This window comes from Phascolarctos cinereus, unplaced genomic scaffold (genome assembly GCF_003287225.1).
Source record: "Phascolarctos cinereus isolate Bilbo 61053 unplaced genomic scaffold, phaCin_HiC Scaffold_726;HRSCAF=1367, whole genome shotgun sequence".
NCBI lineage: Eukaryota > Metazoa > Chordata > Mammalia > Diprotodontia > Phascolarctidae > Phascolarctos > Phascolarctos cinereus.
This window is the reverse complement of record NW_027556098.1, coordinates 5,298,973-5,443,151: the sequence shown is the minus strand read 5'-3', so window position 1 is coordinate 5,443,151 and position 144,179 is coordinate 5,298,973. Positions and strand designations below refer to the sequence as shown.

Genomic DNA, 144,179 nt, shown 5'->3' with positions numbered 1-144,179 from the left:
CTTGGGTAAAATAATCAACTGTAACAAGTAAAAATGGGAGAGGCACACCTAGACAAACAAAATCTGGGAATTTGACTAGTCTAGGTGGTAAAATGGCCATGAATGTCAGAATCCCCTAAGGACAAGGTAACAACTTGCCAGTTAAATCAACTAGCCCTTAAAAAGGGATGGAACTAGAGTATCAGATCCATTGCCAGAGTGAACAATGTGATATAGTAACAAAAGAAATTAATGCTATTGTATGATATGTTTTAAAAAATGTCCAGAACAAGGGAAAGTGATAGTTTCATTGTATTCTGTCCTGGGTAGACCACATCTGTATAGTGTTTTGCTCACTACATTTTAAGAAAGACATAGACAAGCTGGAATATGTCCAGGAAAGGGCAACCAGGATATTGAGGGAACTGGATGTCATACCATATGAGGATCACTTGAAGGAGTTGGGGTTGTTTATCCTTGAGAAGAGAAGATTTAGGAGGATTCACGATTGTAGTCTTCAAATATTTGAAGGGATTTCATGTGGAAGAGGCAGTGGTTTGCTGGAGCCAGCTCAGACCAGCTCCAGAAAGCCAATTGTTAAAATTTCAATGTAAGCATTTACACCTCTGAAATTAGCAAAGTTAAAATCAGGACCCAATTGACTGTTTTGTTGATTGTCCAAACATAAGAAAATAATGGAGAAAAAAATGTTAAGAATGCAAATTAAACTTGAAGTATGTCAAGTGTACACCCCCCCTCCCCTGCCCCAGAATGCTGATTGTTAAATATTTACCTGCTTGATCCCAGAAGACAGAAGAGGAGCCATGGATGTAAGTTGCAGAGAGGAAGACTTAGGTTTGATGAAAGAAGAATTTTTCTAAAGCCTCACAAAGGCTCGCTTAGGAGGGTAATGGTACTTCACTGAGAGGTGCCATTGACTTCACGGAGGTCTTCCTGGAGAGGTCTTTAAGCAGAAGCTGAATTGACCACTTGTGGGTGTTTTCATGGAAGTGATTCTTTGTCATACATGAGTTCAATTTGATGCCCCTCTGAAGATCTTTAAAACTCTTAAATGCTTTGAGATTTAAGTTTCTAAGACATAAATTTAAAATATAATAACCTACTCTATGTAATTTGATTTATTTTGCAGCCATCTTTTCAAGATGCCCCGCTAATTCATTATACTTGCTAATGGTAGTACTGAATAGAAACAATGATTGTCTTTTTATCTTAGGGTATATTATTATGGAACCAAAGCATCATAGATTTGGAAATGGAAGGGATGTTACAAATCGTCTGGTCCAACTCCTCCCAGAGCGCTGAGACCCAGAGAGATCCAAAGTCTTGATTGGCCCGAGATCATATGACTAACTTGCAATATGACCAGGCCATCTGACCATAAATCGAGCACTATTGCTACTGCATCATACTACTTAATATGTCTTGATTTTTCCCAATTTCGAATATCATATTCTGTTACCACTCTAAGTTATTAAAAACATTCAAGAAAGCCCAATGTTTCTGGGGGGAAAAGTGAATGAATGAATGAAAGGATGGATGAATGAATGAAAAAAGCATTTCTAAGTGCCCACTGAGAGAAAAATACTGTGCAAAGTGCTGGGAATACAAATAGAAAAGTAAGATGGTCTTTATTCTTAAGGCACTCATATTCTAATGTGAGTTAATAAAATAAGAGGATTCAGCTACAAGTCAGATGGGTAAACCCTATGGTCCTTAGGTTGCTGTAGCAGAACAGATGGTAATACATCTTTTCAATGTCATTTCTGCCAATAAAATCCTGTTTCGAATTGGACCATTCAATGGTTCTAAGGATTCTGATAGCAAGAACTTTTCTTTCTAGGTCCTTTCTAAGTAGGTAGGGGCTGCAAAAGGAGTTCCCAGATCACATTTCTATAGGGGCTGAGCTCCCAGATGATGGCTCTATGGGCTGCCTATAAGCAGGTATGTTGGCGTGAGGATCAATGCCTTCCTGGGGTACTTGGACTTTCCTTACCTTCAGAGGCTGTTAGTGGTGGGTGTTGGCAACAGTAAGGAAGATGGGCCCCTTATCCACAGGAATTGATACCCTGTGATGGCTGTGGGAGCCAGGCTAGAATTATTAGGCCTGATGGTCTGGAGGGCAATGATGTCCCCAACGCTCTCGAGTTTAGCACTCACACTTATCTCCATTGAGGTCTGAGGGTAAATAATATCGTTTATCAAACTCATATCATCTCCTGTCTTTCCCTCAGTTCCCTCAGGGTGCCTTAATGCTAAAAAAAGTACATCGATATTATGGTAAAATACACACACACACACACACACACATATATATATATATATATGTGTGTGTGTGTGTGTGTGTGTATATATGTATATATGTGTATATATATGTATATATATATGTGTATATATATACATATATATATACATGACAAAAGATTTAGTGACACAAGATGGAGATTCACAAAGCAGAGAAACATCAGGATTATTCATGAAAAGGTACATACATTATCCCCATGTTAGGTGATTTTATAGCTATATACTGCATATGGCCAATGCAGGATATTCTAAAGACTTTAACATTGGTCTGCTTGCCCTAATATAAAAGTTTGGAGAATTTTTGCTCCAATGTAAAAGTCTGCAGACGTGTAGCAGCAAAGCAAAATTAATAACGTAAAATGAGACTGTAATGACAGGTACAATTTCTTGGAGGCATAGTAGTTGCTTTATTGGTCATTTTGAAATTGTTTGAAATACATTTGAAAATGTTCAATTTTGATTTTTCAGTTTCGTGTCAGAATGAGTACAAAATGTACTTGCCAGATGAATGGAACAAGGAGAAAGTATCTTTGGAACAGAGATGCTTGGCTACACGGGATGTCCCAAAAGTCTTAGTGCAGTTTTAAGCTTAGTTTTAAATTGCACTAAAACTTTTGGGACACATTGTGTTTACTTTAGAGGATGTGTGATTTCCTTAATGTGAATATCTCCTTCCCTGCCTTCTCCCTCCACCCCCAACAGTACCCGTCATAACACATGCAGGCCTTGATATCCCATACAATTCTTATTCCTATTTACTCATAAATCCTTCAGAGAGGACCTATCCTTCAGGGTAGAAGCCTTTCTCTAGACTTTTTTTTTTAATAGTAAAGTATAATTTAATAAGACCATAAAAGAATATCTTCTCCCCGCCCCCCCAATAAATGTGGCAACCCACCCACAAAATTTTGTAATCAGAGGAATTGATAGTGAGGTAAACATTATTCACAGATGAAATCTGATTTCACATCTTCTATTTAAAAAAATCAGATAACTATCAGCTCTTAGCTTCTGGGAAGACTTTTTTTTTTTTGTGCAAGATGTTTCTGTTGAAATGGAGCTTATGACAAAGGAAGTGGGAGTTGTTTATCACCCTGAAAAGAGTTGTCTCAATTTTGGACCTTGACATCGCAGCTATAAGCTGATTTCTATATTAATACAGAAATGTAGAATAGATGAATCAAAATTCCCATTAATAAGAAGAAAGAGAAAAGCAATAGTGAAAACATTCTTGCTCCAGAGTCCCAAAAAACTGTGCAACAGGAATTGAGTAAGACTTCATCTCAGTATTATGATAGACTCATCTAACCTCAGAACCTCTTCTTATCTTAGTAAGATATTTTCACATACATTTTCTAGACAGATTGTAACATGAGACAAATGCTCCAAAATGATTTTTTTTCTATGTTCTGAGCCAATAACTCATAGTATTATTAGCTGATAATGCCAATTCTAGCGTTGGAGGTCCAAAAGATGAAGAGGGTAAGACTCTTACAGGAAATGTCATAACTGAAACAGAATGCAGAGGAAAGAATACAGTACGCAATATGCATCTCCAATATTGTATGAATAATGCATTGATGTTTTCATAGTAGATATGAAAATTATTAAAGAAGAAATATTTTTCCATATTCTTATATTATGAGTAGAAACAATGAAATCATTTTGTGCTTTTATTCAAGTGAAATAAAACAAATCTTGTTATATTTGCATATAAGATTTTTGAGATTGATGCCTATTATCAAAAGAATACTAATAATATTTCAGCATGGTTTAACACTTCAATTGAAAATGCTTATGATATCATTTTTTATTGATGCTATTTATTTTCACATCATATTCATTTCCAGAAAAGTACCTTCCTCACATTCCCCTGCCCAGGGAACCTTCCCTTATAACAAATACTAAAAGTGGGGAAAAAAGAAAATAATTTGGCAAAATCAGCCAACTCACCAGTATCTTATGTATATGCAATAAACCCAGGATTCTCACCTCTTTAATGATATTGTCTATCCCTTGTTTGCTTAAGAATTCTCTAAGCAGCTAAGAATTTATCACCAAACAAGAGATAGAGAACATTACAGAAGGTAAAATGGATAATTATAATTTGTTGTTGTTCAGTCATTTCAGTTGTTTGAGTCTTCGTGACCCTTTTTGGGGTTTTCTTGGCAAAGATACTGGAGTGGTTTGCTATGTCTTTCTTCAGCTTATTTTACAAATTAGAAACTAAGGCAAGCAGGATTAAATGACTTGCCAAGGGTCACACAGGTAGTAACTGTCTGAGTCTGGATTTGAACTCAGGAAGATGATTCTTCCTGTCTTCAGGCTCAGCACTCTATCCACTCACTGTGTCATCTAGCTTCCCCTAATTTTCATTACATCAAATTAAAAAGATTTTGCACAAACAAAATCAAGCAGCCAAAATTAGAAGGAAAACAAGAAACTGAGAGAAAATTTTTGTAGCAAATTTCTTGACAATAGCCTCATCTCTCAAATATATAGAGAACCGAGTCAGATTTATAAGAATATTATTTCCCTATTGACAAATGGTCAAAGGATATGAATAGGCAGTTTTCAGAAGAAGAAACCAGAGCTGACTAAAGTCATATGAAAAAAATGCTCTAAACCACATCAAGTGGCTAATATAATAGAAAAGGAAAATGACAAATGTTGGAGGGGATATGAGAAAATAGCGACACTAATGAACTGTTGGTAGAGTTGTGAATTGATCCAACCATTCTGGAGAGCAGTCTGGAATTATGTCCAAAAGGCTATAAAATTGTGCTTATCAGCTGCCCACCACTAGATCTAATACCCTAAGGAGATAAAAGAAAAGGACCTATATGTACAAAAAATATTTATGCCAGCTCTTTTTGTGGTGGCAAAGAACCAGAATCCCATCAATTATGTAATGACTGAACAAGTTGTGGAATATGATTGTTATGGAATACTACTATGCTATAAGAAATGATGAGCAGGATGGTTTCAGAAAAGCCTGAGAATATTTATATGAACTGATACAAAGTAAAGTGAGCAGGACCAGGAGAAAATTATACACAGTAACAGCAATATGTATACTGATCCACTGTGAATGACTTAGCTATTCTCAGCAACACAATGATCCAAGAAAATTTTGAATTACTTATGATAAAAAAAAACCCTATCCACCTCCAGAGAAAGATCTGATGGAATCTGAATGCAAATTGAAGTGTACTTTTTAAACTTTATTATTCTTGGGGGGTTTTTTGTGGGAAGGTTGGTCTGCATTTTCTTTTGCTACATGGCTAATATGGAAATGTCTTTTTATGACTTCGCGTGTGTAATTTATATAAAATTGCTTGCCTTCTCAAAGGAGGATTTGGGGTGAGAGGGAGGAACAGAACATGGAACTCAAAATTAAAAAAAAGAATGTTAAAAATTTTTGTTTACATGTAATTGAGAAAAAATAAAAATTAAATAAAAAAAGAATTATCCCAGTAGCAACAGTGGTAAAAGGTACCTCTATTTCCCTCCACTTAAAAAAATTGATGTGACCTTTTAAAATTTAAGTTGAATGTTCTTTTGGAACTTATTTTGGTATATGGTAAAAGATAACGATTTAACACACACACACACACACACACACACACACCCTTTCCAAATTCCCTTCTAGTTTTTCTAGTAGACTGGCTCCCTCCAACTCGCCCAAGCTGGAAGTATAGGCAATACTGATGGCCTCAATTCCACTGTATCCTACACAGTAGCTTTGACCTGCCCTGTTTTTGACCTGGGGCAGTGCTCTGCTCCTCAGGTTACTTTGTGGGCTCCTTCTGCGGTGTGTTCCCTATATTACTGCAAAACAATGTGGACATCTGATCAAAGTAACGCACTGCTGCTCAGACTTCCAGAACTCAAGAGATATATTGACTTTAGCCTCCTTAGTACCTGCGATTACAGGTGTGTGCAACCATACTTGGACCCACGTTATTCTTAAGAGAGTCTTAGAGATACAGATTTATTGTTAGAAGGCACCTTTGTTTAGGCCAGTGATGTCAAACTCAAATAGAAACGGGGGCCATTAATCCATATATAAACATCCCTGCCAGGGCATAGTGCCTTAGTGTTACAATGTAATGTTATCTATACTTTACTGTATTTTTACTTATTGTTAAATATTTTCCCATTACATTTAAATCTGGGTTAGGGCGTATTGATGCGCTGCAGGAGGTCATATGTTTGACACCTCTGAGCTAGTGTAGCCCTCTCATTTTATGAGGTCCAAAGAGTCTATGATCACATGGGTAGTAAGTAGCCGAGATATATAAAACCCTAGTTGCCTGATTCCAAATCTAGTACTCTTTCCAAAGCACTACATTGTATCTCTTATAGTTCCAAAGAGATATCTTGTGTGCACAAGAGACCAGGAAAACTAGATCAAGTCTTGTTTCCCACATGCTTCTCTTTTCCTGGTACACAGGGAAGGAGATGCATGTGCTATATATCGTATACATACATACGGTATATATATATATTATATATGTGTGTGTGTGTGTGTGTGTGTGTGTGTGTGTGTGTGTGTATACACAGTCCATATGTTTCTGAAGGACAAAAACTATTTAACCAGCTTTGTAGCACCCACCATAAAAACATCTAAATAAAAGGCTACCATAAAGACCTGTTTGGAAATACAGCTTCCTTATTTTATAGGTTGGAACCACAGAGCCCAGAGAAGAGACTTTTGCTGATAGGCTACTCAATCCCTTAGCTACAGATGCAAAAAAAAAAAAATAGCTGACTACCCATAATTCATTTTGTTTAAGTGTATCATTAAGATCTTGAAAATTTGATAGTCATGGTGTTTGAGAGTCAGAAAAAGTTTTCTTTCATTTTACAAAAAAAGAAACTAAGGCAAATGAGTATAACTTCCAAAGGTCTCACAGCTAGTGAGTAGCAGGGATAGGACTAAAACTTAATTAAGTCTTCTGGCTCTGGCTACAGTTTTCTTCCTACTAGAATGTCTCAGATCATTGGAAATCACCACCATCTTTCTGGAGCATTAGCTCAGAGAAAAGGAAGAGTTTTCCATTGCTTTGAGGAAGATGTTTTATTATGAACATCTAGTGTGGTAGATCATCAGTACTGAAAGAATTTTCTGTAAAATAATTTCTGTAGACTTGAAATTTATAATGAGGACCCAAGAGTAATTTTGATGCTCCTACATCAGGGTGTCTGTGTAGTGGACAGAATACTGAGCCTGGTATAGTCAGGAAGACTTGAATTCAAATCAGTCATCAGAAACTATCTGCTTAGCTCTTCTCCAGTAAATCATAGGTTGCTAATTTTATCCTTTTCCTCAACAGACTATTAAATACAATTATCTTTTCATTAAGGCAGAGGTTCTTAACCTTTTATTGTATGTCATGGACCCTTTTGGCACTCTGGTGAAACCCATAAACCTTTTCTCAGAATAATGTTTTTCAGTACATAAAATAAAATACATAGAATTACAAAGGAAACCAATTTTATTGAAAGCAAGATGTAATATTTTTCCTATTCAAGTTCACAGGTCCCCTCAGATCTATCCATGGACCTCAGGTTAAGAACCCCTGCTTCCTAGTATCAAGATGTAGAACTTGATAGAGGTATGACCCACTTCCTAAGATGAGAATGGGTGCTTGTGCGTATGTACGGTGAGAAAGGAGTGAGTTGGGCTATAAAACTGTGAATACCCTTTGACCCAGCAATATCATTAACGAGTCTGTGTCCCAAAGCACAAAGAAAAGGGAATGGGACTCCTTTGTACAAAAAATGTTTATAGCACCTCTTTTTATGGTGACAAAGAATTGGAACTTAGGGGAATGTCCATCAACTGTGGAATAACTGAACAAGTTGTGGTATATGAATGTAACTGAATACTACTGTGCTATAAGAAATGATGAGCAGGAAGATTTTAGAAAAGCCTGGAAAGACTTATATGACCTGATGCTGAGTGAAGTGAGCGGAACCAGGAAAATGCTGTGCATAGTAATAGCAGTTGTAATGATAATCATCTGTTAAAGATTTAGCTGCTTTGACTGATTCAATGATCCAAAACAATTCTGAAGGACTCATGAGAAAAAATGCTATCCACCTCCAGAGAGAGAACTGATGAACTCTGAATATAGATTGAAGCATTTTTTCACTTTGTTTTTCTTGGATTTTTTTTAGGAGGGCTAATATGGAAATATACTTTGCATGACTTCACATGTATAATGGGCATCACATTGCTGGCCTTCACAATGGGTAGGGGAAAGAATGGAGAGAGGGAGAGCAGATGGAACTAAAAATAATTTTTTAAAAAGGGGATGGGTTTAGAATTTGAAAGCGCTCTAAGAGACTTGAATGGGAAGTCTGAGAATTATAATAGCTAGTGTTTTACTTTAAGGTTTGCAAAACATATTCTATTATTTAACATGACCCTCCCAGCAACTTTGTGAAGTACATGCCTTATCCCTATTTTATAGAGGAGGAAATTGAAGCTCAGAGAAGTTAAGTGATTTGTCAGTGGTCACACAGGTAGTTCATGACAGAGCTAGGATTGATAATAATTAATAATAATGCATTTACATAATGTGTTAAAGTTTGCGAAGTGCTTACATGTTATAGCCCTTGATCCTCACAACAACCCTGTGAGGTAGATGCTATTATGATGCACATTTTATAGATGAAGAAACTGAGGCAGAGAACTTAAAAGACTTGACCAGGGTCACATAGCTAGTAAATGTCTGAAGGCAGATTTGAACTCGGGTCTTCATGACTCCAAGTCTAACACCTATCTGCCATTCAAAAAATAATGATAGCTAACATTTATATAGGTTCGCAAAATGCTTTACATATAACTCACATTCTGAGAGGTGTGTGTTATTCCTATTCCCTTTTTACAGCCAAAGAAACTGAGGCAGGCAGAAGTGACTTGCCCAGGGTCACACAACTAGTAAGTACCTGAGGCCAGATTTGAACCCGAGTATTTCTGACTCCGGGTCCAGGGCTCTATCTACTGGATCTTTTTTTTTTTCAGTTGGGCAATGGGGGTTAGTGACTTGCCCGGGGTCACACAGCTAGTCAGTGTTATGTGTCTGAGGCTGAATTTGAACTCAGGTCCTCATGAATCATTGGTTCTATGCCTCAGCCTGCTCATAACCAGTGTGTATGTATCACAGAAAGGTGCGTGATAGCCACAATTCATGTTTATTCAGCACTTGAGGTAGCTCATATGGTTATTCTTATCTGTATTTTACTTTTGGGGAAACTGAGGCAAAGAGAAGCTATTACTAGCTCAAGGCCACAAAGCTAGTAAGCACTTGAAAGCCTGGACTCAAGTCAGTCTCACATTTTATCTATCTGCTTACAAAGCATATCTTCATTACACTTCCTCTGTTAGTGAGGGAGGGACTTTTTTGACCTTGTTATCATGCACAATCTCCTAGAAGGTCCCCGATCTGTTCCTTCTAAATCCTTCACTACTTCTTCCTTACGGCACCAGTCACATAGTGCTGTGATCAGCCATCTATGGGCTCTGTCTTGTGATTACTTTCTAAAGCTAAAGCTTTTTCTGAAGCCATCAAAAATTCACATTAAACACTTTTTTGCTTGTTCTTTTCATAACCATCATCAGCATAGGATAAAATAGAAGTTGATTTCTGTTGGGGTTCAGAGTTATCAACTTACTAGTACATAACTAAAAATTATGTTTAAATAGAACAGAACAGGGCTTTAAAATAGATACATGCATAGATTTGTCCACAGGCCTTCATTAATGATTGTACTTATTCACATTTACATTTTTTGTCTGTTTCAGTTAGTTCAAAATGACAGAATGTTTTTCTGCCCATGGCAGGGTTGACTGGCCCATTTGTGTTTAGGGATGGCCGCTTACCATTTGGTCCAGTTTTGCAACTACATAGCATGTGATTATGTAAGATTTTACATATTTTTCTAAAGTTCCTGTAAATTAGATTTTTTTCAGTCTCAAATATTTCAGGCTGAAATAGATAGAAATAATATATGTGTGAAATAATAGCATTTCACACAAAATAAACTGTAATTGAGCATTATTATAATGGCCATAAGGAGTTTAATATTTTGTTTATTTAGTAAAAAATAGGTTATGAAATCAATAAATGAATATAAAAATGTATCAAATATATTATTGTTATTCAATCATGTCTGACTCTTTGTGGCCCTATTTGGGGTTTTCTTGGCAGAGATACTAGAGTAATATGCTATTTCCTTCTTCAGCTCATTTTACATATGAAGAAACTGAGGGAAATAGCGTTAAGTGGCTTGCCCAGGGTCACACAGCTAGTAAGTGTCTGGGCCAGGATTTGAACTCAAAAAGATGAGTTTTTCTGACTCCAGGCCCAGCACTCTATCCACTGTACCACCCAGCTGCCCAAAATGCTGTGCTAGGCATGAATATAAAAAATATAAAAGTGAGATAGCCCTTACCCTCAAGGGGCTCATCTTCTAATAGGGAAGCATAACATATATAGGTAAATGACAGCCAGGGAAGGGAAATGTGGTTTGGGGAATTAACAGGAATTTTGAATTGATCTAATAAGACTTTAATTATTACACACTTTCCTGGAGTGGAGATAGTTTGTGTGTGTGTCTGTGTGTGTGTATGTGTATGTGTTGTTGTTATTGTTGTTGTTTGTCCTTTGTTTTCAAAGAAGACCAGTGAGATCATGATTGAGTATTGTCTTGACTTGTGTGTGAATCGGATTTAAGTGAGGCAGCGTTGCTCAAAGTTATCAGCCTCACTATCTCTTCCAGAGTCATCTAAGTCCAGTGGCAGGACAAAAAGTCAGGATGACTGGCTATGGCCAGGGATGCAGTAGGTGACCTTGGTTATTTCAATTACTGTTCTCACAGAAAGAGGTCAAAATAGAGGAGAATGGATTTGCTATGGGTAGATCTAGGTTTCTTATTGGGTGGCAAGGCATGATAGGATATTATACATGGTCTCAGAACAATTAAGATATAGTGCGTTAGGTGAATTTGTGCTCACTTATCAATCACAACAGCTCAGGCCCAGGGCAACAATTCTAAAGCCAAGTGGATTGACTCCTTTATGGAAGAATGGCATGATGGTCTTTGGAGATGAGGTCTGGAGGGTCGTTATTCTTGCTAGGGAGAAGAAGGACAAGAACAGAGTATAGAAAAAGACGTCTAGATAGGCCAAAGTTTTGTGGTTGATGGCTGCATCAGATGCACAGAATGGATCAGATATAAAGTATGTAGAAACAACCAATTATGTTTAAGTAAGAAATTAAAACAGGATTTAAGAGTAGCTTCAGGTGTAACCAAACCCTTATATTTATAGATACTACAAGCAGAATCAGCAATTAAACTGCCAGTTAGATTTGAGCATGTGCTACAATGCCCATACCAGAGAAGGACATGTTATATGGTAAAGCCTGTGTCAATGAAGACTTCTAATCTTTGTGCTTATGTAACTTGAGTCTCATCTCTCACTCTACTACAATACTTGCCAGAGGTTTTTGATAGCACATCCTAGCAAAAAAAAAAAAGAATTTGGATCACCCCCTTAATATGTATATATTTACCTTTCTATAAATTATATACATTTACGACTGCACTAATAATTGTGTACATTATAAAATTTACATAAAAATTGAATTTTTAAAAAGAATGATATAAAGAGGAAATTATATTTGACCCTGGAGGCAGAAGGGAGGCCCTGGACTTTATTGAATAGTGGAATTATGTGGTCAGGCCCATACTTTAGGAAGATTACTTTCCTAGCTGTATGAAGGATGGATTAAAGAAAGAAGATACTCCAGGCTGGGAGATCAATTAAGAGGCTAATCCAGGCAAGCCATGATAAGGGTCTGAACTAGGGGATGGAGGTGGGCCAGGATGCTGAGTGAGTGTTATGGAGGTAGCAACAACAATATCTGGCAACGGTATATGTGGGGAAGGGAGAGTGAGCAGTCAAAAATGCAAAGAGGTTTTGAATCTGAATGACTCAAAATGTAGAAATAGAGAAGCTTGAAGGAGGGATGGATTTTGGGGGAAATAAAATAATGAGCTCTTCAATGAAGATTATACCCTGTCTGTGTCTGTTTAACCTATGATATTACTCTGTCCAATCCAATTGAAAAGGGAGAAAAGGGGCTTTTACCTATCATTACCCCAGAGCCAAGAGCCTAAGGTCCAAGGGGTACCTGCTTCAACCGTGAGATGATGTGGAGAGCAGGGGCTGGACGTTCTGGAAGGAGGCAGGGAGGGGTTCTCTTGGGAATCTGGCCACCACTCTCACTTTGAAGATCTTTGTTCTTATCTTATTGAGAGACAGTGCAGTATATTTGCTAGTATAGTAAAAAAACAATAGTAGTCTTGAAGTTAAAAAAGACATGGAATTCAAGTTTAGCCTCTTACATTTACTAGCTTCATGAATCAGTTATTAGAACAATTCATTTGGACTCTATAAACTTCAATTTTATCACCTGTAAAATGGAGATAATAAAACTTGTTGTACCTGCATCAAAAGATTTCTGTAAGGATCAAATAGTATGTGTGAAGTCTTTTGAAAATATTAAAGCTCATTTGTGTGAAGTCTTTTGTAAATATTAAAGCTCACTTAATTGTGAATTATTACTGACCTCCTATGTGTCCACCACCAACTTTACTGCTATATTCAGCTTTTTGGACCACCATCAGCGTCTCCAACTACATAAAGCAGGGCTTCAACTACTTCTTGATAAACGTGAAAACCTCCAATAGAATAACCACTTGTCTCCCCTATATCTGCCCCTGTAATGGCAGGAAATGGTGCAGGAGAGGTGGAGGGGGGGAAAGGGGGAGAGGGAAATTGCATCAAGGAGACTTTCCTGTGTAAGAGGTAATGCCTTTATCTGGCAGTACCACAAGCTCTTAACTGTTAAGAATTAAGACTTAAGTACTAAGAGTTAAGACTTAATTGCTAAGTCCATGCAAAATTCCAAGATAAGCCATGTAATTTATATCTCATACAGTACCTAGGATCTTGTCTTGCTCATGGGAGAAGCTCAATATTAGGTATATATTTTTTTTGTTTTCTAGAAACAAAAAAGCATTCTATTTTTATTTTTAATTAAATTTTATTTTACTTTGAGATCAGCATTCTCTTCTTCCCATCTGCTCCCTGTCCCCTAATTGATAAAACAAGAAAACAAAACAAAAATGACAAAAACAACCCTGTTACAGAAATGTATAGCTAAGCAAAGCAAATTCCCTCATTGGCCATCATACACACATGCACACACATACACACACATGTATATAACATATATGTGTAAGAAATTAAATTTAGAATCAAAGACTGGAGTTTGAATCCCAGCTCTGCTGTTTATTTAACCTCTCTGGGCCTCAGTAAAGGCTGGGAGTAAAGTTAGGGGGTTTCACTAGAGAATGTAGAAGATTCCTTCCTGCTTTAAGCATGATTGTAGGATTCTAGGATCCTATTCAACAAGTTTGTTTGTTCTCCCTGATTCTTTCTTAAACCTTCCTATCCCATTGTGTTGTATATTTAATAGGATAACCAGTCACTGTATTTTCTCCCATCTGTCTCCTTGTTTATAGAAATGTCTACCACAACCTTTATGGTTTGAGTCTTTGTTACCTTTACTTTGGTTCTAAAAATGTCTTCCCAAGGGTTTTCTTGCCTCTAATCTCTCCCCATCACCTCATAACCCTCAAATCTATCCTTGACATCACTAATCAAGAAATCTCTCTAACAAACAGATGTGTCACTCCCTTGCTCAAAAGTCTTCAATACCTCCCTGTTGTCCAGTGATGACATATAAACCTCTTAGCCTTCCATTTAAGGCCTATGTGAGTTTACGACCAATATTACTGGCATAGCTGAAGTCATGAGGAGACAAAGGAGACTGCGTATGGGGCACCACCAGGATGTCGGCATGAGAAAAGAGCCAGGAATAAAAATAGTGCTACTATATCAAAATGAGAAGATGGATCAAGTCAAACAAATCATCGGCTCCTCTGATCAACTGTCCCCTGTGTTTGCCTTCTAATTTGGCATTGACTTCACAACCTGCAGGCTCTCTGTAGTCTGGCTCCAATTTGCTTTTATTCACCCTACTCCTCTTCATGCTCATTATTTTCTAGCCAAAACAGATTTCTAGTTGTACTCCAATCTTTACTTAGTCTCTAGTCTCTATACATTTGCCCATATCATATACCATGTTCAAGGCTCCTTGAACATCACTGCTTGTTGAAATCTTTTCTTTAAAGTCTTACTTGGATGCCACCTTTACTCTGACTCATTCCGTTCTGACTTTTTTGAATGAACTTGTTTGCCATTTTATAATTCATATTGTTCTTCTATGTGCATATGGGCACAGGACTGCCTCAGTTGGTAGGGAGCTCCTACTCACTGGAGGTATTCTGGTGTAGGCTGCCTGACTAGAGATGTTATAAAGGGGATTTCTTGAAGGCCTAAATTAGATGAGATGGCCCTCTGAATTCCCTTCAAACTTTGAGTTTCTGTGAATTGAATTGGGTTGAAATGAATTTGCATCCATTCCCCTCCTGTACTTTAAACAGTACAGTACCATTTCCTTGGTCACATTCCCAGCTGCACTTGTTCAGAGGGCTCTTCAAAATGTTCACTATTCCTTCCTCCCCAGGGCAGGTTGAATGAGCCGCTATAGCCTGAAGCAATCCGATTGCTCTATAGCCCAGATTTTAGTGCTTTGTTCTTGGAATTGGAAAGAACAGGTCCCATTTCCTGTGTCCTCAGAGAATAACGTTTAAAAAAATCACGATTGCCTCAGTGATGACATGGCAAGCATTTGATCTCTCTGAATACATGTATCTCAAGTTTCTCCTTTCTTCCTGCTTTGCTTCAGTGCCACTGGAATTCAGAGAATGCAGAATCTCAAATGGCAAGTACAGTCTCTGTTTTGACTCTCCTGCTAAATGAGACAGAAGAGCAAGAGGAAGTCTTAAATAACTTAATCAGTATGTAATAAGCTAAAAGTAGTCAAGTATAGTTTTGTGGGTGCAATTGTCCTTTCTCAACAGGTTGGAATGACTTCCTTTAAACTGAGTCTGGCTTATGTATTTATGCAAACAAAATTTGGCCTGAAAGTGTGCTCCACTCTTCATCAAACACAGGGAGAGGTTGTTTTGCAATTCACAGTTCAAAGAGACAGTACGGTATCATGGAAAGAGCACTTAACTATGGGACTAAGGGTCTAAGCTTAAATCCTGGCTCCCCACTTAATATATCTGTTACCTTATGTTGTTGTCCTTGAGTTGTTTCAGTTGTGTCTGACTCTTCTAGGCAAGGATATTGGAGTGGTTTGCCATTTCCTTCTCCAGTTCATTTTACAGATGAGGATATTGAGGCAAACTTCCCCAAGGTCACCCAGCTAGCAAGTGTCTAAAGCCAGATTTGAACTCATAAGGATGAGCGCAATTCGGGTTAGGGTTAGGGTTAGGATTAGGGTTAGACTCATCTTCTTTAAGCCCAGTGCTCTATCCACTGTGCCATCTAGGTGCCTGTGTTATCTCATAGATCATTTCATATCTCTAGTCCTCAGTAGAATGAGGGGGTTAGGTTCCATGACCTCTGAAGTCACTTTTAATGCTAGGATCTAATGGTCTTAACAGTCTTTGAGGTAAATAAGATTATAGCATTAGAAATAGCATTAGAAATTCTCTGAGTGAATTCTCTAAGTGTCTGTGGGAGTTTGGAGCAATATTCCAAATCTAGTTAAGGAGCCAAAAACACTGATCATAGTTTTGCTCGTCTAATTTCATGATAACATTATGCCTTTTGAAACTTCTCCCAAGCATATACTGGTACTTACATCAACACATCTGTTGTTGATCTCTTCATTGCACACACCAATGTAGACTGACCAGGCTTCACTCAACCAACAGCTTGATACTCTCAGCCCTGGCCTTGAAACTTTCCAGTTTGAAGTCTAAAGTCATATAAAGCTTTTAAGAAAGAGTTGACAAGGGATGAAACCAAGAAACCTTAGCTCACTCCCATAGACAGTGGTCCCTCAGCTTCAGGTCCCTGAAGGATTCCTACACAGGGTCTCTTGTCACTTGGCTCAGTCTTCAGTGGTATGTCCAATCTATTACCTCTAGGATAAAACACAAACTCTTTAGCTTAGTGTTCAAGGCCCTACTTAACTTCCTATCCTTATTTTATACTACTCTCAGTCTAAAAGGATATAAACTTCCTGAGGACAAGGACTTTTTCCTTTTTGTCTTTGGATGCACAGTTAGCACAGTGATTGCCAAACAGTAAGGGTATGTAAACAGCCAGGTGGGGCAGTGGATAGAGTGCTTGGAGTCAGGAAGACTCATCTTCCTGAGTTCAAATCTTCCCTCAGACACTTAGTGTGACCCTGGGCAAGTCACATAACCCTGTATGCTTCAGTTCCTCTCTGTAGAATGAATTGGAGAAGAAAATGGCAAACCATTCCAGTATCCTTGCCAAGAAAACCCCAAATGGAGTCACAAAGAGTCAGACACTACTGAAACAACTGAATAAATTAAACAAGGGTTTCATATATGCCTATTGATTGACTCATCTATGTTAGGTTCCAGCCAAACTGGACTATCAGTTATTTCCCAATCTTATCCTGCCTTCTCCCATACACTGACCCCCTCCACTTTGCCCTGAGTGTACATCTTCCATAGCCTCCTGTGGAAAGTTTTATCTTTCTTCAAGTCTCAGTGGGTATCCTCTTTCCCATGGTGACTTCCCTGATTCTTTGAGATTAAGCTCTCCCTCCCTCAAATGTTCTTATACCTTTTTGTCTGGAATGATCTTTCTCTCTTATCAGACTCTACCGTGAAACATACATATTTGTGTACATGCCATATTCATGGAATGGCTGGAAAGGACCTCAGAAGTCATCTAGTCTAACCCCTTCATTTTATAGTTGAGGAAACAGAGGCCCAGAGGGGTTAAGTGACTTGCCTAGGGTCACCCAGGCAGAGTTTATCCCATATTTTATGACTAAAAAGTCAAGGCTCTTTCCAATATACCACATATTCCTCCCCAGTAGACTGTAAACTTCCTGAGGGCATGGATAGTGACATTCATCTTTCTATCTCCAGCATGTAATACAAGGTCTTGAACATTGTGTGTTCAATAAATGTTTGCTGGATCAAATTGCTTTAAAACTTAATTGATGAATCCAGGTGCCTAATGTAAACTGAAGGATACCAATAAAAATACCTTCCTGGCTTGACAGTCGACAGGATTGCCTGAGGTCTCAGAGGATTTTATGCCTCTATCTGCAATTAGAATTTTAAAGGGTTCTTGTTGTTTTGTTTTTTAGTTTTGCCAAGTGGAATTGGGACCTTCACCCTAGACTAAAACCCTCACAAGTTGATCTCATTATCTCCAAGCAGAAAGGTCACTTAGTTCCAGAGTCCTTTGGGTTTTTCTCAATCCACTGAAGAGGGCAAGGAGAGACCTCAAGAGAAAATCAGTGCCTGCGTCAGCCACAATGACCTCTCTGGACAACCTGCTTTTTTCATAAACTCATAGAATAGAAAGGACTATCTAACTCTCTCATTTTACAGATGAGGAGACTGAGGACATCTCGTGAAGAGAGTTGAATAAAGTCACAAAACAAGTTAATGGCAATGATCAGACTAGAAGTCAGTTATGACTCCCAGATTCAATGTTCAACCTCTTGGAATCTGCTATTCCCTTGAGGCCAAAGGGCTTTCTGGCAGTGGTCTGAACCTAAGTGGGTCATTTCTTTCTAGATCAATGACTCTCTCAGACCATTTTAGAAGATCAAACTCTTGCAAAATGAGAAAGCAAAAATTGAAGAGGATATTACTTTATTCTCAGTCACTCTTTCAAAAAAGATATTCAGTGTCAGTCAGACACAATTTAAAATTCAGGGAAGAAAACATTGAAAAAAAGAAATTCAGCTCACTTTATTCTGTACTGTATTATGGAAAGTACGTTTATTTAGCCTGGCTTATTCTCATTTTGGGGTGTGGGGAAACAATATATCTCAGTGCCTTGTTCCTTTAGACAGCTCACATGATGACATGGAATATTTACCCCCTCCCCCAGACTCACTGGTTCATTTGTATCCAAATCACCAACTAGTTTAGAATATCATGCAAACTTATGTGAATTTAATAACTGTAGCAGAGAGAAAAATAAGATAAAAATCAAAACCCAGGGTGAGGACAATATCATAGCTCTAAGTCAGGGAGCCTGTCACTTTCAGGCTGACATGAATATTTATGACAGCTCATGAGGCCACTGACTGTTATTTGGCTAAGGTAGATTTTATTTTTTTTCCCCCACTCATAGCTTTGTTCTCTAAATACAGATTTTATTGGTTAAAACAAGCATCCTTAGAAACTTTACCTAAAGGTAGAAATACTGAAGTAATTTAATAGATACTAACCTTTGTTCTTTCACTTTATTAGCATTGTGGGAGGCAGAAAAAACATTCCTGATCACATTAGCTGTTCTGTTCCTTAGCATGAAGAATTTGGGGGCTGCTTACTATTAAGCATATGACAATCTTAAATAAAGATAGAGCTCAGATTTCAAAAAATGTATAACCTACAATAAATATAGGAAAATGAGGGCAAGTTTTATGAGTTTATAAAATAGAACCCCAAAGGAAGCTCAGTGGGGATGAAGAATGCTACTTCCTCATTGGGAGTTAGCTTTGTACTCAACTTTCATATTCAAGATCATTTAAATTGTTCCAGATAACAACCCCGCCAAATCTCCTGATCTTTTTTTTTTTTCAGTATCAAGAAGGTTTATTACAAAGAGAGTCCAGAGGATTTAGACGTTTCTGGCCAGAAGTGGGCTCCACCCCTCTTCAGGAGGGGTGGGCCCTGAGTGCAAGGGTAAGTGTGCCTCTATGCAGTTAAATTTGGCGTGAAACCTCCCAGGCCTGGATTGGTCCTTTCCTTCCAGGTTACATTTGTTCTGAAACGCCCCCTGTTCCCGCCCTATCCTGCCGACAATTGCGATTACCCCCCACCCCCACCCTGGGTGGAGAAGTTACTATACCTGAGGTTCACTCTCATTTTGATTTTGGGGTCTTCTTGGAACCATCAGCTTTGGGCTAAGCCCAGGCCCACCTGCAGTGTAACTGCTTTCTTGACTTGTTCTCGGCACTATTCTACCTGTGGAAAGTAAGCCCTTCTAACTCTAAGAATTCCCTCCTCTTCTTCTCAATAAAAATTATGTTTCCACACTTTTTGTTCCCGTTGTCTTTCCTTAAAGCATTTCAGCATTAGTTCGAATTGTTCATCAGAGGGGAAGGAATGATCATTAACTTTCTCAATCACAAGTCTCCTGATCTTAAACAATGCTCAACATATATATATATATATATATATATACATATATATATACATACATATATATATATATATATATATATATATATATATATATACATACATATATATATATGTCTTTCATTAGGAACTATCCAATGTACTGGCAGCTTCCTCAGGGTCATTTAATGTTTTGAGAGTATCAATGTAATATTCAAACCATTTATTTTCTCATTCCTACCACATAAGAATAACAAAAATTTATGTGGTACTTCAGGATGTGAAAAGTGCTTCATGTAAATTATTTTATTTGAACCTCACCACACTGAAAGTATTGTTCACATAGCTTCACAGATAAAGTAACTAAGACCCAGAGAAGTCAGTTGACTTGCTCTTGGTCTCACAGCTAGTAAAGCATGAGAGGTGGGCTTTGAGCATTGTGGGAAGCAGAAAAAACATTCCTGATCGCATTAGCAGTTCTGTTCCTCAGCATTAGCAGTTTTCTGTTCAGTAAAATTAAACAGCTTATTGGCTTAATCTGATAGAATATGCAATATTCTGTCCATATGGTCCATGTCTCTTTAAAGAAGAGAGAAAAGGAGGTTTCTCAAATCACCTTCACAGCCAATAATAATGTTTAGATATATATTTTTGTTTTTATAGTTATTTTTCCTATTTGTTTTATTATAGTCAATGAGTATTTTGTTTTCCTAGTTTTATTTTCTCTACTCTGCATCAGTTCACATAAGTCTTCCCATGCTTCTCAGAATTCCTTATATTTATTGTTTCTTATGGAGCAATAATAACACCATTATATTCTTGTACTACAATTTGTTTATATTTTCCCCAGCTTATAGTCATTTACATTATTACTCATTCTTTGTTATCACAAAACATTCTGTTGTGAATATTTTGAAATATATGGGACTTTTCTGCCTGTCTTTCCCTCTTTAGAGTATATATCTAGTAGTGGGATATATGGGTCAAAGACTGGATATTTTAAGCACTTTTAAAAATTATAATTTCTGTTGTTTTTTCAGAATGGTTAGACCAAGTCACAACTCTACTCATAATGTGTTGTGTCTGTAGTCCCTGCAACATTGATTATTTCCATCTTTATCATATTTGATAATTTGCTTCTAGTTTGTGGAGGTAAAGCCTCAGAGTTGTTTTGATTTGCATTTTCAGGATCATTATTGATTTGTAAAAATGTTTCACATCATGATAAATAGTTTAGAATCTTCATCTTGAGAGCTGTTTCATCATGTCCAGTTACTGTTGAATAATAATTGTCCATTTGAGAGTACATATTGAATATCAGATCTCTAACAGTTAGTTATATGACAGATCATTTATTAAGTGCTTATGATATGCTAGGAACTGTGCTAATCAGAGATAGTTGATGGAAAGATTTTTCCCCTCTTCTCAGTTTCCTTTTTTATCTTTGCTTCACTGATTTTGTTTGAAGTCCCCCTTTTTTTCCAAACAAGAGTATTCTTCTAGTGATTCTATTATGATACCAAATCATGAGACAACACAATTACAAAAGAATAAAAGTTAAAGGCAACCCAAAAGGTGTTTGAAAAGTCTATAGTAGGTGTACGTAGGTAGCAGCATATTGTTAATTTTGAGTGCAAGTATAAAATACATGAGGACAGCTAGGTGGTGCAGTGGATAGAGCCAGGCTTGGAGTCAGGAAGATTCATCTTTGTGAGTTCAAATCCTGCCTTAGACGCTAACTAGCTGTGTGAGTCACTTCATCCTGTTTGCCTCAGTTTCCTCATCTGTAAAATGAGCAGGAGAAGGAAATGGCAAACCACTCCAATATCTTTGCCAAGAAAACCCCAAATGGGGTCATGAAGAGTTGGACAAGACTGAAAAACAACTGAGCAACAACAACAAAATACATAACAGAACCCTCTCCCCCTTCCCAATGTGAGAAATGCTCAATTATTAGGTTCCCATATGAGTTGCAAAAAAAAAAAAACAGAAACAGAAAAGGTGCTGAGTGGCTAACTAATTAAGGGGAGAGTGACATTCCTCAGGCCACTTAAGCTAAGTTAACTTAACAGCAGAGTTCTTGTTTTTGCAGCCCAAGCCAGATGGGGGTCAATGTCCAGGCACAAGAATCTGCTACTACTCAGGCTCAGTGAACCTCATGCATATCAACTAAACAATCAGGATTGTATTTCCACCAATTGTAACCCAGATTGTGGTTTCTCTAAATAGAATATGGAATTGTGGACCTAACCAATTGTGAAGCTTTTGATGGTAACTTGGACCAATCCAGTTTTGGAGGGAGGGGTAAGGGGACCAGACTAATAGGATAAATCTCACTCTCCCTTCTGTGCTCAGTGTGCTTCCTTCTTGGGAGGGAATGCACCCGATTCTCTCGAGAATTGAATAAAGGAATTTCTTCCTTCACTCTAAAAGAGCCGTATCCTGTTATTTTGACTCTTGGCTGGCTTGCAACTAGGGAAGCAGGGGGCAGCGGCAGGTCCTGGAAGTTGCTCATAACACTAACCTCTTCCTAGTGATGCTAATTGTATCTGTAGAGATAAGTTACATAATGAGCCTCATTTAAATGGTTCTGTTAATGTGTGTGTGATTCTTATAGGTTATCGTGTGCATTGCTTTCTGTTTAAGACTGAAAGACCTGTTCCACACCTGATTCTCTCACTATAGGGAACTTTTTAGAATTTCAAGCCATAACTATTACTATAATTAGCAACTTTCCCTAGGATGATGGGGTTGGGATGATGAACCAGTGAGTGCAAGAATGGGAAGCTCATTCTCCTAAAAGGAGGTCATGACCCTGGCACAAGACCCTATGTCTAGGTATGGATTAAGGAGTGGTACAGGTCGTCAGTCTGTACACCAACAGCCACTCCAGCATGATAAAAATATTAAGAACACATAAAACTAAAAAATTAGATTGGTTCGGGTTTGGGTTTGACTGGAATGTGCCATATGTGAAATCAGACCTGAAAAGATAATTGGAGGCAGATTATGGAGGATTTTAAAAGCCAAATTGAAGCTTATGTATTTTATACATTTATCATATCTTACAGGCAATGAGCTGCCATGAGATGTTTTTGAGCAGGGGAATAACATGGTCACATTTAGAAAACCTACTTTGGCAAATGGATGAAAGATAAATTGGTAAAGGAGGTAGGAAATGGATGATGATTGGCAAAGTAAATTAAAAAAGATTGAGGTGGGGAGAATGGTGGGTGGATGGAATGAGAATAGAGCAGTGTTAAAGGAGGTCAAGGAAAAATAGAGCATTTAAAAGGAAAGCATAATCCCCATCAGATTGGCAAAGTTGGAAAAAATAAGGAAAATGATAAATGCTATAGTAGCTGTGGGGAAAATAGGTACCTTAATGCACTACTGGTGGAACTACGAACTTATCTAGTCATTCTGTAAAGCAAGTAGAACTATGTCCCAAAGCTATTAAAATATGTATACAGTTTGACTTATCAATACCACTACTAAGTCTATACCTCAAAGAGATTAAAGAAAGAGGAAAAAGACCCATGCGTACAAAAATAGCAGCTCTTTTTGTGGTGACAAGGAATTGGAAACTGAAAGGGTGCCCATAAATTGGGGAACAGCTAAATAAGTTATCGTATTTGCCTATGATGGAATGCTTTTTGTCCTGTAAGAGATGATGAAGGAGATGGTTTTAGAAAAACCTGAAAGACTTGTATGAACTACAAAATGAAGTGAGCAGAACCAGGAGAGCAATTTATACGATAATAACAAAACTTTATAATACTGTAAAGATAAGCAATTTTGAAAGACTTAGTAATTCTGATTGGCACAATGGAACCAACCAGAGTTCCAAAGGATTCATCATGAAATATGTTATCCATCTTCAGACAGAGAGGTCACTGGCTCAGAGTGCCGATTAAAGCCTTTTTTTTTTTGACATGATTAATATGGGAATTTGTTTTGCTTGACTATACATATTTGTAACTGGTTTTGTTTTTCCTGCTTTATCAATGGACAGGGGAGAAGAATGGAGAGAAAAATAATTCAGAATTGAAAATAAAATAAAATATTTTTAAAAGGAGGATGTGGTCAGCATTATCAGATGCAGGAGAAAATTCAAGAAAGATGAGGACTGGGCAATGTCTATTGGATTTAGAAGTGAAGTCATGATTGCTAACCTTTGAGAGAGTAGTTTCAATGGAATGGTGGGACTGGAAGTCAGGTTATAAGGAGTTAAGAAGTGAATGGGTGGTGAAGTTGATTGGAGCAGTGAGTGTAGATGATTCTTCCTAGGAGTTTGGAGGGAAAGAGAAGGATCTGGAATGATATATTAAAGAGATGGCAATGTCAAGTGAAAGTTTTGGATCAAGGAAGGAAAGAAATACTGGTTAAGATGTAGAGGTGTAAAGTAGGAGAGAAGAGGGAACTCATAATAGTGCTGAGTTTTTCATTAAAGTAGGAAGTGACATCATCTGCTAAGAAAGCAGGGGAGAAAAAAAAAGAGCTTGGGGACATGGAGCCACCTTGAGGAGAAAGAAGATTTGGTACAATTACTGGATAATATCTTTCCCCCCCTTTTCCCCAGTCAGGACAAGTCCTCAGTAAAACTGTAAGAGAAGTTCTCCTGGCTTCTTGCCCCTTCCCTCAGCAGCCACCTCACCCCTACCTTCAAAGTCATCCCATTCAAGGCTTTACTCTGGTTGCTAGTTAATCTCAGCCAGGCTGTTAGCTGATAAAGGTTTTGAGTGGGATTTCTCCCGGGGGTATCTAAGTAAGGTATAAAATACTCAGGAAATAAAATCCTCATTTTCTAGTGAAGGGACTTGGGAAAGAATAAACAAGTGACATTCTCAGCATTACACTTGGAGGAAAACTTTGGTAGTGTCCCGAATAGAAACCTCATTTTCCAAATGCTCAGCCATCAAGCTTCATTCATATGAATCCAGCCTGTCTGAGCATTCCAGAGCTCCCACCATTTAGCAAAGCACATAGATAGCAGCTTTTCGAATGACCTATACCTCCCTTCGTGAATGTCTATTTTGCAGGCTCATCGAAGAAAAACCGAGTTCTTATGCAAAGCAGCCACTGTAAGCTCATTTTCTAGCCTTCATCCTGGTGTGCCAACATTGCTGGAGCATCAAGTGCAAATGAGAGATGAAGTCATTTAAGAAGTAACACTGCTATCTGATTTCAAGAGGAATCTAGTGTGAGTGATCACATGACCAGACCCTATAGCCCATGCTGCCTGTCATTTTCATCAGGCTCTACAGAATGACAGACCCTCCTTTATTCCTATTTATTTATTTATTTATTTTTAGTGAGGCAATTGGGGTTAATTGACTCGCCCAGAGTCACACAGCTAGGAAGTATTATGTGTCTGAGGCAGGATTTGAACTCAGGTCCTCCTGACTCCAGGGCCAGTGCTCTATCCAACCACACCACCTAGCTGCCTCAGTCCCTCCTTTAGAATAGCACTTAATATATGCCTTCTTCTTTCTTTTTCTCAAACTAAAATACCCTTTCAGGTCCCATTTCTTGGGGTTAGAAATATTTGAAAGGATTCATTTTTTGTGCAGAAATCGGAAAGAGAAGATGTCATAAATGAAATAATGTGCTTTATGCCATATGTTCTGGATAGAGGCTGGACTCACTAAACCCTGGGCTCATACTTACAAGCTGTGTGGCTTTGGGCAAATCAGTTCACCTCCTCTGATCCTGTGTAATGAGAGGGCTGAGTTAGATCACTTCTAAGGTTCCTTTCAGTTTTAAATCTATGATCCTATTTTATATATAAATATATATATATATATATATATATATATATATACATATATATATATATACACACACACACATACAGACACACGCCTGTATACATATATACATATAACAAATATATGTGCATACATATGCGTTGTATATGTGTGTGTTTGTGTACATATATGTGTGTGTGTGCATTTAACCTCACAGAATTATTGTGAGGCTTAAACGACATAATGTATATAAATCGTTTTTGATACCTTAAAATGTTATATAAATGCCAGTTGACATTATTGTTGGTATTGAAAGTACATCACTTTGCCTCAAATTATAGGCTCCAGAGACCTAATAAGGCAATATCCATGGAATCTGGTTGCTATTAAGCGGCCTCAAAAAGTGATACAGGAGGACTTAACGTTGCTGCTAATAGCTGGCATGTCAGGGGCTTGGGGATTTAATTGGAAGTCATTCTCTGATAATTTAAAAGCAAATTTGACAATGTATAAAATGCAACCATAGCTATTTTTCTTAGCAAAGACTTCCAGAAGGCTTTGCATATGCAGATGAGGATGTACAAACCCTAGGGAAACCATTTGCTAGCATTAGAAGAGCTCTTTTGAATTTCCCAGTGGCGCTCTCCCTACCTTAAGATGCCTGCCACTCAGCTGATACACAGAATCAGAAATCTGGTAATGTGACAGCTCTGTTCTGACTTCAGTTTCAAAGTGGGGGGCGATTCAGTTTGAGAAGATGCATGTCAGGGTCAAAGCTAGCAAGAATTTTGTGGAGTTAAAGGCAGGGCAACAGATTCAAAGTGGAGTGAACTGAGTCCAGTTTCTGCCTTCTTTAAAGGAAGGCATTGAGAGGAGTTTGGTACTCTATCTTCAGCCCTCCAAACAAAGGGGAGAGGAGCTGAGGGAGATGGTGTCCATGAAGGCTTGAGTCAGTAGTGTGGTGGTGAGTTCATAGACTTTATACCTCTGTTCATTCACACACAGCCTACCCCTCAACCCCATACACCTCTTTATATACAAAATGAATAGAAGATCTTTGAGGGCAGAGACTTTCATTTTTATCTTTGTATACCTATGTAGTACCTGGAACATACTAAGTGCTTAATAAAAGCTTATTGAATGAATGAATGAATGAATAAAAGTAATTCAAACTCCCTGAGCCTCACTTTCCATGTGCAAATTGAGGGTGATTTTATCTTTTTTGTATATTTCATAGAGATATATAAAACACATTAATGTGTGTGGAAAAGGGTACATATACCTATTTGTCCTATTATCTGCAGTCATTAAGTACATGAAAAAATACTAGAAAAAGGATGTCATCCTTCATTTTTATGGATGCTGGGGAGGACATAAAGGAATGAAATGAAATAGCAACACAAAGGCTTTGTTTTTGTTTTCAATTTGTTTATTTGATATTTACTGATGCCTACAGGGTACTCTATTAAGTTACACATTGGAAAGAATTTCCTGACCACAACAGATTGTGATATTTAGATACATTGCCCCAAAAGGAGGTAAAATATCCTTCTCTGATGATTTTAAGAATATAATTGACCATTATTCATCTGCCTGGCTTTGGCTTCATTGCAGACAACTTAGAATTAAGAAGATAGACTTAAAACAAAGTGCCATGATGGAAAGCGTTGGATTTGGAGTCAGATGACGGGTTAGAATCCTATCTCTGCCACTTACTATCTGTGTGACTTTGAGGAAGTAACATAACCTTCCTGGGCCTCTGCTTCCCCATTTGTAAATTGAGGTGTTGGACTAGATGACCTCTAAGATACCTTCTGACTCTATATCTATGATCCAATAACCTATGATGATTTTGTGATGACTTCTTAGGGTGCTTTCCAACTTTAGGAATATGTGATTTGATCCTGGATGTACTCCACAAAAAGCTAATATAATTTATAACATAACGTAACATAATGTGGCGTGACGTGATGTGATGTGATGTGACATGACATAGCCTGCTCTTCCATATCCCCTCCACTTCAAGTAGAAAGGAATCCTAAACATCAGGAGTTCAACTGTTTCATTTTGCAGATGCAGGGAATTTCAGGGAGTTAAAGTGATTTTCTCAAGGTCACACAAGTGGCAGGATGATGTCTAGAGAGCTGGCCTGAAAGCCAAGCAGACCTAGGGTAAAGTCTTACATCTCATGTATAGTGATTACAATCCTGGGCAGATCACTTAACTTCTAGGGAAATCTCAAAGGACTTCAAGTTTCGGAGAAGTTGTTGACTTGCTTTGCTTGGGGAGTTTCCCCACCAGGAGTTTTCTAGACCAATGAAATCACAGTCCCATCCCCTAGAGTATTCATAGAAATTCGTAAACTGAAACTAGGGTCACCCAGCTCCCAGTCCAGTGCTCTTATGTCCTAGATATCCACAACACAAAGGGGGAACACAAAGCAGTTCTTTAAATCTAGGAAAACTGTATTCTTCTTGCAGAAATTTTCCATATTAGTAAACAAACTAAGGAGAACTAAGGAAAACCAAGCTGACTCAGCCCAGCAAAGTGAAAAGCAGGAATGGAGAAAATGAGCATGAAGCTATTTGACTTAAAAAGGACAATGAATGCTCTTCATGCTGATTTCAAGACAGAAATAAGGTAGTCAACAAATCAGGAATGTGTGTGGTATCAATTAAATTTTGTGGTGGCATGGAACAAGGCCATGGAAAAAAGGATCAACTGAGATTCTTTGTTCTTCACAGACTCTAAGCTACCTCTAGAGGTGACTGGGGAAAATAATGGGATTAAAAAAACAAAATCAAAAAGCTTTCTACTGACCCATTTTTTTTTTGGCGGGGGGAATAGAAATGAAAGTCAGACCAGCAGCCCATTGTTGCTCTGCTTTGGCCCTTTATTGTAAAGCATAATACTTTCTAATTTTCCTCCAGCTTAATAGGCTTTGAACATTAAGATTCAGCACATCATCCTGTTTAATTCAGTGCCAACAATAGCTAAAATAGGGTAACCTTCCTAGAAGATATTGGGAAAGAATGGAGATATTATTCCAAAATTCATAAGAGGAGCAGGTTGATTGAAATGCACTGGCTGTAATAAAATATATAGGGCAAACCACCACTACAGAAGTCTGAAAGCTAAAAGTCTATATAGGAAGTACAAGCTAATGTCAAGAATCACCCCTAATTCTACCTGCTCTATGGTGTTTCCTGTGGTCTTTCAGATAACTTGGAAAAGAGGTTCTAGAAGCTCAGCTCAAAATTCACATTTCTATTCATCCTCTTGCTGTGATTATCTGTAATTCCACAGCATTATTTATAATTATGCATTTCCTCCCCTTAGGATATGCTGTATGAATTGGATGAGCTATAGCCTCATCAAATCTAAGCTCGTTTTTTAGTATTATATGGTGTAATCAATTTTTCTGGTACAATGCACCAAGTTCTTTCCTTTCCATTCCCAGCTAATTATGTTTATTGTTTATGACTAGCCTTGCAAATAGTTCTCCAAAATCATCAGATCCATAAGAATTCTATTTGGTTCAAGTAAGCTGTGTTGGTTTTAGCCACTATCACCAATAAAATGACCCTCACTCCCTACTTCGTACTACTACTCCTTGTCTTGACTAGCAAAAGAAGTAGCAAATATAAAATATCCTCTAAGCAGGAGCTCATACTGGTGAACGAAAAATATGACAAAACTATACATATGTAGATATGTAAACATATTTATTCACTTATATATACATGCATACATATATATATATATATATATACACTCACCAGTATATATTTATACATGGATAGACAGGCAGTTATGTTTATATATGTATATGTATAACACACATGTGTATAATACACATATGTATACATACATATAAATGAATATGTTTGCCTATCTATATATTACACATACATAATACATAATTATAAACTGCATAGTTATAAATAACACTATGGAATTACAGATAATCAAAGCAAAGATATATATATATACACACATGCACATGCATAAATATATATGTATACACATATATGTAAATGTATGTGTGTATATATACTTACACACACATACACACATGCACATTCACATGCTACATATATGTATATATGTATGCAATGCATATCCATGTGTGTATATGTATGTGTGTATGTATATGTATGTGTGTATGTATATGTATATGTGTATGTATATGTATGTGTGTATGTATATGTATATGTATATGTATATGTATATGTATATGTATATGTATATGTATATGTATATGTATATGTATATGTATATGTATATGTATATGTATATGTATATGTATATGTATATGTATGTGTATATGGCAGCTACAGTGTCTCAGTAGATAGAAAGTTGGGCCTGGAGTCAGGAAGACCTGAGTTCAAATCCAGCCTTAGATACTTGCTAGTTGTATGATCCTATGCAAGTCACTTAACCCTTAATCTACTGGAGAAGGAAATGACAAACCATTCCAGTATCTTTGCCAAGAAAACCCTGTGGACAGTATGATCCATGGGGTCACAAAGTATGGAACAAAACCGAATGACTGAACAAAAACAATATGTGTATATGAATAGATGGTTATGTTTTCATATTTATACCTCATTCTTTCCACCCCCTCAGTTTTGTTTAGGCAGTGGGCCTATAGGTCAATACTTATAGAATCCTTATATCAGAAGTTCCATTTTGTAGCAATGGGTTCAAGTATGCTATGAGGGATTTCTTACTTCTCTGGTTTATTGCCTTCACCCAGATAATCTGAGAATTTTTCTGTCGGACATCAGTGTATAGTCACTGCTTCCCTTGCAAGAAGATGGATTTAGAGCCTAAAAGATTCCTCTCCTGGTCTGGAGGAGGCTATGTATTCTACTTAGTAATAGACAAGCATTTCTGCCTGTAGTGGGAGTTCCTTTATACTTATATCAGACATAGGATGAAAATCCATGGTTGATGTTAGAAATGAGGCCTTAGAGAAATCCAGCCTTCTAGTTAAAAATGAAACTAAGCTTGGAGTGAGTGAAGAATCATTTATTTTACTTACCGTTCCTGGGAGAATTGTGCACACCTCTAGGAAGAGAGTGGCGGGCAATACAGAAGCGAGAGACGGCTTTATACTATTAGAACGCTGAGACTCCTCCCTTCCAGGCCTGGATTGGTCCATTCCTTTCTGGGTTACAATCTTACATGTCCACCCATCCAATATCCCCGCACCATCCCCCCCCTCCTTCCCCCGCACCAGCCCTCCTCATCCAAAAGCCTGTGCCCTTTGTCCTACTTAGGGCTGGTTAAAACTGGTCTGCCCTCTGGATTGAAAAGCAAGAACTTTAGAGTCTATTTTCAGAGACTAGGGTCTTTCTCATTGGCTGCCCCTTCCCCTGTTTTCCTGTTGTTGCAAGATTTTGCAAGCTTGCTAGAACAGTGCAACTTCTTTGCTGATGTTGTAAGATGTCAAAGGTTATCTTAAATTGTGGGAGCATGATACCTTGTCCTTTACAGTTGACTTAAGAATCACTCACTTTGACTATGTCACTATTCAGGATATAAATCATGGGACACCATTTTCTCAGAAGAATCAGAATTTCAGGTGACCCAAAGGACAAAGGAGAGACACACAGTAGGTAAGAGTAAGCTGCATCATTTCAGCAAAAGAAGCATGAATGAAATGTGTATGAGAAAATTGAAGTGGACTAGCTTTGTAGTGAAGGCAAAGGATAAAAGATGTGCAGCCCGGGTGTTGAACTGGTGTCTACAAAATATTAAATCACCAAGAGGAAGGCTTAGGTCCTCCCAGGCATGGTGACTGGAGGTCTAAAGATGAACTTTGGCAGCAGAGGACAATTTGGGACTTTTTTTTCCCAGTTCTTTTGATGAAGTTTGTTTTAGCAAGTGCCAAGCAAGGCTCAGTTGACAAGATCAGTGAAAAGCAGACAATCTCAGCATGACTAATTGCCTTCTACTTTTCAGAACTTCCTTTATGAGAAATGAGTTGATGTCTTGAGGTCGTTGCAAATTTGTCTTCTTTATTTAAATTGTTATAAAGATACCCAGGTGTTATATGTGTCTTTCTTCTGAAGAGAGCCTTTCAGGATGCTCTAGGCTGTCCATCCCTTGGAATCAGATCATTCTACTGATGGGTACTTTAAAAATAGTTTTTCATATATTATTGATTTATTTTAACATTATATTCTTTCTAAATTTTGAGTTCCAAATTCTCTCCTCTCCCACCCCCTATCACACTCACTGAGAAGATAAGCAATATGATATCAATTATACACATGAAATCATGCTAAATCTATTTCCATATTTGCCATATTGTTTTTAGAAAGCAAGAAAAATAAATCAAGAAAATTATACTTCAGTTTGCACTCAAAGTTCATCAGTCCTAACTCTGGAGGTGAATAGCATGTTTTCATCATGAGTCTGTTGGAATTGTATTGATTAGAGATTTCACAACTGATCATCATAGCAACATTGTTTCTACTGTGCACAATGACCTCCTAGTTCTCACTTTACTTTGTATTAGTTCATATAGGTCTTGCCATGTTTTTCTGAAACTACTCCCCTCATCATTTCTTATGGCACAATAGTATGCCATCACAATTATATATCATAACTTGTTCAGGCATTCCACAATTGATGGACATACTCTCGATTTCCAATTCTTTGCCACCACCAAAAAAAGACCTGCTGTAAATATTTTTATACATGTAGGTCCTTTTTCTTTTCCTTTGATCTCTTTAGGATACAGACCTAGTAGTGGTGTTGCTGGGTCAAAAGACCTTTGGGCATAGTTCCAAATTGCTCTATGGAATGGTTGAATCAGTTCATAACTCCACCAACAGTACATTAATGTCTCATTTTTCCTACATCTACTCCAACATTTGTCATTTTTCTTTTTTGTCCTATTAACAAAGTATTCTGAGGTAATACTTCAGAATTATTTTAATTTGAATTTCTCCAATTAATAGTGAGTTAGAACATTTTTCATGTGGTTATAGATAGCTTTGATTACTTCATCAGAAAACTGTTAATATCTTTTGATCCCTTATCAATTGAGGAATAGCTCTTACTTTATAAATTTGACTCAGTTCTCTATATGTTTGAGAAATAAGGCCTTTATCAGAGAAACTTGCTTCAAAATTTTTTTCATAGTTACCGTTGCTAACTATATTTCCCTCCATCCTATTTCCCCCTATTTATTCATTTCTCTCTCTCCTTTCACCCTGTCCCTTCTGAAAATTGCTTTGCTTCTGACTACCCCTTCTCTCTATTCTCCTGCCCTCCCTTCTATCACTCCCACCCCCTTCTCTTATACCCTTTCCCTCTTACTTTCCTGTAGGGTAAGATAGATTTCTATACAAAATTAAGTGTATATGTTATTCTCATTTTGAGCCAGTTCTGATGAGAGTAAGGTTCACTCACTCTTCCTCACCTCCCCCTTCTTTCCCTCCACCGTAAAAGCTTTTCCTTTCCTCTTTTATGTGAGGCAATTTACCCCATTCTGCATCTCCCTTTCTCTTTCTCCCAGTACAGTCCTCTTTGTCATTATTAGGGTAGTAAGAAGGAGTATATGCCACAGACTTCTCCTACTGATCTCCTAAGTTTTCTTAGGCTGGAAAAATATCTCACCCTAACCTTTTGTTGGCTCTACCACTCCAAAATTTAATTGAGGCATTGTTTTAAAATTGTTTATAGGGGAGTATTGGGAGAGTTCAGCTGGGTGGCTGCCTTTAATCTGCCATCTTGGTTCTGCTTCCACAATTTGGGATTATTGAAAGCAATGACCTATTTCCCAAACTCAATCCAGTTTCCTTTGTTCCTCTTATTCGAGGCCTACCTCCCAGTTCATCTATAGTATCTATTTGAAACAAATATTCTTGTGAATGGACTAAGTCAATGAACTACCAGTGCAGTTGTAGGTTATAATCTGGGCAAGAATCCCCCTGGTTTTTTATTTACTTGATTTTTTTTAGGCAATTGGAGTTAAGTGACTTGCCCAGGGTCACACAGCTTATAAGTGTCAATTATTTGGTCTGAGGCCGGATTTGAGTTGAGGTCCTCCTGACTTCAGGGCTGGTGCTCTATGCACTGCCCACCTAACTGCCCCTACCTGATGTTTTCATTAATCTCTCTTAGTACACCATGGTTAAAAAATAGGGATTTTTTATTAAAATACTTATTTAATTTAATTAATACCAAAATTTAATTTAATTTAATTAATTAAAAAAATTAGTATTCTTGGATAGCCTCAAGAACTATCAAGAATATTTCCATGACCAAAGAACAGTGTAGTCTAGTTGTCCAATGGAAAGCATGCTGACCTTGGAATCAAATTGAGTTCAAATTCTAGCTCTGTCAGGCTGTAAGGAAAGGACCTATGTGATCTTTTTTTTTTTTTTTGGCTAGGCAATGGGGTTAAGTGACTTGCCCAGGGTCACACAGCTAGTAAGTGTTAGGTGTCTGAGGCCAGATTTGAACTCAGGTCCTCCTGAATCCAGGGCCAGTGCTCTATCCACTGCACCACCTAGCTGCCCCTAGAACCTATGTGATCTTAGCAAGGTATTTCACCTCTCTTGGCCTCAGTTTTCTCATCTTTAAAAGGAGGTTGTAGGTTCTTCCCAACTTTTGAGCATTGCTCCCCTGATCCGGTGATCCCCTCCATAGTGGGAAGGATTATTGAGGGTTTTGGTCATCCTGAATTAACATGGAGTCTATTGTTATGTAACTAAATCCAGGGGATATGAGCTCCATCTCCAGGGATGAAGGGCCCGTCACTCTTTCAAGGTGAGACTAAAATCCTCCTTCTAATGGAGTGATCCCAGAAAAGGGTGGAAGCTAAAACAAGCATAATACCCTTGAAAGGATAACTTGTCCTGTTGTAGCATGGGATTCTCTTACTATAAGAGCTGTACTCTTTCACATAGAGAAATGCAAAAATATCTGCTGCATTCCAAATAACCCAAGTCGAGAAATTCTATTTCCACTCTATTGAGTTTACCTTAATTATATCAAGAGGATTATATCTTCTACCTGCTGCTTGGACTAGACTTTTCTAGTGGTCATCATCTAACCTCATTTGACCTCACAGGTTGTCAAAATCTGTTCCAAAACAGTATTAAGTTGAATTCAATTTCCTGTCTACTGCTCCTTCCCCTGAGAAAACTTTCTCTCCTTCAGAAGCCAGTGTGCACTTCACAGACATTTCTGACATAGATTGTCAGAATGACTTATCTTAACTAGATTTGAAGGAGAGTTCTATTAAGACAGCTCCCTGTGGGATATGTCACTGTTCTGTTAAACAACATTTTTAGGAGCTTGCTTTTAAATGCTTTTGTAACAATGACCAGAGTCAACAATATAACTATACTTTCCAATCTCTCCATAAAAGGTTAGAGATGGAAGAGACCTCAGGTCATCCAGTCAAACCTCTCATTTTATAGATTAAAAAATGAGGCCTACAGAAGTTAAAGGATTTGACCAAGGCTGCACAGGTTTGTAAGGAGCAGAACTGGACTTTCAAATAAGTGCTGCGATTCCAAACTCAGGGATCTGTCCATTGCCTCTTGTAATTAGAAACCAACAAGAACAAATAAGGCCCAGCTCATGGAAAAAGCAATTAGGACCCCAATCTGAATGCTTTGAATTAAATTGGCCCATTATTTAAAAATGAATTCAAATCTAGTCTCAGATACTAACTAGCTGTGTGACCTTGGACAAGTCACTTAACCCTGTTTGCTTCAGTTCCTCATCTGTAAAATGAGCTAGAGAAGGAAATAGCAAACTACTCTAGTATCTCTGCCAAGAAACCCCAAATGGGTGACAAAAAATCAGACACAACTGAAAAATGACTGAATAACAGCAACAAATTTTAACATAATAGGAAATAAGTAAGTTACCGCCAAAAGTCTATCAGTTTTAAGCTGTTCTTTTCCATCATAGTCCAGTAGGAAGAACATTAGCTTTGGAGTCAGAGCACCTGTGTCAAAATTTGCCTCTGCCATTTATTACCTATGTGACCTTGGAGAAGTGACTTGACCTCTCTGGGTCTCAGTTTCCTCATCTTTAAAATGGGACATTGAAAATTGGAACACTGGAAAGCAGCAATACATCCATATGTTTAGCAGAAGGCCATCAGTGAATGCATATGTGTGTTTAAATAAAGGCCAAGTATGATTCAGACATTTCAGTATCACTGATATCACTCTTCTGGTCCAATTATCTCTCTGTTGCCTCTAGAATAAAGTATAAATGCCTCAGTTTGGCATTTAAAGCCTTTCCTAATCTAGCTTTAGCTTGCTTTTCTAGGATGATTTCATATTATTCCTTCACATGTCCTATGTTTCAGCCAAACTGGTCTCTGTGCTGTTCTTTAAATTTGTTATTATATCTTGTGCCTTCATACTTTTGCACAAAATGTTCCCCATACCTAGAATACATTCCCTCCTCACCTTCGCCCCTTAGAATATTCTGTCAAGGTTCAGCTCAGGTGCCAGCTTCCGTAGGCTGCCTTTCCTGACTCCTCTTCCCCGATTGTTGATGGATTGAGATTCTCTTCCTCCTCATATTAACTTGTACTTACTTACATGTTTACCTGTCATAAACCCCGGCTGAATGGAAGTTTCTTGAGAAAGCTTATTGTTTTTATTGTCTTTATACTCCCAATGCCTTGCACATAGTAGGCATTATCATGAATTGAATTAACAATATTAATAGCTAAAATTCATAGAATGCTTACTTTGTGTCAGGCACTGTGCTAAGTGCTTCTCAATTCTTCTTCAATTATTATGATTATGATTATTCATTTATTATTTGATCCTCACAACAACTCTGCCTTTATTATCTCCATTTTATAGATGAGGAAACTTAGACAAACAGAAGTTAGGTGACTCACACAGATAGTAAGTATCTGAGGTTGGACTTGAACTCAGTACTTCCTGACCTTAGGCTCAGGACTCTACCCACTGGCCACCTAGCTGCTTTGGTGTCAGATAAATGAATGTCCTGTGAATTAAGTCAAATCACTTTAAACACTTTGAGTTTCTACGTGTAAGAGATTATAGCCTCATAAACACGAATAAGGCAAAAAGGGTTTGGTTACCTTTGGTATCACACTTTCTTAAGCTTTAGATCCCATTGAGGAAGATCACAAATAGAACAGTTCCTGCCCTTAAGGAATTGACATTCTTCCAAGGGAAAACAACATGTACCCTAGGAAGTAGATCCAAAGGATGTACAACTCAATGTAAAATAATTTTTGGAGGTCTGAGGATTCACAAAAATGGAGAGGCTTCTTGTTGGAAGTTGTGCTTGAAACTTGGAGGAAGCTAAGGATGCCCCAAGGTAGAGATGAGGAGGCAGACTGAGTCCAGGTCTGAGACAAGGAAAGGTCAGAGTTCTGAGTGATTGACAATCTTATTTATAGCACATCTCTTTTCACCTGCCCAGTGTCCCTGATAAAGGACAGGACAACATATCATATGTAGAGATATGCTACACACACACACACACACACACACACACATCCCCGCACACACAAAAGCACATTTCAGTAGTATGAGATAAGAAATTCAACCTGTCATCTTTCCAGGTTGTGGAAGGTCTTGAATGATGATTCCCAGGACTCATTTTCTCATCATTAAAACGTTATTGTTAGGACTCGGGTATCCAGTATGTAGGGATCTAGAAGATAAACGTTTATTGGTTTAACCCTGAGTGTCATTGAAGATCCTTTGAACCAGAAAGCCTTAATCTTCTGTAATAGGAATTCCCTCTGTATGAGTGCAAACAACACTTCTTTGCCTCATTTCCACCTTGTGAGAAGCAGGGCTATTTCTGAGGATTAGGTCTTCTTTCTTGAATATCAAATCTTCCTTTGGAAAGGTGTTTGGGTCATCAACCAACATGAGGAAAAATAATCTTTTTGTGAATCAACACACTGGGGACTTCCTTGTAATGATGCATTCTACAGTGTTTTACTGTGTAACTGCTGTTACTTCCAGAGCCTTTAGTTTCCCAGAACACAATCAACTCTCCAAAAAGCGGTGCCTTATAATTAATGTGAGCCCTTAGCTCATCCATGTTTCGGGTTCTCTTTTGTGACATTTCTATTTCTTCATCCCCAAAGAATCTGTCATGATACTGTGTACTGTTTATACCCTGTAACCATCATGTATCACAATGAAATTTCTAAAGCAATAGTTTCAAAGCTTCATTCTGTGCTCACCAGTGAGAGACCCAATCAACAGAAAATACATCTGAGGTAAGCTTGCGCAAAGCATTAATAGTCTCCCAAACTCATTAGTGCTTCCCTTCCCTTCCATCATTATGATAGCAGAGTCCATGAGCAACCCAAGTAGGGTGTCAGTGTTGTTTTGTTGTTCAGTCATGTCTGACTCTTCATAACCCAATTTGGGATTTTCTTGGCAAAGATACTGGAATGGTTTGCCATTTTTTCCTCTAGATAATTTTACAGATGAGGAGCTGACGCAAACAGAGTTAAGTGACTTGATCAGGGTCATACAGCTAGTAAGTGTTTAAGGCCAGATTTAAACTCAGGGAGAAAAGTTTTCCTGATTCCAAGCCCAGCGCTCTATCCACTGAACCATCTAGCTGTCCTAGGGTGTCTATACTATAACATAATTTATATTTATACACCGCCTGGATTCTTTCATATATTTGGACTATGGACCTCTTTTAATTCTTGGATGCATTAGAATTCTTGAAGTCCTTTCCAACTTAGAATTCTGTGAAAAATAAACCAGGTATAAATATAACGTAACCCCCCCCCCCAACAACATATTTTCACAGATTGAATAAACTAGCAAATTTATAGTTGCTTCTGCCATTGCTGGTCGTTTGCCCTCATTTTTCCTTAACTATCATTACAATAATAATGATAACAATGATTATGATGATAGCTGACATTTATATAGCACTTTATGGTATTTGAAGTGCATTACTTGGTACTATTGGTGAATCTGTGAATTGATCCATCCATTCTGGAATACATTCTGGAATTTAGAATTATGCCCCAAATGTCACCAAACCATTCATATCCTTTGACCCAGCAATACTACTACTAGGAATATGCTGTTATTGTTGTTTATTCATTTCAGTTGTGTCTGGCTCTTCATGACCCCATTTAGAGCTTCTTTGGCAAAGATACTGGAGTGGTTTACTATTTCCTCCTGCTGCTCATTTTACAGAGAAGGAAACTGAGGCAACAAGGTTAAGTGACTTGCCCAGGGTCACACAGCTAGTAAATGTCTGAAGACAGATACCCCAAAGAAATAAAAAAAGAGGAAAGGGACCCATATGTACAAAGATATTTGTAGGAGCTAAACAAATTATAGTATATAAATGAAATGGAATATTATTGCACCACAAAAATTATGAAACAAACTCTTTCATAGGAAACTGGGAAAATTGCAACAAACTGATGAAAAGAAATGAGCAGACCCAGGAAAACAATTTATACAATGACAACATCACAGAGGAAAAAAACTTTAAAAGATTTTTGAACTGATCAATGCAATGATAAACCACAATTTCAGAGGACTAAAAATGAAGCACTTTTACCCACCTCTTACAAGAGAGCTGATGGACTTAAAGTGTAGAAAGACACATACATTTCAATATTTATGATAGAAATAGAGATAAATACATATATGTGCATGTATACATATATATTTATTAAGAGGATTTTCTTTTTTTAAAAAATTTTTCACTGGAAGAAGTAGAAGAGAGAGAAAACAAAGTTTGTAAAACATAAATTTTAAATAAAAAAACACATTCCATATATCTCATTTGAGACGGAGAATAATCCTGTAAGACAGGACTACAGGTGTTAAAAACTCTGTACTACAGTTGTGAAAAGTGATGCTCAGAGAGAGGTAGTGACTTTTTCTGATCATAGTGCTAGTAAGTATCGAGGTTGATACTGAATTCTAATTTTCTTGATGCCAAATACAACCCTCTGTCTCTTACGCTAATGACAGAACATTATTTTTCAAAATAGTGTGCCATTTATTTCTCATCCAAATTTTAATTCAAATCTCAATGTAATAACAGAGCCAACAATAGTATGCTCTTTCAAAGTAATTTCCATATTCAAGGTGTCCCAAAAGTCAGCACAGTTTTAAGCTATTAAGCTTAAGTTATTAAAGCTTAAATCTGAACTAAGACTTTTGGGATATGCTGAATGAGGCTATTAATTTGGAAAATTTTTGTTGTTGTTGTACAGTTGTGTCCAACTCTTCATGACTCCATTTGGGGTTTTCCTGGCAAACATACTGGAATGGTTTGCCATTTCCTTCTCCAGCTCATTTTACAGATGAGGAAACTGAAGGAAACAAGATTAAGTGACTTGCCCAAGATTTCACAGCTAGTAAGTGTCTGAGGCCACATTTGAACTCAGGTCCTCCTGACTTCAGGGCCAGTGCTCTATCCACTGTACTGCCTAGCTGCTCCTCTATATATCCTTTGCAAAGACTATATTGTTAGTAATGTGTTGCAAGCTCTGTAAATGATCACACATTAAGTTTCCTGAAGGTAGAGAATCCTTTTTTTCCTGCCATCATTTTATGTCCAATATCTAAAATAATGTCTAATACATAGCAGAGGCTTACCACGCTTTTGTTTGTTTGCTTTTTTTGTTCCAATTTAAAAAAAAAATATTAATAGCAGCATGGCATAGTAGAAAGGGAACTGTCTTTGGAGCCAGAGAATATGTGTTTAAACTTTGACTCCAGTGGACAGCTAGGGGCACAGTAAATAAAACTCTGGACTAGATAATAATAGCATCTGTAGAGGGCCAGCTTTGGGGAGTTGGAGTTAGGCCAGCCCGGGTCTTACCTGTAGATTGTACTAAGCCTGACAGCTGTGAAACTCAGGATGTCCACTCACCACCCCCCTGTTCCGTCTCTTGAGAACAGGATGCAGGAAGGGAGGAAACAGATGGGGTACAGGACAGGACGCAGGAAAGAACGTAACAGACGAGGTACAAGGAAGTAAGGAAATCACTTAATTAGATTTGTACTTTTCATGAATAATAATGTTACTATTGCTTGATCCAGCACTGTATAAGCCTGAGCCCTCAGATCAATAAACAGAGTTTGTTCTTCACTGCTGTCACCTGGCCCGTGATTCTTTCTCTCTTCACACTCTGCTGGCATCAGACCACAGCCAGGGACGCAGGCACTCCCGGCAAGCATCTACTTTCCAGGATGGTGGGGAGGATGAAATAACATTTGTGAAGTGCTTTGCAAACCTTAAAGCACTATATAAATATCACCTATTTGCCATTAGTATTACACTGACATTACCTGTGTGACTTTGGGTAAATTACTTAACTTCCTAACATGCTTAAAATGTATTATTATTATACTGATACCATGTGTGAGACCTTGACAAATTACATCAACACTTTCTAAGCCTGTCTTTTCATCTGTAAAATGAACAGGTTGAATTCTGTGACCTCTAAAGTCCTTTGGTTATAGGAAGAAGGAAGATTATTTTTTCTAAACTGAATTTGGAGGCACAACATTTATTTAAATTTTTAAACAGTAGTATATCTGTTTTAAAAGAAAAGTATCCATATTATCCCAATATAGTCATATATTTTACTGGGATGACACTAACATGGGGGGATCTGTGCATGGACTACCAATTCTCCACATGCCACTGAAATTCTCACAGCTGTGGTGATTAGGTTGGAGAGGGGAATATCCCTACTGGAGTCTTAGGAGAAAGAAACAGGGTTCTCCCAAGGGTAATTTCTATGATCAGTAGAGAATATATAGTACAATAGCTTCCAGGTACAGCTACTAAGGAAAGGAGAAGATGCTTTCAGGTATACATTTTTCGGGAGCAAAGAAGGAGGAAATAAACTGTATGCAGGCTATAACATTAGCCTTTCAGATCACTAAAAGTAGGTTTTTGACCATAAGAGTAACGGGAGCTGGTTTCACAAAATACAACCAAACCCACTAAATGCTCCAAATGAATCTTACCAATATGGAATAGATTTTTAAAAGAGGTTTAAAATTTTCAAATGAACCAGCCAACCAATCATCAAGCATTTACTTACAAGATATGAACTCAGAATCGAATTGACCATGTACATACAGTAAGCCTCCAGTTAATGCTTGTAGAATACGTGAATGGGAGACTTACACATCTTGGTAAATTCAACCTGAACCAATGTGATTTCCAGAGATGACTGACGGAAGAACAAAAAGAATCAGTAACACTGATTTAAAGCAAGCAAATGAAATTCCTTCAGTGACTCTTCATTATATACTAAATAAAATATAAATTCCTTTTCTTAGCATTTAAGGTCCTCCACAATCAGAGTCCAATTTACCTGTCTAGCCTAATCTCTTATTGTACCTCTCCATATACTCTAAATTACAGCCAAATTGGATCGTTTTCCATCTCCTGTTCTTGTCTTTCTCTCTCCCATCTGCCCATATTTATTCACATCCTTCCATCTGCTTGGATTGCAATGGACTATTTGTCTCCCACCCTCATTTTTGTTTGTTGCTGACTCTTTCCTTTCCTTCGAGGTACAAGGCAAATTCCATCTTCTCCACGAAAGCTTCTCTGACACCCTTCCTGGAGCAAGTTGAAAGAGATCTCCTCCTCTTTAAATTTCTCATACAACTTCATCAAGGCCTCTCACATATTTAACTCATTCTTTCTTCTATCACAGTAATTTATATTCTGGTCCTTCCCCTTGATAGAGAATAAAGACTTTGATAGCAGAGTCCTCATATCTTAGCTACCTTTGTATTCCCTGTTCTTAACACAGTTCCTTGTACTTAGCAGATGCTATAAAATTATTTATTAACTCAAATAACATTTGCAAATTAATTTTTATACCAAAGATGAACACCTAAGTTGGGTTAAAGGAGTGTCTATATAACTTGGGTGATAAGGTAACTAATACCTATAGAGGCTGACCTACTATTATTTTTTTTAAAGGTTCTTCTTCATTTTAAATTCAGTAATCATTAACAAGCACAACATTTTGAATGGGATGTCCCAGTGAAGACTCCTCAGTGTAATTAAGGTTTGGGATAAGGCTGAGTGGGATAAGGGGTCCTGTGAAGACTTCTTAGAAGAATAAGTAGAAATCATATTAGACTTAAGGCAGGCATAGCAGCCTGACAGGCCTAAGTTTTGGTTTACTAGAAATCACCTGAGTTGTGGGAGTCCAGTCCCAAGTACCCCCCCTCCCCCCTTTTTAGGCCATTGTTAGTAGTTAAAGTTTGCCATGCCTGAAACTCCTGAAGAAGCCCCACCCACCCCGTATCTTGTTGCACCTGCTGCTATATTTCAGTCATGGTGACCTGACTATACAGTACAGTGTCTAGCTTGACTGCACATCTTTAATTGCTTCTTTGGTATTACCTCAGCAAACTAAGGAGCTAAATACAGACATGTATATTGTTCTCTTTGTTTTGTTTTCTGTTTCTATAGATTGTGAGCCAAAACATTGGCCAGTTGGTGGGAAGGGGGATTTACCCATTAGGGCTATTTAATCTAGTTCTTCGCTCCTGTACTCTGTCTCCCCTCATCAGAGCATTCTGGTGGAGGGACACCCTATTCTCGAGAATAGTAAATAAATTAACTTTCTGTTTCTCCTTGAAAAACCTCTAAGTGTGTGTGTTTTTTTTTTAATTTGAGTGGCAACACACACAATTTCAATACACAAAACTAACTCCAAACAAAAATTTTAAAAGGCTTATATAAGAAATTGTGAAGTTCTTTTTGTTGTTTTTAGTCATTTCAGTTGTGTCCAACTCTTCATGACCTCTTTTGGGGATTTTTTTGGCAGAGATACTGAAATGGTTTGCCTCTTCCTTCTCCAGCTCATTTTACAGATGAAGGAACTGAGGCAAACAGGGTTAAGTGACCTGCCCAGGGTCACACAGCTAGTAAATGCCTGAGGTCAGATTTGAACTTCAGTCTTCCTGACTCCAGGCCCAACATTTTATCCACCGCACCTTCTAGCTGCCCCTATACCATTATTTCAAAGAAATAATGTTATATCATTATACCAAAAAATAATGTTATACCATTATTTCAAAGAAAACTCTTTCCTAATAAGAAAAAGTGACCATCATGAGCTAAGGTATTTATAGCATGTACTTCTCTCCTCATCTTTTCCAATTTTGTAGGGAAGATAAAGGAGTAAATAATCCAATTTAGGAGAAAGCAATTTAAGGACTTCCATAAGATTTGCAAGGTATTCTGTCTTAGGAAAGAGACTTGTTAGTGTAACATCACAGGTCAGTGATAATCAAACCCCTGGGTAGTAGGAAAGGACATTCTCTGCCTTGGGGCAGAGGAAGTGAAATTTGAGTTTGAAGAAGAACAAATATAACAGAATAAATAACCAACCAACCAAACAAAAAAGACCAGACTGGGTTGGTACTAGGTACCCATGGAATGCCAAAATCCAAAGGTCTGAGATGGTGAGAAAGAACAGTTTCCAGAAGACAGATTCAGGACCACAAGTTCATACTAGATCAGGAACCAAAAGGTGGAAATTCATGAAACTGATATAAGATAGCAGAATGAGAAGATGAAAAGATTTCACACATGTCAAAAAAAAAAAAAAACGCAAAACCCAGCACCAGAAAGAAAACAATGAAAAGATGCACAAGAAAACAAAAACACAACAAAATAAAAATGGGCAAAGCAGGAGGTGGATACAATTGGAAACAAAACAACAAAACTAAAACAACAACACAACATTCAGAACAAGTGAATTAGCCACTATACTAGAAACAGTGCAGATGCAAGAAATTCCAAAAGATGTCAGATCTATAGATGACACATTAGAATAAATTAGACAAAAGATAATACTGGAAAGAAAATGGTAAGACAGTGAAAGAAGAGCCTGAAGTAAGTAAATTATGGCCGGTGTCATGGAGTTGATTATTTGATGACTCAGTCATGATTTCCCTAAATTTGTGTTTCTTGAGAGTTGTTCAGTGGCTACTATGGTCCATGAGTAGGGGTCTACCAAACATCCTCCTCACTCAGCTTTTCCCACCAGGCCATGGGCTCAGCTGGTGAAAGAAAACTGAATCTGCCACACTCTCAAAGACACTCCCTCTCAAGGACAAAGTGGAAACCAAAGAAAGCCACCAATAACTCTCCATGGTCTTTGTAGGAAGTTGGGACTGTTTTGAACATGAAGAACAGAGATTAAACAGTGATTGAACCTTTGGAACTAGTTATTTGGCTTGCATCAGAAAGTCCTGAAATTGAACTGACTTCACCTAATAAAATTCATAACCATCTGGTAATAGAGTGGAAAGAATGTTATATTTGAAATCAGAGGACTTTGATTCATATCCCATGTCTGTCACATGCTACTTGTGTGCCTTTGAATAAGTCATTTGACTTCCCCAGGCTTTAGTGTCACCACCTGTAAAATATGCAGACTGGGCCAAAGGACCTCTTGGGACCCTTCCAGCTCAAAATCTATGATCCTATAAAGTTCTGCTCAACAGGTTTCCACTGTATCTTTATTAGATCCCTGTGTCTTTCCACTCAGCAGCTATTACAAACCTTTTCTTCTTACCCACAACTATCCTTTCACACACCCCACTTAGAACAGATGACCTACCTCCTATTTCATTGGAAACTGCGGCTATCAAATGCCAGCTCCTTCCATTTCAGTATCATGCGCTTTACTCCCTCTGTTCATGGAAAAAAAGTGTCCCTACTCCTCATCTATGCATTCCTAGTTCAGTGGATACAGCACTGGGACTGGAGTCAGGAAGATGAATTTAAATCTGTCCTCAGGCACCTACTGTGTTACCTTAGGCAAGTCACTTAACTTCTGTTAGCCTCAGTTTCTTCATCTGTAAAATAGGGATAGCAACAGCACCAACCTTCAGGGTTGTTAAGAAGATCAAATAAGATAATATTGGTAAAGTACTTAGCACAGTTCCTGGCTCAGAGTAGGTGCTATATAAATGTAAGCAATGATGATGATTATGATGACGATGATGACAATGATAATGTGTCCTTGATCCCATTTCCTCTGTCCTTCTTTAGATCTGTATGTCCTTCTCTTCTCGTGAATTTCCAATCCTTTCCTATCATTAGTTCTTTCCCTTCCATCTACAGCCATGTTCAGATCTCCCCAGTCCTAAAAAAAAGCCTTCCCTTGATATTTCTATCACATTCAACTATCAAATCTCTATCCCATCATCTTTCTTTTCCCCATTTACTGCTAAACTTCTAAAAAAATTATCCCAATGTCTGCACATTCTCACCAATCTCTCTCTTCTTGATCCCTTATAATTTTGCTTCCACCAGTACGATTTGACTGAAAGTGATGCACAATGACCTCATAAATTTGAATTCAATGACATGTTTTGATCTCCATTCTCCACAATGGTTTTTGGAGCTTTTGACGTTGTTGGCCTCCCCATCTTCCTGGAGAACTTCAGGACAGCTTAAACTCCTGGGCTCTATACTCTTATACTCTTCTCCTAGTTCTCCTGTTATCTCTGTAACTGCTCTCTCTCTCTCTCTCTCTCTCTCTCTCTCTCTCTCTCTCTGTCTCTCCTTCCTTCCCTCCCTTCCCGCCCCCCCTTCTCTTGCTGGCTCCTCATCCTCTTTCTGACCTTTTAATATGAATATTCTACAAAGGTTTGTCTTGGACTCTTTTCTTTTTTCTCTGTACACTTCTTCCCTGGGAAAGTCCATTTATTCCCACAACTTCAACTATCACCTTTTAGCAGAAAACTGCTAAATTTCCAATTCAAGTCTGCATCTCTCTTCTGAGTTTCAGTTCTGCGTTAAAAGAATACTTTTTTTTTAACTTTAGGAAAGGAAAGATAACATTTGACAAGTTTTTTCGAAAGTATACAATAAAAAGATCTTAAATTAATTTTTGTTGAAAGCATAAAACCCATGAAGATAATGCAAAAAGTCCAACATAAAATGGTAATGATATTTTCCTCAGAGAGTTAAAAAGTAAGAAAATATTAAATCAATCTTTATTCATTATTTACACTTTCCTCATAAAGAAGAGCAAGACAGATTTTCTAGATATTGTCAAGAAAAGGCGAACATTGTTTTCCTTCCTTCCTTTCTCTTGAAAAAATGAAAATTATTTCAGATGAGGAACATTATTAGATACTTCATGATTTTCCACTTCATATATGCACACAGATAATGAAAGTTTTCTCAGCAGTTCTAGGATCCTATTGGATGTTCTTATTAGAGATTCCACAAGATACTCAAATCAGCTTGTTCAGAATTGAGCTTTTTTATCTTTCTACTAAATTGGCTTTTCCTCATGACTATGCTAGCTGTATCCGTAACATAATCATTAACTTTTTCTTATTTCCTTTGATTCCTTCACACCACTGTCTGAGCAGTTTCCAATTCCTTTCAATCCAACCCAGTCTCTTAATCTGTCCCTTCCTTCATACTCTTGGTGTTCTCCTAATACAGACCCTTTTAGCTACATGGACCATGACAAAAGGAATCCAAAATGAAGTAGCATGTAACCAGATGGACGTACAAGAGGTGTTGGTTGAAGGAAGAAGGAGGGATATGTGTAGAGACTTCTCTTTGCTTCTCTGTTTCCCTGGTGATAAGGGACAGTTAGGTGGCATAATGGATAGAGCACTTGGTTTGGAATCAAGAAGACTCATCTTCATGAGTTCAAATCCCTCTTCTGACACTTACTAGCTGTGATGCTGGGCAAGCCACTTAACCCTGTTTGTTTCAGTTCCTCATTTGTAACATGAAGTGAAGAAGGAAATGGCAAATCACTCCAGTATCTTTGCCAAGAAAACTCTAAATGGTATTACAAAGAGTTGAATGTGACTGAAACATCTGATTAAGCAAGCTTCTCTCGTGATAAACAGGCAGTGAGGATTGTTCAGAGGTCTCCGAAATCCAGCTATGAGCAGCCATACTGGAAGGTAGCCAGAAGTTCCCATCAGTGATAAAAAGGTTATCAGAAAGGCAGCAGTAATAGAAGTTAACCTGGCTTCCTAAATTCATTAAGTGACTGGGATTTGACTCTTCTGAAGGCTGTGACTAGAAAATCAAATTGGGAGTGCTATTGTTAGCTCCCGGTGAGAACCACTGAGTCTGAATTGTAGCTGGGAAATCCTATGTTTGGGGAACACCTGTAAACTCATTTGGGTCTAATCTTTATTTGCACAGAGTTGGAGGGATGCAGGTCATGTGGCAGTTGTTTTTATATATTTGATTTTCACTTCTATGGTCATGAGTAAAATATGTAAACAGTTAAAACATACTTGTGTGGTTGATGCCATTATGGCAGATTCACACAGGATCATAGATGTAGCACTAAAAGAGATTTTAGATGTCATTGAGTCCAAACACCTCATTTTACAAATAAAGAAACTGAGGTTTAGAGTGATTCAATAATTTGCCCAAAGTCACTCAGCTAGTAAGCAGCTGAAGTGAAGTTGGAACACAGATCTTCTTGATTCCAAGTCCAGCACACAATTCAGGATGCCATGCACCTTCTCAACATGATTGGGAAGAGCAGTTAGTGGAGTTCTCTAGGAAATGGAAGGAAAGAGAACAATTTTCCCAGTGTATGTGGGTTTTGCCAAGAGGGCCAATGTACTGATAGAAGATGTATGTATATGTATGTATGAATATGTATGTAAAAATATGTATACACATGTACACATACACACAGAGAGAATTTTTTCTTTCAAATTCTTTTTTTATTAATTTATTTTGATTGACCAACAAACATTTCCATAAGCTTTTGAGTTTTAAATTTTTCTCCCCCTCCCTCCCTAAGACAGCATGCAATCTGATACAGGCTTTACATATACATTCCCATTAAACATATTTTCACGTTAGTCATGTTGTAAGGAAGAATTAGAACCAATAGAAGGAACAGAAAAAGGAAACAAAACAAAACAGAAGAAAAAAAAGCAAATAGTATGCTTTGATCTGCATTCAAACTCCATAGTTCCTTCTTTTGATGTGAATAGCATTTTCTACCATGAGACTTTTGGAGATGTCTTAGATTCTTGCACTGCTGAGAAAGCTAAGTCTATCAACGTTAGTCATTGTGCAATATGGCTGTCACTGTGTACAATGTTCTCCTGATTCTGCTAACTTCACTCAGCATCAGTCCATACAAGTTTTTCCAGGTTTTTCTGAAGTCTGCATGCTCATCATTTCTTATAGCAAAATAGTATTCCATTACATCCCGTATACCACAACTTGTTCAGCCATTCCCCAATTGATGGGCATCCCCTCAATTTCCAATTCATTGCCACCACAGAAAGAGATGTTAGAAATATTTTTGTACATGTGGATCCTATTCCCATTTGTATGATCTCTTTGGGTTACAACCTGAGAAGTGCTATTGCTGGGTCAAACAGCATGCACATTTTCATAGACCTTTGGGCATAGTGCGGTATTGCTCTCCAAAATGATTGGATCATTTCACAACTCCACCAACAATGCATTAATGTTCCAATTTCCCACATCTTCTCCATTATTTATCGTTTTCCTGTTTTGTCATGTTGGCCAATCTGATAGGTATGATGTGGTACCTCAGAGTTGTTTTGACTTGCATTTCTCTAATCAATAGTGATTTAGAGCATTTTTTCATATGACTATAGATGGCTTTAATTTCTTCATCTGAGAACTGCCCGTTCATATCTTTTGAATATTTTTAAATTGGGGAATGACTTATTCTTATATTCTATTGTATTCTTATAAATTTGACTTAATTTTCTATATATTTTAGAAATGAGGCCATCATTAAAGACACTGGTTGTAAAAATTCTTTCCCAGTTTTCTGTTTCCCTCCTAATCTTAGTTGCATTGGCTTTGTTTGTGTAAAAACTTTTCAATTTAATATAATCAAAATTATCCATTTTACATTTCATAATGTTCTCTATCTCCTGTTTGGTCATGAATTCTTATGTACTCCATAACTCTGACAGGCAAATTATTCCTTGTTCTTCCAGTTTGCTTATAGTATCAGCCTTTATATCTAAATCACGAACCCATTTTGACTTTATTTTGGTATATGGTGTGAGATTTTGGTCTATGCCTAGTTTCTCCCATACTCTTTTCCTGTTTTCCCAGCAATTTTTGTCAGATAGTGAGTTCTTATCCCAGGAGCTTGGGTCTTTGGGTTTATCAAATGGTAGATTACAATAGTCATTGACTACTGTGTCTTGCATACCTAACCTATTCCATTGATCTACCACTCTATTTCTTAGCCAGTACCAAGCAGTTTTGATGTTTGCTGTTTTATAATACAATTTAAGATCTGGAATGGCTAGGCCACCTTCCCCTGCATTTCTTTTCATTAGTTCCTTGATATTCTGGACCTTTTTTTTCCAAATGAATGTTATTATTTTTTCTAACTCTTAAAATAATTTTTGGTAGTTTGATTGGTATGGCACTAAATAAGTGAATTAGCTTAGGTAGCATTGTCATTTTTATTATAGTAGCTTGGCCTACCCATGAGCAATCAATGTTTTTCCAATTATTTACATCTGACTATTTGTGTGAAAAGTGTTTTGTAATTGTGTTCATATAGTTCCTGGGTTTGTTTCGGGATGTAGACTCCTAAATATTTTATAATATCTACAGTAACTTTAAATGGAATTTCTCTATCTCTTGCTGTTGGGCTTTGTTGGTAATATATAGAAATGCTGATGATTTGTCTGGATTTATTTTATAGCCTGCAACTTTGCTAAAGTTGTCGATTATTTCAAGGAGTTTTTTACTTGATTCACTAAGATTCTCTAAGTATATCATCATGTCATCTGCAAAGAGTGGTAACTTTGTCTCTTCTTTGCCTATTCTAATACTTTCAATTTCTTTTTCTTTTCTTATTGCTAAAGCTAACGTTTCCAGTACCGTATTGAACAACAGTGGTGATAATGGACATCCTTGTTTCACCCCCAATCTTATTGGAAATGCTTCTACTGTCCCCATTACATATAATGCTTGCTGAAGGTTTTGTAGATGCTAATTATTTTAAGGAAGACTCCATTTTCCTATGCTCTAGTGTTTTTAATAGGAATGGGTGTTGTATTTTTAAAAGCTTTTTCTGCATCTATTGAGATGATCATGTGGTTTCTGTTGGTTTTTGTTGATATGCTCAATTATGCTGATAGTTTTCCTAATATTGAACCAACCCTGCATTCCTGGTATAAATCCTACCTGGTCATAGTGTATTATTCTTGTGATAAGTTGCTGTAATCTATTTGCTATATTTTGTTTAAAATTTTTGCATCTATATTCATTAGAGAAATTGGTCTATAATTTTCTTTCTCTGTTTTGACTCTTCCTGGTTTAGGTATCACACCATATTTGTATCATAAAAAGAATTTGGTAAGACTCCTTCTTCCTATTTTCCCAAATAGTCTATATAGTATTGGAATTAATTGTTCTTTAAATGTTTGATAGAATTGCATGTAAATCCATCTGGCCCTGGAGATTTTTTCCTAGGGAGTTCATCAATGGCTTGTTCAATTTCTTTTTCTGAGGGGTTATTTAAGTATTTTACTTCCTCTTCTGTTAATCTGGGCAATTTATATTTTTGTAAATATGTATCCATTTCACTAAGATTGTCAAATTTGTTGGCATATAGTTGGGCAAAATAATTCCTAATATTGTTTTAATTTCCTCTTCCTTGGTGGTATTCACTTTTTTTTGATACTAGTAATTTGGTTTTCTTCTTTCTTTTTTAATTAAATTAACCAAAGGTTATCTATTTTATTGGTTTTTTCATAAAACCAGCTCTTAGTTTTATTTATTAGTTCAATAGTTTTCTTAATTTCAATTTTATTAATTTTCCTTTGGTTTTCAATATTTCTAATTTGTGTTTATTGAGGATTTTTAATTTGTTCTTTTTCTAGTTTTTTTAGTTGTATGCCCAATTCATTGATCTCCTCTTTTCTATTTTATTTATGTAAGCATTTAGAGATATAAAACTTCCCCTAAGAACTGCTTTCACTGCATCCCATGAGTTTTGGTATGTTGTCTCATTATTGTCATTCTCTTGAATGAAATTATTGATTGTTTCTATGATTTGTTGTTTGACCCAATCATTTTTTAGGATTAGATTATTTAGTTTCCAATTATTTTTTAGTCTATCTTTCCATGGCCCTTTATTATATAATTTTTATTGCATCATGATCTGAAAAGGATGCATTTAATATTTCTGCATTTCTACATTGGACTGTGAGGTTTTTATGCCCTAGTACATGGTCAATTTAAGTGTATGTGCCATGTACCACTGAGAAAAAAGTATATTCCTTTCTATTCCCATTCAGTTTTCTTCAGAGGTCTACCATATCTAACTTTTCTAATTCTATTCACCTCCTTAACTTCTTTCTTGTTTATTTTGTGGTTAGATTTATCTAGTTCAGAGAGGGGAGGTTGAGGTCCCCCACTAGTATAGTTTTGCTGTCTATTTCTTCCTGTAATTCCCTGAACTTCTCCTCTAAGAATTTGGATGCTGTATCACTTGGTGCATATATGATTAGTTATGATATTACTTCATTTTCTATGGTGCTTTTTAGCAGGATGTAGTTTCCTTCCTTATCTCTTTTGATAAGATCTATTTTTGCTTTTCCTTTGCCTGATATCAGGATTGCTAACCTTGCTTTTTTTTACTTTAGCTGAAGCATAATATATTGTACTTCAGCCTTTTACCTTTAGCATGTGTGTCCCTCTTTTTCAAATGTGTTTCCTATAAACAACATATAGGATTATGGTTTTTAATCTACTCTTCTACCTGCTTCCATTTTATGGGAGAGTTCATCCCATTCACATTTACAGTTATGGTTACTATCTGTGTCTTTCTCTCCATCCTATTTGCCCCCATTTATGCTTTTCTTTCCCCTTTCTCCCTTTCCCTCCTCACTAGTGTTTTGTTTTTGGCCACTGCCTTCCTCAGTCTTGCTTCCCTTCCATTAGCCCCCTGGCTTTTCTTTCCCCTTTTCCCTCCTACTGCCTATAGGGTAAGTTAGATTTCTGTACCAAATTAATTATGTTATTCCTTCCTTGAGCCAAATGTGATGAGAGTAAGGTTCAAACAGTGCTCATCTCCCTCTCTTCTCTTTCCCTGTACCGTAATAGGTTTTTGCGCCTTTTCCCTTAGTAATTTACCCTTGTCTGCCTCCTCCTTTCCTTTTCTCCCAGTACAATACCTTAATTAGATCAGATTAATTCACTTACTTAGATCCATTTAACCCACTTAATTAGATTTTTTTAATCATCACATCAAAGTCAACTTATAGTCACCCCCTCTATGTATATCCCTTTAAAATGGTGTAATAACAATATGATTCTCAAGAGTCACAAGTGTCATCTTCCCTTGTAGGGATATAAACAGTTTACCCTTATTAATAACATATTGTTGGTTTTTTCTGTCCCATTTATCTTTTTATGTCTCTCTTGAGTCTTGTATTTGAAGATCAAATTTTCTGTTGAGCTCTGGTCTTTTTATCAGGAAGTTTTGGGAGTCCCCTATTTCACTGAATGTTAATCTTCTCCTCTGAAAGATTATGCTCATTTTTGCTGGGTAGTTGATCCTTGGTTGTAATCCAAGCTCCTTTGTCTTATAGAATATCGTATTCCAGGCCCTATGATCTTTTAATGTAGAAACTGCAAGGTCCTGCACAATCCTGATTGTGGTTCCATGATATTTAAATTGTTTCTTTCTGGCTGCTTACAGTATTTTCTCTTTGACCTGGTAATTTTGGAATTTGGCTACTATATTCCTTGGCATTGTCAATTTGGGATCTCTCTCAGGAGATGATTGGTGGATTCTTTCTATGGCTATTTTACCCTCTGGTTCTAGGATCTCAGGGCAGTTTTCCTTGATGATTTCCTGAAAGATGCTGTCCAGGCTTTTTTTTTTTTATTGTGATTTTCAGGTAGACCAATAATTTTTAAATTGTCTCTCCTGAATATATTTTCCAGGTTTTACCAATGAGGTATTTTATGTTTTCATCTGTTTTTTCATTCTTTTTGTTTGTTTGTTTGACTGATTCTTGCTCTCTTATAAAGTCGTTAGCTTCCTCCTGCCCAATTCTAATTTTTAACAGATTGTTTTCTTCTATTAGATTTTGTACCTCCTTTTCCATTTGGCCCATTTTATTTTTTAAGGAGTTCTTCTTCTCCTCAGTGAGTTTTTGTGTCTCCTCTTCCATTTGGCCAATTCTACCTTTTAAAGAGTTGTTTTCTTCCGTGTACTTTATCCCCGGGTGGCCAACTATTTTTTAGGGACTTGTTTTCTTCTGTGTATTTTTTTTTCCATTTGGCCAATTGTATTTTTTAAGGACTTGTTTTCTACAGTTAATTTTTGGCCTTCCTTTTCCAAGCTATTGACTCTCTATTCCGTATCTCTCATTTCTTTTACCATTTTTTCTTCTACCTCTCATATGTTACTTTTAAAATCCTTTTTGAGAGCTTCCAAGAAGGCTTTTTGGGCTTCAGACTAGTTCATGTGGTTTCAGATGTGGGTTTGTTGACAATGTTGTCCTCTTCTGAATTTCTGCCTTGATCTTCTCTGTCCCTGTAATAAGAATCTATGGTATGTTTCTTTTTGCTCATGGTGTTTGCTTATTTCCTGGCCTTCAAAAAAAAAATGAGCTTTTCTGCTGGGAAGCCGGAGGCACTGCCCAAATCTTCTTGTGCTGGGAGCCTGGGGCTTGGTCACTGGCTTTGTGTGCTGGGGCCTCAGATGCTGGCAGCTAGAGGCTGTGTAAGGTTCTGGCAGCTTACCTGGTGTTGGGCTGGAATCAGCAACACTGGAGCTCTAAGAGTAGGGGTGGGCAGTCTGGCCCTTGGACCATGCCTGCTTTCTTGGGCCTTTCACTCCCTTCTTTGGCTCCTTGTAGATGGATGTTTTGCTGCTGCAGGATGCTTCTTCACCTGGGCTTTCCTTCCTTCTTGGAGTTGTGCTTCCCAGAGTTTTGCTGAGGCACCAGGAGACTTGGTGTCTGAAAGACCAGGAGTCTTTCTGCTGGTTCAGCTCTTCCAGGGTTTTTCCTGGAGCAACATTTTCTGGGCTTTCAGGGGTCAATAAAGGAGGGTGAGAGTGACTGACTTCTTACTCTGTTGTCTTGACTCCTGGAAGCCTCAGAGAGAATTTATTAAGCACTTACTATGTGTAAGGGACTGTGCTAAGAGCAGGTAATGCAAACAAAAAAGATAATATCTACCCTAAAGGATGTTTCATTTTAATGGGAGAAGACTATACATAATAGGAAACTTGAAAGAGTATGGGCAGGGGCCAGGGAGAGGGTGAGGAATCCCATCTTCAGGTTGATAAAGCTGTTGACAAAGAGGTTAAAAAGTCCAGAAAACGAAGGATGGAGCCAGGAGTGAAATGATAATGTCCTTGGTGCTTCATGAAATGATAGCCTAGGCTAGGAATTCACCAATCAGACTGAAAGGGGATAACTCCATAGAGACTATCTCTAAACTACTTAGCTAAGCATTACCACCCCCAAAGGAACAGAGCTGGGGATAGAGGGAGAAGCTCTCTGACAGCTTGGCGTTTCCCTCAGGTGTTCAGAGGAGTGGATCCAACATACTGGGTCCAACGTGAGACTTCCCACACTTGGACCTTCTAGCACCTTCTACCACTGCTAGCACCTTCTTGAGGTAAACCAATATTTATGATGCAGAAAGACAAAATAGTATGTTTACCAGACTGCAAAGACTGCAGGCTTTCTGAATCACAGCACATCTGTAACCTTCAAATTTCTGTCTCCAGGAGTATTAAGGTTTGTGCCAATCACGTGGGTGGCTCAATAATGGAAATGAAAAACCAACATTCTGCACTAGATGATGTCAGCATTCATAGGTTTTCTAAGAGCAATTTAATCTTCCCTTCCCGTTGCATTTTTTCTCCTGCATGCGTTACATTGCATTTCCACTTCTCTTTCTGAAGTAACACAGATTTGTTTGCTGTATGCCAAGGGTCAGCATGTGGTACGGCCATCCATCCCCAAAGAAACACCCATTGGAAATGGCTAAGTGAAAACCTAGGCAGAATCTATTTTTGTGCTGTGGCTTTGGTCCTTTACTTGCTGGGAAAGCCTTGCTATTTTCATTCTTCAGCTCTGCCATCAAGACAAATATTGTAGCTAGTTGGTTTTTTTTTCTTTTCCTGAATACCATTTGAAATTCTAGCATCAACTATCAGTGAAGAGTATAGATAATTCATGTTAAGAATGTTGAACATGGAGATAAAGATTGCTTTTATTGTACCTTCTTCTTAGGTTATCCAGTGGCCTGGATAAACCCAGAGGGAGCTGAGCTGCCCAGAGCCAGAAAAGTTATGGGAGATTCCATAATTACTTTCTCAATACTGCATCTGGGTGGGGATGAGCAACAATGATTGGGCCACAGTCCCTACCTCTATTCACATGCAGTTATAACTGGATATTGTGGCCCGGGTGGTAAAATCAATTAGGTCAGGTGAAGAAGGTCTGTGTGTGCCAACATTGCTACTATTCCTAGGAATCAGTCATGGCATGAGTCTCCAGGCAATATACATGTGAGCATTTCATCCTAGTCAGTTATAGCTATTCTGGTGTGGTGGTATAGGACGGTGTGCCCCAGGAGAAAGGAATGAACCAAAGCGCAGGAACCAAAAGAGGAAGGAAGGAGAGGGAGATTGTAGTATAGGCAAAGGTAGAATTTAGTTGCGCTTTTGGCCCCCAGGACACCATTAAGGGTTACATTTGCCCTCTCTGAGGTCATCTTCTGTGTCTTAAGGTTCTCTGTCAGTCTCTTGATGTGCAGGGAGGAAGAGCACCCCACTGGAGGCTGGAGCCCTGGGACAAAGTCCTCCTCACCCTGTGCTAGGTAAGGCTTCCTTGCTATGCAGGATAAGGCCTTCAGGAGTAATCCCAGTGGCGCTGGTGTTTCAACCTCCACATTACTCTCATTATCTCTCAGCTACTGTATTTGTATAGTTTATAATTTTGTATCTTGTTTTTTTTAATAGTTCAAGTTGAATACTCAACCACCACGTCAGAGTACATACTCAAAGTAACCACTGTTTCTCCTTTCCTACCTCTGCCCACAGCAAACAGGCTAACTTCTGCTCATCTTCAAATCACTGCCATCAGTGGCCTGGTTGTTTTCTAAAAATACTATGTACCTTCTTTGAGACTGTAATAAAGCATTCCTCATTGCAAACGTGAATCAATGGTAAGAGATGGGGAGATAATTTTCCTATACAAGTAGCATTGGAATGTCTGCCTTCTCTCAGGCCTACAATTTCCCTTATCTCTGCCACCTTCCTTCTCTCTCATTGTAATATTTCAACTCGAATAAGTTGAATTCGATATAACCTAACTGAATTTTTGTTGTTCTTTTGTCGTTTTTAATCACGATCCCATTAGGGGTTTTCTTGGCAAAGATGCTGGAGTGGTTTGCCATTTCCTTCTCCAGATCATTTTATAGATGACAAACTGAGGTAAACAGGATGAAGTGACTTGCCCAGGGTCGCACAGCTAGTAAGTGTCTGAGGCTAGATTTGAACTCAGGAAGAGTCTTTCTGTCTCCAGGCCTGGAGCTCTATTAACTGTACTGCCTAGCTGCCCCAATGGAATTAAGCAAATCAATTAATAGTAATAATAGCTAGCATTTATATGAAGCTTAAAGATTTTCAATATGCTTCAAAAATATCTCATTTGTGGGGCAGCTAGGTGGTACAGTAGATAGAGCACCGGCCCTGAAGTCAGGAGGACCTGAGTTCAAATCTGATCTCAGACACATAACATTTCCTAGCTGTGTGACTCTAACCCCAATTGCCTCACCCCCCCCAAAAAAGATGACTAAAACAAAAACATCTCATTTGATCTTTAAAATAATCTTGGGAGGTAGATGCTATTACCATATTTTACAGATGAGGAAATTGAGGCAGGCAGAGGTTAAAAGACTTTTCCAGGGTCACACAACTAGTAAGTGTTTTAGGCTGGATTTGAACTGTACTACCTACCTGCCTTTTAAGCATACTGAAAGGTATGTTGAAAGTGCAGCATAATGGATTAGGATATGGCCAACTAAATGAGGAAGACTTGGCATGCATGTCAAAAAGCCAGCTAAAATCAGAAAGACTGGGCCCTATGATTCATAGAAAGTTGTATCCCTGATCCAAAACCCTTGCCTAGATACCACCTATGATGAGGCTTTTATTTCACCAAATTCTGTTCCCATGGATGCAGTTGGGAAACACCCAAGTATCAATTACTTTGGTAACAGCCATGTTAGATATCTAACAGGCATGTTGCCAACCATATGTAGCTTTGACATGACTAATGATGAGGCATATTGTCTTTTTGGAACAAGTGTCCAAGTTATGACAAAGAGTTTGCCAAGACTTAGCAAATCCCTCAATCCCTACTTATTTCTGCCTTTTAATGTTGAATGAATCCATCAGAAGTAACCTCAAAAATATTTCAGAGGTGGAGTCAAGATGGTGGAAAAGGCAGCCATTCACCTGATCTCTCCCCAAAATGCCTCTGAACCCCTTAAAATAATGCCACAAAACAATTCCTGAAGGGGTAGGACCCACAGAAGGATGAGGTGAAATAATTTTCCAGCCAAAGATAACTTAGAAGGTCGGCAGAAAAGGTCTGTTGCATCTGGGTGAAAGTAGAACATAGTCCAGCATAAGCTGTGCCGGCACAGACCCAGCCCCATCAAACCAGGAGCAGGCCATGGGAATTACTGAATCAGCAGCAGCAGATGCTGCTTCCAGACCTCTCAGTCCACAGAGTGAAGTAAGAGGGTCGAACAACTGGTCAAAAGGAGATTACAGGGGTCTTTTTGCTAGCACTGAGGCAGAACTCTGTTCCTTTGCTCATATTCATATCTGGATTGCAGTCCTGGGTGACAGTTCCAGGGTGAGAAGGAGCATTAGCACAGCAGGGTTTGCAGCTGCAGAGTGGTGGGACTCTCATCACTGTTGCAGAGCAGAAGAGCATGTTTGTGGTCACAGATGAGAGCACTGGCTAGGATACAGTAGTAAACACACTTCTCCTTCAATCATACCCTCTTGGAAGAACTGAAAACTTACAAGTCCCTGAAAGTGTCTCTGAAAACAGCTGCACAAAACCTCTGAAACTTGGGACAGTACATCTTCCAACCTGGAAGCAAAGCCATAATTTAACAAAGAGATGCACATACTAGCTGTGTGACCCTGGGCAAGTCACTTTACCCCATTGCCTAGCCAAAAAACCCCCCCAAAAAACAAAGAGATGAAAGTCAAGAAATAGGCTGGGAAAATGAGCAAACAGAAAAAAAAATTGACCATAGAAAGTTACTATGGTGAGAAGGAAGATCAAAACACACACTCAGAAGAAGGTAATAAAGTCAAAGCTACCCTACCCAAAGCCTCCAAGAAAAATATGAATTAGTCTCAGGCCATGGAAGATCTCAAAAAGGATTTTGAAAATCAAGTAAGAGAAGTAGAGGAAAAATTGGGAAGAGAAATGAGAATGATACAAGAAAATCATGAAAAATGAGTCAACACCTTGGTTAAGGAAACACAAGAAAATACTGAGGAAAACAACATCTTAAATAACAGACTGGAAATGGTAAAAGAGGTACAAAAAGACAATGAGGAGAATGCCTTAAAAAGTCAGAACTGGCCAAATGGAAAAGAAGGTACAAAAGCTCACTGAAGAAAATAATTCCTTCAAAATTAGAATGGATCAAATGGAAGCTAATGCCTTTATGAGAAATCAAGAAACAATAAAACAAAACCAAAAGAATGAAAAAAGAAAAGACAGTGGGAAATATCTCATTGGAAAAACAACTGACCTGGAAAATAGATCCAGAAGAGACAATTTAAAAATTATTGGACTACCTGAAAGCCATAATCAAGAAAAGAATCTAGACATAATCTTTCAAGAAATTATCTAGGAAAAGTGCCCTGATATTCTAGAACCAGAGGGCAAAATAGAAATGGAAAGAACCCACCAATCACCTCCTGAAAGAGATGCCAAAAAGAAACTGCCAGGAATATTATAACCAAATTCCAGAACTCTCAGGTCAAGGAGAGAATATTGCAAGCAGCCAGAAACAATTAATTCAAGTATAATGGAGTCATAGCCAAGATAACAAGATTTAGTAGCTTCTCCATTAAAGGATCTGAAGGCTTGAAACGTTATTCCAGAGGGCAAAGAAGTTAAGATTAAAACCAAGAATCACCTACCTAGCAAAACTGAGTATAATTCCTCAGAGAAAAAAAATAAAAATTCAATGAGATAGAGGGCTTTCAAGCTTTCTTGATGAAAAGACTGGAGCTGAGTAGAAAATTTGCCTTTCAAATACAGGACTCAAGAGAAATCTAAAAAGGTAAATAGAAAAGGGAAATCATAAATGACTTTTTATTTATTTATATTAGTACTTATATTATATTTATATTTATATTCCTACATGAGATGATACTTGTAACTTATAAGAACTTTCTCATTATTAGGGTAGTTAGAAGGAATATATATATCATATAGGAGTATATAGAGGGCACAGGTATGACTTGAATATGATGGGATGATAGCTAAAAAATAAAATTAAAGAGCAAGAGAGGAATGCACTGAGAGAAAGAGAATGGGAGACATAGAATAGGGTAAATTATTTCACATAAAAGAGGCAAGAAAAAGCTTTTACAGAGAGAAAGAGGGAGGAGGTGGGGAAGAGTGAGTGAATCTTACTCATCAGAATTGGCTCAAAGAAGGAATAACATACACACTTATTTGGGTATAACAATCTATCTTACCCTACAGAAAGTACGAGGGGAAGGAAAAAGTGAAAGGAGGAATGATAGAAGGAAGGACAGATTAGAGAAGGGGTAGTCAGAAGCAAAACTCTTTTGAGGAGAGACAGGGTGAAAGGAGAGAGAATAGAATAAATGGGTGAAATAGAATGGAGGGAAATACAGTTAGTAATAATAACTATGAAATAAATTTTAAAGCAAGTTTCCCTGATAAAGGCCTCATTTCTCAAACATATAGAGAACTGAGTCAAATTTATAAAAATCAGAGCCACTTCCCAATTGATAAATGATCAAAAGATATGAACATGTTCCAGATGAAGTAATCAAAGCTATCTATAATCATATGAAAAATGCTTTAAATCAGTATTTATTAGAGAAATGCAAATTAGAACAGTTCTGAGTTACTACCTCATACTCATTAGATTTGCTAATAAGACAGAAAAGAAAATGACAGATGTTGGAGGGGATGTGGGAAAAATGTGACATTAATGCACTGTTGGTGGAGTTGTGAACTGATTCAACCATTCTGTAGAGCAATTTGGAACTATGCTGAAAAGACTATAAAATTATGTATACCCTTTGACCTAGCAATACCACTACTAGGTCTGTATACTGAGAGAAAAATAAAAACAAAAGGACACTGGAAGCACAGAATTGGAAATTGAGGTGATGCCCATAGATTGGGGAATGGCTGTGTGATATGTGATTATGATAGAATACTATTGTACTGTAAGAAATGATTATCAGAACGCCTCCAGAAAATCCTGGAAAGACTTACATGAGCTGATGCAAAGTGAAATGTACTGTGTACAAAGTAACAACAATATTGTAGGATGATCAGCTGTGAATGACTTAGCTATTCTCGACAATGCAAAATCCAAGACAGTTCTGAAGGACTTATGATGAAAAATGCTATCCATCCCCAGAAAAGAACTGATGCTGTCTGAGTACAGATTAAAGCATACTTTTCTTTTACTCCCTTTGTGGGGTTTTTGTCTGTGTTTTCTTTCACAACATGAGTAATACGGAAATATTTTCCAGGACTACATATATATATGTAAAACCTATATCAAACTGTTTGCCTTCTCAATTGGGGTGGGGATGAGGAGGGTGCAAGGAAGAGAGTTTTAAAAATGAATATTAAAAATTGTTTTTACATGTAACTGAGGAAAAATAAAATACTAAATAAATTTTTAAAAAGTACTTGCTAAGCTTTATGACCCTAGACAAGTCACTTAATTTTTGTTTGCCTCAGTTTCCTCACCTGCAAAATGAGGATAATAATACTTCATACCTCCCAAGGTTGTTGTGGGGAACAAATAAGATGTTTGTAAAGTGCTTTGCAAACCTTAAAGTGCTATAAATGCTAGGAATAGATGTAGAATATAAATGTAGGAAGTTGAAGGCCTTCTCAGTCCAGGGGTTTTCATCTCTTTTTCCAGCTGAAGGTCATGACTTTGGAGAAGAAAGGAGGACATAGAAGGCAAACAGCTTGTGTCGAAGAGCAGATGGTAGTGAAGAAAAGAATATAGTTTTCTGGACCATGGCTTATAATTCTAGAATAATGGGTTCTTGGCAAGGAATGGAATGCATCTCCTAAGGCCTGTGAAGAACATGCTTGGCAAGAAATTCACTGACTTGATTAAGATGATTTAAAACTTAAATTTGAAGGGAAGGGAGAAAAACGCCAAGCTAAAATTGTGAAATTGTGTACTTTGGAGGAAGACAGATGTTACATAGAAAGAAGCACAATATTTCAGGAAGTTCCTAGTAATTCAAAGAGAAAATAAAACAGGAGAAATTTTAAGAAACAATACTTAATGCCTCTGAGAGGTTTGGAATATCAGTCAGTCCATAAATACTCATTAAGTGCCCAAGATGTGACAGGCACTGTACTAACCATTAGTCATACAAAGAAAGGCAAAACACAGCTCCTGACCTTAAGGAGCTTACAATCTAATGGTCAGAAGACAATACACAAAAGGAAGTAAAGTAAGGGTGTGGGGTAGAGAAATGGTTGGTACCCACTACAGTGGCATGATGGAGAATTCCAGGAGGAGTGTAGCCAGATGGAAAATAACATGACCAAAACTATCTACTAAATTAATCTGAATAGGGCATTTTTGACGATCTACAGTACTATCCATTGATGCAATAAGGGTGGCAGTTAGGTGACACAGTAGATAAAATTCTAGACCTTGATTCAGGAAAAGCTGAGTTCAAATGCTGCCTCAGATACTTACTATCTGGGTCACCCTTGGAAAGTCCCCTAACCTCTGTCTTCCTCAGTTTCCTCACCTGCAAATTGGGAATAATAACAGCACCTCCCTCCCACGGTTGATTTGAGAATCAAAGCAGATAATATTTGTAAAGCATTTTTCAGACATTAAAGTTGTATCTAAGTACATGCTGGATATGTAGAGTAGAGATTTCTCCCTAAATATAGCAACTTTTGAACAAGTAGCTGATTAAGAGGAAGGTAGAAGATTTTGACTGCCATGACAAGCAAGTAACACCAACAATTACATAGTTATTTAGTTCTCATTATCTTACAGTTATCACCCAAATTTGGAAAGAGCGTTCTATTTCCCCACTGGTTACACTTTGATTAAGATTTGCATGGGTTAATAGGTTTGTCTATGCAGTTTTGGATTCTGTTTGTCACCTTAATTGTTCATGAACTTTTGGATTTTTAAAAAGGCAATTCTCCAGAATCAGAATATGCTCCCTCTTTCAGGCTAACAAGAGGATCTTAAAGGTTCTGATGCTTAGCAAAGTTTATCTCTCCATATTATGACATTCAGATGTGCTCTTATGGAAAGGAATAGTTAAGTCATTTATTAAATTCCCCTTCTGAAAAGAATGATAAATACAAATTCAGATGCCCCGGAGCTAACTTGGCTGGGTTATTGAAACCTCTAAGATGCTTTAGATTTAAACCTTGTGGGCTTTGACCTTGAAGGAAATACATCTATGATTTTCTATGATCATTTATGATGTACTTGACAATGAGAGACGTTTGTAATACTGAAAAACTTATGTAGCCCATGAAGGTGAGATGTTTTAGATTTTTGGAAAAAGGTTTAGAACACCAAGTTCAAGAAAGACCTGGTTAGAGATGTTCCCAATTTTCTAAGGAGGGATTCCCACTTTACTTTCAAAAGAACTCATTAGAAAATAAATGATAATTTTGCCCAGCCACAGTATTGCCACATCATTTCTATACTGGTTGGCATTCTTTGTATGACAGAATCCCTACATGGAGGTGTCAGGTCCTCCTACAATAATGTTATTTTTCTGTAAATTTCTCTGGTGTATGAGAGGCAGTATGACATCATAGAAAGGGTACTGGACTCTGGACACTTGAACTTTGTAACTATGGGAAATCACCAATAATAATAATAATAAATAATATTTGCTATGTGCCACACACTTCACCATTATTATCTCTTTTGATTCTCACAATAAGCATGAAAGGTGCTATTATTATCCCCATTTTAGACAGGAGGAAACTGAGGCAAACACAGGTTAAGTGACTTGCCCAGTGTCACACAGTTAATAAATGTAAGAGGCCAGATCTGAACTCAGTTCTTCCTAACTACAGGCTCTAGTATTCTAGCCCTGTGCCATCTAACTTTCCCATTATCTCTTTGACATTCAATTTTCATATCTCAGAAATAGGGAAAATAATAATTGCACTGTCTACCTCACAGCCCCACAAAGTTTTTATGCCAAGAGTGCTTTGTAGACTTTTCAAAGGTCTAGAGAGATGTGAGCTACAATAATTATCTGTAATTACTTTCTATAGCTAAATTTTAATTTTGTTTGGTGGCTTTCACATCTATGAGTTACAAAACCACTCAACACTAGTTTTTCTTCCTTATTTTTCTAAGTTGTATTTTCACATGGGCCATTAGTCAGTACCCAAGGAATTATTTTTTCCACTTATAGCCACAGGTCTCATACTATGCCAGCTCCTCTAAGGAGCAGACTAAGACTATAGATGAACATCACTGGGTAAATGTCGTTAAAAAAAATTAATGACTAAAAGAGCGTTATTAAGCTCTTGTTGCATGGCATTGTGCTAAGCACTAAAGATTACAAATAGGAAAATAAAGAAGGTCTCTGTTCTTCAAAGCAGCTAAATGGTTCAATGGATAAAACATCAGGAAGATTTGAGTTCAAATTTAGGCTTAAACGCTTATTAGCTGTGTGACCTTGAACAAGTCACTTAGCTTCTGCTTGCCTCAGTTTCCTCAACTTTAAAATGGGGGTGATAATAATAGCACCTACCTCCCAGGGTTGTTATGAGGATTAAATAAGATAATATTCATGAAGCTCTTATCACAATACCTGGCACATAGTAGGTACTATATGAATGCTGGCTATTATTATCTCAAGGAGCTCATAATCTCCTGGGGTTGATGATATGGAAGGCTTCAGAGGAAAGATCATATTAGAAGATAACAGCAACAAAGCAGCTTGTAATTAAGTAATTTCCACTGATACAAATCATATCAATTTCTGATGTTGAATCATTTGGCAGCAGCAGGGACTTTGGTGGCAAGAACTCAGTTTTCTGGGACTCCGGTAGTTGTGGCTGTAGCATCCACAGAAGTATTTGCCAGGCCGCATTTCCTTAAGAGTTGCATCTTAAAAAAAAATCACATATATATATATATATAAAACACTCTTAAATCTTGTCCTCACTGTATAAAGTAAGGTCTTCTAAAGCGTGACTAAGGAAGGGAGTACAGTGGTAACACCCAGTGGAAAAATCCTGGATCATGAATCAGGATCTCTGGGTTGTCACTCAAGCTCTAACACTAATTCTCTGTATGACCCCAGACAAATCTCTTCACGTTTCTAAGTTGTCAAGTGAGGAATTGTTTGAATATTCTTAATTCCAAAGAGAGTGAATCTATTAGGATTATATACTTTCTAAGGTCCCTTTTAAGTTTTAACAATCCATGAATCTATGAAAAACATTAGACATTTGTAATATATGTGTACTAGAGGATGAATTATATGGGACTTGCTTAGTGGTGGGCTCATAGGGGCTGTCCTAGAGAACATATACCAAAGCTCCCCTGGAAACTTTCAGGGTCTCTGGGGATGCATATGATTCCTTGTCAAAGGACTTTATTCTTTGAGATGACAAAATAGTCCTTTACTGGCCACTGAAAAGGAAGAATGACTCACTGAAATAGATAAATGTTGTGCCTTCTCTCTTCTTATCCAGTCTAAAGATACTTTTAGAAATATTTGTGCCTCAAAACTCCTCTAAATACCTGGAAAAATGGCTCTAAACACATTCTAGAGCAGCAGAACCCACAAAAAGACAGAATGAAACAAATTTCCAGCCCAAGACAACCTAGATGGTTGATTGGAAAGGTCTGTTGTGCTGGCCTGGGAGAGGAGTGCAGTTTAGCATGAGCCGTGCAGGAAAAGACTGGGCCTGAGTGAATTTAGAGCAAACCTCAGGGGCCTGGATCATGGGCAGATGTGGTGGTTTCCAGACTTCTCAACCCACAAATGCCAAAGACAATTTAGAAGGTCAGTAAGAAAAGTCTATTGGACCGTGGTGAGAGAGGAACATGGTCTGGCCCCAGTCCTGGTACAACCTGAAGGTGGTGGCTGCTTCTGGAGCTCTTGGCCCACAGATGGAAGGGGTATTGAGCAGCTTATTAAAGGGGGATGGCAGGGATCTCTTTGTTGGTGGTGAGGCAGGATTCTCTTGCTTTGCCTTTGCAGTGGAGAGCTAATCCTCCTCACAGTTCCAAGGCAGAAAAGAGTGTTTGTGGTCAATCATAGACCAGAGCCCAGACCTCACCCTTGATCATACCAATTTGAAAGAACTGAAAATTTACAGATTCCTAGAAGTATCTCTGAAAATAGCCCTGAAGCTTGCAACAGTATATTCTCCACACTGCAAGCAGACCCCTATCTTAACAAAGAGTTTAAAAGTCAAATAATTGGCTAGAATCATGAGCAAACATCACATAAAAAGTCAGACCATAGAATATTACTTTGGTGACAAAGAAGATCAAAACATACAACCAGAAGAAGACAATAAAGTCAAAGCTCCTACAACCAAAGCCTCCAAGAAAAATATGAATCAGTCCCAGGCCACGGAAGAGCTCAAAAAGGATTTTGAAAAGTAAGTAATAGAAGTAGAGGAAAAACTGGGAAGAGAAATGAGTGATGCAAGAAAATCATGAAAAACAAATCAACAGCTTGCTAAAGGAGACCCCAAAAAATACTGAAGAAAATAACACTTTAAAAATAGACTATAGGGCAGCGTGGCACAGTGGGTAGAGCACTGGCCCCAGATTCAGAAGGATCTGAGTTCAAATCTGGCCTCAGACACATAGCACTTACCAGCTGTGTGACCCTGGGTGAGTCACTTAACCCCATCGCTTAGACAAAAAAAAAAAAGTTAGACTAACCCAATTGGCAAAAGAGGTCCAAAAAGCCAGTGAGGAGAAGAATGCCTTAAAAAGCAGAACTGGCCAAATGGAAAAGGAAGTCCAAAAGCTCACTGAAGAAAATACTTCCTTAAAAATTAGAATGGAGCAAATGAAAGCTAATGACTTTATGAGAAATCAAGAAATTGTAAAACAGGGGCAGCTAGCTGGCAAAGTGGATAGAGCTCTGGCCTTGGAGTCAGGAGGACATGAGTTCAAATCCAGTCTCAGACACATGACACTTACTAGTTGTGTGACCCTGGGCAAGTTGCTTAACCCTGATTGCCTCACCAAAAAAAGAAAAAAAAAAAGAAAAAAAAGAAAAAGAAATTGTAAAACAAAACCGAAGGAATGAAAAAGTAGAAGACATGGTGAAATATTTCATTGGAAAAACAACTGACCCGGAAAATAGATCCAGGAGAAAGAATTTAAAATTATTGGACTACCTGAAAGCCATGATCAAAAAAAGAGCCTAGACATCATCTTTCAAGAAATTATCAAGGAAAACTGCCCTGATATTTTAGAACCAGAGGGCAAAATAGAAATTGAAAGAATCCACCAATCACCTCCTGAAAGAGATCCCGAAAGGACAACTACTAGGAATATTGTCCAAATTCCAGAGTTCCCAGGTCAAGGAGAAAATATTGCAAGCAGCCAGAAAGAAATAATTCAAGTACTGTGGAAACACAATCAGGATAACACAAGATGTAGCAGCTTCTACATTAAGGGACCAGAGGACTTGGAATACGATATTCTGGAGGGTAAAAGAGAGGATTACAGCCAAGAATCACCTACCCAGCAAAACAATGTATAATCCTTCAGGGGAAAAATGGATATTCAGTGAAATAGAGGACTTTCAAGCATTCTTGTTGAAAAGACCACAGCTGAATAGAAAATTTGATTTTCAAATGCAAGACTCAAGAGAAACATGAAAAGGAACAGGAAAGAGAAATCATAAGGAACTTATTAAGGTTGAACTGTTTACATTCCTACATGGAAAGACACTATTTGTAATTCATTAGATATTTGTCAGTATTAGGGTGGTTGGAGGGGAAAATATATGTATGTATGTATGTATAGATAGATAAATAGATAGACAGCTAGAGCGCCCAGGGTGAGTGGAAGATGAAGAGGTGATATCTAAAAACTAAAATTAAAGGGTGAGAGAGGATTATACTGGGAGAAGGAGAAAGGGAGAGGTAGAATGGGGTAAATTATCTCACATGAAACAGACAAGAAAAGGCTTTTACAATGGAGGGGAAATGGGGGAAGGTGAGACGGAATGAGTGAATCTTATTCTCATTGGATTTTAAAAAAAAGAAAAAGAAATATTTGAGCCTCTCCCTGAAGGACTGATGGAGGTGGGGATGGGGAATGGGACAAAGACTGATGCCCTTTCACAGCTCTGGTTGCATTTTGATTGTGGTTACATAGCAACTAAAACATATACCCTGCCTAGTTAAACCTGAGACTGGATCTCAGAGCCCTAGTTGCAATCCCTAGATAGGTGTTTATAGCCTTGGAGGTCACTTTGTGAGTAAGGAGGATCAGAGCTCCTGGGACCTTAGTTGTTGCCAGACAAGCCCTCTAGATCCACAATAGCACTTCTTAGAGGAAATAACAATCAATGACTGGAGGCTAAGTAAAATCAACCACTGGCCCAGCTTAGACCTGGATCTAAAGGGAATTGTTTGGACAGTGTGAAGCTAGGTGAAGTGTAAAATGTCCATTCAGCTGTCTCATAAGCTTCCTCATATTCAGATGTTTAAGTTTCTATGTCCTGCTAGAATAGAATAATTATGTTATGTTACTGCTTTTTGTCTTGAGTTTTTGTTCACATGCACTTGGGAGTCTATACTAAGTACATTTATTTTTTCTTTTTGCTTAATGCAAAAGAAGAAATGTAGAGGAAATGTATAGCAATCTTAAGCCTTATCTATATTATACATTGAGTTCCTTTCTACTCTCTCCCTTTTGGTCAGACCCTAAATATGAATCAAACCCTAAGCTTTAAGTAATTTTCCCTGGGTTTACAGGTTGGGGATATATTATAAAAATGAAAGAAAAAAGCCTGATTTTTTCTTTTGGGTGACATGCCTCCCTGAGGACTGAAGCTCGCTTAAATTCAGACCTAAAGATCCCTTAGTGGAGAGAGGACATAGCATCACAGCCCTTCGGGTCCACGCTGTTTCTTATTGTTATTTCTTATGTCATATATGCGTTACCAGTTTTCAAAAGCGTAGAATTTGATAGAACATGTACATCATTAGCAACATAGTTGGATTAAATCCAATAAGAATTTACCCAATTCATTTTTCCCCCTAGGCCCTGTGCTAGATGCTAAGGATCCAAAGACAAAAATATAATAAGTCTTGTCCTCAAGGAGCTTACATTCTACACTATGGTCTCATATAAGTAATATATATGTACATATACATACACGTATATATACACACACACACATACACACATGCGTATGCATATATACATGCATGCACATACATATGCATATATACATACATGTGTATATATAATCAAGATTCTGAGAGGAAGGACAAGGAAGGAGAATATGACAGTTACCTGAGTTGTCTTCTATGAAGACACAGAGGTGGCAAATGAAATCAGGTTCAAACAGAACAATCCAGTTTGGCTGTGAAGAGGGGTAACACGAAATAAGGTAAGATAAGGGTAAACCTGATCATGGAGTGCCTTAACACTGTACTAAACTTAAATAGTATCCTATCTTGGTGTTGTAAGATGGTGCTTGGAGATTTTTCTATCCCTTGGTATTATCCAGAAGATCAGCTATCATTGGCTTGTAGATAAGCAATTTTGCTCATTAATAGAATTTCTACTTGTTGGAATGCCAGAGGAATGGTTTCCTACTGTATAAGGAAACACACATGCAAAACAGAACTAATCAGAAATCTGTCTGTTCACAGATAAAGGAAACAAGAGTGGTAAAAAATTAAGTAGATTTTCAGGCGAATTGTTTTAATCTTCTTGATTCTAAAGATAACGAATCTGTTTAATGAATTCTTTATGAACACCATTAACAGTCTTTATCTTCAGCGATTTAAAGTCCTTATCTGCAAAGAGTAAAGGCAAAGTCAAATGGTAAGGGAAATTAGAGACTGGAAAAAGTACATACAGATGAAGATTAAACTTTAAAGAAGCCAGGCCAATCATTTGCATGCCAGGTGCACACAATTTAAACTGGGCATACAGGAAAAAATAAGACCTTAGTGTGCAAAATCAGAATCTCTTGTTCAGTATAGTTACGACTGTCAGAGGAGTGTAGTAGGAAGGTAAGAAAATGCTTCAGTTAAGAGTGGCAACATAGAGAAACCCAGGTGAAAAAATATATACCCCAAAAGATAGAAAACAGTTCTCTGAAAACTTGAATTTGCTGATTGTTTTCTCGCTAGCTTTTTGGCAATGAGTTCTCACAGGAGGCAAATCTTAGCTGGAAACCACTTCTCTTGAAGGAGAATTGCCTCCATAGCAGTGACTATTTTTACCTCCTTCAGGGGATCTCTTTCTATTTTTCCCAGGAAGACATTTCTATTAATTTTCCCAAATTACTAACAATCACTTATAAGATCAATAATTTGGAGGGAACAAAAGAAACCCAATTCAATCATTTGGAAAGCCCCATGACTAAGTGATATGGTGCCTGCGGGATAAACATACAAATAAAACCAGAATATTTGACCTTTCTTTCACTGAGGTATATTGAAAGCAATTATGTACATTTGTATTTCTAGGCTGAAAAAAGGAGGGAAAATACTTTGCTACAAACAAAACTCCCTGAATACAAGATTAAAAAAAAATCATACTTTGCCATCCCTGATAGCTCACTTAGCTGCCGTAATTTATTATTTTGTATGTGACAAGGAGACTTTTATATGATCTGAGAATTTAGTGAAAATCAATCTTGGGGTAGCTATATGTATAGAGTTGTTGATAGTGCTAGGGTTTTTTTTAAATTAACATTTAAAGGTTTGCAAAAATGCTTTAGATATCTTAACTCATTTGAATCTCAAAATAACTCTATGAGATAAGTGCTCTTGTTATCCCCATTTTGCAGATGAGGAAACTGAAGCTAAGAGTGGTTAAATGATTTGCCCAGGGTTACAGAGCTAGCAAGTATATGAAACAGAATTCAAACTCAGGTCTTGCTGACTCTAAATCCAGAACTCAATCCCCTAAGTATCGTTACTGTACTCCATTTAGGATTTTCTTGGCAAAGATACTGGAGTGGTTTGCCATTTTCTTCTCCAGCTCATTTTACAGGTGGGAAAACTGAGTCACAAAACTGAGTCACAACTGAGGCTAGATTTGAACTTAAGGAGCTAAGTCTTCTAGGCCCTGAGCTCTGTGCACTATGGCGCCACCTAGCAGTCCTGTCCCCTAGGTATCAACTACCTGTCTATCAGAAGATACTTCATCAGATGGTGAATAGAGACTGGAGGCTTTGATGTCATATAGAACAATCAAGTGGATGCTTGGTCTTATTTGTAACTAGGGGCTAGAAAAAGGGTTTAGTTGATTCAAGTTTATTCTACTACTATGTTCTGCCACCATACCTAAAGGACAGTATGTAGAGACTCAGAATTCATTTTACTTTTATTGAATGTATTTTTATCTAGTATTTGCAGAGAAGGTGACAATTTGTATAGCTAGAGGAAATTTCTGGTATTTAATTTAATTTAATTAATTTAATAATTTAATTAAATTAATTTAATAATAGGGAGAAGGCATGTTTGACTTTTTATGCTGACTCTATTCAAGGGTATATTTTCATAATTTCTCAACTGCATGAAAAATTGTAGATATAATTTTCTCTATATATTATGAATAAATGTCATTTTAAAACTCTATTTAAAAATTTTGTTTCATGCAAATTTTTTAAAAAGTCCATGTTTGCAATCAATATTAGAACTTATAGCAATGTTTTGTCATAGTGTCAACCTGTCTGGCCTTGTGTTTTTTGAGGGTGAGTCTATACATTTAGTTAGGATAGTAGAATTGAATATTTCCAAGAAGAGAGGAACACTGAAATCTTAGCCTTGGAGATAAAAATAAGCTAGCAAAACAGAGACAGGAGCTTGATACACAGGTTGGAAGCAAGAGGACCTATATCTGACTCTTTGCCCTTTGGTGTACTACCTGTTTAACTCTGAGTAGGTTGCTTAAATTGCTCAATACTCCAAAGTCTCAGGCGCCCCCTCTGTAAAATGAGGGAGTTGGACCTCTGCAGACCCTCCCGGTTCTAAATACTACGGTCCTTTTGGACAATGGCCTTCAGGGTCACAGCCTAGGAGCACCAAAAGAACTGAGAGTTGGCTACTTTGGAATGTGGTATATTAGGGTGTATGACTAGAAGGGCCCCAGACATTGTGGCTGCTTTCTTGGCCAGTGTGTTTAATGGGAAGACCTATGTTGCACAAGGCTAACAGGATGGTGGCAATGAACCAGGCTGTGACATCCTTCTTTTCTTCTCCTGTTTCCCAGTGATGTCCCTGCTATCTTTGTAGATTTACAGTCAACCTGTATAACCTGACTGACATTAGTTTCGAGAAAGTACAATTGTAACTAAAGGGTATTCGTTCTGTGAATTAGAAATGACTACCAAGAAGAAGGACGTTTTAAATTAAGGAGTATTACAAGCCCTAGCAAAGGTTGGGAAGGAAAAATAATTCTCTTCTGATTGGGAAAAGTTATACATTTCTACATTTCACTAAATGGAGACACTCACTATGAGGCATTTTTTCCACTGCTTTTCCTTTTGGCTATTGATGAAGAGACAAAGAATGTGAGGGGAACAGAGCTTGCAGTAGGAAAATCAAAGTAATTGCTAGGAGAAACTTTTAGGGTAGAGGCATGGTTGGTAAAGGCAAATAAGTGTTTTTTGTTGTTCAGTTGTGTCTGACTTTTTGTGACCCCATCTGGGGTTTTCTTGGCAAAGATACTGGAGTGGTTTGCCATTTCCTTCTCTAGTTCATTTTACTGAGGAATCTGAGACAGACAGTTAAACGACTTACCTGGATAAGTCACACAGCTAGTAAGCGTCTGATGCTAGATTTGAACTCAGGTCTTCCTGACTTCAGGACCCGATGCTTTATGCCACCTAGCTATTCAGAATTAAGACTTAGCCTTTAATTAAGTATAAGCAAGTAAATAGGTTTCTTACTAGAGAGAGAAAGAATTCAGGAGGTTTGTTATCTGGTAAAACTGCTGAAAACAAATGATTGCTCTGTATCTATCCCATGAATGACTTGTGATTCAAAGAAAAATATTCAAGATAATTAAGAGTTCTACATAAGACTGGAAAGAAAAATGGAGTGGAAACCAGTTGAGAATTATTGAGAAAGGTACTTGACTATACGTAAATATTTCCATTTCTTAAAAGCCTTGCTCTCATTATACATCATCTTTATGTAGGAGAGTTGATCAGGGAAGCCAATATAATAATAAAAATGACAATGCTACCAAAATTCATTTATAGCTTTAATGTTCTGTCAATCAAACTATCAAAAGGATACTTTACACAATTCAATAAAATAATGCCAAAATTCATTTAGAGAAACAAAATATCTTCATTAATAAGGGAAATAATGAAAAAAAGGTAGGGATGAAAGGAGAACAGTACATTCAGATCTCAACTACTTTATAGAACAGTAATCTTCAAAACTACTTTGTGGTTTTATCATCATTTAAAAGATAGAGAAATAGATCAGTGGAATATATGGGAGAAGAGAGAATCAGAAATAAGGACACTCAACAACTCAATGTTCAATTAACCTGAAAACATAACTTATTTAGGAAAGATCTCTTTATTTATAAAACAAAACAGAACAAAACAAAAACCCAGGAAAAGAAGAAAGAAGCCTCTTACAAATTAGGTTTAGATCAACATCTTATGCCATATCTCCCAATAAATTCAAAAGGGATATGTGACCTTAAGCTAGACATTTAGAGATGAATTCTTTGACCATCATAATTCATAGAATAGCTGGACTTTAGCAACCCAGAAGTACAGCTCAGTCAGACCTTCCACAAAACTGAGGTCTGGATGGTTGGAGAGGCCCAGATTACTCCCACACTACCAAGTTAAGACCTGGTGCAGATCAACTGTAATATCACAAAATAGAAGTTCATAGTAACCTTCCCCCATCTCACTTCACTGCCAACAACCTAGGAATTCAGCTGAGACTTCTCTGTCTGAATATTTTCCCCATGGTCAGCAAATTGGCCCACTTCCTTATTTTCCAATCCCAGGGATACTGGATCCCCAACTACTGAAGAGGAAATGTCTCCAGTCCCAACCTCCCACTGCTTACTCTCTCATCCCCATCCATATTAATATTAATCTTACTCTTCTAATGACACACTCTAACTCTGCTTGTTCCCTTTCCCTATACCCTCTGGAATTTCTGCTCCATAATTAACCAACATTTTCTTGAGATTTTTACGTCTTCTGGGTCTCATAGAGACCTAGCTCCTCGATAATTCCATATCCCTGCTCATTCCTTTCCTCATTCCCTCTGATACACTGGTCATGAAGGGGGAATAAGAATACTCCTTGATTCTCATGGCTATTTCCAGATTCTCTGCATCTATCACTTAGTAACCACTCTTATGCTAAATCTACCAGATCTCAACTCCTTTTTCCTCTTTCCTCAAAGCATCTTCAGTACCTGACATAGTTTTCCTTACCCCAGTTCCCACCTTAAAACTAGGGGACTTCACTATACAGTGATACTGGTATTTCCCCAAATACACCTTCCTCTTAATCCCTCAATCTTCTCAACTTTCATGAACTGCGACTCCTCATCTCCACTTTAGCTACAGAAGTGATCATAACCTTGATCCCAGAAGTGTTCCACTCCCGTATCAAGAGCTCTGAAATTCCTTTACCTGATCAGTTCCTCTTTCTCTTTCCCTTATACCTTCTAAATTTATTCTTTATAGGAAATAGAACTAGGCAGAGAGGTAGCACAGTGGATGGAGTGCTGGACCTGGAGTCAGGAAGATCTGAATTCATATCTAACCTCAGAGACTTACTGGATGTGTGACCCTGAGCAAGTAAGTTATTTAACCTCTGTTTGCCTTAGTTTCCTCATCTGTAAAAAGGGGATAATAATAACACATACATCCCAGGGCTGTGGAGAGGATCAGAGTACAGTACCTAGTACCTAGTAAGTGCTATATAAAATTACCTATTATTATTATTATTATTTCTACTTTGTCCTCACTATGATCCTTACTCCCTCCCTCCATCCCTCAGCATTTTCCTGGATCATCACAACCATTCTAGCATCGTTTTCTTCTCTCCCTATTTTGACTCTTTAGTTGACAAAGACAGCTCTTTGTTATCTTTTATTATTGAGTCCTCTGTCCTATTGTCACTTATACCTTTTCAAACCCAAAACTGGATTACTTCTACTTCTTACACCCCTATTCACATGATGCTGATTAACAAAGCTGGAGAAACTCATGGAACTGGGCTGACTACAATTTTGTGATATTGAATCTCAACTAAGCTCTTGCTACAGCAAACAATCTTTCTATTCTTTCCTAATTGAGCCTCTATCCCACTTTTCCCAACAGCTTTTCTAAACCTTTTCTCCTCTCCTATAAACCTCCCATGACATCCCTCCCATGACTCATAGAGATGAAAACTTTTCCTCCTAATTCACTTAGAAAATAGACACCATTGGCTGTGAGCTCTTTATTTTCTCCTCTTTATCACACAACTCCTTGACATCATTCCATTTTTTTTTACTTCCTTTACTCCATTGTCTTATGAAAAAATAGTCCATTTCCTTTCCAAAGCCAACCCCTTGATATGGAAGCACATTATCATAGTATGAGATTTGTAGATAGAAAGGATGTTAAAAGTTATCCAGTCCAACCCCCTCATTTAATGAGGCCAAGAGGGATGAATACCCTGGCTTGAACGGACAGGACTAAAGAAGAAAAACTAAGTCAGGAAATAAAGAGGGGAAAGCCTTAATGGAAGAGAATTCTCTGACACTAATAACTTTCTGAGAGTTGTCCAAGAGGAAATCAAAATTATCTATTGGGACAGGAGACTGAATCTCCTAACCTCTTTAGAGTTAGAGAACTGAATTTCCTTCTTTGCCTTTCTGAAATCATGTCCAGAACCCCAGAATTCCCTAACATGTACCCTTGATTACAACTCCTATAATCTTCTATGACAGATTGCTCCCACTATTATCTCGCCTCTATAATCTTCCAACTCTTCATATCTACTGATTCCTTCTCTGCTGCTTACAAACATGCTCAAGTCTCCCTCACTCTTAAAACAAACAAGGAAACAAGTAGACCCTACCATTCCATCAGAGTGTTTGATATCTCTCTTGCCTTTCTCAGCTAAATTTGAAAAAGTCATCTATACTTTGGGTTGCCTTCATTCCTTTTTCTCATTCTCTTCTAAACATGTTATGATATAACTTCGGGCCTCCTTAGTCAGCTGAAATTGCCCTTTCCAAAGTTACCATTGATATCTTAACTGACAAATATCTTAATTACTTTTTTTCAAGTCTCATCTTTCCACACTGCTTGATGTTGTTAACCATGCTCAAGATAAGTCTTCCAGAGTAAAGGCCCATCATTCCATCCACTGTGGCACCTTTGGAGAAAGTAGCCATATTTATGGGAACCCAGGTCCAAAGAATACTTAAAGTTTATTAAATAACCCTATAGTACATTTTCCTTCCTCTATCTGAGTAAGATCCATCTTACTATCTGCCTATCTCTTTCAATTTATTGGTATATGAAGTATACATGAGGTAACCATGGTTTCTGCAATAAAACAACTTTCATACCAGAAAACATTAAGCTTTCTATTTGAAGCATGTTTCCAGTTACTATATCTTAAGATTATCTAGCAAATTGGACTTATCTATGCTGTTCTGCCTCATGGAGGTTCCATCAGTATTTGAAGGACATGCACTCCATCATCTGAAGCACACTTTATCTAAGACTTGTTGCACCTTGCTGTAATATATTTAAAGGAAATTCTGCTCATGCTATTTCCTAGTTCTTCTCCCTATGAGACTCATTGCCAAGTACTTTGCTAAGAAATGTGTTTTTTTAATAAAAAATTAATCTAATCTGGTTTCTTATTAATGATCCTATGAACATGATTCTTCAACACATTCATTTTCTTTTTCAAATACATTTTATTGGTTTCTCTTGTTTTTTATGTAACCTACATTTCCCAACATACTATTCTTTCTTTTTCCCTCCCAGAGAACCATTACTTATAACAAAGAATAAAAAGACAAAAAAGAATAGTTTATCAAAACTCACCAGTATATCAAAAAAGCTATACACTATATTCAGCATCCCACCTCTGTTGGGTGAAAAGAGGTACAACATAATCACTTTCATTTTTAAATTAAATTTTATTTTTTAATTAACAAAAATCTATTTTTCTTCCTTCTCCCCATCGTCTCTCCATTTATAAAAAATACAAAAAATATCTCTTCAAAGGGAATTCTGCCAAGCTGTCATTTTGCCTGTCCAGACTGAATCATCTAGATGCCCCTCTAAGGCAAGTTGAGGGTCACCTTGTCTGAGTAGTTGATGGTTTTGAGCTGTCTCTTATGTTCCTTTGTAAGGAGGAATCATGGATTCTAGGGCCATTTTTATGACCTTTAAGGTTCAAATAAGCAAGATCCAAGAGAGGAATGTGATGCTGAAGGTCTAGGTAGTCCATCTCTAATTGAAGAATGCAACTTTGTAAGTCTGGCTAGTGATCCTGAAAGGGAAAACATCTGGCCTCTAACATCTCATTCAGGCTTGCAGACTGTCCTTTCATCTCTACTGAAGAATTTTTTATAGGGTGTATGGATTTTCACAGTGTCTGCCTTCTTGGCCCAGACCCAGATATTTCTGGAATCATAGCTTAACCCCACCCACTGGTCCAATATCACATAGGTGTTATCACAGTGACCTTCTGGAACATGTAATATATTACTCAAACTAATCTTCTTCTGGTGATTTTGTGGCCTTTATCTGGAAGGCCCAGCAGGCTTTTGGCAATCTCTCCTTTATTGAAATTGGAAACTGAAATATCAGAAGACCTCTCCAGAGGTTGTCTTCAATCATCCCCATGTCTTGCGACATCTCTGGTGTTCTTGGGGTATGTTGTACAAAAGCCAGATGGAGTGAGGATAGAATCTTCTTTATTTTTTTTAATAAAAAGTCCTCATTCCTAGGTTATCACATTGCCCTCATACCCCCTCTCAGAAACTTTACATCCTATGCTGAGTGGGTTAGGATAATGATGCTTCAGAGTCACCGTATTAATCAGGGAATTCATTCAAAATAGTGGAGAAGCAGAACATAGATGAGGAGTTAATGGAGAATACCCCTATTTATTCAGAGCTGGAAAAAGCAGGAGATGTGATAAGTGCAAGCCTTAGTTTTTTGGCAGGAGATTCATTTGAAGAGAAATCCCATGGGGTGGGAAATGTGTGAGAAGTGCCAAGAAAGGAGCAAGTCAAGGGAATTAACAGATTAGCCAAGCAAGGGTCTAGGACATATAAGAATTCAGTGAGGCTGAATTATGGGTTCACTAATATGACAGCAATAGGAATATATTTTGAATGTTCACAGAATACCATGAATTATTGTTCTTTTCAATCCATTCTATTAAATCCATTCTACCACCAGCAACCAGAGCTTGTAATGAGTATCAGTTGTTTGGGCAGCTACCCAGTGCAGTAGGTAGAATACGAGGCCTGGAGTCAGGAAGACTCTACTTTCAGAGTTCAAATCTGGCCTCAGACACTGTGAGACCCTGGGCAAGTCACTTCACCCTGTTTGCCTCAGTTTCTTCATCTGTCAAATAACTGGAGAAATGGCAAACTACTGCAGCATCTTTGCCAAGAAAACCCCAATATGGGGTCTGCTGAACAACAATTAGTTGGTACTGAAGCTCTTAGTGATATCATTCCAAATAGATAATTATACTAGCTTAAATTTAATTAGAGTTGTAAGGTTGGCAAAGCACTTTGTACACATGAACTCATTGTGTAGTTAGAATGCAGTATGGTAGCCATCACTCATTCCGACATTATCACATTTGATCTAAATGTAAGAATGCTCCCCAAATTTCAAATATTAATAATCCAAATGCTGATCTTGTTGATTGGAGATTTTTAACTTCCCTGTTCCAGTCTAGTAAAATGTTAAGTTCTTTGAAGCCAAGGACTAATTAGCTTTTGTCTTTGAATTCCTTGAACGCAGCAGGGTGCCTTGAATATAGTGCTCCCTTAATAAATGCTTATTGAATTAAACTGGATGTCCTTCTAGGGATTCCTCAAAAGAAAGACAATGTAGACATATTCCATTATTGTCAGGCCACTCTTTGTGTACTGTCTGCTCCCAGACCCCGCATTGTACCAAGTTCTGGGGGTCTGAAGTATGGAAAGATAAAAATCACATAGAAAGAGTCCAACAGCCTCAAAATCTTTGAAAGTCATCATCCAGTTTGAAAAGGAATTGGTGACAAGCAATAATAAAGACCTAGTGCATCACCCTACACATACATACACACACATACACACACACACACACACACACACACACACACACACACACTCACGTACTCACACAGAATATCTACTAAAGAAACAAGGCCCAGAGGTGCCCAGAGGTATTAAATATAAATGAAGTGTAAACAAAGTTAAACTTCAAGGATTAAAAAAAGGTCAAGATCTGTCAAGGCAATATCAGCAAAGCAGAAGAAAGTCTGAAGGGTTTTCAGGCTCTGAAACAATCTATTAACATCAAAATCCTGATGAAAACTAGACCAGCAGCCACATTTTCTGTCCTTCACAGTTTTCAGCATGGATTCACAGATGTGCACTGAGCTTCCTTGGTCTTTGTGAAAAGGTGGGGCTTTTTGGAGCTTCGAAAGACACTGCGCAACTCCAAGAACTCCACTGTGCCTTGAAAATAGCAACTACAAAATAAAAAAGAAAAGAAGGAAGAGAGAAAGAAAAAGAAAAGGAGGAGCAAGAAAGGTAGAAAAAAAGAAAGAAAAGAAGAAAGAAAGAAGAAAAAGGAAGGAAGGAAGGAAGGAAGAAAAAAGAAAATGAAAGGAAGGAAAGAAAGTATAGAGGAAAATAAAGGAAAGAAAGAAATGAAGGAAGAAAAACAAAGGAAGAAAAAGAAAAGAAGATAGAAAAAAGAAAGGAAGAAAGGAATAAAAAGGGAAGGAAGGAAAGAAGGAAGAGAGGGAGAGAGAAAAAGATAGAAAAGAAAGGATGGAAGGGAGAAGGAAGAAAGGTAGCAAGAAAAAGAAAGGAAAGAAGAAAGAAAGAAGAAAAGGACAGAAGAAGAAAAAAGGAAGAATAATAAAAAGGAAAATAAATGAAGGAAGGAAAAGAAAGGAAGATAGAAAAAAGAAAGGAAGAAATAAATAAAAAAGAAAGAAGGGAAGGAAAGAAAGAAGGAAGGGAGGGAGAGTGAGGGAAGGAAAAAAGCCTACAGGAACCAAGGAAATCAAGACTCTAAGAGTCAGGACCTCTGGAATCTAGTCTTGGCATTACCACAAACTAGCCTTGTGGCCTTGAGCAAATCATTCAACTATCCTGGGCCTCAACTGTTTCATTTGGCTCTTTCTATTATATCCTCAGCACTTAACACAGGGCTTAGCACATAGAAACCACTTAGTAAATGCTTTTTCATTCATTTGTTCATTCACCTGCAAAAGGAGATAGTGACCATTATTACAGCTACATTATGGGGTTATTATAAGAAATTGAAAAAGACAGAAAAAGGCTTTGAAAAGTATAAAATGAACTATAGAATAAAAGGTAGTCCTTTTCTTTCAATCCTTCCAGTGAGCTATGATTTCTCAGGTATGAATATCCTTCCACTAAGAAAGAAAGAGGTTCCTAATCTATTTTTGTGTCATGCATCACTTTGGCAGTCTGGTGAATCCTATGGACTCCTTCTCTGAATAATATTTTTAAATGCATAAAATAAAACAATGTTATTACAAAGGAAATCAATTATATTCAAATACTATTATTATTCAAATGCTATTATCAAAATATTAAAAACCAAGTTCACAAACCCCAGGTTAAGAACCCCTGAACTAAGAGATTGCAACTCTTCTATGTCTTGGTAGGCAGCCTTCATGAGTCATCGTGGCCAAAATATTTATCAGTTAGTGGTCAATATGCTGATGAGGCTCTCTGAACCTGACCAGACTGGTCACGCATCTGAATATAGTCTACAGTCTATAGCTGAGCATGTGATTAAAAACTTTCCAACTTGGTAGGACTAGCTGGGCCTCGCTCTCTGTTTGGCAAAGGCTTTGAGAAGTTAGGGACATCTCCTTGAGACATGTGATTATGTCTTATTTCCCTAAATAAATTGTGACTCGCTTGAGAGCATGCCAAGGTTCTTGTATTTCATGTACACTGTGAGTTCTTTGAGAACAGGACCATTTTCACCCTTTCTTTATAACCCCAGCACTTAGCATAATGCCTGGTACATAGTAGGTACTTAATAAATGTTAGTTGATTGACTATAACATCCAACACTGTGCTGTATAAACTTTCAAAAACAATGTACATTTTTATCATTATTCATTTCCCACATTATTTCCACATTAACACTTTAGTTTTTTTACTTTTAACATTCATTTAAAAATTTTTTTGAGTTCCATATTCTCTCCTTCCCCTTTGCTCCTCTCCCACCACTGAGGCAGCAAGCAATATATCAATTATGTATATAGTAAGTCATGCAAAACATATTTCCATATTAGCCATGTTGAAAAAAACCAATAAAAACCAGGAAACATAAAGAAAGTGAAAAAATGTGCTTCAATCAGCATTCAGAGCTCATCAAATCTCTCTCAAGAGGTGGATAGTACTTTTCATCATGATCATTTGGAATAGTCGTGGATCATTGTATAGATCAGAATAGCTTATCACTATTTATTAATTAAAATTAATTTCTCCTCTAGCTTCCATGATGCCATAATCTATGATGAAAAAATGCTCATATAAATATGAATCCTGTAACTTTAGACCATCAAGGGAAATTAGGATAATTAGACTTTCCTTGACAAAGATAAAATGATACGGTGGAAACACTACGCTTCTGTTTTTCTTCTAACCTAAGGATTTTAAGTTGATGTGTGGATTCTAACTCTGTTCAGTATGAACCTGTCTACCCTGTCAGCCTTGCCTGGCTATCTTTGTTTCCAGATGGATTCCTGAGAGAAGCATTTTTAACTGAAGACACACTGGAAAGCATCTCTCTTATTATAATGAGGATACTTGTGACCAAGTAGCTGTAAACACATTGAAATCAGAGACTAATAAGAGCCTGTGCGTGTGCATTGAGCAGAACAATGTCTGACTAAAATACATGATAATAAAAAAGTCACTGCTGTGTCAAACTCAATGTATCTATTTCTTTTGTGGCTATGTGCATGGACATAAACAAAACCTCACTAAGAGGGCCTGGTGGAAGGAGGCAGAGCCAAGATGGTGGAGAAAAGACAGCAACTCAGCTGAGCACTCCCCCAAATCCCTTCAAATACCTTTAAATAATGCCATAAACCATTCCTGAAGTGGCAGAACCTACAAAAACATGGGGTAAAATAATTTTCCAGCCTAAGACAACTTGGAAGATCAGCAGAAAAGATCTGTCACGTGGAGATGAGAGAGGAGCACAATCCAGTGCACACCACGGCAGCACAGACCCAGACCCAATAAAGCAAGGGCAGGTTTGGGAGCCAGGGAATCAGCAGTGGCAGCAGCTATTTCCAGAGCTCTCAGCCCACAGACAGTAAGGGCGTCTCAGTTCCGGCTGGCAATTCCAGGTGAGAAGGAGCACTTAGCACACCGGAGTTTGCAGCCATAGTGGAGCAGGGACCCTTGTCACAGCTCCAGGGTAGAAAAGAGTGGTGTGGTCACGCAGACCAGAGCGCAGGCCAGGAGAATAGTAAATGCACCTTTCCCAAGATCATGCCACCTTGGAAGAACTGAAAACTTACAGGTCCATAGAAATATCTCTAAAAACAACCGCACAAACCCTTGAAGCTTGGGACAGTGAGTCTTCCACCCTGGGAGCACAGCCCTGCTTTAACAAAGAGTGAAAAATCAAGAAATAGGATGGGAAAATGAGTAAACAGCAGAGAAAAAATTGGGGCCATAGAATGTTACTATGGTGACAAAGAAGATCAAAACACACTCTCAGAAGAAGACAACACAGTCAAAGCTCCTCCACCCAAAGCCTCCAAGGAAAATATGAACTGATTTCAGGCCGTGGAAGAGCTCAGAAAGGATTCTGAAAGTCAAGTAAGAGAGATAGAGGAAAAATTGGGAAGATATATAAGAATGTTGTAAGAAAATCATGAAAGGTAAAGGAGATACAAAAAAATACTGAGGAAAACACCACCTTAAAAAACAGACTAGGCCAAATAGTTAAAAAGGTACAAAAAGCAAATGAGGAGAAAGAAGAATGTGTTGAAAAGTAGAATTAGCCAAATGGAAAAGGAAGTACAAAAGCTCTAAAAAGGTACAAAAAGCAAATGAGGAGAAAGAAGAATGTGTTGAAAAGTAGAATTAGCCAAATGGAAAAGGAAGTACAAAAGCTCACTGAAGAAAGTAATTCCTTAGAAATTAGAGTGGAACAAATTGAAGCTAATGACTTTATGGAAAATTAAGAAACAATAAACAAAACTAAAAGAATGAAAAAAATAGAAGACAATGAGAAATATCTCATTGGAAAAACAACTGACATGGAAATAGACCCAGGAGAGATAATTTTAAAATTATTGGACTACTTGAAAGCAGAACCTAGACATCACCTTCCAAGAAATTATCAAGGAAAACTGCCTTGATATTCTAGAACCAGAGGGTAAAATAGAAATTGAAGAATCCACCAATCACTTCCTGAAAGAGATTCCCCAAGGAAAACTCCTAGGAATATTATAGCCAAATTCCAGAGCTCCCAGGACAAGGAGAGAATATTGTAAGCATCCAGAAAGAAACAATTCAAGTATTGTGGAAACACAGTCAGGATAACACAAGATTTATCAGCTTTTATATTAAAGGATCTGAGGGCATGGAATATGATAGTACAGAGGGCAAAGGAGTTAGAATTACAACCAAGAATCACCTACTCAGCAAAACTGAGTATAATCTTTCAGGGGGAAAATGGATATTCAATGAAATAGAGGACTTTCAGGCATTCTTGATGAAAAGATCAGAGCTGAATAAAAAATTTGACTTTCAAATACAAGACTCAAGAGAAACATAAAAAAGATAAACAGAAAAGGGAAATCATAAGGGATTTAATAAGGTTAAACCATTTACATTCCTACATGGGAAGGAGATACCTGTAACTCATAAAAACTTTCTCATTCTTATGGTAGAATGGTAAGCATACACCCCCCAACACACACACACACACACACACACACACACACACACACACACACACATGTTGACAGAGGGCACAGTTGTGAGTTGAATGTGAGTGGATGGTGTCTTAAAAAAATAAAATTAATGGATGAGAAAGAGGAATGTACTGGGAGAACAGGAAAAGGAGAGGTATAATGGAGTAAATCATCTCACATAAAAGAGGCAAGAAAAAGCTTTTACAGTGGAGGGGAAGATAGGTGAGTTGGGGGGAGGAGTGAGTGAACATTACTCTCATCAGAATTGGCTCAAAGAAGGAATAACATACATACTCAATTGGTTATAGAAATCTATCTTACCTTACAGGAAAGTAGGAGGGGAAGGGGATAATAGAAGGGGGTGGTGATTTTGGAGGAAGCAGTAGTCAAAATCAAAACACTTTTGAGGAGGGATAGGGTGAAAGGAGACAGAGAATAGAATAAATGCAGGGGGGCAGAAATGAGATAGAGGGAAACACATTTATCAATCATAACTATGAAAAACATTTGGAGCAAGTTTCTTTTATGAAAGCTTCATTTCTCAAACATATAGAGAACTAAGTCAAATTTATAAAAATAGGTCAAAGGCTATGCATGGTTTTTTAGGCCTTTGGGTATAGTTCAAAACTGCTAAAAAGAATGGTTGAGGAGGTGGAGCCAAGAAGACAGAGAGAAGCCAGGAAGTTGTCTGAGCTCTCCTGAGTTTCCTTCAGAAACAATGTTAAATCAAGCCTCTAGAAGGATTCTGGAGTGACAAAACCCACAAAAAGAAGGAGCAATTGTCCAATTCCTAAATGATCAAAAGATATAAACAGTTTTCAGATGAAGTAATCACAGCTATGTATAGCCATATGAGAAGGTGTTCTAGTTCACAACTGATTAGAAGAACGCAAATTGAAACAATTCTGAATTACTTCCTTATACTTATTAGATTGATTAATAGGACAGAAAAGGAGAATGACAGATATTGGAGGGGATGTGGGGAAAATAAGACATTAATGCTCTGTGGTGGAGTTGTGAACTGATTCAACCTTTCTTTCTGTTTTTTCTTTTGCACTTAACAGTATTTTATTTTTTCCTATTACATGTAAGACAGTTTTCAACATTCATTTTTGTAAGATTTTGAGTTCCAAGTGTTTCTCCCTTCCTCCCTTCCCTAACCCCTCTCCAAGACATCAAGCATCTATATAGGCCATACATGTGCATTCATTCATGTCAAACACGTTTCCACATTAGTCATGCTGTGAAAGAAGAATCAGAAAAAAAGGGGAAAACCACGAGAAAGAAAAAAAAGTGAAAATAATATGCTTCAATCTGCATTCAGACTCTATAGTTCTTTTTCTGGATGTGGAAGGTATTTTCTGTCACTAGTCTTTTGGAATTGTACTGCCAAGAAGAGCTAAATCTATCATATTTGATCATTGCACAGTGTTGCTGATACTATGTACAAAGTTCTGATTCTGTGCACTTCACTCAGCATTAGTTCATGTAAGTCTTTCCAGGTTCTTCTGAAATCTGCCTGCTCATCATTTCTTATAGCACAATAGTATTCCATTACATTCATATGACACAACTTGTTCAGCCTTTCCCCAGTTGATGGGCATCCCCACAATTTCCAATTCTTTGCCACCACAAAAAGAGAGGCTATAAATATTTTTGTACATGTGGGTCATTTTCCCTTTTTTTTATGATCTCTTTGAGATACAGACCTAGTAGTGGCATTGCTGGGTCAAAGAGTATGCACAGTTTTATAGTCCTTTGGGTATAGTTCCAAATTGCTCTCCAGAATAGTTGGCTCAGTTCACAACTCCACCAACAATGCATTAGCGTTCCAATTTTTCCACATCTTCTCCAACATTTATCATATTCCTTTTATGTCACACTAGCCAATCTGATAGGTGTGAGGTGATACCTCAGAGTTGTTTTAATTTGCATTTTTCAAATCAATATTGATTTAGACCATTTTGTCATGTGACCATAGATAGCTTTGGTTTATTCATCTGAAAACTGCCCATTCATGTCCTTTGACCATTTATCAATTGGGGAATGACTTGCATTCTTACAAACTTCAGTCATTTCTCCATATATTTTAGAAATGAGGCCTTTATTAGAAACACTGGCTATAAAAATTGTATTTTCTTCAGTGAGCTTTTGTACATCATTTTCCATTTGGTCAATTCTATTTTAAAGGAGTTGTTTTCTTCAGTCACTTTTTGTGTTTCCTTTTCCAAGCTGTTGACTCTTTTTCTATAATTTTCCTGTATAACTCTCATTTCTTTTCCTAATTTTTCTATCTCTCTTACTTAATTAAAAAAAAAAATTTGAGGTCTTCCAAGAGGTCTTTTTGGGCTTGAAACCAATTCTTTTTCTCCTTTGAGGCTTCACATGTAGGCATTTTGACATTATTTTTCTCTTCTGAGTTTGTGTTTTGATCTTTCCTGTTGCCAAAATAGGTTTCTTTGGTCAGGGCTCTTTTAGTATTTCTTGCTCATTTTTTAAAGTTGAGCTCTGCTCCTTGGGCAGAGGAGGCACCGTCCCAAACTTCTTGTGCTGGGGGCCTGGGTCCTAGTCGCTGGCTTTCTATGCCAGGGCCTCAGGTGCTTGTGGCTTGCCCATTGTGCAGGAGTGACCCAGCCTAGTCCTGCCTGTTGTGCCAGGGTTCTGGGGCTGGCAATTTGCCTCCTGCACTGGGGCTGGAGGCCTCACAGCTGGCCTTCTGTGCCACTAGACTGCTGAGCCAGTACCGAGAGGCATTGGCTGCTTATCTGTGCTGTCGCTAAGAGCCTCCTGTTGGCTTGCCCCAGACGCCATCTGCACTGGGCTGCACTCTCTTTTTACCCAAGTGAGACAGACCTTTCCTGAAGTCCTTCTAAGTTATCTTAAGCTGGGAAATTGTTTCACTCCCTCTTTTTGTGGGTTTTGTCACTCCAGAATCCTTCTAGAAGCTTGATTTAACATTGTTTCTGAAGGAAACTCGGGAGAGCTCAGACAACTTCCTGGCTTCTCTCTGCCTTCTTGGCTCCACCTCCTCAACCATTCTTTTTAGCAGTTTTGAGCTATGCCCAAAGGCCTAAAAAACCATGCATAGCCTTTGACCTAGCAGTGCCACTACTAGGTCTGTATCCAAAAAAGAGACAAAAAACAAAAGGGAAAAAAGTCATAAAAAAGGAAAAAGTCCCCGTATGTGCAAACATATTTATAGCAGCTCTTTTTGTGGTGGCAAAGAATTGGAAATTGAGGGGATGTTCATCAATTGGGGAATGGCTGAACAGGTTGTGGTATATAAATGTAATAGAATATTGTTGTGCTATAAAAAATGATAAGCAGGTGGATTTCAGAAAAACTGGAAAGACTTACGTGAACTGATGCTGAGTGAAATGAACAGAACCAGGAGAACATTATACAAAGTAATAGCAACATTGTGTGATGACTAACTTTGATTAACTTAGCCCTTCTCAGCAATAAAATGATCTGAGACAATTCCAAAATACTCATGATGGAAAATGCTATCCACATCGAGAGAAAGAACATGGAGTTCTGAATGCAGATCGAAGCATACTATTTTCTCTTTTTTTTTCTTTCTTATAGTCTTTCCCTTTTGTTTGGATTCTTCTTTCACAACATGACTAATGTGGAAATATGTTTAATATGATTATAACATGTATAGCCTATATCAGATTGCATGCCACTTGGAGAGGGGTAAGGCGAAGGAGAGAGTAAAACTTTGGAACTCTAAATCTTCTAAAAGTGAATGTTGAAAACTAAAAATAAATCAAAAAGAACAACCAAAAAAAGGGAAAAGGACTTATATGTACAGATGTATTTATAGCAGTTCCTTTCTGGTGGCAGGGAGTTGTAAACTGGGAGGATGCCCATCAATTGCAGAATGGCTGAACAAATTGTGATATGTGATTATGATGGAATACTATTATGATAAAATAAATGATGAGCAGGATGCTCTCAGAAAAACCTGAAAAGACTTACATGAGCTGATGCAAAGTGAAATGTACTTTGTACAAAGTAATAGCAATATTGTAAGATGATTAGCTATGAATGACTTAGCTATTCTCAGCAATAACAATGATCTAAGATAACTCTGAAGAACTTATGATGAAAAATGCTATCCATCCCCAGATAAAGAACTAATAGTGTCTGAATACAGATTGAAACATACTTTTTTACTTCATTTTTCTTGAGGGCTTTTTGGTCTATGTTTTCTTTCACAACATAATTAATAAGGAAATATGTTTTGAATGACTACACATGTGTAACTTATATAGAATTGCTTGCCTTCTCAATGAGGGGAGTGGGGAGAGAGGAAGAAAGAAAATTTGCAACTCAAAAAAAGATGGCCTGATGTTGAAAAAAATAGCATGTGTTGTAGAGAAATGATTATTATAATGTCCTTGATGATTTGCCTCAAACTATAGCTAGGAAGGCCAAGAATAAAATTAGATCAGAAAAACATGATGAGAGAATATTTTGCCTAGCTGCTCACAGTTTTAAGCCCATGTAAGTATATTAAGTCCAGACAGCTTAGAATTATTATAGCCAGTCGGTTAAAAGCATTTATTAAGTATGTGCCAGCTCAGAGTATGTGCTAAGCTCAGAGAATACAATCCTCCCTCTCTGCCCCCCCAAAAAAGTAGGACATAAAACAGTCTCTGTTTAGTCCTTGGGAAGCTCATGTTCTATCAGGGAAGACAATATGCAAAAATCATATACAGACGAGATATATACAGGATAAATTAGAAGTAACAACTAGCTTAATCACCCTTATTACCTGATAGGAAAGAACAAAAATGTGGGAGATGTAAGTGGACTTACTAATACCCGCCCCCCCCCGAAATTTTCATACGTGTGTTTTCATATGCAAGGAGAAAGGAGAAAAAACTATAAAGGTGTCACTGAAGGGGCAGCTAGGTGGCACATTGGATAGAGTACTGGCCCTGAAGTCAGGAGGACCTGAGTTCAAATCCAGCCTCAGACACTTGATACTTACTAGCTGTGTGACCCTGGGCAAGTCACTTAATCCCATTGCCTACCCCCCCCAAAAAAAAGATGTCACTGAAGTAGGGGAAAACCTGATTGTGATGGTTGCTGATGTTTACATAGCTATAAAACTATAACTTAAAAGAGGAATAGGAATAATTATACTTCTGAAGATGAAGTCAGAATAGTATAATAGTAGCTTCCATTTATATAGCACTTAACATATATTATCTCATTTGATCTCCACAACATATTTTCCAGGGAGATGTTGTCATTATTTCTATTTTGCATAAGAGTAATCTGAGACCAAGAGACAGCTAAATGGCTGAGAGAGGCCTGAGTTCAAATGCAACCTCAGACACTAACTGCGTGACCCTGGGAAAGTCACTTAACCTCTCTGTCTGCCTTGGAGGAAGCTAGGTGTTTCAAAGAAGAGAGTACCGAGCCTGGAAACAGAAGAACCTGAGTTCAAATCTGATCTCAGATACTCACAAGCTGTGTGACCCTGAGCAAGTCACTTAACCTCTGTTTGCCTTAATCCACTGCAGAAGAAAATGGTAAACCACTCCAGCATCTTTGCCAAGAATACAGGGTCACAAAATTTAGGACATGACTGAAAAACTGAACAATAACAAACCAAAACCACAGATGATTAAGTGACCTGTCATACAAATAGTAAACATCGAGAGAGAATTCGAACAGGTTTTTCAGAAGCTAAGTTCAGGACCTTCACCACTATGCTACCTACTTGTCTATAGTAGAAAACACTGAATTAGAAATCAGAAGACCTGGCTCTAGCCTCTACCACATTCTAGCTAAGTGATTTTGACAAGTCATACACTATGAGCCTCAGTTTTCTCATCTATAAAATAGGCATAGCACTACTTGTCCTGTCAACCTCATAGAACTGTTGTGATAATCAAATGAAAAATGATTTAGTAAAGTGTGACGTTCACTCATTCACTCAATCAACAAACATATATTGAGGGCTTATTGTGGGGCAAAGCATTGTGCGGTATACCATGGAGGATATAAGACAGTCTTTTCCCTTAAGGAGCTTACACTGTAGTAGGGGAGATAAATCATGTAAACCAATTATTCTAAAATAGTATGTGGTGGCAGGATAAGAGGATCCCAGAGTTTTATGAGACTTTGGAGGAGGGAGAGATAGCAACAGCAACAATAACAGTAGCTAGCATTTATATTGCATTTTTGAGATTTGTGAAATGCTTCGCCAATATCATCTCCTTTTATTCTCCCAATTATCCTGGGAGGTAGGTGCTATCATTATCCCCATTTTACAGACAAAGAAACTGAGGCAAACAAAGGTTAAGTGAATGGCCCAGGGTCACACAGGTAACATCTAAGGCTGGATTTGAACTCAGAAATATCATGCGTTACTTTAAACTACAGTTAAAATACATCAGGTAATTGTGAGTGAAGCACTGTGATGAAGTCTGTGGTAGAGAATGAGGGAAGCAGAGGCCATTATTTAACAGCGATATCAAGGAAGGCTTCTTGGAGAAAGCATTTGGGTTGGTTGTTTTTTTGAAAGACTAGCAGGAATTCACCAGAGAAAGGAAAGGATGGGCATTCTTGATGTAGGAAACAGTATAAGCAAAGGGACAGAGGCAAGAAAATTCAGACTGGAATAAAGTTGGAGAGAAAAGGTGGTGTCAGACTTGAATGCCAATTTGAACATTACCTAGGCAAGAGGGAGACAGTGAGGAGTTTAGAGTAAGAGAAGATCAGATAAAAAAAATCCATCTATTGGTAGTGCAAACAATGATTAAAAGGTATAAGAGAACGGATGTGGGAACACCTGTTAGGGATCTAATTTATTTGTCCAAACACGTGGTTAATTAGAGCCTATACCAGAGTCTTGACAGTGGGAGTCGAGAAGAGAAGAATATGAACTATCCTGTGGACGTAAACTTGACAGGTCTCAGCAACTGATTAGATACAAGTGTTGAGGGAATGAGGAGTCAAAGATTAAGAACAGGCTTTAAACTCCATGGGCAAGGTGAGTGGTGGTGTCACAGAGAAATAATGAAGTCAGATGGAAAAGCAGGTTGAGGAAGAAATAGCATTTAAAGGTTGATGGGCTAGAAGCATCCAGATAGAAATATCTATGATAGTGAGAAATGTGGCTCTGGAGCTGAGTAAAAAGGCCAGAGTAAAGAGAAACAAATTTGAGAATGACCTAAAACAGAGGTGATAACTGGTAGTGAATAAGATTGTCAAGAAAGAAGGGATGTAAAAAGAAAATAGAAGATCCAATCAATTAATTAAATCAGTAATCATCTTTTAATTAACTTCAAGTCAACAAGCATTTATTAAGTACCTACTATATGCCAGGCACTGTGGTGAGCACCAGAGATAAGTAAGTAAGGCAAAGACAGTCTCTTCCTTCAAGCAGCTCATAAAGGGATGGGGGAGGGAGGATGAGCAATACACAAACACATGAGGTTTATTATTATTATTATTATTGAAACATTGTGAAATACAGCCCAGGTAGGTTCAGCACAAGCTAGGCATCAAAAGAAAATACGTTGTCAAAAAAACCTTCTAGATTGCACCCATTTGATTTCTATCACTCTAATGGCTAAATTAATCTACCACTACCAAAAGCAGGTATATGTTCAACCCTATCAACAAAATACATATGTAGAATACAGTTAGCCTCTGACAATCCACAACTCCCTCAGGAAAGATGCTCTCAGTGATTTATTGGTGCAATAGAATACTGGATGCTTAGCAGGAGAGACCTGATAAAATTATTAGGACATTACCCAGCTAACTCAAAATTATAAACATAGCACACACAAAAATAATTCATTGTAAATAGATCAACTCAATTGTTTCACTTTGGTATGTCTTAAATAGCTAGATTAGTCTATTTCTTTCTAAGGAAGTAATGTACTCAAACCTGCAAACAAGACACTCAAATAGGATATAATTAGAAAGTGACAATCTACAAAATCCCTCAGGAGAGCTCTGATATGTATTGTTGCAGATAACTATCATGTGGGAAATTCACAGGAGGAACCCACTATTATGATAAGGAAGTTACATTGCTAACTAGAAATCATGAACATAGAAGAATATTTAGTGTAATGAGGAACTGGATAGTGGGAGTTCAGCCCTTGAAACATGCCCAGCTGTCTCCACCTGCTAGTGATCTGAGTGGAGGATCGGTAAGTCTTTTTCAGGAAATGCATGATAGCTCATAATGGAGGATCCTACCCTGATTCAGAGCATACTCAGGAATTGTATGACTGTGGTTTACTAAGATGGAAAGGAACTAAGTTTTCTTGCATACAAAAAGCTCTAATCTAATAATTCTCTCTCTCTCTCTCTCCCTCCTCTCCCTCCCTCCCTCCCTCCTCCCTCCCTCTCTCTCTCTCTCTCTCTCTCTCTCTCTCTCTCTCCCTCCCTCCCTCCCTCTCTCTCTCTCTCTCTCTCTCCTCTCTCTCTCTCTCTCTCTCTCTCTCTCCCTCTCCCTCCCTCCCTCTTCTCTGTGTCTCTCTGTCTCTGAATCTCTGTCTCTCTATCTCTCTTTGTCTCTGTCTCTCTCTGTCTTGATTGTTGTGAGGCCTGGAATACATGGAACAGCTAATTGTTTGCCTCTGTTTTTTTTTTTTTGACCTTTTCTGGTCTTAGGTGAATGATTATTAGAGACAGAATAGACCAGGCTATGACCAGGTAAGAATAAAGGTTTGGCAGAATCCCCAGAAGTACAGTGACAGAAGTCTATGATGCCATCATGCTCCAAAGACCTCACCTACCAATCTATTGTGAGTTGGGATAGTAGCCCTGGTGCTACAAATACAAGAACAGTTTGATTTTTATAATGCTTAATATAAATCCAAAGAGCTAAGTCAGGGGTTCTTAACCTGAAGTCCCCTGACCCTAGGGATCTATGGATAGATTTCAGTGTCCATGAACTTGGATGGGGAAAAAACATCTCTATTTTCAGTAACCTTTGGTTTCCTTTTATTTTATGTTTTATTTTATGCATTTAAGAAAACATTATTCCGGGGCAGCTAGGTGGCGCAGTGGATACAGCACTGGTCCTGGATTCAGGAGGACCCGAGTTTGAATGTGACCTCAGACACATAACACTAGCTGTGTGACCCTGGGCAAATCACTTAACCCCATTGCCTAGCCAAAAAAAAAAAAAAAGAAGAAGAAAGAAAAGAAAAGAAAACATTATTCTGAGAAGGGGTTCATAAGCCTTCACTAGACTCCCAAAGGGCTCCATGATACAATTAATTTTAAGAAACTCTGCTCTAGACAAACATATTTTGACTACTCCCAACACCATTGCTGATAGACACCTGTATAGCAACTTACATATTTGCATATAGCCTTAGTATTTGAATATAATTATTTTCTTTTTAATCTTTTTTATTTTACTTTATAAATTTTTTAAAAATCAAGAAAGGTTCCATAGGCTTTACCAGACTGCCAAAAGTATCATGAAACAGAAAAAATGTTAAGGACCTCCAAGCTAAATGAATCCATTTCCAACTAATCAAGCAAGATTACTGAAATAGAATTTTGTTATACACTCACATTGCACCAAGTTCCACCAGAATGTTCTTCTTGATGTTGGATTGAAGCCAACAGCTAAAATAGTGCAGTGCTAGCTTGCGGAAACCCAACATTGCAAGTAGGAGGATATAAAGCTAATAAATTATGTATATAAGTTAGACAGAACACATTGTTTTAAGAAGCTCTAGTTTGCATAAATTTTTTTACTATTACTTTGAATTGCTGGATAGATCTATTTCTACCCAAAGCAGTGACACACTAGAAACTACAAACAAGATTAGGCAGGTTGGTGGCGCAGTGAATAAAAGGCTGGGCCTAGAATCAGGAAAACTCATCTTCCTGAGTTCAAATCTAGCCTCAATACTTACTAGCTGTGTGACCTTGGGCAAGTCACTCAACTCTGCTTGCCTCAGTTTCTCATCTTACTGCAAAATGAACTGAGAAGGAAATGGCAAACCACCCGGTACCTTTGCCAAGAAAACCCCAAATGGGGTCATAAAGAATCAGACAGAACTGAAAAATGACTGAACAAAAACATAAAACAATATCTTTAAGTAGTACACAGACACTAACATCAACCCCAATTGCCCAAAGAGATTACTTCTTCATATTGTACTATTGCAGGTAACCAGAATATTGGGTACTCAACAGGAGGAAACTGAATATTACTATGAAGAAATTAGACAGCACCTTTCAAAGGAGGTATAAAAATGTGTCAGTATTTCTTACAATAAATACAGAAAAGAAATGATGGTTTTCAAGTTTATCTATTCAATCAGTACAGAGATTCATTAAAAATCATGTTATATAAATTGAGGTAATATTGAAATAGGAAGCTTATGCTATAGATCCATTTTAGGTTAGAATTTCATTAAGAAATCATGAAGAATAATTTAAAAATAGACCAACTTTATTGTTCCAATTTGTTTTCTATTGTTCTAAAGAGCTGAAGTAATCTATTTCTACCTGGTAAGACCCTGAAGACAAAATAATTGGGGAGACTAGATTGATACACTCAGACTGCATAATAGGACTGTAGAACTAGACCTGGAAGGGATCTAGCTATAAAATCTTTTCATTTTACAAATGAGGAAACTGAGGCCCAGAACTGCTAAGGCTATTGCTCTAACTACCTTACATAATTTTTTGAGAGGAAAGAAATTTGTAAACTGCCAAATAGTATTTAAAGATGAGCAACACTTAGAGAAAAACTGATCCTAACTGGAATGTTTTTAATGTTAAAGAGAAAAAGATTGCCTAGTGTATATGCTTTGTTTATGTTGTTGATGTTTGGTCATTTCAGTCATATCTGACTCTTCATAAGCCCATTTGAAATTTTCTTGGCAAAAATACTGGAGTGGTTTGCCATTTCCTTCTTCAGCTCATTTGACAGATGAGGAAACTGAGGCAAACAGGGTGAAGGGACATTCCCAGGGTTGTGCAGCTAGTATCTGATGCCAAATTTGAACTTAGGTCTTCCTGACTCCAGACCTGGGGCCTCTATCCAGCCTCTTGTGTGTAATTACAGAATGATGGATTTATTTAGGAAAGAAGTTGTTGATCTGTGTTTAAGTATTTTTCCCTAATTGTATTTCAATTGTAATTGGTTTCCTTTGTAATCCTGTATATATTATGGTATGTATTTAAATAAAAACATTGTTCTGAGAAGGGGTCCATTGGTTTCATAAAACAGCTAGAGGAGCCCATGATAAAAAAAAAAAAAGATTAAGACCTACTGCCTTAAAGAATCAAGTTTCTGCCCCTTCTACATGTAGTACATCTTGACTCACCATCACAGATTTTCATTTGCAGCAGCATGAAATCAAATCCTCTGCTACAGCTGGCTTCTTACTAAATTCATTCAATGGCTTCACAAACGCTAAGCTTTAAATCTCTCCCCCGAGTTGTTGAGTCTCTGGGAAATTGTAAATGGATGGCTTTAGAGACTGAACAGAAGGTAAGGGCAGGTAAATGCATTAGCTTCCAATCCTCTCCCTGCCTAATCTAAATTCAAGAATATTGATATAAATAAAAAGGAGACTTTGGAAAGCATGTTGGCAATAAGGAAGAAGGTATTACTGTACAAGCCCCTGCTGCTTTATTGACACTCAAATAAGGTTTTCCATTTAAAAAAAATGTAGATTTTCTGAGGTAGACAAATGCAAGAAGTTGCTTATGCTTTCTTCCAACAGGGGCAAATCAATAGTAATTGCCTTTGTAGTGGGAGTTCAATAATCTGTTAGATTTTATGACATGATAGACTTGAATAATACCTACTAAAAATCTTAAGAATTTCTTTTAAAATATTATAGTATGTTGACTCCTCAAAAACTAAATATTTACTCAGGAAAGTAAGATTCATTGACTACTACTAACAATGCCAGTAAAACTTGTTTAAATGAAGTGAGAAAAAAATCTAGCCTAATCACAAGGAATAAAATGAAATATCAACTGAAATTAATGAGTCACAATACCCAACTTATGCTTAGTTTCCCTTCATGCCCCTGAACCAAGTCTAACATAGTCTTCTGTAGGCTAAAAAACATTTGAAATTCAGTGGAAAGCTGAGATTGGAAGACAAAACTGAAAACAGTGGTGTAGATTAATTCAGTTCAGTTTCATTTATTTCAATTCAGTGAATAATAATTAAGTACTACTATGTTCCCGTCTGTCATCAAGTCCTGCTCAGATACCTCATTGTGTCATGATGATGATTCTTAATTTCTTGAGAACTGTGAAATGCCTACTTTTCCATCTACCCAAATCTTTGCAAGAATATATATTTTTTTATTTTTAAAAATAGATTTTCATATTGATATCTCTTGATTTTGCATCCCTTATAACAAAGTCTGTTTGTCTGGGGAACCAAACTGTCCCCTTTCCCTCTCAAAGATACAGATGATCAGTACAGATCATTTATAGGCAAACATCAGCCTCTTAACTCTTGTAATTCTAGTCTTATCAAAACCATGAAAACTGTAACAGTGGCAACCAGTGACACTGACTCTTCATATGCTCATTTAAGATAAGAAAATGTCTATCAGTCTTGTTGGGCTCAAATGAATTTCTACTTTTTCTTGATCTTTCTAAAATAAAATGCTTGATTCAGACTCTAGTGCTTTAAATTCCATATGCTTTAATTCATTCACAAAATGAATAAATATATTGTCCATTTAGTAGAAAGACTATTGGTTTCCAAAACTATATACTTGGCCTTGGGAGCCAAGATGGCACAGTAAGCAGCAAGTTGCTCTCACCCTCCTTTACTGACCTTGAAAAATCCAGAAAATATCACCCCAGGAAAAGCCCTGGAACAGTGGAGACAGCAGAAAGACAGGGGGAAGTCATCTTTTTTAGCTCAGGAGGCTTGGGGGATTAATGGGAAAGGTCCCTCTTACTGTGGTTGAAGGGGATCAGGACAGGATGGGAGGCATCCCAGCAAGCCCCACCTCAGCAAACCAGTGGGAGATACTGAGCCCCAGGGTGGCAGAGCAGGTAAGTGGCAACACCAGGACCCTTGTGTTCATTGGCACAGCCAGCAGATGCCAGCTTCAAGAACCACCATGTGTGCCAGCAGACAGAATTCTATCAGCAGCTATACCCATCCTTGCTCTAGCACAGCTCTGGGTGAGGAGGTGACCTCCAGAGGTCAGACCACCTCCATACCCCACCCACAAAAGAAATTCAGTGTAACCCCGGGAAATGCAGAAAAACCCCACCTGGCCTCTGCATACACCAGCCACCACCAGCAGCTCCAGCTCAGCACCAGGTAAGCCACTAGACCCCTACAGCCTCCAGCTGCCAGCACCTGCGGCCAAAATACAAAGCCAGTAACCAGGGCCCTGCCCCCAGCACAAGACAGAAGCAGATATCAGATTTAAAAACCAGGAAAAAAGGCAAACACCATGAGCAAAAGGTAACAAAGAAAAACACTGACCACAGAGAATTATTATGGTGACAGGGAAGATCAAAACACAAATTCAGAAGAGGACAACACTGTCAACATATCCGCATCTGAAACTTCAAGGGGGAATATGAACTAGTCTCAAGCCCAATAAGCTTTCTTGGAAGAGCTCAAGAAGGATTTCAAAAATCAAATAAGAGGAGAAGAAGAAAAATTGGGAAAAGAAATGAGAAGTATGCAAGACAGAGTCAACAGCTTAGAAAAGGAAGGATAAAAATTGACTGTAGAAAACAATTCCTTTAAAAATACAATTGGCAAAATGGGGGAAAAATACACTGAAGAAAATTACTCCTTAAAAAGTAGAATTGGCCAAATGGAAAAGGAGGTACAAAAGCTAAATAAAGAAAACAATTTGTTAAAAATTAGAATTGAGCAAGTGAAGCTAATGACTCTAAGAGACATCAAAAATCAGTAAAACAAAATCAAAAGTATGAAACAAATAGAAGGAAATGTAAAATATCTCATTGGAAAAAGAACTGACCTGAAAAATAGATCCAAGAGAGAATTTAAGAATTATTGGTCTACTTGAAAGCCATGATGAAAAAAAGAGCCTGGACAGCATCTTTCAAGAAATCATCAAAGAAAACTGCCCTGAGGTCCTAGAACCAGAGGGTAAAATAGTCCTTGAAAGAATCTACCAATCACCTCTTGAAAGAAATCCCAAATTGAAAATGCCAAGGAATATTGTAGCCAAAGCCCAGAATTATCAGGTCAAAAAGAAAATATTACAAGCAGCCAGAAAGAAACAATTCAAATATCGTGGAACCAGTCAGGATTATGCAGGACCTTGTAGTTTCTACATTAAAAGATCAGGGCTTGCAATACAATATTCTGTAAGGCGAAGGAGCTTGATTACAACCAAGGATCAACTATCCAGCAAAGATGAACATAATCTTTCAGGGGAGGAGATGGATATTCAATGAAATAGGGGACTTCCAAACTTTCCTGATGAAAAGACCAGAGCTCAACAAAAAATTTGATCTTCAAATACAAGACTTGGGAGAGGCATAAAAAGGTAAACAGGAAAGAAAAAAAATGTAATTCAATAAGGGCAAACTGTTTACATCCTTACAAGGGAAGATGATACTTGTAACTCTTGAGAACTGTATTTTTATTATGCTAGGGATATACATAGACAGTGGGTATAAGTTGACTTTGATGTGATAATAAAAAAAAATCTAGTGAAGTGGTGAAAAGAGATTGTTTTGGGAGAAGAGGAAAGAGGGGCAGAAAAGGGTAAATTATATCACATAAAGAGACATAAAAAAGGCAAAGAGGAAAGGGGAAAAAAGTGTTATTCAATAAGGGTAAACTATTTACATCCCTACATAAGACTCAAAATCTTAGGGAAGTGAATATTAAAAGCTAAAAATGAATAAATTAAATTAAAAAAATAAAACTGCAAAAAAAAGACTACATACTTAGCATTACTTAAAGGCATATTTAAGAGAGAGGAGAGAAAGAGATGGACAGACAAACAGACACAGAAGGAGAAAGAGACAGAGAGAGCCAGTCAGAAGCAGAGAGACAGAAAGAAAGTCACACACACACACACAGACAGGGACACAGAGAGAGAGACAGAGAGAGAAGACAAGAGGAAAGTAGGAGAAAGTGAAAAGGAGGGGAGAGGAGAGAAAGGAAGGCATGGGGAAGAAGAGAGAAACATTACTCATATTTGAGAAAGATGAAGGGCCATGCATTTGGTGTTGGGCTATTAACCACTTACTGTAATGACATAACTGATTCAGAGGAAATGGTTGTACAATTATTAATAATGCTGCTTAAGCAGGTTACTATGCTGTCTGAACAAGCAAGCTGTTCTAAACAAGGGATCTTTTTCTTTTGAATAATGAGTTCTCTCTATTTAGTACAACCTATTAGATTAAGCAGTTTTGGGATTACTATTTTTTACAAGGGTGTAAAGAGCAGAAATTATCAGAACTATTGATTTTATGTGTAGCAGGATCTGGTACGTGCACTGTTACATATGTTCTGTGTTTGAAAACTGTGCCATTCCTGGCAAATTGGCCCTGATGTTTGGAACATGTTGTCCTTGTCCCCAGTCCAAAAACAGTGATCTGGAGTCTCTGGAGAGACATCCTTGTTGCAACCCCTGGACCCTATTCATAAACTGTGAAATATTGAGGATGGCTTAATTTGTACTTAAAAAAATAAGTAATTTATTGCTTATCTGGAAGTGCAGTAAACTCTTTCAAGGCAATGATGTTGCAAAATTTCATAGACATTTCACTTCTGCTTTTGAAGAACTTTCAACTGACTTGGTTGTGCTGTCATTTCTGGGTCCACTTCCCCTTGTTTATGACCATTTGTGACAGGAAGACCCTGTAGACACTGACCAGAGCTGCACCCATACATCATGGTCACATCACAAACAAATGAGAGAAGCACGGACAAAAAAATTACCTAGCATATCTATACATAGGAGAAAAGTTTGTGACCAAACAAGGAATGGAAAGAATTGCAGAAGAGAAAATGAGTAATTTTGATTGTATAAAATTTTCAAGAGTTTTCATAAAAACAGAATAATGCTAAGATTAAAAGAGATAGAACTGGGAAAAATCTTTGCAGCAATTTTCTCTATTAGTCTTATTTCCAAGAAGTATATAAAGAAGTGGTTCAAATTTATAAGAAAAAAAGCCATTCCCCAATTGATAAAGAGTCTAAGGAGATGGACATATAGTTCTCAAGGGAAGAAACCCAGGCTAGCTTCAATTCACTACTAATTAAAGAAGTTTAAATTAAAGCAATTCTGAAATTCTACTCATAACCATGAAAGTGGCAAAGATGACAAAATAAAGAAAATGATATGTGCAGGAGGGACTATAAGAAAACAGACAAATTGATACATTGTTGGTTGATCTATGAATGAGTACAACCATTCTGGAAAGCAACTTGGAATCACCACGAAAAATTCACTAAATAGTGCTCACCCTTTGACCCAGACATACCATTACTAAGCCTCTGCCCAAAAGAGAACAAAGAAAGAAGCAAAAGTTTGTATGTACATTATAGCAGCTCTTTTTTTTTGGGGGGGGGAACCACCCACCCACCCAAATTGGAAATTAAGATGTCCAACAACAGAGGAATGACTGAATAAGTAAGTTGTGGTATAGAAATGTGATGGGGTATTAACATGCTATATGAAATGATGACATGTATGATTTCTGAGATATGTGGAAACATGTATATGAATTGATGCAGAAGGAAATATGCAGAACCAGAAAAAAGTTCTATATTAGAATAGCAAAATCATAAAAACGAACAATTTTGAAGACTCTTATAAACTAACGATGAATGAAATGAGCAGTTCCAGGAGAACAATTTATACACAATAATGATAATGCTATAAAAATAAGCAACTTTGAAAGCTGTAAGAACTATGATCAATACAAGGACCATTATTCCAGAGGATTAATGATGAAACATACCATTCATTACAGAAATGTGACATATTTAAGGTGCAGAATGCCACATATTTTTATACAGTCATTGAGGCAATTTGTTTTACTTGACTATGAAAAATTCTTTTTCTTTATTTTTTAAAAATGGGATAAAGAGTAGAAGGGAGAGAAAGTGGTGGTTGGTTTTTTTTTTTTAAATGGGATATACTATAGGTGAGACACATTGCAGGCACTTTCAGATGAGGTCATTATATTATCAGTTTTCTTAGCTGTTTTACTCCATTACAAGGGAACTCACAAAGTGGGAGGGAATCTGTAAATGTTTGTAATGTAAAAATAAGGTACATGAATAAACCTTTTAAAAAAAAGAAACAGATTCAAGTAGCTCTCCTAGCATAGTGAACTGCTGTTTTCACCTGGATAATTAAACGAGGACAGTTCTTGGGGAGAAAGCTAAGGAGTTTTCTGAGGCAGGAGGTCATTGATTTCCTTGAGAGAGGAAGCTTATTCCACCCTTTGAGAGAAAGCTTCAAGCTCCAAGGGTAACCATTCTGGCCCTTAACAAAACTACTTCTACTACACACACACACACACACACACACACACACACACACATATGTATATATATGTGTGTGTATATGTATATATGTATACACACACACACACATATATATACACATATGTGTGTGTATATACTCACATACACACACACACACACACACACACACACATATATATATATATATTTCCAAGTCTTTTGTCATAGAGACCCTGGCTGCAGGCCTGATTGTTGTTTATACTGGAGTGTTCCTAGGCAGAAATTTTAGTGAAAGAGATGAGAGCCTTGTAATGCACTAAATGACTATAGTTTGTGATTTAAAATAATGTTCTGGAAAGCTCAGCTAGATGAACTAAATAGCTGTTAATGCTGCTTTAGGGCTAGGAAGAATTGCATCGATGTGAGAAGAGGGTTTGTTTTTAAGGAATGCTGACTTGGCTGACTGTAATTTTCAAGTGTTAGTAACTCTTTCCCTCCCACAAGACAGTCTTTTCTTGTGACTATAGTACACATACATGCTTGGAGTAGTGGAAAAAGGTCTGGCCTTAGAACCAGGGAATAACAAACACTTATTGACTGTCCAGAAATACCTAAGCTCATATCCTGACTCAGGCACATATTGCCTGTGTAACCCTAGAGAAGTCACTTATCCCGTCAATGTTTGAGCCAGCTCTCTACAAGGTGAAGAGAAGGTGTTAACCTTTATTGGAAGGAGATTTTCCTCATCCAAAAGCTGCTTATATCAATGAAATCACAGGCCCAGTCCTTCTCCGATGTATACAGTATGCTTATCAGATCAAAACTTGAAATGGGTTTTCTCAGTCTCTTCTGAGATCTTTAATCTAGTTCCCCTACTGAGATTGTCTCCTACTAAAATATCAGGAGAAGTAACTGGCTTCTCTCTTTGCCACTATGTGGCCTCAAGATATCCCAAAGAAATGAAGTGTTTTAAAGATCAGAGATGATGTTATTGACACAAAAAGTGACCAAGCAGAAAGACGTCAACTGCTACTGACTCATTTACTTACTTTTTCATCCTGATAAAATCCATATGAGAATGTTATATCCAAGTGTTGAAGGGTATCCTTGATGAAAGATGAAAAGGGAGAAGGAAGGCCTTTGCAGATGATTTTCTACAATTAACTATATCTTTCTAGTCACACAATTGACTGACAGGTACTAAGATTACAAGAACCCACGAGTGTGTTTATTGTTTCTTGATTACAATTAAGCTTTTGATTTTGTAGAGCAAAATGCATCTTTAAAAGTTCATATTCAACCAGATGACTCCTTTATATATATATGTGATATATATATATATATATATATAATATTTATATTATATATATATTATATAATATATATATATATATATATGGATATTATAAATTTGCTTGATAAAACCACAAAACATAACTTTAGTAATCCTTTTGTGGTAAATATCAACTGAGACACAGTGTTGAACTTGGAGTCAAGAAGATCTAATACTTGCCCATGGTCACTTAACCTCGTTGAGACTCAGTTTCTCCACTCTGAGCAATCCAATTGATTTTTCTGAGCCTCAGTTTCTTACATACAATGAGGATGAAGAGTAAAGTAAGTATAACCAAGTGATGATTTATGTAGTAACAGCAATGTTATTTTAAGAACAACTTCAAACAACTGTTATTTTGACTATTGTAAACACATAAATTAAAAACAAAGGGCATATTAAGAGAGACATTATCTGCATCCACAGAAAGAACTGACAAATTGAAATATGTATAGAATAATTTACATATTATAACTATTTGTGTCTAATGGTAGCCATCTCTAGGGTAGGGGGGAGAGAAGAAAAAAAAGGAAAAGAAACAAATTTACATGATAATTTTATTATACATTTAAAAGGAATAGCAAATTGTATATAATAGATTTGCAGTTTCATGCACAATAATCTTTTTTATTATGCTGTTATGGAAATGCTTGTTTTATTCTATAAATTAAAAGTAAAATATATGTATTTTTAAAATGAGGATGATATCTGTGGTGCCAACTTCACAGAGGTACTGTGGACTCAAATGAGATAATGTACATGAAGTGCTTTGCAAACCTCAAAATGTTATATGAATGTCATGGTGATTATTCATCACCATAAAATGAGGCATATAGCCAGAGTAAGGGGTGAATTAGCCAGAGAATTTCACTTCTATCAGAATCTTTCAAAGATGGAAGGAAGACCACCAACACACAGACTCTTAAGGAATAGAATAGAGAATGGATCTAAGATTTCATTGGTAGATAGAGCTCTCAGATGAGTAAACTTTTCAGACCAATGCAGGTACACGCTTCTTCTAGAGCTTATTCTTAGAAAGTTACTTAGAGCACCGTGAGGCTAAGTGTCTTCCACAGTCCCATAGCCAGTGTGGGAAAGTCAAAGCAAGGTAATCAGTATTTATTTATTAAGCACCCACTATATGATAGGCTGAATGGGAGGAGAAAGCATGAATAATGTGTTCTCCACAGCACCAGAGTGGTATTGACTTATAAGCAAGTTATTTGTGTATGTCATATTTCCTCAAGGGTAGGGCCCATAAATAATTGAAACTTGGTCATTTCCTTTAATGCCCAGTATAGCACTTTGCACACAGTAAGGACTTAATAATTGTTTGTTGAAATGAATTGGTAAAAAGTCTCAGTGCACAAGATATTTTTAATATTTCATAATCTACTGTTCTCTTTAGTTGGTGATTTGATTACCTACTCATGGAGTAAAACTTCAGAAAGCCTTGTGTCTAGTGTCTACTGCAGTGCTCCTGTGGCAAATCTGTCTGCATTTTAGCTGTGAACTAGTATTCCTCCTATGTGGGTAAGTAAGCTTTGACTTTGGGGGCAGACTTCATTGGGCTTAGTTTATAGGTATGGGACCTATGCTAATCTGTTTGGAGAGCTCTCTCTACCTATGAAAGTAGTCTTTCCCTGTATCTTAGTCTAAAGTGCTGCCTACAGCACCAAGAGGTTAAGTGACTTGTCCAAAGTCACAAAACCAGTATGTATCCAAGAAGGGACTTGAACCCAAGTCCTCTTAGCCCTGAGGCTGGCTTTGTAATATTGCTTCTCCTCAATTTATAGTTTGAATTAAATGCCCTTTGCATAGGATCACCTAGGCATTGCTTTTATTTATCCCTCATTTGTCAAGGAGACTGAATTATTTTCTGTTTGCTTGGCGGAGCCTCTGGAGTGTTTCCTATTTATGCAATGACACATACTTAGATAAGGGTAGAGATGCCTTAGGTACACAGATGGTGACACAGGTGCCCAGCCAATGATGTAAGCAGAGGAAGAGAAACCTCAACTCTTTAAGTTGGGAGAACTTTGGGGAATAGTTCTCATTTATTCAGCTCCAATGAGAAGAGCTCAGTTTTCTGGGGAGGAGCAAAGGGTGATGAATAAAATACTGAGGCAAATATTTTACATTATTGTTTTTAGATTAGGGACAAGGGCTTTTTCCTTCTGGAAAACGGCAAATGCTGAATCTTTTCCTGGCTCTTGCATATACCACCTCTATTAAACATCTATTATATTTGATTTGCACATTGCCTACTTTTGTCTACACCGTGCATGCCTCTTTTGGATTGCAAGTTTTGGATTGCAAGGATGGCAAAAAATCTTTATATTTCTAAGTTATAGAGCCTTGAAAATAGTTGTTACTTAACACTTATTGGTTGAATTAAATTGAATTGATATATGTTTTCATCTTGAGTGTCTTGACCATTTGAAGACTCTTCGAAGACTCACTGTACCTGAATAATTTCATGACTGTTTTCTAAAAATATTTTACTTTTTTGGTTTTACGTGAACTCAAATACTCAAATAGATCTGTGATTGCATAGATTTGGAAATTTCCTTTAGAGATTCAGAAATGCAACCCATCTAAACCTGCCTATCCTGTGAGATTCTCATTCCTGTTCTCCCAGAAGTTCACAACAGAAGGTCCTCTAACATGCTAAGAGGCCTTCATTGATTTCTCTGGCATCAAGACAGTACTAGTTGCGCACTCCTGATGACCACCTGTCAAACTTCACCCATAAGAAATATGCATGGAGCTTTTATGTCTTATTTCTAATTTCTATCTTGTCTCATTTCAACTCTTAATTCTCCCTCCTCTTCTGTCTCTTTATCCAATTGGTTGTTCAGCGCTGTTAAGTTTACCTCCACATCTTTTGAATCCATCCCTTTCTTTCTATTCACATGGCCACCACTCTACTTGAGGCCCTTATCACCTCAAATATTACAATAATTTCCTGACCAGTCTCACTACATCAAGCCTTTCCTCTTTCCAATTTATTCTCTACTTAGATGTCAAAACAATATTTCTCATCTAAAATTCATTTTATTTTACATTTTTTTCAATGAATAAGCATTTATTCTCTCTCTCTCTCTCTCTCTCTCTCTCTCTCTCTCTCTCTCTCTCTCTCTCTCTCATTAGCTATTTGGCCATATCCAAATTCCAACCTTGACTATATCCAAAAAGTATATTGGCACTCTGAGTTCATCAGCTCTCTATCAGGAGGAGGGTAGTGGGCTTCATCATTGGTCCTCTGGAGTCATATTTTGTCTTTGGTCTCACTTGAAGAGGGATGGGAAAGATTACCAAGATAACTGTCAAAGTCTCTTCTTAGAAAATCCATGTGGACTACACACTATCTATATGGTAACACTTTAAGCTATATCAACAATGGAAGCATGAGTATACAGAGGTGTAAAATTTCCCTCTTAACTCTTCACAAACATTCATTCCCACATGCCACCTCAGTTTCTCAGTTAGCTAAGACTTTGCACAGTTTCTACATAGTATTAGTCTTACAACTTTGCATTCAAATGTGTCATCACTGTTCATTGAACCTTGTTTCTGCTACCGCTGGTCTGGTCTGGGCTTTGTCCTGACAAATACTTCTTAATTCTCAGGACTCAGAGGTAGACCAGCTGGCCGCCAATTGCCCTGCAGACTCTGTCCCTAGACCTGCAAGTAGTTCAGTTGCTTAAGCTTACAAGGTTGAATCTTGAATCTTGAATTTGCTACATCTAAAATGAAAAAAATGGAGAAGAAAAACCCATCTTATGGGTTTTGCACGTATAGGATGCTATGGTCTATCCAAACTGGACTACTTGTTATTCTTCATTCATGGAATGCTATCTTGTGTCCATGCATTTTTCAAGGTTTCCTTCCCCTTTCCCTTAGAAGCAGGCCTGGAACACATTACCTCCTCACCTCTACTTTTAGAATGCTGACTGTGACCCATGTATATCCTTTGCCCTGAGCTCTTCCTTCTGTGTCCCCACCCTCATGCCCCTGGGACTCTCTCAAGTTAGATCTTATGTCTTTCTTGAGTTAAGTAAATTATGCCCATATTAAAACCTTGTTGATTTTAGCATCTCTGGCTGGTTTGCCTCTTTTGTGGAGCCAATCCTCCTTCCAACACCTTCCCCCTATTGGATAAAGTAAGCAATTTGGTATTAATTACACATGCAAATTCATGCAAAACATTTTCATATAAAACCATGTTACAAAAGAATGCACAGACAAAAAAATCCCAAAAAATAGAGTTAAAAAAGTGTGCTTCAATCTGTATTCAGAATTCATCTTTTCTCTCTCTGGAAATTAATAGCATTTTTCATCATGCATACTTTAGAATTGTCTTAGAACATTGTCTTGATCAGTTTAGTTAAGTTGCTAATTTTCACAAGTTTTCACAAGTTTCACAGACGCTAATTCTTACAATATTGTTGTTACTGTGTACAATGTTCTCCTAGTTCTGTTGACTTCACTTTGCATCAGTTCATATCATATCAGTTCCCAGGTTTTTCTAAAACCATCCTGCTCATTTGTTATAGTACAATTGTATTTCATCAGATACCATACTTCTAGTCATATGCCACAACTTGCTTAGCCATTCCCTAACTTATGGGCATCACCTCCTTTCTAATTTTTTGCCTAGCAAAAAGAACTGCTAAAATTTTAGCATCAATATTCATTCAGGAAATTGGTCTGTAGTTTTCATTCTCTATTTTTTCTCTCCCTCGTTTACGTATCAATCTTATCTGTGTCATAAAAGGAATTTGGTAGGACTCCTTTATCTATTTTTTCAAAAAAGTTTATATAGCATTGGGATTAATTGTTCCTTATATGTCTGGTAGAATTCACTTGTAAATCCATTTTGTCCTGAGGATTTTTTCTTAGAGAAGTCATATGTGGCTTATTCAATTCTTTTCCCCTTAAGTTATTTAAGTATCCTAATTCCTCTTCTGTTAATGTGGGTAGTTTATTTTTTCATAAATATTCATCCATTTCATTTAGGTCATCAGTTTTGCTGATATATAATTGGGCAAAATAGTTCCTAATAATTGATTTAATTTCATTTTCATTGGTGATTCATTCACCCTTTTCATTTTTGATACTGGTAATTTGGTTTTCTTCCTTTTTAAAAAAATCAAATTACTCAATGGTTTATTTATTTTATTTTTCATAAAACTAGTTTCTAGTTTTATTTATTAATCCAATGTTTTGTTTTATTTTGTTTTTACTTTCACTTTAATTAATCACTCTTTTGATTTTCAGGACTTTCATTTTGATGTTTACTTGGGGATTTTAAATTTATTCTTTAACTAGTTTGTTTTTAAGTTGCACTGAGCTGCTCTTTCTCTCTCTTATTGATGTACCCTCTAAGTATTGCTTTCACTGCATCCCACAAATTTTGGCATGTTGTCTCATTGTTACCATTCTCTTTAATTAATTAATTTATCAATTATTTCTATGATTTGTAGGGCAGCTAGGTGGTGCAGTAGATAGAGCACTGGGCCTGGAATCAGGAAGACCTAAGTCCAAATCCAGCTTCAGGTACTTAGTAGCTATGTGACCTTTGCAAATCATTTAATCCTGTTTGTCTGTTTCCTCATGTGTAAGATAAGCTGGAAAAGGAAATGGCACAGACTCTAGTATCTTTGCCAATCAAGCCCCAAATGGGGTCATGAAGAGTCAAAGACAACTGAAAAAACAAAAACAATAATTTATTTTTTTACCAACTCAATTAGATTAGGTATTTAGTTTCCACTTAAATTTAATCTATGCTTCCATGGTCCATTATTAAATGTAATTTTTATTGAATTATGGTCTGGAAAGGATGCATTTGAAATTTTTGCTGTTTTGCATTTGTTTATGAGGGTTTTTTTATAGCCAACTTTTGTCAAGGTGCCATGTATAGCTGGGAAAACGGTTTACTCCTTTCTATTTCCCTTCAGTTTTCTTCAAAGTTCCATCATATCTATTTTTATTTATTTTATAGTTATTTATCTAGCTCTTAGAGGGAAAAGTTGATATCCCCCACTAGCATAGTTTTACTGTCAATTTCCTCATGTAATTCACTTAACTTTTCCTTTAAGAATTTAAATGTTGTACATTTAGTGCATATATATTTAGTTTTGACATCACTTAATTTTCTATCGTGCCTTTTAGTAAGATGTAGTTTTCCTTCTTATCCCTTCTAATTAGGTTTATTTTTGCTTTTGTTTTGTCTGAAATCATGATTACTACTACATACTTTTTTTTTTTACTTCATCTAAAGCATAATAGATTCTCTTCCAGCCCCTTATTTTAACTCTGTGTATCTTTCTATTTCAAGTGTGCCTTATAAAACAATATATTGTTAGATTCTGGTTTCTAATCCACTCTGCTATGTGCTTCTGTTCTATGGGTGAGTTCATCCCATTCACATTCACAGTTATGATTACTAACCATGCATTTCCTTCAATCTTATTTTCTTCTATTTATCCTTTTCTCTCTCTTTTTATCCTGTCTCTCCTCTACAGTCTGTTTTGCTTCTAACCACTGCCATCTTTTATTCTCTCTTCCTTTTAGTACCTCATCTTCCCTTATTACCTTCCCTTCCTACTTCCTTGCTGGGTAAGATATATTTCTATTACTAATTGAGTGTGTGTATATGTGTATGTGCATAAACATACATATATGTACATATACACACATATATACATATGCATATATATTTTCACCTCTTTGAACCAATTTAAATGTGAGTAAGTTTGAAGCATTGCCTTCCCTTTCTTCCCCCTCTTCCTCTATAAAAAGCTCTTTCATGTGTACCTTTTTTATGGGAGATTATATGTTATATGTTTCATTTTCACATAAAGAAATATAAACAGTTTAACTTTCTTGAGTCCCTCATGTGTTCTCTTCCATGTGTACGTTTTTGTATTGTTCTTGAGCCTTCTATTTGATCAAATTTTCCATTCAGCTCTGGTCTTTCATCAGGAATGCTTTAAAAGTCCTCTATTTCATTAAATATCCATTTTTTCCCCTGAAGAAGTACACTTAATTTTGCTCGGTAGGTTATTCTTGGTTGTAATCCTAACTTTTTTGCTTTTAGGAATATAACATTCCAAGCCCCCCACTCCTTTATCATGGTAAGTGCTAAGTCCTATGTGATCCTGACTGTGACTCCACTTTATTTGAATGGTTTCTTTCTGGCTGCTTGGAGCATTTTCTCTTTGACCTTAGAACTCTGAAATTTGACCATGATATTCCTGGGAGTTTTCATTTGGGATCTCTTTTAGGCGGTGATAGGGAGAGTCTTTCAATTTCTATTTTACCCTCTGACTGTAGGATACCAAGGTAGTTTTCCTTGATAATTTCTTGAAATATGATATCTAAGCTATTTCTTTGATCATGGCTTTCTGGTAGTTCAATAATTAATTCTTAAAGTGTCTTCCGTCAATCTATTTTCCAGGTCAGTTTTTTACAATATGATATTTTACATTTTCTTCTACTGTTTCATTCTTTTGTTTTCATTGTATTGTTTCTTTATTTCTAATGAAGTCCTTAGCTTTGATCTGCCCAATTCTAATTTTTAAAGAATTTTTTTGATGAATTATTGTACTTCTTTTTGCATTTGGCCATTTCTACATTTTAAGACGTTACTTTCTTCAGTATTATTTTCTGCCACTTTTACTAAGCTATTAATTATCTTTTCATAATTTTCTTCCTTCATTCTCATTTGCTTATCCAATTTTTTCTTCTATCATTCTTATTTGGTTTTGAAAATCATTTTTTTAGATCTTCCAGGAATCCTTGTTGGTCTTGAATCCAATTAAATTTTTTTCCTTTGAGGCTTTGCTTATAGCTGTTTTGTCTTTATTGTCTTCTTCTGAGCTTGTGTCTTTTTAAAATATATGTGTGTGTGTGTGTGTGTGGTGTGTGTGTGTGTGTGTGTGTGTGTATATATTATATATATGATTAATTTATTTATTTTTAGTTTTCAACATTCACTTACATAATATTTTGAGTTCTGAATTTTCTCCCTCACCTTCTCCTCCCCCCTCCCCAAAACCGGTGCAATCTGATATAAGCTCTACTTATGCATTCACGTTAAACATATTTTCACATTAGTCATGATGTAAAGAATTAGAACTAGTGGGAGTAACCAAGAGAAAGAAGAAACAAAACAAAACAATATCAAGAAAAGGAGAACAAACAGTATGCTTCCACCTGCATTCAGACTCCAAAGTTCTTTCTCTGGATGTGGATAGCATTTTCCATCATGAGTCTTTTTGAGTTGCTGAGAAGAGCTAGGTCTCTCGAGGTCAGTCATTGCACAATGTGGCTGTTACTGTGTACAGTGTTCTCCTGGTTCTGCTCATTTCACTCAGCATCAGTTCATATAAGTCTTTCCAGGTTTTTCTGAAGTCTACCTTGAACTTATGTCTTGATCTTTTCTGTCTTCATAGAAGCTTGTTATAGTCACATTCTTTTTGTATTGTTTCCTCCTTTTCCCATTCTATTTCTTGATTTTGAGTCTTACGTTAAAGTTGCATTTGGGTCTTATCTTAAAGCATGGGAGTGGGGGATACTGTCTCAAGCTTCAGGCTTTTTTTTTCATTGCTGCTTTTAGAGCTAGTGCTGGGGGTTGAAAGTTTTCAATGCTTTCAAAAAGGCTCAACTTGGGGAGAGGTGTGTGTGGTCATTGTTATTCTGATCTACACTCTGGTCCTCACCTGGGAAGGGTTCCTGATCCCTTGGGATTAAATTTGATACTGCTCCTCAAGACTCCAGCTCCCTTGTGACCAAAACCAATATTGCTCCTTAGGGTTCTTGCTCCCTCTTGACCAAAATTGCTTCTCTCTACCCTTGAATTCTGACCCAGAATTTGGTATAGGTAATGGAGTTGCCAAATAGGTCTAATCCTATGTTCAGTGCTGCCACATGAGTTCCCTGTATTCTCTTTCTGACTGGTTGCCAGGATCCCTTACTTTCTCTGGCTTAATAACTCCCAAAGCTGCTGCTATTTCTGTCACCACCATGTAGTCCCAACACTGTTGTTTCATCCACATGGGCTCTGGGTCAGCCTCCACAGGATGTCATCTCTCTTTCTGACCTCCTTAATTGTCTTGGGCTGGAAGATGTCTCACCCTAATCTTTTGTTGGCTCTGTCACTCCAGAATTCAATTTGAGGCATTATTTTGAAGTTGTTTGGAGGGGAATATTGGGAGAGCTCAGTCAAGTGCTTCCTCCACTCCATCATTTTGGTTCTGCCCCTGGAAGTCCCAAATAATGATTTTTAAATGCACATATTAAAATACAAAGGATTACAAATTAAACCAATTATTTGGAAATAGTTAGTAAAATATTTTTAAAAATGAGTTCATGGGCCCCAGGATAAAAGCCATTGCACTAGATGGTCCCTGAAGCTCCTTTAGATATATGATCTTTTGAGAGGTGGGAACAGAGGAGAGAAATAACCTAATCATTTGAAGATTTTGTTTCAATATATATTCATGATTCTATTGAATTTCTATTTATCAAATATCCCAAACATGAAGAATATTTATACATTTATCTAACAAAACTGACCCTAGCACTAATACTCAGGGCATTTGGTGACTTAGACTTCTATACTCAAAGAAGAATTTATTCTCATCTACCTTTTGTTTCCAGTTTTCTATTCATGGCAAAACTTTTCCTCTAGCTCAAAATTGATTCTAATTTTTAAAATAACCTTTTTTTTGTGGAATCTAGTCAAAAACAAAGTTACTCCATAAAATACTAACAGATTCAGACATTACTTCTCTTTCAGAAACAAAAGACAGTAATCACTTATAAGTCCTTAGTATGCTTATAGATTATGTAGATTTAACTCCCCATTAGGATAGTGATTCAGGTGTTCATTGGTTTTACTTTATTACAGGTTCCACAAATGTGCCTGATATGAAAGTTAGACCTACTCTTCTAGAGTTCCCAGAATCCTTGGTGTCAATTTTAGGATGAAAACCACTTTGGCAATCCACCAATCTTCTAGCACAGTAGCCCCTTGTAATAAATAGTGGCACATTCTGAGAAATGTAATGCTAATATCACCAGTTGATGACATAGGAACAAAAGGCACATGACTAAGAAATACGCGAGAAAAATGGAGTTGCTTTCTGTGGAGAAGGAAATTTGGCATTTGGACATTTGTCATAAGATGCAGCTGGAATAATAAATATGACTAAATCAAGTTTCAAAAGTTTAAAATGTGAATTCATTAACCTTTTGAATGGGGGAAGCCAGAGTTAAACAGTGCCTGTGAAACATAATAATGTTTCTGTAACTCAAATGAACATTTTTTTTTTACCTATGATGTAAGTATTACATATTATATATATACAGATAAAGGAATGAAGTTATTTTTCCATAATCAGGAGTTTCAGCACTTCTTATTGCTTTCAACATTCATCAAAGTGGCATAGCAGATAGAGTTCTAGACTTGGAATCAGGAAGGCCTTTCTTAGAATTCTGTTGCAAGATGGTTTTATGGTTTTATAGTTTTATGTTTTTATGACTTTAGGCAAGTCTTTTAACCTAAGTCTCAGTTTCCTCAACTGACAAATGGGGAGAATAATGGCAATTACTTCATGGGTCTTTGTGTGGATCAAATGAAACAACATATATAAAGTGCTTTGCAAGGATTAATTTACTATATTAGTATTAAATATTCTTATTCATATTGCAATTATTACATTACAAGAGGCAAAACTGGGCAAATCATTTTACCTCTTTGATTCTTACTTTCTCAATTTGTAAAATGAGAGCACTGAACAAATTTCTAATACCTTTCCTAAATCAAAGACTATGAACATATGATGCTATTTTAACAATAATAACTTCTGCTGATGGGCTTTGGGAGACAGGGCTTCTAACCGATCCCTTTTCACCAGAGGTCTTCTTGGCCTGAGTACTCAAGTATTCATGCACTGAGTTCAGTCCTGTGAGTGTCTGGCCTCTAATAAGAGTGTTTGAATCTTTCTCCAGCTCTCTGGTGCTTTTTATACCAACCCCAAAGCCCCAGGGAAAATTACCTAAACCTTAGGCTTGGCTTATTTTGTTATTGTTGTTCAGTCATTTTTCAGTCTTGTCCAACTGTTTTTGAATTCATTGGGGTTTTCTTTGCAAAGATACTGGAATGGTTTGCCATTTCCATCTGCAGCTCATTTTACGTGGCTTATGTTTAGGATTTCCTGAAAAGGGGGACTTGGAAAAGTACTTAATACACAATATAAATCAGGTATAGGACAGATATTTATTTCCTCTATCACTACACAAAAGAATACTATATGCTTAATATATGGGATATCCACAAACCATCATTAATGCTTCTGACTTACTTTCTTCCTTCAACTCTTCTGTATGGCAAGTAGCTCTACTTTGCTGTGAGCGAGGCAGACAGGGGGTGGCACCTTTACTTCAACCTTAGCAGCATGGTAGCTATGGGCCCACAGCATTTAAAATAGGTTGTGGCTAGATAAATCAAGCGAGGGCCTTTGTTTCTTTGTTATGTATAGTTATTTCCAACTATGGAAATCAGGATCCCCAGACTTTTTGAACTCAAAAATTGCCTCTAAGGTTGGGAATATCTCTCTCAGGATGGATGCAGTCATCTAAATATATAATATTCACTTAAATACAGAGAAACCAATCTATATATAGCATTTACTTAGTATGGTATTTTCTGCATAGTAAGTGCTAAGTCTTTCTACTCCCCACTTTTGGGGAGTATCAAAGTGATCTTCCTAAAGTACAGGTCTGACCATGTCACTCCCTATTCATTAACTCTAGTGACTCCCTATTGCCTCTGGGATCAAATATAAAATCCTCTGTTTGACTTTTTAAATCCTTCAAAACTCAGTCCCTTCTTACCTTCCTAATCTTCACACACTTCAGTCCCTTTCATCTACCCTAAGATCCAGTGACACTGGTCTCCTTACTGTTCCTGGAACAACCTGCATCATCTCTAGACTCAGAGCATTTTCTCTGGCTGTTGCCCTCCTTCCTCATTCCTGTCTCCTGGGTTCCTCAGCTTCCTTCAAGGCTTAGCTAAAATCCCACATTCTGCAAGAAGCCCTTCCAAATTTCCTTTAATGACAATCCCTTCCTTCTGAGATTATCTCTAATTTGTCTCGTATATATCATGTTTGTACATAGTGACTTCCTTGACAGCAGAGACTGTTTTTACCTTTCTTTGACTCCCCAGTGCTTAGCACAGTGCCTAGCACACAGGTGATGGTTAATAAATGCTTACTGATTGCACTAAACTTGACTTTTGGGGAGATCCTAAACATGAGTGAAACCTAAGCTTTGGTAATTTTTCCCGGCACGCTGAGGTCAGTGTGTAAAGTGTCAGAGAGTTTCCAAAACAGTCTAACCTCTCTCATTAAATTTTGGTCAAATATGAATGAACCCACTGTGTATTGCCTTTTGTTCTTTTGCAAACTTTTCTTCAAACTGACAAGGAAGATACATCTTGATAACATAACAATTGCTTTGAAAAGCACTCTTCAAGCTGCCTTCAGGGGAAAAAAAAAGATTTTAGTTACTAAAAGGGATTTAAATGGAAGGATAACAGAGGGGCCTGTAGAGTGAACTAAGTGACCCAGGCCAACCTCAAAACCAAACAAGTTGTTAATTTTTAAATCCCTTGACTTTGATCATTCCAGTTTGCCAGGAGTTTTGTACAAAGCCAAAGCAAGCTAACTGCTAATAAGTATATAATCTGCTTTGAATGGAGGATCTCATATTTCAATAACCATAATAATGTCATATTCTGTTCCTACAGATTAACATTTATAACTGTCAAGAAAGACACCTACACATCTACAAGTTCATTATGGAAACCAGGTTTTTTTTTAAAAAATCTCTTTATAACTAAATTTGTTTGGCATAGGTTAGACCAGGCATTGGAAAAAGCATGCTACCAAATTGATTCTTATGATGTGTTAGGTGTGTGGGGTGTGGGGGAGGAGATCTTGGCAGATGGTGGGGTTGGGGTGCGAAAGAGAAGTATATGTGACCACATGATGCCACTTGTAAACTGTATGGCTTCAAAGAAACTACAAAATGAGGAAATTGGTTTGAGTGAACTCCAAGATGCCTTCTACCTCTAAATCTGTGACCCTGGTGGTTCTCAGAAACAGAGAAAAGAGGGATATGAGGACAGCAACCAGCCCATAAGGCACTGAAAAATGACCTGGGTCCTTGGGTCAGATGACAAATGCTTTTGTCAGTTTGAACACGCTTGCCTAGGCATAAGAATTTCACTTAGAAAATGTTTACTTTGAAGCAGAAGAGGCTATGAAGTGCCATCTGCTAGTAACAGAGGATAATTGTGGGCTAAGTGTTGTGAAGGACATAAAATAGTCAGAAGACAGACCATGAGAGCCGCCATGGAGAGTACGGAAAAGTCACGGAGGAGTGTTTCAGGAGAAACTCAACCTACCTCTTGCTCTAAGTGGATAAGATTATACGGAACTTTGGGGAAAAGTTTATTCAGTGCGTATTATAATTTTTATGGGCCCTAATATGTTTCCTGCTTTCATTAGCACATAAATAAATTTGTCCTTTGGAGGAAAAAGAAAGAAAACGTTTTCTTTGATTTTGGTCCAGTTATCAGTCCAGTTATCAGTAAATGAATCTTGAAGTTGCTAAAGGATTTATATGTAACAGTTATGGATCAGATCCAAGAAATGACAGATAGTAGGAATTCAAGTCAAACCAGAAGAATATTAGACAATGACTAAAATATAAATGAAAAGAACTCTAAAAAAGAGTAATTGTAATGATCAATCTTGATCCCAAGAGACAAATAGTAAAACACCTACCTCCTTTCATTATAAAGGTGGAGGACAATGGGTATGGAATATTGTCTACACTGTCAGACAAGCTCATGGTATCCATTATACTGAACTGATTTTCTTTCCAGAGTCAAGTAGGTTGCACAGTGGATAGCATGCTGGGTCTGGAGTCAGGAAGACCTGAGTTCAAATCCAACCTTAGACACTTACTAGCTGTGTGACCCTGGGCAAGTCATTTAACCTCTGTCTGCCTCAATTTCCTCAAATGTAAAATAAGTATCATGATAGCATCTACCTCCCAAAGCTGTTGTGATAATCAAATGAAACAGTATTTGTAAAGTGCTTAACATAATGTTTGGCACAGAGTAATCACTTAATAAATGCTTGTTCTCCTTTGTTTTTCATCCTTCTCCATACCCACTAATTACAAAGGAGAGCTCAATGGTGAGGACAGATTTGAATATTGAAAGATGACTGTGATGTAAAAAAAAATGAATCAATAAACCTTTTTCTAAAAAGTTGGATCATAGAGAAGGTAGAGGTAATAATATTTTTTCAAAAAACTGGGTATAAAATCAGTCATTCTACTTTCAACTGTTCTCTACAATCAGGATTCCTCCATAGCCAGTAGGTCAAACTATACGCTGTTGCTTCAGTCTAGAACTGTACAGTGTCATCCAGCCAAAGGGTGCTCTAAGTGATTCATTGTAATGAACAGCACGGATATATGGGGTATCCCAAAAGTCTTAGTGAAGTTTGAAGCTTCTATAGCTTTAATGTGTACATATCTACATTGTGTAAAACATTGACCTAGGTGCCAAGAACACAAAGCCATCATCCTCTATATGTATGGTCTTCCCCTATTAGTATCTTGGGGACAAAGATTGTTTTTATTTTTGTATTGTATCCATAGCACTTATCATTGAGAGAAATGATTGTTAATAACCAACCATTCCATTTTCTAAAGCCCTCATTTCAAAGCTCAGTCTCTGAAGGACATTGCTGATTATAAGACTGAATTAACTTTCTCCTCAATTGTGTTCAGACCCCACCCAACTTTACAAGGAATTTAATCTAAGGTGGGAAGCCCATTGTGCTCTGCACAGGTTTAGGTGGGGATAAATTCTTTAATTAGATGACCCAAGGCTAGGCAATTTAGAAGTAAATGACATGAAGTTACTATTCCTCAACCCTTCATTAGACTAGGTCCCACTCTCATTGTAATATTCATTCTCTCTCATTAATTGTTAACCAACCAGAGTTGATTGCTACCCTCAGGAGCAACCACTCTTCCAAGGGAAAATATACCATTGAGATGAAAGATGGGGTCCAAACTCCAACTCTTAATCCAGATTCTTCTCTGCTGGTGTCTTTCTTCAGAAATCTCCACAAAACTATACCAGAAGCCTCAGTTCCACAATGGTTGTGTTTAGAGGATTCTGAGGAAGAGTTTTTCATTGTAGGTATATAGGCTTGGAGTCAGGAAGACCTGAGTTTGAATCCTACTTCAGAAACTTACTAGTTGTTTGACACACCTCCATGATTGGTCTTTGTCATTTGAGAGTGTCACCGATGCTTTTATTAATAAAATGGTAGCATTATTAATAAAATGATTAATTACCCAGAAACTGTCTCTCAGACTTTTAAAATAACACAACACAGTACCTAGCACACAGTAAGCACTTAATAAATGCCTTTTTTTTCATTCATTCATGATGTAGAATTTATGCTTAAGGAGTTCACATTTTTCTGGAAGAAAAATTATAACAGGTTCAAGTTAACATGACACCAGTTACGCCATAACTGGTGCAAAAAAAAAAAGATCAGGATATGGCTCTTTAGGAAAAATTAATGTGAGAAAATTTTGAGCTTTGGTAGCTTAAAAATGCATTAAAATTTTTTGGACCCCCTGTATTATACTCAGGACTCACAAAAAAAGAAAGCACAAGGATTCTCTCAAAGTCCTGCCCTTCTTGCTATAAAGGTGTAAAGTGTCAGGTCAGAACTTATCATCATCCTATTTGTTTGCCTTCTTGGGGAATAATTTTTCCTTTAACTGTTAAATGTTTAACTGCTTTAAACTATTTAACTGTTTAAACTGTTTAACTGTAACTTTAACTGTTTAACTGATTGGAAAAATAAACAAAAACCTGAAAATCATCCAGCTCCATTCCCCTGTATGCAGGATTGTACAATCCACCTCAAACCAATCCCATTTTTACCCAGCCAGTCTCCTGTCCCTAACCCAAGACTCTATAACCTTTCCATCTAGCAATTCAAGGAGGCATCCCTCACTGCCAAGAAATGCATCCTCATTTAACAAATGCAATCCTGCATTGTTATTACCATGGAGATAATACTAATTATTATTATTATTATTATTATAGGTAGCAGCTGTACAGCACTTTAATGCCTATAAAGCATTTTGTATATGTCATTTGATAATCACAACAGTCCTGTGAAATAGGTGAGATAGCTCCATTTTACAGATAAGGAAACTAAACCAAGTAAGGTTGAATGACTTGTCCAGGATCACAAAACTAGTAAGTTTCTGAAGTAGCATCCAAACTTAGGTCATCCTGACTCCAGGTCTGTATGCCTACTGTACCAGCTCACTGTCCAATGAGAAAATCTTCCTCAGAATCCTCCAAACACACCCCCTGTGGAACTGAAGCTTCTGGTACGCTTCTGTGGAGATTTCTGGAAGAGAGACACCAGCAGAGAAGAATCTGGATTAAGAGCTGGAGTCTGGAGTCCATTGTCCATCGTCCATCTTAACACCACGTGGACTTTCTAGAGTTGAGCATTAACCAGTTATTTCAGTTTGTGCTCTTCTGGGCAGGTAGGTGGCCCCGTGGATAGAGTGCCAGGCCCGGAGTTAAGAAGACCTAAGTTCAAATTGGGCCTCGGACACATGTGTGACCCTGGGCAAGTCACCTCACCCTGTTTATCTAAATGTACTTATCTGTAAAATGAGCTGGAAAAGGAAATGGCAAACCACTCTGGTATCTTTGCCAAAAAAAGCCCTAATGGGGTCATAAAGAACAGGACACGACTGAACAACAACAGTGTTCTTCTTTACTAAGACTGCCACTGATGCTGGTAGTGATGGAGGTGCTTGGTGTGTTGATTGGTTCAGGTTTGGTAAGATGACCCAAATTCCCCACTGGGAACAATAACCTTCTCCCCTACTCTCTCATTAATTTTTTTTTTTTGGCTTTTGGTTGAGGCAGTCATGGTTAAGTGACTTGCCCAAGGTCACACAGCTAGCAAGTGTCAAGTGTCTTAGGCCAGATTTGAACTCAGGTCCTCCTGACTCAAATGCAGAGCTCTAGCCACTGGGCCATCTCTCATTAATTTTCCCTAGAGTGCCACGCCTTAATCTTTTGTGTTCGCACCAGTCATTGCCTAACTTGTATCATGCTAACCGGTACGTGTTATACCCTCTCCTTTAGGAAGCATGAGGTCCTTGTGTGTAAATTCCTTGTCATAAATGAATAAGTGAATGAAAAAGCATTTATTAAATACTAATTTTGTGTCAGGCACTGTGCTAGCAGCTGGAGATACAGTACAAAAACAAGGATAGTCTCTGTCCTCAAGGGGCTTACAGTCTTTTTTTTTTTTTTGCTAGGCAATAGGGTTAAGTGACTTGCCCAGGGTCACACAGCTAATAAGTGTTATGTGTCTGAGACTGGATTTGAACTCAGGTCCTCTTGAATCCAGGGCAGGTGCTCTATCCACTGCACCACCTAGCTGCCCCAAGGGGCTTCTATTCTAATAGGGGAAGACAATACATACAGAGGAGTAGTGGCCAGGGTTTGTTTTTCTGTCCTTGGCATCTAGTATAATGCCTTGCATATTGTAGGTATGTAATAAATTATTATTGGACTAAAGGTAGCATATGACATGTCAAATGTGTAGCACAGACAAATAGTATTGGAGTTGGAGGAAGGAAAAGTCATTAGGATGATCAGAGATGGCTTCACAGAGGAAGAGGGGACTTGACCTAGGCTTTGAAGGATGGGTCAGAGTTGAAGTGGTAGAAGGAGAATTCGGGGTAAGACAGAGACCAACGTGAGTAAACACTCAATTAGGAAAGCACAAACCATGTTCCAGAGACCAATTCAGAGACCAGCCTGGCTAGAGGGCACTTGTGTTGAAAAGTAGTGGGAAATAGAGATGGTAAAACAGATCAGATTAAGATTATGGAGAGCCTTGAAGGCCAAGTTAATAACTCTGAACTTTATCCTGTAGGCAATGGAGAACATTGAAGATTTATAAGTTAGAAGTCTACATGGGGCTGCATAGAATGGTGGAAAGTGAACAGGACTTATTTCAGAAGTCTTCCAAGAGATAATATTTGTAATGTTCTTAGCCCAGTGCCTAGAAGAGAATAGGCACTAAATAAATGTTTGTCCTTTTCCTTTGTCCTCCCCTCCCCAACTAAGTCCAAAGGATTTAAAACCAAGCTTTGCTACTTTCTGACTGTATAATTGGAGGGAATTATGTGAGCCTTAGTTTTCTCACCTGTAAAATGGGAATGATAATATTTTATTATTTATTTAACAATAATAATACCTTATCATAAAGAGCTTTGGAAAAGTGAGTTGTTGTTATGGTTAAAAAAATTTGGAATAATAATCTGATGGTACTGTGAATTAGGAATTTATGGAGAGAGTAGAAGATAGAACCACAGGATTAAAAGCAGGAATGTGCTAGAGTTATCTTGAACCAATTCTCCAATGCAAATAGTTAAGTTTTTAGAATGAAAATGTATAAGTCAGAAATTAACAAACAGCTATCAATCAAGGCTTAATTTCTTGCTTTTTTTATTTTCTAGGCTTAAACAGTGATTAAAAATCTTAATAATGGAGATTAAACTAAAAAGTTTGTCACACCTTTCGAAGAGCAGAATGTTAAACAATTACCCGTACATCTCTGGTTGTAAATAATTGTGCCAGGCCTTCTGTGGACATTACCTGCAGGCAGTACCAAATTTAAATGATGGGTTAAAGTCTACTCTGAATTTGCAGAATTAAATAAACCAAATGATGTGTCATAAAATTTTCTCATTACTCTTCTTTATCCAGATATAGATGGATTACACAGGGTTCTTATAATGGATAACCAGCACTAACTGATGGGTTCATATGACTACCTAGGAGAAAGAAGGCTATTTTCTTCTTTTCCTCTTCCTAGTGAACAAGCTATATTTCTTTTTTCTGCCCAAGGCACGAGTAGCAGCTGATAATACTTTATATTTCCATTTCTGGGATTTACAGTTGCTACACAAAGAGTCTCATTTGCCTCTCTGTTGCTGGGGATTAATACGTATGCTGATGAAAGTTAACCACAAATCACTGGTAAATAAAAAGCAAGGATGCCCAATCACAGAGTATACTTTTCAATAAAGACTAGATAACACCTGCCGAGTGCAATCTCTGGAATTCCTACATATCGAAGAAGGAAAGCAGTAACCATCACTCACTTCTTTCTTTATTTTTCTGTTCAAAACACTAGAAGGTGCATCATTCCCTCCCCCCAATCCAGCTTGCTTAAATCTCTTATGGAAAAAAAAATACTAGGAAATATTAAAAAGGACAAATGCATTGGTCCTCTTTGATAAAATAAGGATGTGATTTTTAGGTTTCCCTAAAACAGAAAAAATGTATAAATCGAATGCAGGATTTTGATTGTCAGGAATAAGATAGTAAGCATCCAACCCATTCATTTATCCCCATACATACGTGATGATTCTCATGATCTGTGAGCTGCTGGCCAGCTGTGAAGAAGCAATGGGGAGCCCACAGCATTATACACTGTCCCGCAGAAAAAGAATTACATTCACTCTGTATAACCAGAGGGAAGAATTATGTCTAACAGGTGGGACTGTAACTAGAAATTCTGGTACCCAGAAGAAATTTAGTTGTGCAAGTGAAGTAGAAATGCAGAAGACAGTCCAGGTTGGGTGCAGTTATGCTGGACAGCCTTCAAAAGGGGGCAAGAGATAGAGGGCAAAGATGTAGCAGTATGATAGGATAGGGTCAGAACCCTTGTGGTAAAATGCAGGTGCTGTCAGAGGGCCAGGTTCCCTAATGGCACTGTGCAGCAGCCAGGGAAGGGCAACAAGACACAGGGAAAGTGAGCTAAGGAAACGTGCTCTTTGCAAACATATATTCTGGTTTTTTTTTTAGTCAATTGGGGTTAAGTGACTTGCTCAGGGTCACACAGCTAGTAAGTGTCAAGTATTTGGTCTGAGGCTGAATTTGAACTCAGGTCCTCCTGACTTCAGGGCTGGTGCTCTATCCACTGCGCCACCTAGCTGCCCCTTGCAAACATGTATTCTGGATCAAAACTCTACTTGCCCTGCCATAGTTATGATGGAAATTATAGAAAGGAATTATTTTTCAGAAACTTTCAAAAAAAATTTTGAACTTAGAAAACACCAAGTGAACATTTCCATATACAAAGCAGAGCAAAAAGAGAATTGTACATAAAATAGTGGCTCTCTGCTATGTTCAGTATGTATCATTCAAAGCTGTCCAGACCATCAATAATTCTTTCTGGCATGGAAGGCGGATTTAACATAAGGAAGATATTTCTAGTAATTTGAACTGTCCAACAATAGCATGCATGGTCTCCCTTATAAGCACATCAGGTAAAGGCTGAATGATTGTCTATTATGTTGTTGTTTGTCCATCATTTTCAAAGAGGACCGATGACATCACCGGGTGATGTCTCAATTTGTGTGTGAATGGGTTTAAGTGAGGCAGAGTTACACAAAGCTTCACTCTTTCTTCCGGAGTCACTGAAGTCCAGTGGCAAGACAAAAATCAAGACTACTGGGGATACCCCAAGATGCAGCGATGACTTTGGCATCTTTGATACCTGATTAAGCTCTAAGATCTCCGCAGTGCCTGCTTCAGTTGCCTTCATGGCCAGTGGAATATACTGTTCTCATCTACCCATTCTGCTGGGGAAGTCTTTGCATGTAGACATCTCCCTAACTCACTGATGGGTTTGAGGCCTGGTGGTTACTGTCAACCTGGTTTAACCAAGTTTAAAACTATAGATGGTTTTTTACCAAGGTGTATCCATTGTGTATACTACAGCTTCCTGGAGCCACAGGTGAGAGTTGGCTGACAGGTAAGCACCAAAGGTGGATGAACAGCCAGGGCTGCTCATTGGCCCATTAGATATTCTTTAAAAGGATATCATGAATTGTCTGGGAGATTGGACTAAATGATCATTGTGTTGATTGTAGGGACCACCAATCAAGAGTTCCCCATTCCACTTGAAGAAATTAATAGAGGCAAAGAGTGGGTAATATTGACAATGACATATAAAGGCATGCCCCTTTTCACCTTAATTATACAAAAGGACAAATACAAGGATTCTACCCAGTGACAATGTGTGTATTTGATAACAGAGTGTGTCTCAAGTTCATGATGAAGATATTTTGTTGCTATTATTTTTGCTTTCCCATTTCAGTAAATGCCTTTGCATCGAGTTAATTATGTTCTCTGGCTAATTAGAATCAAGGTGAACACAGCAATGGGGACTTCTGAACTATAGTCTAGGACATCAGACACACAGAGTACCTTGATTTCTACTAGGGACCCTACCTGTAAGGGAAAATATGAGGGCATGCGGTTAGAGTTTAGAGGGTGTTACAATAGAACAATTCAATTCAGAAATGGAAGGTCATTTAATCCACCCCATAGGGAAACCCAAATGTCTTTTATGGTGACCCTAACAAGTGATCATCTGGCCTTTACTTACATGCTCAGTGTTGGATAACACCCTACAACCAAAATAGAGTTATTTTAAACAGCTCTAATTGTTAGAACCTGCCTCCCTCTACCTTCCACCCTCTTGTCCTAGTCCAACTTCCTGGAGCCAAACAGAACACAAGCAGTCAGTTGCCAAATCTTATCTATCCTGCCACAACATGTCTCACATCTGTTCCTTTTTTTCTATTTTTATAGCCACCATCCAAGTTTAGGCCCTTAGAGTCTCTTTCTTGGATCATTGCAACACTGTCATAATTGGCTTCTTTTTCCAATTCATCCTCCAAACAGCTTCAAAAGTGATTTTCCTAAATCATATATCTAACCATATTATTCTCCTACTCAATTAATTCCAGTGACTCCTTTTCCCCTCTAGATCAGATATAATCTTCTCTATTTGGCACCTAAAACTAATTGTAACCTGATTCAAACTGACTTTTCTAGCTCTGTAATAAATTACTTTCAGGTACATCATGGTCCAGCCAAATTGGTCTTTTTATTCTTCCTCACATATGAAACTTTATCTTCCTTCTCTAAGCTTTTGAACTGGCTGTTCCTTGGGCCTGGCATGTACTCCTTACTCACCTCCGCCTCTTAGCATAGCTAAATGTTGAGCAGTGAAAACCAGTTTGTCCACTATGCTATGTCTCCCCCTTCCCCCAGGATGGAAGTGTGCCAAGGCTAATAAACCCAGGCTGGGCATTAATCCTTTTCAGCCTCTTGCTGAATTGGCACAATTATGTTCCGTACTGCTCACCACCCTCTTTATTAGGCAATTTAGAAAACACTCTTACTTTACTTGTCTTGTAGCAAGGCCTTATTATAATCATGCTGACTTTTTGTCTAACTTTCCCACCCCCCCAAAGATTTCTAGGCCCTAGGAAGGAGAAATGAATACCTTCAAGGTAAATGTTTAACAAAAGGATGTCTGCAGGATTAATTTTTAAGTTCATTAGCATTATGATTAACATTTGTTAACATTTTATATTATTTATTAACATTTTATTAATATTACTTTCTATTTTTTTAATTACATTTTTTTTAATTTTCAGTTTCTAATTCTCTCCCTTCCCCTCTCCCACTCATTGAGAAGGCAAGAAATAAATCTAGATAATCAACAACATAAATAAATCAAACCTAATTTGTAGTATTTTTGATTTCCAAGATGTAAATGTTCACATTGAAAATTTAACAATCAGCTCCCCTAAGTGGCTCTAGCATGCTTCTGAATACACCAGTCTGCCCCACTGTGTATTGCCCACTGTGAGCACAGGTACTAAATACCAAAAGTACTCTGTTCTCAACTGTCTTTTTCTTGTAAGTAAGCAATGAAGTTCTGTGAAAAGTTATTTTAAGTGCTGGTTAGTCTTCATCTGAACTCCCCTGTCGTTATACTAAAATAATTGTTAACATTCATATAGTATTTTACAATTTGCAAAATACTTCTCTCTTCATCCACAGTAGATACATGACCTGGATGTGAAAGGTAATATCAAGAGAAAATTAGAGGGGCAGCTAGGTGGTACAGCAGATAGCACTCTGGCCCTGGAGTTAGCAGAACATGAGTTCACATACAGCCTCAGACTCTTACTATTTGTGTGACTCTGGGCAAATCACTTACCCCTGATTGCCTCAAAAAAAAAAGCAAATTAGAGGAGATAACTTTCATAACTATATATAGAGGAGTAATCCTTAGGGAGAGAGGGGAATAGAGGTGATCACAGAAGATCAAATGAATAATTTTGATTACATAATATTGAAAAGGTTTGTGTTTTGGGGGGTTTTTTGTGTGTTTTTTTTGCACAAACAAAAGCAGTGTAGTTAGAATTAAAAAGGAAAGCAGTTAACTTGGAAAAGTCTGTATAGACATTTTTTCTAATCAACATTTGATATCCAAGATACACAGAGAATTTATATAAGTACTTATGTGAACAAGAGCCATTTTTCAATAGATAGAAGAAGAGGCAGTTCTCAAGGTTAAAAGATCCAAGGTATCAATAACCATCAGAAAAATATGCTGCCATTGCTGCTAATTAGAGACGTGGAAATTAGAACAACTCTAACATTCTACCTCACTTCCATCAGGTGAAAAGGAAAACAAAAAAAATTTAGGAGCTGTGGAAGAAGAGGCATACTAATGTATAGTGAATTGATTTCATCTATCCTAGAAAACAATTTGGAACTATGCCTCCAAAAGTACTTATCTCTGACCCAGTGATACTACTATTACTACTACTACTACTACTACTACTACTACTACTACTACTACCACCACCACCACCAATAATTATAATAATAATGATGATGATGATAATGATATACTAGCATTTAAATAGTACCTAGTCTGTTCCAAGCACTATCCCAAGCACGTTTAAAAATGTTTTTGCATGTGATCAAAATAATCCTGGGAGGCAGGTGCTGTTATTATTTCCATTTTAAAATTAAAGAAATCAAGGCAAATAGTTTAAGTGATTTATACAGGATCACACAGTTAGAAAATGTCTAAGATTGGATTTGAACTAGTCCTTAGTCAAGATCTAGCACTCTATCCATTATGTCTCCTCTATCACCCAAATCTTAAAGATAGGGGAAAAGAATCAATATGCAGTTTTTGTTACGACAAAGAACTATAAACAAAGTGGAAATTTATACTTCTAAAATTCCACATTGCTTTTGTTTATTTCAAAAAATACTTTTCTATTTTATGTAATCAAAATTGCCCATTTGATCCCATGTGATCATCTGTATTCTCCTTTCCTGCTAAAATTCCACCTCTATTTATAGTTATGAAAGTTATCAGCTCCGATTTGTTCTTGGGTGTTTTTTTTTTTTACCTTTTATATTCCCATCGGTTGGAAAAGGGATGAACAAATTCTGGCACATGTATGTAATGGAATATTCTCGCATCAAAAGAAATGCTGAAAAGGAGAATTTCACAGAAACCTGAGATGACCTACATGAACTGATACAAAATAGAATGAACAGAACCAGGCAAATTATAAAAAGACCACAATCTTGTAAAGGAAAACCACTTTGAAAGACATAAGAACTCTTGTCAATTCTATTGCTAATCATAATTCCAGATGAACAATGAAGCATGCCTCCTGCCTCTTCATAGAAAAGTAATGAAGTAATGGTAAGGGAAGAATGGGACATATATTTGTAGACACAATTGGTACCACACAAATTCATTTTGTTGGACTATACATTTATTTGATACAAGGGAGGGCTCTTATGGCAGCTCTATGGCTGTTTCCAACATAAAGGAAGAAAAGAAGGGAAATAGTCAATGAATCATTTCAAAATACATAGAAAAGAGGGAAAGGGAAAGGAATAAGCATTTATATAATGCCCACTATGTGTCAGGTCATGTACTAAGAATTTTAGAAATATCTCATTTGATCATTTTAACAAGCCTATGAGGGTTTTATACAATAAAGGAAGCTGAGGCAAACAGAAGTCACATAGCTAGTAAATGTCTAAAACTGTGTTTGAAATCAGGTCTTCCCATCCAAGCCCAGCCTTAGACAAGTAACATACTATTGGCACTATTGTGTTAAATTTAATATATCAAATGAATAATCTGCATTTAATAGATTCACAGTTTCGTGCATAACCTCCTTTAGGCCTTCTTCACATACAGAAATATTCATGTTTGTTGATAATTTTCTAGATTCTGATTTTTTAAGTAACTATTTATTGGAAAGAGATGTTATAAAAATGTATTTTGTTTATCATGTCATTATTTGAAAAGGTAATTAATGTTTGGCCATAATTTGTAGCTCACTTGTCATCTCACTGTTATCTCTTTCAGGAATTTTTTTTTTCTGTTAGCTTATGTAAAAATATTTTCTTATTTGTCCTAACATTCATATTTATGGTCAGGACCTAAAGCAATTTAAAATGGAAGTATTTGTAAACGTCTTCAAAGCCAAATACCATGATAATCTAGTAAATACTTTCCAAAGTCCACAGCTTACCATTTTTAATTATTTTGCCATTTAGAAAACTCACCATGAAATTGAAATATTCTTTAGTTCTAGCTGTATTCATCTATCTTGTTGGTGCACATTTTTGCTGTTGTGTATGCTAGCTTGGCTTATACCTGGGGATCCATTAACATTAACTTCCAATCAGCATTTACTAAGGGCCTACTATGTGCCAGGAACCATGATAAACATTGCAGATTCAAATAAATTCTAATAGGGGAGACAACATGCAAGTAACTACATACAAGCAAAGTATATCCAAGATAAAAAAGAAATAATCAATGAAAGGGAAGACACTAGAATTGAGGGAAATCAGGAATGGTTTAGGAATAAGAGATGAGATTTTAGTTGAGAAGAGAACCTAGGAGTCAGAGATGAAGAAGGAGAACAGTCAGGGCAGAGGGACAGCCAGAGAAAACGCCCAGAATCAGGAAAAGGAGTGTCCCATTAAGAGATAGTGCAATTCAATTCAGTGAATCTTCAGTAAATGCCTGCTCTGCTTAGAGTGAAATGCTGGATCTCAAAAATGGAAGTTTAGAAAAGGTAGATTGCCCATATAAGGCAATATAACTAAGGGGTTACACAGTTTAACAGCTCAAGTGTTGGGTGTTAAAAGACCTAGAAGGAAGTCTTCAAAAGAAAGTTGGGTAGATCTCTTATAGAAGAATTATAAGAGGATCTAGACAAGAATCATACTAGATAAGAAGAGGGATGAGGGGGAATGGCTTGTGATTCTTTATTGCAGGAAGAATGCCCATCTTAATGAGATCACTAATCTATTTTTTCTATTTTTTATTTTTTTAATTTACAGAATAAAACAAGAATTTCCATAACATAGTATAATAAAAAAGATGATTGCATATGAAACTTCAAATCTATTACTTTTTCTTTTACTATTACTATTTCTTTTAATTACTATTTAATTACTATTTCTTTTAATATATGATAAAATTATCATGTAAATCTCTTTTTCCCCTTTTTTTCTTCCTCCCACTCTAGAGATGGCACATTAGATACATTACACACACATACGTACACACACATGCACATGTGTGCATGCATGCATAAAATCATTTTATACATACTTCCGTTTATTAGTTCTTTCTAGATAGCATCTTTCTTCATATGTCCTTTATAGTTAATTTGGGTATTTATAATAGTCAAGATGACTTATTTGCTCAAAGTCATCCTTGCAACAATATTGTTGTAATTGTAGATCAGTCAGTCAGACAACTGAACATTTATTAAGCACTTACTATGTGCCAAGAACTATGCTAAGCACCAGAAATACAAAGGCATGTAGAAAAGATAGTTCCTGCTCTCAAGGAGCTTACCTTCTAATGAAAGAAAATAACACATTAAAAGAAGCTGAAAAGTGGGGGACAAGGGAGAGGAAGGAAGGACCCCAGAATGGGAGACATGATGGAGAAGTCCAGAGTACAATCGAATAAGAAATGAAGAGGTGGCTGATCTAGATACCTTCCTTAAGTGGAGATTTTAGGAAGAGTTGTTTTGAAGGGGTGGAGGGTACTTTCCAGTGGGTAAATTTTAGCACTGATGAAGAGGTTTCTGGGGTCTGGTGAACTCTGGAGTGCAGTCTGGTGAGAAATAAATATATTCAGTGAGTGATGTCAGGCAGTAGGGATACAGGACGAAAAGAAAAACTGTCTCTGCCCATGAAGACAGTTTACAGCCTAACAGGAGGATCAGACAGACATACAAAGTAATATAAATAATGATAGAATGTAGCAAGTTTTTTTTTTTGCTTCTTTCGCTTTGTTTTGTTTTTTAGATCAGACCTGTGATTTCATAAGGAGAATTTCTACTGAAGTACTTCCTTCAACAACTTTCTCTGAAACGTATAATCTAAGAGAGTTGTTTGGAAGCACTGAAAGTAAAGAGACTTAGCCAGGGTCACACAGTCAGTATGTGTCAGACTAAGTGTCTTGCTTTCTATGAGGCCAGCTCTATCTCCACCATGCCACTCTGACTCTAGGCAAAGTTAAAAGGAAGGGTAAAATTGAGGAGAAGATATTGGGAATGTGAGGTCATGTTTTTCTGAGGGAATCGGGGAAAGTTTCTTGGAAGGATACACATCTTTTTTCTTGATGGAAGAGAGTTGAACAGTTAGCATTATGAGAAGATTGTTGTATCATATATTTAAAGTTAGAAGGGACGTTGGGGCAGCTAGGTGGCACAGTGGATAGAGTGCAGGCTTGGGGTCAGGAGGACTCCTCTTTCTGAGTTCAAATATGGCCTCAGACACTTACTAGCTGTGTGACCCTGGGTAAGTCACTTAACCCTGTTTGCCTCCATTTCCTCATCTGTAAAATGAGCTGGAGAAGGAAATGGCAAACCACTCCAGTATCTTTGCCAAGAAAACCCTTAAGTCATGAAGAGTCAGATGTGACTAAAACAAAACAAAACAGAAGGGACCTTAGAGATCATCTAATAATGTCAAGCAAATTGAAATATTGGTCATGGAACCATAAAGGATCTCTGTAAGAAGCATATTGATTTAGAAAGCCACATGTTAACATTATCTATGTTCTATTGTATTTTTATTTATTTTGTTAAATATTTCAAAATTAGATTTTAACCTGATTCCAGGTTGCTGAGGAATGCTTCTGAATCAATTGTTTCAACACACACACACACACACACACACACACACACACCCCTTTAGTGCTTCAGTGGTTCCCACTTACCCTTAAAATACAAACTCTTCAGCTTATCATTTAAAGCCTTCCACAAGTGGATTCCTACACGCTTCTCCAGTCTCATTTCATATTTTTCTTCTTCACTGTCTCAGATTGTTCTATTTGGCATTTCCTGCCCACCACGTTGTATCTCCTACATCTTTGCCTTTTTTTTTTTTTAAGTAAAGCATTGGGTTTAAGTGACTTGCCCAGAGTCACATAGCTAGTAAGTGTCTGAGTCAGGTCTTCCTGACTTCCTGACTCTAGTACTTTGTCCACTGTGCCACCTAGCTGCCCCCATCTTTGCCTTTTCCCAAATATATTCCAAGAATCCCTAGCTTCCTTTAAAGTACAGTTCATGGGCTTCATCCTTAACAAGGCCTCTCCTGGTCTGCTCAATTGTTAATTCTCTCTCCCTTAATGAAACTACTTATAGTAATTTCAGCTATTTAGTTTAGTAGTTACAGGTATTACCCTGTAAATACCATGCCTACAACAGTGAAATGTAATTTTTTTTTTGAGGCAGGACTATTTTATGTCTCCCTGTGTTTTGGGGGATGGCCTTCGCATCTTTAGCGCCTTATACTTTTCCTTCCACATATTAAGATCTTAAGAAATGTCTGTTGAATTAAATGTGCTTAAATATGAAAATAAGTTTGTAATTTATCTTCTAGACAAGGAGAATGACTAAAGATTGTTAACCAAAGGAGGACCATGGTCAAATTCATTCACAAGAAAAATTATTTTGGACATTGTGTAAAGGATACATTGGAGAAGACTTAAATTGCAGGTGGGCAGAACAGTTAGGACCTAATATAACAATGAGAAGTGATGTAGGCCTGAACTATAAGTAAGAATAGTAAGAAGACAGAGATGAGAAACATTCTGTTGGTAGAATCAATAGGACTTGGAAATCAATACAACTTGAAAAAGGATGTGCATGGTAAGAAAGAGGAAAAGTAGCAAGATCACATGATCATAGATTTAGAAATGGAAGGAAACTTAGAGATTGTCTAGTTCATTTTATAAGTGAAGAAACTCAGGCCTCGAGAGGTGGGCACTTTTCTCAAGGTCACATAGATAGTAAGGTACAGAGTCAGAATTTAAATTCAAGACCTCTGACTCTAAACTTTTCACTGCTTCATGCAGAGTTCAAGTCTCAGTGATTAGGAAGATGCTGCTACCATCAACAAAGATGAGGAATTAAGGTGTGCAGCAGGTATCTAGAAATTTAGGACAGAGTTTAGATCCTGTGTAGGAAATCAATATTTCAGGAGATTTTGGGCATTTTTTTCCATTTCAAGGTGTTTGTTGAGTATATGCTAAGAAATGGCAGATGGGACCATAAAACTAAATTTATTCAATGATCTGGCTCCCTGAATCACAGAATTGCTAGGTCGTAAGATACCTTGGAAACTATCCAATCCAACTTGAATCTGAAAAAATTCCAACTACATCATCTCTGGCAAGTGATCATCCGGCCTTTGTTTCAAGATGTCCACTAAGGAGGAATTCACTGCTTCATGAAGCAATCCACTCTATTTTGAGACAGCTCTATTTTTTTAGGGCCTTTCCCCTTGTGTTAAGCTAAGTTTTCCTTTTTGTGACTCCTATGTATTATACTTGGTTGTGTCCTCTAGGGTCAAAGAAAATAATACTGATCTCTCTTCAACGTACCAGCCTTTCAAAACTTGAAGCTAGGTATCATGTCTCCCTTGAGCCTACTCTTCTTCAGAGTAAACAGGGATCATCTTACTTTTCTATTTATATTCCCAGCTATGTACTTTGTACATAGTAAGCACTTAACAAAGCTTTCATTCATTTACTTATGAATTCAAGGTCTTTTGACATCCTGGCTGCTCTCCTGTCAATGTTCAGTAGTTTATCAATTTCCTTCCTAAAATTGGTGCCTGGAACTGAACACAGTACTTCAGGCATGGCATAACCAGGGAAGAGGCTAGGGGAGCTATTATAGCTTATCTTTGCATGGGATACCTTTTAAAAGCATCTTAAAATTTACATTAACTTCTTATCACTCCCTCATTTTCAGCACTACACCTCCCTCTGAACATTCAAAGGTGACAAACAGAGGTGTCTTACTCCTCCTTTCTCTTGTTCTTCCAGTTCCTAATAAGTTACCACTTTTACATTCTGATTCTGGCTCATAAATCTTATTGCTCCTGGTATAAAACTTGCTAACAATTATGCTACCAGTGGGAGGCTTATAATAAGGGATGTGCTGATCAACATTTAACAACAAGCTCTTCAGGGTGTGGGGGAATAAGTACATATGACACACTTGAATTTAATCTGTAGGTTTAACATTTTTCTCATAATTTTCTTAAGCCTAGACAATCGGCAAAACAATAAATCAAGCCTTGAGCTGCAGTGTTTGCTAATTTCCAAGATATAAATGCTTATACTGAAAATTTAACAATCATCTCTCATGAGTTGGTATGAGACGGCTGTGATATGTAATAATGATGATGATGGTGATGATATGATGAAGACAATGATTACTGTGGGCATTTTCACCAGTAGTACGGATATTGAGAATTGAATGATAGTTATGATTTCTACAGCATTCCCCAAAGCCTAAAACACTGTACATACATAATATCCCTTGGGCCCCACCATAACCTTGTGAAAAAGTTCAGGTGGATAGAAAAAGGAGGGATATATTCAGAAACAAAGGTGATATGAAAGTAAAAAAAAATTCAGAAAATATTTCCATTAAATGATTAAAGACATGAAAAGTTTTAGTAGTTGAAAGCACAAATTTCATTGATTTGGAAAATTAATCATTGTGGTCTATGTCATGCCTTACCTTGATTGTATGGGATAAATGAGGCAAGAGCATACATAGATGATCACCTAAGAATACATGTATCTTGCCACAGCTGCCCCCTTAGTAATTCCGGGCTTTTCCATTCACTTTGAAATTGAATTTTCTTTTATGTGTTGTCTCCCTGCAATTAGAATATGAGCTTCCTAAAAGCAGGGGATATTTATGTCTTTTTTTCTAATTGTATCCTCAGCACTTATCATAGATGCTTGGCACATTGAACTTAATAAATGCCTTTTCATGCATTCATTAATTCATTTATCCATTTGACCATCTATCCATCCAACCATAATACATTTTATTTATACGTAGTCAAGTGTAGCTCTATAATATCTAGGGAACTTTTCTTAGCAACAGGTTTTGAATAGAGTCTAAAAGCATATAATTTGATAAAGCACTAGGATTAGAATGTTAAGATTTTACCAAAAAAATGTTCTCATGAGCAAGAAATAAATTCAAGTAAGATTGAGACAGATGTCTCTAAACTAGTGGTTCAAAAATATTTTTCATCATGTTATATTTTTTATTTCCTTCCTCCTATTTCCCCCTGAACCATGGTAGCCTTTTCATGCTGTGATAAAGAGACACACTACAGAGAGGAATTTGTAAGCAAGGAAGGGCAAGGGAGGTGATAATTAGAGACTTAAAAACAATATCTTCACCTATTCTGTGAGGATTAATTATGAATGTTGCTATGTGCACCTGTGTGACTGAACTTTCAGTGAAATGTACATTCAAAGGGAAAATCTGATTTCTGCTGAGCTGCCTCCAGCTAGGAGCATAGGAAAGTTTTCTGATGAGTTTCCAGGACACATGAAAGCTTACTCAGACGGAAATAGAATACAGACAAAATGAGGCTATTGATTCTTACCAAACATAAGGAGTCTTCTGAATATCTAGCTTCATTATTTCTTGATCTTTCAGAAATGAAAATTTATTTCCTTTAAGGCATATACAGGTATTGGCTTATGTGATCTCCCATGCCCTCAAGATGGTATAAGTTGAGGAGCTCTGGGACATCTCCTCCCCAAAATTTCTCTCTTGCTTGTTTGTTGCACTGATGAAGATTCTAAAATTAGAGATTCATTCCTTAAAGTTACTATAGCATTTTCTCTCTAAGCTTCATCTTGTAAAATGCAACGGTAATATACTAAACCATTTGTTATTAAAACCTTAACATGAAACAGTTATTCAAATGCATACTTCCAGACAGATAGTTGGAATAGGAACACTGAAATTGGAATTTTGATTGGTGTGTATATCGAGAGTGGAGGATAAGGAGGATAAAGACTAGGACATAGATGGGGATAATACTAGAGTATGACGTCCTGGCTGTCAGAGTAGGCTTAGACAAGGTGCCCCAGTTGGTATTAGAAGGACACTGCATACCTAGGAGTGGGATCGTGGGGTCAATAAGAAGGGAACTGGCAAAATAAGAGGGTATTGTACCGGTTTTTCCTCCTTCACAATTTTGCTTAAGGCTGGCATTGGCTGAGATTTCTGGGTAAGGTGCCTATATGAATGGAGATAGAAAGACCAGTTCCCACATTCCTACTCCAGAAAAAAACCTGAAATCTGAACCCAGCAAAATAATGATCGAGAAAGTCAATGAGAAACTACAATAAGTGACTTCTTCCATCATAAAAACTGCACAAAAAGTCAGCCAGTAACCTACAAGAAATAAAAACTCTGGAGAGAAGAATTGGGAGGAGAACAAATAGCTTAGACCAAAAAATAGTAAACCTTACCCAAGTGATGGACTCCCTAAAAATTAGAATAGAGCAAACAAAAACCAGTGACTCTATGAGGCAGCGAGAAATATTAGAAGAAAAGTAAATGCCCGAAAAATAATAAAAGATAATTTAAGGTTTATATTATCAGAGACAATTGACCTAGAAAATAGGTAAAGAAAAGATGATTTAAGAACTATTATACTCTCTTAAGGGGCAGCTAGGTAGTGCAATGGGTAGAGCACCAAGCCTGGAATCAGAAAGATCTGGGTTCAAATCCAGTCTCAGAAACTTACTAGCTTTAAATCCCTGGGCAAGTCATTTAACCTATATTTACCTCAGTTCCTCATCTGTAAAATGGGGGCACATTGCAGAAGGAAATGGCAAATCACTTTGCCATGAAAACTCCACGGACTTTGTCCATCAACTCACATAAATTCATATGCCACAATTTGTTCACCCATTCTTCAATTCATGGGCACATTAGATTTAAATTCACTGGAATATTCTGATAACAAAGAAGATAATAAACAAGTGTCCCTTCAGAGCCTTAATTTCTTCAAAAGGTACCAACAGAATAAATAAGAACAACAGTATCTGAGAGTTGGATTGGCCCTGTTCTAAGTTTCTAAGATGAGAAAGGAAGGGAAACGTAATATATTAATATAGAATGGAGGGAGTAGGGGGTGAATTTGTTATTTATCACAATTGGGGCCAATGATAAGAGTATACAAAAATACGGAAGAAGGGTTGGAGGAGTAGGCATCAGATGATACTCTTCTTATCAAGATATGATTTCAGAGCATCCCGAGATGTATGAGCTGTTGAAATAAGTTAGCAGAACTAGAGAAACAATTCGTACAAAGTCAAAAACATTGTAGATAAAAATACCTTTAAATTAAACTCTTATTAAAGCTGTGATCAACCATGTCTCTAGAGACTCTATAATGAAGCATGTTACCCACCCAAACTTACAAATGGTGATAGATTCAATGTGCATAAAGAAATATACATTTTTTATACACAGCCATTGTGTGTATTTGTTTTGGTAAATTATGTTTATTTGTTATGGAGCTTTCCCCCCTCTGTTTCCAATGGAAGGGCATTTTGTGGAGTGGTAGTAGGAGAGGTTAACAAAAGTGATAAAAAAAATCATCAAAACATTAAAATGCTCAGAAGAAAACACAAGGAAATTTATAAGAAGCATATACAAGCAGCACAGTTTTGAAAGTAATGTGTGGAGTTTTTAATACATATACTATATATACATATATGTGTGTGTATAAATATGTATGTGCATATACATGTGTGTATTCACATTCAATCTATTTATATTCACATTTATATGTATAGTAAGTTATACGATATATTCACATTTAATCAATCTTATTTTTGTGTTGTGCTGTATATATAGAAACGTTCTTTTTTAGTATTTAAGTTCAGAATAAACAAAAATAAATAAATAAAAAGAATGAGGGATTGGAGAAGACTTCTTATGTATATCCCTGAAGTTAATTAACACAGAGAGTAGATACAAAAAGGAAGATTAGTATTTGGGATATTAAGTTCATAGGAGGAGAAAAAAAATCTGAGAAAGGAACCAGTACTGAAATGCATAGTTTCAAACGTCCTTAACACATATGCAAAGTTTAGGTAACATATAAAATAAACTGATTCAAAGCAAATTTAACCTCATGGGTGTCTTGGTGGGATAAAATCCATGACTGGACCATTGCTCTGTATTGGGTATACATTATTTAAAAGAAACAAGAAAAGTAAAAAAGGGTAGGGTAGCAATGCTTAGATCAGTTCAGTTCAATTTAGTCTAGTTTAGTTTAGTTTTGCAGTGACCTACCTGTTCAGAGGACTGATGAAGAATGGCATTCACCTTCTGACAAAAAGATGAAGGACTCAATAAATAACAATGTTTATCTAAGAAGGTAGAATCATATGAGGAAACCAGGAAGCAGAGGTAGAAACCATGATGGAGAATACTTCGGTAACAGTTGATGAAGGAAGAAGAAAAAGTGATTTTGTCATTGGAGTATACTACAGACCACTTGGACAGAAAGAGGAAATAGATGAGTTTGGGAGCTTAAAAGCTACTAGCCTCAGCCTCCTGAGTAGCAGGGGTCATTGGGGTATGCCATTATACTCAGCATCTAATAATTTTTGACATACTTTAGTGATAATTGCATATTTCAAAATGTGAAAGATCCAACAAGAGGGAAATTCTGTTCTGAATCTGATTCTCACTAACCAGGAGAAATAAGTTGCTGGGAAAATGATGGGAACCCTGGGAAAAAATTCAATCCTATCCTACAGTTTATGTTAGTGAAGAATAAGTCTGATGGGTTTAATGCTAAACCTAACTCACAATATGACACACACCACAGATTCTGAGAAATCAGTTTTCAAAAGGTTCAAGGGAAAGATAAGCAGGATCTTATGGAGTAAAGTGCTTCAGGTGAAGTTGGCCTGGAAGAATGGGAGAAGAATGGGAATGAAATACTGAAGAAACAAAAGAAAACAATTCCAATAAGGAGAGAAGTATGATGCTTGTCAGAAGAAACCACTGTGGATATGCGAGGAACCCACCAACAAACTTAGATTTTTAATAAAATTGTGGAAGATCAAAGAAAGGTCAATAACAGAAGATGAATATGAGTTTGCCATGGTCTTGTAAAAATAGCATCAGGAGACCTAAATCTTATACCATATACCAAAATAAAGTCAAAATGGGTTCAGGACTTAGATATAAAGGCTGATACCATAAGTAAACTGGGAGAACAAGGAATAGTTTACCTATCAGATCTATGGAGAACAGAAGAATTCATGATCAAACAGGAGATAGAGAACATTATGAAAAGCAAAATGGATAATTTTGATTACATTAAATTGAAAGGTTTTTGCACAAACAAAGCCAATGCAACTAAGATTAGAAGGAAGGTAGAAAATTGGGAAAGAATTTTTACAACCAGTCTCTCTGAGAAAGGCCTCATTTCTAAAATATATAGAGAATTAAGACAAATTTATAAGAACACAAGCCATTCCCCAATTGATAAATGGTCAAAGGATATGAACAGACAGTTCTCAGATGAAGAAATTAAAGCCATCTACAGTCATATGAAAAAATGCTCTAAATCATTATTGATTAGAGAAATGCAAATCAAAACAACTCTGAGGTACCACATCACACCTATCAGATTGGCCAACATGACAAAACAGGAAAATGATAAATGTTGGAGAGGATGTGGGAAAATTGGAACATTGTTGGTGGAGTTGTGAAATGATCCAACCATTTTGGAGAACAATTTGGAACTATGCCCAAAGGGCTACAAAAATGTGCATACCCTTTGACCGCACAGCACTAGCATCTAGGGCTATATCCCAAAGAGATCAAACAAATGGGAAAAGGACCCACATGTACAAAAATATTCATAGCAGCTCTTTTTGTGGTGGCAAAGAATTGGAAATTGAGAGGATGCCCATCAATTGGGGAATGGCTGAGCAAGTTGTGGTATATGAATGTAATGGAATACTATTGTGCTATAAGAAATGATGAACAGGCTGACTTCAGAAAAACCTGGAAAGACTTATATGGTCTGATGCTGAGTGAAGTGAGCAGAACCAAGAGGACTTTGTACACAATAACAGCCACATTATGCAATGAGTAAGAATGTTAAACTGAACCCTTTTCAGCATTACGAGGATCTAAGACATCTCCAGAGGCCTCGGGATGGAAAATGCCATCCACATCCAAAGAAAGAACTATGGAAGTCCAATCGCTATCACTTTTTTTACCTTCTGTTGAGTTTTGTTTCATCTTTCTGATGGTTCCTCCTATTGGTTTTAATTTTTACTTACAACTTCACTAATGTGAAAATATGTTTAATGGGTATGTAAATGTAAAGCCTATGTCAGATTGTGTGCCGTCTTGGGGAGGGTGAGGGGGAGGAAAAGGGAGAAAAATTTTCAACTCAAAAGCATATGAAAAAAACCCCATAAAATAAATAAATAAATAAAGTATTAAGAGTAAAAAAAAAAAAGAAAGAAATGTAAGAGACATTAGGGGTCACTAACTCTTCTCTGAACGTACCAGGAGACAGTTTCGATTTTAATTCTCATTTTGTGGATAAAGAAACTGATGATCAGAACAGAGAAACTGGTAGGTAACAGTTTAGTTATTGGGAAATGGCATACTGGAGTGGAATGGCGAGGGGAGGAAACAACTACATTCCTGGAAAACTACTATTCCATTGGCAAAAGAAAAGTAATTTACCAAAGTCAAGTTGTCTTTGGATGCCAGCGATTTTTGGAAGCCTTAGCACAGAGTGGGAAGGGTGGGATGGTCACGGTGGTGACAGTGTTGATCACAAACTAAAATCTTCCCACACTTTTTTTGGTAAAAGTGTCTAAGGAAGGGAAAGGAAGAGGGTGTCCAAGCATGGGTGACCCACCTGTAAGAGGTATGAGGGATGGCACCAACTCTGTAGAATACAAACTTTCCTCAGAAAATTGGTCCTACCTGATAAAGCTCATATTTTCCTCAAAAATAAAATAAAATAAAATAAAAATAGCATCAGGAGTGCCAAATCTCAGAATGAGTTGAGTTAGCAAGGGAAGCCAAGGAAAATATAATAATTTAAAGCTTTATTTAGAGAAAAAAATAGCATCCAAGAAGGTATAGCACCTTTGCTTGGAACAGATGAAACAGTGATAAATATTAGAGAGAATCAGAGATGCTCAATTCTTTTAGGACTTCTGTTTGATCTTCCTAGGAGAATGAACTTTGCACTAGAAATGTCAGAACAAAAAAAATGAGCAAAAAGAAAATTATTTCCAAGTTAGTTAGGGGAGGCACCTAACAAGAAAGCACCTAGCTACCCTTAATAAATTCAATTTAGTTGGCTCAGATGAATTATATTTCTACATATTGAAGGAACTGGCAGTTGGGATTGCTGAGCCACTTTCAGTGCTATTTAAAATATAATGGAAAAATTTTAAATATGATGATGTACCAAATAATTGGAGATTGGGTAAATGTTCTACTTTTCAAAAAGAAGCAAAATTAAGCCTGTAAACTGTAGGCCAATGTACTTTACTTCAATCCCCAGAAAAATTCTAGAATAGATCCTTAAAAAGATGGTTGGCAAACATCTAAAAAGGGAAGAGGTGAAAATGTAAAATAAACATGACTTGATCAAGAGCAGGTCATCTAAGACAAACCTCATTTCCTTTTTTTTTTTGACAGGATCAACAAACTGGTAAATGAAGGGAATGCTGTGGATTTAGTTTATCAAGACTTTAGCAGAGTTTTTGCTAAAGTATCTCATACTATTCTTGTGGAGAAGCTGGAGACAGTGTGGTTTAGATGATGGTATATTCAGATAGACTTAGAACTGGTTGGATGGCTTCACTCAAAGGCTAATTGTTAATGATTCCATGGCAATTTAGCAGGAGGGTTCTAACAGAGTGTTCCAAGGATCTGAGCTTGGCCTTATGCTCTGTAACATTTTTATCAATGACTTTGATAAAGACATAGATAATAGCCTCATCAAATTTGCAGGTGACAAATCTTGAAGAGATAGCAAATACACTAAACAGTCAGTGTATTTTATTAAGTGAGAATCCAAAAAGAATTGGATAGGCCAAAGGAAATATGTCAAATATGCAACCTAAAAACAACATTCCTGAGTGCAGCCAAACCAGGTTAAAATGTAATTGGGAAAAAATTTTTAAATAAATAAAATATAATAAAGCATAATATAATATAATATAATATAATATAATATAATATAATATAATATAATATAATATAATATAATATAATATAATATAATATAATATAATATAATATAATATAACATAACATAGTATAATATAGTATAACATAGTATAGTATAGTATAGTATAGTATAGTATAGTATAGTATATATAGTATAGTATAGTATAGTATAGTATAGTATAGTATAATATAATATAATATAATATAATATAATATAATATAATATAATATAATATAATATAATATAATATAATATAACATAATATAATATAACATAACATAATATAATATAACATAACATAACATAATATAACATAACATAACATAATATAACATAACATAACATAACATAATATAACATAACGTAACATAATGTAACATAACGTAACATAATATAACATAACGTAACATAATATAATATAACGTAACATAATATAATAAAGCATAATATAATATAATATAATGTAATGTAATGTAATGTAATGTAATGTAATATAATATAATATAATATAATATAATATAATATAATATAATACAATACAATATAATAAATATAATACAATATAATACAATACAATATACTATACTATACTATACTATAATATAATATAATAAATATAATATAATATAATAAATATAATATAATATAATAAATATAATATAATATAATAAATATAATATAATATAATATAATATAATGTTAATTTTTGATTTTCTAACTCAATATGTGACCTGTAGGGTTGTTATATGTGGTTTAGTGGTCCTGTTTCTATTTGAGTTTGATACCAATGGCCTACTGTATTGGGCTGAAACTAATAAGATAAAATGTAATAATAGTAATAATAACTAGCTTTCTATAGTGTTGTTGTTTCTTCTGTGAAGCAACTGGAGTTAAGTGACTCGCCCAGAGTCACACAGCTAGTTAAGTGTTATGTGTCTGAGGCTGGATTTGAACTCAGGTCCTCCTGACTCTAGGGCTGGTGCTCTCTCCACTGTGCCACTAGACTAGATGGCCATTTGAGTCCCTTCCTACTGCCAAATTCTGTGATTTTGTGAAATAATTCCAGCTCTGCCATTTTACAACTAAGGAAATTGGAGCTCAGAGAAGTTAAGCAATTTTCCCGAAGTCAAGCAGGTAAATGACTTATTCAGAAAGTGAACCCAGGCTCTCCGATTACAAATGAATTACCTCTTTCCAGTGCACAATGCTCCTGTCCATAAGTTTGCATAGAAAGCAAATTAGTATTATTTACTTTAAAATTATAACCAAATAATATTAACTGTTGTTGATCCCATAGGTTCTACAGAATGGTACCTATTCCCTCTATTAAAGGTCTCCTTTCACATACCCACATATGATCCAGGCAGGATTCAGTCCTGGGGAATACAGTCTCTAATGAAAGGCAATAAACTCCTTTTCTCATCCTGTTCAGCTCATTACACCTCCTCCCCAGTGCTCTAGGAAAAATTACTTAAAACTTAGATTTGGCTCATGTCTAGGTTATCCCCAAAGTGGAAAGTAGAAAGTACTCAATATGTAATATAAATCAGGAACAGGAAAGGTACTTATTTCGTGGGTGCGCATGTGCCACACACACACACACACACACACACACACACACACACACACACACACACACACAAATGCTACTCATCAAAAGCTCTCGCCAGCTCACAATGACAGAGAAAATAGGATTTCATAACTCATAACTATTGTCATACTCAAAACAAACTAAATGAATAGCAGTATCAGAACATGAAACAGAATACTGAAGAGGCATTATTGCAGGTCACCTCAGTTCTGCACCATCCAAACAACTCCAGGTCCATATCTTCTAGCAAGCATGGCCAGGGCTTGGGCTCAGCTTCAGAATCTTCTCTTATTGCCAGCTGGTTTCAGCCGGTAAAGCCATTCTCTCCAACCTCTCAAACTCACAAGGTTGACTTCAATACTGAGACATCCATCTCAAGATTGCTTTTCAGTAACTTACAATCAGGTAAAACAAAAACAACAACAGCAAAAATACTGCAAATCAGGATTGCCCAGCTTCAAGCTTGCCTAGCTTACTTAACCTGGTGCTACATTTGAGCCAGGAGTCCCTGCTCCTACCTGTCTAGCAAGACGCTAGAGGGGTATTCACACATTCTGCAGCCAGGAAAACCCATAACTGAGGGCTCAGGCTCTTCCTTCTCAATGACTGATTAGGCACTGCTTTGTCATCCCCAGAAGGCCCATGCACTAATAGGCAGTCAGCTGGAATCACATAGCAAAGCTCAGTGAAATATTCTTGTCAGCTGCTGGTTGCAATAAGGTCATTAATTTAGGTTTGAAAGGGGCCTTAGTGCCATTCTAATCTATTCTCTTTATTTTACAGATGAGGTATGGAGGCCAAGAGAAGTTAAGTGACTTGGGCAGAGGTGCACAGGTGATATGCTGCCATTTACATTATCCATTTGAACACAGGTACCCTGATTTTTACTTTAATCCATCACACTTTCCTCTTTAGCACATGCTCCATTGGCATCACTGCTCATTATTAAAATTAT

The 144,179-nt window shown here is 37.1% G+C and overlaps 1 long non-coding RNA gene across 4 annotated transcripts; it reads left to right on the top strand.

Moving 5' to 3' along the window:
* The first annotated feature begins 30,920 nt into the window (after positions 1–30,920).
* On the top strand, positions 30,921–121,855 carry LOC110222465 (uncharacterized). Of its 4 annotated transcripts, none has more exons than XR_013487785.1 (6): positions 30,921–31,021; positions 104,362–104,486; positions 108,443–108,515; positions 110,059–110,095; positions 115,777–115,838; positions 121,632–121,855. It is a non-coding gene; the product is annotated as an uncharacterized LOC110222465 (long non-coding RNA). The 4 variants fall into 4 exon arrangements; XR_013487784.1 differs by lacking the exon at positions 30,921–31,021 and adding an exon at positions 92,260–92,336; XR_013487786.1 differs by lacking the exon at positions 30,921–31,021 and adding an exon at positions 92,809–92,936.
* Positions 121,856–144,179: the final 22,324 nt, after the last annotated feature.